At 40.0% G+C, this 106862-nt stretch overlaps 1 protein-coding gene across 1 annotated transcript; it reads right to left on the bottom strand.

Annotated features, from left to right (window-relative positions):
* Positions 1–12734: 12734 nt before the first annotated feature.
* Positions 12735–81331, bottom strand: SLC5A1 (solute carrier family 5 member 1). Its single transcript, XM_032883228.1, has 15 exons — positions 81190–81331; positions 75647–75718; positions 55595–55699; positions 54926–54985; positions 53647–53751; positions 42617–42722; positions 41396–41476; positions 39944–40164; positions 39568–39703; positions 38016–38123; positions 33453–33603; positions 30830–30998; positions 26675–26890; positions 24612–24717; positions 12735–13281 (listed from the first exon to the last, which is right to left on the bottom strand). Exons 1-15 carry the CDS (start codon positions 81322–81324, stop codon positions 13064–13066), a joined length of 1989 nt encoding a protein of 662 aa, XP_032739119.1. The 5' UTR covers positions 81325–81331; the 3' UTR covers positions 12735–13063.
* Between the last annotated feature and the right edge of the window lie 25531 nt (positions 81332–106862).

Raw genomic sequence — 106862 nt, 5'->3', positions numbered from 1 at the left:
GAGAAGGGAGTTGAGGGAAATTGGAAGAGGAGATGAACCATGAGGGACTATGGACTCTGAAAAACAATCTGAGGGTTTTGAAGGTATGGGGGATGGGAGGTTGGGGGAGCCTGGTGGTGGGTATTATGGAAAGCAGGTATGGCATGGAGAACTTGGTGTGGTGCATAAACAATGAATTCTGTTACGCTGAAAAGCAATTAATAAAAAATATATATAATATTTTTTAAAAAGATGAATACCCACCATTTACATCGACATGGATGGAACTGGAGGAGATTATGCTAAGTGAAATAAGTCAAGCAGAGAAGGACAATTATCATATGGTTTCACTCATATGTGGAACATAAGTTATAGCAAGGAGGACATTAGGAGAAGGAAAGGACAGTTTTAGAGGGGGTACTCAAGGGGGAGATGAATCAGGAGATATTATGGACTCTGGGAAATAATCTGAGGGTTTTGGGGTGGTGGGGGGATGGGTAGCTTGGTGATGGATATTAAGGAGGGTACATGTTGTAATGAGCACTGGGTGTTACATGCAAATAATGAATCATGGAACACTACATCAAAAACTAATGATGATTAATATAATAAAAAAATAAACATTTTTGAAAGTATAAAAAAAAGAAAAGAAACACCTGTCATATTGTTACAAAATTCAAACAGTGCTTTGGTCTATATAATTAAATAAAATACTCTCCATTGACAATCTATCTCTCCCATCTAATCCCATTAATTTTACAAAGAATGACTGTTAACAGTTTAAAGCCAATGTTATGTGTTTTTTATTAATTTGTACACATATTTTTATACTATGTATCATATGTAAAAAATCCTTGGAACTTTTCCCTGTTAGTACATATAGGCACCCCTCCTTCTTTTCAATGATTGCACATTATTCTATCAAATCATTTGACCACATTTGAACATTTTTCTACTGAAAACCATTCATCTTAATTTCAATTGTTTGCTATTATCAGTGATACTTGACTACATGTACCTGTGTGTCCATCTTTTGTCACATTAACCACTTCTGCTTTCTTTAATTATTGATTCTTAGGAATGGAATACTGGGGCTAAGTGTATAAACATTTAATATTTCAATAAAAATTTAAAAGTTATGTTCCAAAAAGGATTCACCAATTTTTATTCTCACCATCAGTGTATGAAAGTTCCTTTTTATTCACATCCTTAATTAGAGAATATATTATCGATCTTAATTCATCTTTATCAATTTGATGATTGAAAAATAATTTAATTTTTTAAATGTGTGTTTCTCACTTTGTGAGATTGCTTGTATTTACATATATTTATTAACTATTTATATGTTTTTCTTCTGTGAATTTCTTGATATATTTTACCAATTTTTCATTCATTTATATTCTTTAGTCTATACATTATTTGCATATGTATTGCAAATATTTTTCTTGAAATCTGTAACTTGCCTTTTCATTTTATGTTGCCCTTTATTATACAAAAGTTTTCATTTTTATTTAGTCAGATTTATTCTTTTCCTTATAGTTTCTGGATCTTTTGGCTTACTTTCAGTGGCTTACTTTGTCCTTTGGGGATTTTGTTGTCACTGCTTTGTTTTGTTTTGTTTTGTTTTGTTTTAAAGAATGCTCTTGGAACACCTGGGTGGCTCAGTCAGTTAAGCCTCTGACTCAGTCTTGGCTCAGGTCATGATCTCATGGTCATGAGATCCAGTCTTGCATCAGGCTCTGCACTCAGTGGAGATTCTGTCTGAGTTTCTCTCCCTCTTCCTCTGCCCCTCTCCCTGCTCGAAACCTCTGTCTCTTTTTCTAAAATAAATAAATCTTTTAAAAAAGAATGTTCTTTTTTTTTAACATCTTTTTACATTATTTTGCAATTTACTTTTCTCTCTTTATAATATGTGGTGGACATCATCAAGCCCAACTAATGTAAATCACATGAATTTATTTTAACTTCTGCCTAATAATTGATAACATGAAATACATTTGATTTCCTTAACAATGTCCCCTTTGGATGGATATATTAAATATTCTAAATATCTTTTCTTATCAGAATAATGTTGAAATAATTATGATGGTTTTATAAGATAGAGTCCTCAAAACAGTATAACTGAGCAATGAATACATTTATTTATACTTTTAGTATATACTAGCAATAACTTCCAAAAAGTTGAAGCAGTTCCCATTCCTACCAGCAACAGGGAATGATTAGGCTTAGTAGCACAAAAAGTTGCTGCTATTTCAGAAATTGCCCACCAGTCTGGTTGACCAAAAAAAAAAAAAAAAAAAAAAAAAAAAAAAAAAAATTATAGGTGCTCTAATTATCTATTTTCATTTCAGTGAGTTGACTATTTATAATCTTTTTCTAGTCTTCCATCTGGTGGCTTATGATGAGAAACATTCTAAAAGCAAGAAAACCTAGAAACCACAAGAGATGAAAATATATACTTATCTAAACAAATCATTATTTTTTTGACACCTGGGTGGTTCAGTCATTAAGCAACTGACTTTGGCTCAGGTCATGATCTGACTTTGGCTCAGGTCCTTGGATCAAGCCCCACATTGGGCACCCTCCTGAATGTGAAGCCTGCTTCTCCCTCTCCCACTCCCTGGCTTGTGTTCCATCTCTTGTAGTCTCACTCTCTGTCAAATAAATAAATAAATAAATAAATAAATAAATAAATATTTTTAAAATAGTACAAACAGAAGTCAAAATATGGAGCTAAAAACTATTGCAGCAAAAGAAAAAGAAAGCGATTCCATAAATAAATGAGAAAACAGAAAATAAGCCAATCATGGCACACTGTAACTGGAAGGAAAGACACAGACTTGGGCTTCTCTGCAGGTGATGTAATTCTTATAATCTAGAAAATAGTTTAGAATCAATAAGCACATATCCAAGGAAGTTATTTTCACAAGTTATTCCAAAAGATTCCTTCCTTTGTTGCATGATGTTTAACCTTGATTTAAATGGAGCACTTCTAAGTGAAACCAACAAAAATTATTTAGGTTTATTAAAATTTTATCTTTAAAAAATTTATCTTATTATGTTAAGGAAGTTTCTTTTAATTCCCAATATACTAAGAGGTTGTTTTAAAATTATAAACAAGTTTTGAGCTTTGTCAAAAATTTTATTGAATTAATAATGTGTTTTCTTTCTTTAAAAGAGTCATTGAATTACTGTCTGGAAATAAGAACCTTGACCACTGCTTCATATAACATACAAAAAGAGATTTCATCCAAATCACACTCCTAACTATAAAAGCTAAAACCATAAGAAATCTAGAAAAATTATGAAAGATTATCTTTATGTCCTTGGAGTAGACAATGTCTTTGTAGAAAGAACATTAAAAATACTAATAATAAGAGAAAAAATGATACCTCCGACAACATCAAAATTGGAAACTATTTTTCCAGCTTTATTAAGATAAAAATGACATGTAATATTGTGTAAGTTTAAGGTGTAAAGTGTTTTCATTTTATACACACACACTTTCAGAAATGTTTACCACAATAACATTAATTAACGCTTTCTTCACCTCAGATAATTACCATTTTGGATCTGTTGTTATGGCAAGAACATTAAAGCTCTAGTCTCATAACAAATTCAAGTATATAATATAATATTGTTAATTACAATCACCATTCTGTAGATTAGATTTTCTGGAACTTATTTGTCTTATAACTGGAAGTTTGTACCCTTGGACAACTATCTCCCCACTTTCCCTATGTGTTTCCCTGGGCAATCACCAATCAACTCGTTGTTTCTATGAGTTTGATGTTTTTGGATTCCACATATAAGTAAGGTCATCTTTTTCTGTCTGACATTTTTCACTCAGCATAATGCCCTCAAGATCTATCTATGTTGTCACAAAAGATAAGGTTTACTTCTTTATAGGATTGAATAATATTCCTCTGTTTGTGTGTGTGTAACATTTTCTTTATCCATTCATCAATGGACACTTAGTTTGTTTCCACATCAACCATAAAAAATGTGCAATGAAAATAGGAATGCAGATATTTCTTCAAGATAGTGATTTCATCTCCTTTGAGCATATACCAAAATTTTTCATTCATTTAAGTGGGATTTTTGGGTCATATGGTTATTCTATTTTCAATTTTGGGGGGAACCTCCATATATTTTCTGCTGTGGCCATACTAATTTATATTCCCACCAAGAGTACACAAGGGTTCCGTTTGCCCCACATCCTCACCAGAATTTATATCTTGTCTCTTTTATAATAGCCATTCTAACAGGCTTGAGCAATATCTCATTGTTATTTTTTTGCATTTATTTTATTTTTATTTTATTTTATTTTTCAGTGTTCCAAGATTCAATGCACCATATGCAGTGCTCCATGCAATACATACCCTCCTTAATACCCACCACCAGGCTGTTGAGATTTTGACTTTTGACTTCATGATTACTGTGTTAAGCACCTTTTCGTGTACTTGTTGGTCATGTGTCTATCTCCTTTCAAAAGTGTCCTCAAGTAGTCTGCCATTTTTTAAATTGGATTGATTGGTTTTTTGCTGGTGAGTGGTATAAGTTCTTATATTTTGGGTATTAACCCCTAATCAGATATATGATTTACAAAAATTTTCTCTCATTCCATAGGCTATCTTCTCATTTTGTTTACTGTTTATTTTATTTGTTTATTGTTTCTTATGCTGTGCAAAACTAAAAAAGTTTTAGTTTAACGTGGTCCCACTTGGTTCTTGCTTTTGTCACTTATGTCATATAAAAAAAAATTGTTGCCAAGACCAGTGTCTAGAAGGTTTGTCCTGTATTCATCTGGATTTTCTGTTTCAGGCCTTATATTTAAGTCCATAATCCGTTTTGAGTTAATTTTTGTGAATGGTGTAAGATACAGATCAAATTTCACTTTTTGGCATGTGGATATCCAATATTCCCCACATCTTTTATTGAAAAGACTGTTTTTCCCCAATTGAATATTCTTGGCTCCTTCTTGACTCTCTGGACTCTCAAGCCAGGTTCTATTGATTTCCATGTCTGTGTTTATACTAGTGCCATACTGTTCTCCCTATTGTAGCTTTATAATAGCTTGAAATCAAGAAGTGTGATGCCACTAACTTTGTTCTTCATGCTCATAATTTTTTTGCCTGTTCAGGATCTTTCTGTTTCCATATAAATTTTAACATTATTTATTTTATTTATGTGAAAAATGTCGTTGGAACTTTGATAGAAATGCAGTGAAACTGTCAATTACTTTGGGGAGTATAATATTTTGGGTAAAATTTTTAGTAAAATATTAATTCTACTGATCCATGAGCATAAGCTATCTTTCCATTTATTTGTGTCTTCTTCAGTTTCTTTCATCAGTGTCTTACAGTTTTTGGTGTATAGATATTTCATTTCCTTGGTTAAATTTATTCCTAAGTATTTTATTGTTTTGATGTTATTATAAATGATATTATTTTCTTTTTCTTTTTCAGATAGTTTCTTGTTAGTATATACAAATACAACTGATTTTTGTATCTTAATTGTTCTATCTTTAAAATTTTACTAGATTTTTTAATTAGGTCTAAGAGTGTTTCAGAGTCTTTCAAATTTTCTATATACAAAAATCATGTTACCAGTAACAAAGATATATTTATCTCTTCCTTTCCTATCTGGATGACTTTTATTTCTTTTTCTCACCTAAATGGTCTGCCTATGACTTCCAGTACTTTGTGAGTGGTGAGAATAGGAGCACTTATTTCCTCCCTGATATTAGAGAAAAAGCTTCAGACTTTTACCACTGAGTAGTATGATGTTACCTGTGAGTTTGTCGTATATGGTCCCTTATATCTAATTTACTGAGAGATTTTATCATGAAGAAATGTTGAATGTTATTAAATGCATTTTATCTATAGAGAGAGATTATCATATGATTTTTCTCTACATCCCATTAATGTAATATATCACATTTATTTGTCATGTATGTTGAACTATCCTAGCACCCAGGGATAAATCCAAATAGACCATGGACACCATCCTTTTAATGTACTATTCAATTCAGTTTACTAGTATGTTGCTGACAATATTTGAACCTATATTCATCAGGGATGTTGGCCAGTAGTCTTCATTTCTCATAGTATCTTCATTTAGCTTTGGCAACAGAGTGGTGCTGGCTTTATAAGTAGGAGTGTTCCCTCCTTTTCAATTTCTTGTAAGAGTTTGAGAATTGCCATTAATTCTTCTTTAAATGTTTGGTAGAATTCACCCAAGAAGCCATTTGATTCTGAGTGTTTCTTTGTTGGGAGGTTGTTTTTTTTTTTAATAATTTTTTTATTAACATATAATGTATTACTAGCCCCAGGGGTACAGGTCCATGAATCGCCAGGTTTACACATTTCACAGCACTCACCAGAGCACAAACCTTCCCCAATGTCCAAGAGGTTGCTGCCTGAGTACTCCTCAAGGATTTTTATGGATTCCTTTCTCACATTGAGGTCCTTCATCCGTTTTGAGTCTATTTTCATGTGTGGTGTAAGGAAATGATCCAGTTTCATTTTTCTGCATGTGGCTGTCCAATATTCCCAACACTATTTGTTGAAGAGACTGCCTTTTTTCCACTGGACATTCTTTCCTGCTTTGTCGAAGATTAGCTAACCATAGAGTTGAGAGTCTATTTCTGGGCTCTCTATTCTGTTCCATTGATCTATGTGTCTGTATTTGTGCCAGTACCATACTGTCTTGATGATGACAGCTTTGTAATAGAGCTTGAAGTCCGGAATTGTGATGCCACCAACTTTGGCTTTCTTTTTCAACATTCCTCTGGCTATTCGAGGTCTTTTCTCATTCCATACAAATTTTAGGATTATTTGTTCCATTTCTTTGAAAAAATGGATGAGATTTTGATAGAGACTACATTAAACATGTAGATTGCTTTGGAAGCATAGATATTTTCACAATATTTGTTCTTCCAATCCAGGAGCACAGAATATTTTTCCATTTCTTTGTGTCTTCCTCAATTTCTTTCATGAGTACTTTATAGTTTTCTGAGTATAGATTCTTTGCCTCTTTGGTTAGGTTTATTCCTAGGTATCTTATGGTTTTGGGTGCAATTGTAAATGGGATTGACTCCTTAATTTTGCTTTCTTCTGTCTTGTTGGTGTAAAGAAATGCAACTGATTTCTATGCATTGATTTTATATCCTGACACTTTACTGAATTCCTGTACAAGTTCTAGCAGCTTTGGAGTGGAGTCTTTTGGGTTTTCCACATATAATATCATATCATCTGCGAAGAGTGATATTTTGACTTTTTTGCCAATTTCGATGCCCTTAATTTATTTTTGTTGTCTGATTGCTGAGGTTAGGACTTCTAGTACTCCTATTGAATAGCAGGAGTGATAATGGACATCCCTGCCGTGTTCCTGACCTTAACGGAAAAACTCTCAGTTTTTCTCCATTGAAAAGATATTCGCTGTGGGTTTTTCATAGATGGCGTTCATGATATTGATGTATGTACCCTCAATCCCCACACTTTATTTAAACAGTTTTGATCAAGAAAGGATGCTGTACTTTGTCAAATGCTTTTTCAGCATCTATTGAGAGTATCATGTGGTTCTTGCTCTTTCTTTTATTAATGTATTGTATCACATTGATTGATTTATGGATGTTGAACCAATCTTGCAGCCCAGGAATAAATCCCACTTGGTCGTGGTGAATAATACTTTTAATGTACTGTTGGATCTTATTGGCTAGTAGTTTGGTGAGAATTTTTACATCTGTGTTCATCAAACATATTGGTCTATAATTCTCTTTTTTGAGGGGGGTCTTTGCTGGCTTTGGGATCAAGGTAATGCTGGCCTCATAAAATGAGTTTGGAAGTTTTCCTTCCATTTCTATTTTTCAGAACAGTTTCAGGACAATAGGAATTAATTCTTCTTTAAATGATTGGTAGAATTACCCTGGGAAGCCATCTGGCCCTGGGGTCTTATTTTGGGGATATTTTTGATGACTGCTTCAACCTCCTTGCTGGTTAAGGGTCTGTTTGGGTTTTCTATTTCTTCCTGGTTCAGTTGTGGTAGTTTATATGTCTCTAGGAGTGCATCCATTTCTTCCAGATTCTCAAATTTGCTGGCATATGGTTGCTCACAATATGTTCTTATAATTGTTTATATTTCTTTGGTGTTGGTTGTGATCTCTCCCCTTTCATTCATGCTTTTATTTATTAGGGTCCTTTCTCTTTTCTTTTTGATTAGTCTGGCCAGGGGTTTATCAATCTTATTAATTCTTTCAAAGAATCAGCTCCTGGTTTCATTGATTTGTTCTCCTGTTTCTTTGGTTTCTATTTCATTGATTTCTGCTCTGATCTTTATTATTTCTCTTCTCCTGCTGGGTTTAGGTTTTATTTGCTGTTCTTTCTCCAGCTCCTTTAGGTATAGGGTGAGGTTGTGTATTTGAGACCTTTCTTGTTTCTTGAGAAAGGCTTGTATCACTATATATTTTCCTCTCAGGACTGCCTTTGCTGTGTCCCACAGATTTTGAACCATTGTGTTTTCATTATCATTTGTTTCCATGAATTTTTTCAATTCTTCTTTAATTTCCTGGTTGACCCATTCATTCTTTAGAAGGATGCCATTTAGTCTCCATGTACTTGGGTTCTCTCCAAATTTCCTCTTGTGATTGAGTTCTAGCTTTAGAGCATTGTGGTTTGAAAATATTCAGGGAATGATCCCAATCTTTTAATACCAGTTGAGACCTGATTTATGACCCATGATGTGATCTATTCTGGAGAATGTTCCATGTGCACTAGAGAAGAATGTGCATTCTGTTGCTTTGAGATGGAATGTTCTGAATGTATCTGTGATGTCCATCTGGTCCAGTGTGTCATTTAAGGCCTTTATTTCCTTGTTGATCTTTTGCTTGGATGATCTGTCCATTTCAGTGAGGGGAGTGTTAAACTCTTCTACTATTATTGTATTATTGTGGATGTGTTTCTTTGATTTTGTTATTAAATGGTTTATATAGTTGGCTGCTCCCATGTTAGGGGCATAGATATTTAAAATTGTTAGATCTTCTTGTTGGACAGACCCTTTGAGTATGATATAGTGTCCCTTCTCATTTCTTATTATAATCTTTAGCTTAAAATCTAATTTATCTGATAGAAGGATTGCCACCCCAGCTTTCTTTTGATGGCCATTAGCATGATAAATTATTTTCCACCCCCTCACTACAAACCATAAGTGACTTTTAATCTCACAAAACAAACTGAGGGTTGCTGGGGGGAGAGGGGGTCAAGAGAGGGGGGTGGGGTTATGGACATTGGGGAAGGTATGTGCTAAGGTGAGTGCTGTGAAGTGTGTAAACCTGGCGATTCACAGACCTGTACCCCTGGGGATAAAAATACATTATATGTTTATTAAAAAATTTTAAAAAAAGAAATAAATTCTAAAAAAAGAGTTGATAAGATAAGTTGGTTGGGAAAAGAAAGAAAAAGAAAGTGGAGAGAATTTGCTCAGGCTGAACACTAGAACAAAGCCCTATGCTAGATTTAGGGTATATTTTGATCAATTAGAAGAAGTTGTATCCCAAAATCTTTTAGAAGAAAAACCCTATACATATACAAACAGAAAGATACAATAAAGGATAAAATATGACTATAATAATGAAGTTTCAAAAAGATTTTTAAGAAAGTTATTCTTAAGATAAGCTAGTTTTAAAAAGTTAAAAGAGGATAGAGTAGAAGTTAAAAAATTTTTAATTAAAAAATTTTAAAAAAATTTTTTTAAATAAAAATTAAAAGAATAAAAAAAGTTTAAAAATTAAATTTACTTTGCAAGACTAAAGAATCATGGGGAGAAAGCCATGCATTCCATGCTTTGCTCTCCCCTCCTCTGGAATTCCACTCTTGTCCTTGAAAAGTGAGCTTGGTCTTGGCTGGATGTTCTTGCTGATCTTCTGGGGGAGGGGCCTGTTGCAGTGATTATCAAGTATCTTCGCCCAAGGCAGAATTGTACTGCCCTTGCCAGGGACTGGGCTAAGTAATCTGCTCAGGTTCACTCTCAGGAGCTTTTGTTCCCTGAATGCTTTCTGTAGAGCTCTGGAGGACAGGAATGAAAATGACGGCCTCCTGATTTCTGGCCGAGAGGAGCCAAGAGCTAGATCCTCACTCCTCAGCGCACTCTCAGAGAAAATCACTCAATCACTCTTGTCTCCCTGGTCTCTGGCCATATTCCAGCACACTCTTAGAGAAAAGCACTCAATCACACCCCTCTCCCTGGTCTCTGGCCACACTCCAAACTCACCCAGCCTGTGACCGAGCATTTCTGTCTCTGGCACACAGCTCTGTTTGGAGTCTCCAAACCCTGCAGATTTCTGCTTCTCTGCTCCTCCAGGGAGGTCTCCCCAGATCTGCCACAAAGAGCAGTGGCCTGACTTTGCCACAGATCACAGTTTAAGGTAACTCCAAGCTGAGAGCTCACTCCTCAGCTCCATCTCTGTAGTCAGCTTCCCCTCTCTAATACCTGTGAGTTCTGCTACACTCAGACATGCCCAATCCTTCTGTGACCCCACAGGACCTGAGACCACACTGTCCCCGCAAGAGCTCCACCCCTGCTTAGCCTCTGGAGCAATGTCCCTCAGTGGAGCAGACTTTTAAAACTTCTGATTTTGTGCTCCATTGTTCCACTGCTTGCTGGCAGCCAGCCCCTCTCCCCATGGTCTATCTTCCCGTCGCTTTGGATTCACTTCTCCACACATTCTACCTTTCAGAAAGTGGTTGATTTTCAGTTTCTAGAATTGCTGCTCTTCTTCTCTTTGATCTCCTATTGGATTTGTCGATTTTTCAGTTCTATACCCATCTTCCATTTCAGGAGGAAAAAAGTAGCTCTTCTTCGTACTCCTTTATACTTCTTCTGTACTCCTTACTGGCCCCTGGTCACCCAAATGACTTAGTATGTTCTAAAAAGACATTATGCACTGAAAGTAGAATTACCTCATATTTACTAGAGATCTTGAGGTTGACATCATCTCCTTTGCTACCTTTTATTCAATTTGCCAGACTCCATTCTCACCTTTTTTTGGCTCCTATTTCCTAATCCACATCTTGTGCCAACTAAAGCTTACCATATGCCTGGTCAGTACTTAGAATATCTAGAAAACAGGAAACCCAGATGTTACATTTTTTAATGTTTTTTTATTAGTATTAAAGTAATGCATTTTAATTTATGGGACTAAATGAAGCTTGATATAACATCTGTTTCGCATCTTTCAGGTATGTATCTTTCATACCCTTTATAAAGTGATCTAGTCACATCCAGAGGAGGTAGGTAGATGCTATAAGCACCAAGGTCCCCATTTTTCAAAGAGAAAAATACACAGTTGAGGCAAAATAATTTACCACAATATACACATGAATCATTGGCAATGCCAGAAACTTAATCCAGGACAATCTACTTTGTGCTCATTTCATCCACCTGCTTTCAATCCTTTCCCTTTATCTTCTCAAAGCTCAAAAATACCACAAACTTCACATGAAACTGAGTCTGCTGAGTAATGCCAGCCACATGAAATTCTCCACGTTTGCCTCTTCTGTGCCTCACTTAAGGGTAATATGGAGGGTGTATCAAATAGTGTCCTACCTTCTAAAAGAACAAGCCATCCCTTTGTCTGTTGAACCATTTATATGCCTAGAAAGCACTCTCAGCAACACAGAATCTCATATTCCAGCTCTTTCCTAAACTAGCTTGAAGTCGGTCAATACTAATGTTGTAAATTTTTCTTAATTTCAAAGTTTATATTACAACATAATTGAGATTTCACAGGTGGGACTAAAAGAATTTAATTAATTACAATTATATTTTAAAATGTCTCCCTAGGTTGAACAAATATACTTCTGTCAACAAAAAGTGTTCAATGTTACCACTGAGAACAGAGACCACCTACCCTAACCTTGGTCAATAGATGATCACCACTTAAGACACCCCAAAAAGGAAAGTCTGTGGTCACATGAACTCATGGAGAGGAGAATCTTGGGATAATTGTTACCATGTTACAGGAGAGTGTGGCTGCTTTGAGAACACAGATGCCCTAAGAGGTACGTTTGTTTTATTATGAAAGATCAGTAAGCTCATTTGTCAACATCTACACTGTGGGGAAGAGTGGTCTCTAGAAAATGCCTTCCAATTGATGAAAGTCATCAGAATGTGTACTGGGTACTTCATGCAGACACACGCACACACGCACACACACACACACACACACACACACACACATAGATTAACCAAGGGCCAGGCTCACATAAAAATAAAGCAAGTATTTATAAGTAAGTGCCCAAATCATCCCTTTGGTCCATAAGCATTGCTGAGTGCCCAAGACATTCTAGACAAAGTAAATGACAAGTGAAATCACAAACATAAAGAACTCACAACAGACATTTTAAAGAAAGCCAGAAAATCCCCTTGACTCAAGATTATCCACTTTCCATACTGGCCTAAGGCTGGTGCCTGGGTTCCTCCATTTGGGGTAAGTCCTGCCATCCTCAAGGTTTCCCTTCAAAGAGCAAAGCACCCAGGACAGGGACACTATCAAGTTCCCATCTTCAGCTTCAATGCATTTCATCTCTTTATCAGATTGATTTTTCTTGTGCCAGGAAAAACTTGGCAAGGATATGATGAGAGGGTAAATATTTTTCTTAAGAAAAGATTGGCAGAAGGTCATGAAGGGAAAAGAGCATGAGCCAGGGAGATCACAATCTTAAAATAATATTCAATAATCACAAACAACACTGACATTCTGAATCTACCTGAGAAAAACTTGCATCACACATGGCAGGGCTTCTTTCTTGGTGCTCATTTTCCTGGACATGACTGAGTTGGGCTTTCCTTCTGCAGCTGTAATATGGACAGCTGATGATATCACACTGGCCTCAAACACATAAGTTAACAGCAAATTAATTATTTTCTTTAGTTAGCCTAGTAATTACAGCTGTACACACTTATCAACAAGGCAAAATTTACAACTGACTCATTTACCACCAGCTTAACACCACAGAATAGAACTAAAGGAGGCAGAGTAAAAAGTCTGGCCTTCCTGAATACAACCTGCCACAGAAGGCAAGGCTCAGGCAAAAAATGCATGGCAGAAAACAGCCACAGACAGCAGGATGATGCCATTGATGTTCACTACTGTTCGCCACAAAGGCTTCTCAGAGGTGTCTGTCATCTTTAGCTTCATAGCTTCCTCCTCTTCCTTTGTCATCTTGGGGCCCTTCTGCTGGTCCAAGCCACAAAATAGGTCATAAGCTTGCCTGAAGCATCCTTTTTTCTCCTCAGGAACTTCTGTGTCAGGGAAAAGGTAAAAAAGGATGGTTAGATACAGAAGAAGGAGGTACAAGGAAAGGTTTCAGGAAAGACACCACAAAAGGGAAACATCCGCAGTCTGCAGACATTTCCCAATTTTCTTATTTGCAAGGATGGAAATGGTACAAAATATTTGAATGAACTTAATTATAAGACGAGGGTAATAGATGGATTCTCCATCTTTATGATCAACTAAATTAAGCCTATCTCTACAAGACCAATGCAAATACATTTTGATTTAGAAAAGTCAGAATCAACCAGGAAATAATAGTCTATGAGAAGAAATGTTAACAATGGGCTGGGAAACTATGACATAGAACAACATGGAAAATCTACCTCTGAATCACATAATATATCTGAATCACAAAAATATATCTGTTTACCACATCACTGGAAAGCAGTGAGACTTGCATGACTCAGGAGCATATTAGCTACACCTAAAAGTTCCAAATCTTTACAACAGATCCAACCATGTGGTAATGATTGGTCTGAATACTCCCTGATACAGGCTAGCAACAATGAACACTTCCAGAGCTTAAGATCTGATGTTGCATAACAATATTGTTGAATCAAACCACCTAACTGGTCTTGCCATTCAAAGTGGGTGCCCACCAAGGGAACTTATTCTCTACTCTGAGCCAAGGTGTGGCATTAATGGAATCCCAGGTCTACAGCTCACTAGATATGAAATCAAGCCTACTGTGTTTTCAACAATGTAGTCAGAGATGACTGATCTGTACGCTTCCATTTTTAAGAGTCACAAACTTTTAGAATTGCAAATAACCTTAATAATTAAGCACATACATATACCAGAACCAAAACTCAAGTTTCTGGTTTTGCTGATTCACCTGTCTTATTTTCAAGTTCAGGTAAAAAGTGGATAAATAATACCTTCTTCATTATAAGATTTTATGAGAGAATGCCCAGTGTGTAATAGATGTCAAGAAGTAATAATGTCCTTCTATTCTCTTTTCTCTCATGCACATAAAAAAGAGAGGTAAGTCTCCATGTACCCCTCCACTTTGGCCATCCCACCAAAATAGAATCATGGAGAAGGAATAACAATTGTTGGACTCACTGACCAGCCCAAGGGAGAAATGAGTGGTTATCTGAGTGGCCTTGAGAAAGTCTTTAGATCTCATTTTTCCCATCTGTAAAGTTGGAAGAATTATATTTGTGTTATCTACCTTACAAGTAAGATATGGTGCTTAAATTAATCACTAGAGTAAAGTATTCATAATTAAAATATGTCATGATCATATCATAATCAATCATAATGACAATGACAGTGATGATAACAATATGGGGTTGAAGATAGAGCTTCATGCTCCTGTTTCTCAGATAATGGAGATGGTGACATCCATTATCTATAAAAGCCCTCAAGAGATCTTAATTTATTTTACTTTAATGAGCCAGGGCCTTCCATCTGTTTTCACCATGAGTTAACAAAGAAACAACAGAATTCAAGTGTTGTCATGAACCTCAGAAGTCACTAAGCCAATTTTCTAGCCAACAGGAATCTCCTTTACAGAATCTCTGATAGATGTACACACGCTGCTCACCCTTTTCAAATCAACTCAGAAAATTCTTCCTTAGTAGCAATCATAATGGTAATAATTATAGTCAATTCTTATAAAGAAGCATTATCTCTTTCAATATTCCCAACAGTACTATAAGGCATGGGCTATCATTTAGAATGCTTTTATATTAAGAACCTAAGCTTTAAAAAAAATGGAATCACTTGCACAAGGAGTAGAGAAGTGAGGATTCAATCCCAGCTCTTCTTGAATCCAAATCCCACACTATGTGTTTGCACTATCCTGCCTCCTCACATTGAGTTAAGATTGGATGAGTTCCATTCTGGTGAACAGAGGACATTGAACTGCAAAGCACAACAGGACCTCTTCTTCATAATGTCACTACTTTCAAGAGCAGGAGACATAGCTGATTTCCCAATACATAAAAACAGACACAGAGAATTAGACAAAATGATGAGACAGAGGAATATGTCCCAAATGAAAGAACAGGACAACACCACAGCAAGAGACCTAAGCAAAATGAAGATAAGTAATATGCCTGATAGAGAATTTAAAGTAATGGTCATAAAAATACTCACTGGACTTGAGAAAGAGTGGAGGTCCTCAGTGAGACCCTTAACAAAGACACAGAAAACAAAAAAGAACCAATCATAGATGAAGAACTCAATAGCTGAAATTAAAGATACACTAGAGGTAATGAATAGTAGACTAGAAGAAGCAGAACAGATCAGTGACCAGGAGGAGAGTAATGGAAAGCAATCAAACTGGACAGGAGCAAGAAAAATAATAATAATAATAGTAATTAATAATAATAACAATAAATAAAAATAGGCTTAGGGAAATCAGAGACACCATCAAGTGTAATAACATTTGCATTATAGAGATCCCAGAATGAAAAGAAAGAAAAAAAGAGCCAGAAATTTTATTTGAAGAAAAAAATAGCTGAAAAATTCCTGAATCTGAGGAAGGAAGCAGAAATCCAGACCCAGGAAACACTGTGAACCTCCAACAAAATCAACCCAAGGAGGTCCACACCAAGACACATAGTAATTAAAATGGCAAAATGTAGAGGAGTCGAGATGGTGGATGAGTAAAGGGACCCTGTTTGTCTTGTCCCTCAGATACAACCAGATAGTTATCAAATCATTCTGAACACCTGAGAAATCAGAGATCTGAGAAAACAAATGCTGCTAGTCTACCAGTGAACCACAGTTTGGAAGACAAGAGGTGTGGAGACTTGAATCTGGTGTGATATAGCTGAGGATATAGCAGAGAGGAGGGACCCTGCTTAAGGAGGCTACCAAAAAGCATTATAAACAACAAAACTTTTAGAAGTCTTCTATGATGGGGGATGTGCCTGGCTTAAAGGTGCTCAGGTGGTGAAGCAGGGCAGAATCCTAGGTGTGACAGTGAGGTCAGAGGATCCCTGGGGTCTTAAGAAAAACAGGGGGTGCCTGTGTGGCTTACTTCCCTGGCATAAGAGTGGGGAAGCCGGCTGAGAACAACTCTAGGTGCCGGCTTTCTGCTATGTTGTTATAAACTATGAACCACTGAATGGTCATGTGACCACATTCTTGGGAGGGGTCCAGCAAAAGGCAGAAGTCTCATGAGATGCCCCTCATTCCCCTGGAAGGAACAGTGGTCCCCACTGCCAGAGTCCATAATATTTGGAGTTTTGAAACTCACTCACATGCCTGAGATAAAACAAACAAACAAACAAACAAATGCTTGGTCACAGACCAGGTGAACACAGAGTTCTGACAGAAACCAGGAAGACAAGGTGAGTTGGTTGCTTTTCTGTGAGGGCTCACTGAAGAGGGCGGGTGCAAATTTTCAGCTCCAGGTTTAGAGAACAGGACATAGGCATATTCACCCCACCCATCAGTGCTGAAAGCCTTCAGGGGACAAAAAACAGCACCAGCTAGTAGAGTCTGGGACCACTTACTCTGAGCTCTGCCTCTGCTCACTGCAACCTCTTTTCCACTAGAGAAGTCCACCTGAAAATTCAGGCAACAGACCCCTCCCACAAAAGACCAGCACAAACAACTCACTCTCACCGAGTTTACTAATCATTGAGGGCTGCAAAGCTTCAGCTCTTGGGGAAAATAGTATATAGCATTCTTTATATTCCTATTCTTTGGTCTTTTTAGTATTATTTTTCAGTTATTTTCTCTTTTCAGTTCTTTTTTATTCTTTTTTAATTTTTATTTTTATATATACTTTATATTTAAATTTTTTTTCTTTTTTTTCTTTTTTTTTAAGATTTTATTTATTTATTGGACAGACAGAGATCACAAGCAGGCAGAGAGGCAGGTAGAGAGAGAGGTGGAGGCAGGGTCCCTGCTGAGCAGAGAGCCCAATGCGGGGTTCGATCCCAGGACCCTGGGATCATGACCTGAGCTGAAGGCAGAGGCTTAACCCACTGAGCCACCCAGGCGCCCCTAAAAAATTTTTTTCTTACATTGTATTGTGTGTGTGTGTGTGTGTGTGTGTGTCTTTCTTTCTTATTTGGGACCTAATTTCTTTTAACAAGGAGACCAAAACACACCCAGGATCTAGTGGAGTGTTGTTGTTGTAGTTCTACTGCTGCTTACTGTTGTTTTGGTTGTTTTCTCTTTCTTTCTTCCTTTCTTTTCTGAACAAAATGATAAGATGGAGAAGAATCACCCCAAAAGAGAGAAGAGGAAGGAGTCCTCACTGCCAGAGATTTAATCAATACATATATAAGTAACGTATATAAGTAAATTCTGAACTAGAATTTAAAACAGTGATTATAAAAATATTAACTGGGCTTGAAAAAGGCATAAAAGACACTAGAGAATCCCTTATTGTAGAGATAAAGAGAACTAAAATCTAGTCAGGCCAAAATTTAAAATGCTATTACCAAGATGCAGTCCCAAGTGGAAGCCATAAAAATGAAGATGAAAGAAGCAGAAGAGAGAATCAGTGATACAGAAGATAAAATGATGGAAAATAAGGAAGTTGAAAAGAAGAGGGTAAGAAACCTACTAGAGCACAAAGGAAGACTGAGGGAACGCAACGATTCCATAAAGTGAAATATTATTCATATTATAGGAGTCCCAGAAGATAAGGGGCAGAGGAAAGGCACAGAAGGTTTATTTGAACAAACTACAGCTGAGAACTTTCTTAATCTGGGGAAGGAAAGAGGCATTCAAGTCCAGGAGGCACAGAGATCACCCCCAAAATCAACAAAAATATATCAACACCTCAACATATTATAGTTAAGTTTGCAAATTACAAAGATAAAGAGAATATCCTGAAAGCAGCTCAGGACAAAAGGTCCTTAACCTACAAGGGAAGGCACATAAGGTTAGCAGCATTTGTGTCCATAGAGATCTGGCAGGCCAAGAAGGACTGGAATGACATATCCAGTGTGCTAAATGGGAAAAATACACAGCCAAGAATACTTTATCCAGCAAGGCTGTCATTCAGAATAGACAGAGAGATAAAGAGTTTCCAGGACAAACAAAAACTAAAGGAAGCCTGCAAGCCAGGCTTGGCTAAAGCCAATCCTGCAAGAAATATTAAAGGGGGTCTTTTGAGCAAAGAGAACTATTAGGAATTCATCTGGATGAAAATCTTTTGCACAGCAAAGGAAACAGTGAAAAAAACTAAAAGGTAACCCAGAGAATGGGAGAAGATATTTGCAAGTGATTTATCAGATTAAGAATTGGTATCTAGGGGCACCTGGGTGGCTCAGTGGATTAAAGCCTCTGCCTTCAGCTCAGGTCATGGTCCTGGAGTCTTAGGATCGAGCCCCACATCAGGCTCTCTGCTCTGCAGGGAGCCTGCTTCCTCCTCCTCTCTGCCTGCCTCTCTGCCTACTTGTGATCTCCATCAAATAAATAAATAAAATATTTTAAAAAAAAAGAATTGGTATCTAAAATCTATAAATTACTTAACAAACTCAACACCTCTCCCCCCGCCCAAAAAAAAATCCAGTCAAGAAATGAGCAGAAGACATGAACAGACATTTCTCCAAAGACATACAAACCGTAAAAGACTCTTAATCATAGGAAACAAACTGAGGGTTGCTGGAGAGGAGGTGGGGAGGGGGATGGGGAAACTGGGTAATGATGTAATGAGCACTGAGTGTTATATGCAAATGATACTAAATTATACCCCTGAAACTAATAATACATAGGAATAAATGTATGTTAACTAAATTGAATTTAAACAAAAAATTTAAAAATAAATAATTGACTTTCTCTGCTTGACTTATTTCACTCAGCATAATCTTCTCCAATCCTGTCCGTGTTCATATAAAGGTTGGATATTCATCCTTTCTGATGGAGGCTAATATTCCCTTGTATATATGAACCATATCCTCTTTATCCATTCGTCTGTTGGGGGGCGTCTTGGCTCTTTCCACAGTTTGGTGAGAGACTGTGTACTCTGAGAAACAAATTGAGGGTTTTAGAAAGGTGGGCGTGGAGTGATGGGTGAGCCTGGTGGTGGGTATTAAGAAGCACACGTATTGCATGGAGGACTGGGTGTGGTGCATAATCAAAGAATCTTGGAACACTGAAAAAATAAAATTAAATCGAAAAAATAAATAAATACAATTGAAAATAAAAAATAAATAAATAAAATGGCAAAAAGTAGAGGTAAAGAGAGAATTTTTATTTTTTTAATTTAATTTTATTTTTTCAGTGTTCCAAGATTCATTGTTTATACACCACACCCAGTGCTCCATGCAATACATGCCCTCCTTAGTACCTACCATCAGGCTCATCTAACCCCCCAAACCCCTCCCCTCCAAACCCTCAGTTTGTTTCTCAGAGTCCATGGTCAAGAGATAATTTTTAAAGCAGCAAAATAATAATAATAGTAATAATGAATAAAACAAAACAGCTATGTACAAGGGAAACCCCATAAGGCTATCAGCTAATTTTTCAGCAGAAACTTTCAGGCTCAAAGGGAGTGACATGATATACCCAAAGTGCTGAGAGGGAAAAAAAACTTACAGATAAGACTATTCTATTCAGCAAGACCATCATTCAGAATTGATAAAGGGTTTCCCAGATAATCAAAAGTTAAAGGAATTCATGACCACAAAACCAGAAATGTTAAAGGGCACTCTTTGAGTGGAAAAGAAAGTAAGAGTAAGAAAAATAAGAAACACAAAAAACAATAAAAATAAGTATATTTATAAAAATCAGTCAAGAGATTCACAAAATAAAAGGGTAGGACACCATATACTTGAAACATGTGGAGAGGAATAAAGACTGGGTTCAAGTTTAAGCAACCATTATTTAATGTAGACTATATAGGCATAAAATGTAATATACAAACGTAACGGTAACCACGAATCAAAAACCAGTAATAGGTATGCAAAAAAATAAAGAAAAAGGATTCCAACTATATTGCTAAAGAAAGCCAACAAACCATGAGAGAAGAGAACAAGAGAAGAAAGAAACAGAGAAGAACTACAAAAACAACCACAAAACAAGTAACAAAATGGAAATAAGTGCATACCTATCAATACTTACTTCGACTGTAAATGGACTAAGTACTCCAGTCAAAAGACATGGGGTGGCAGAATGGATAAAAAAGCAAGACCCATCTGTAAGCTGCCACAAGAGACTCATTTCAGACTGAAAGACACAGGCAGATTGAAAGTGAAGGGATGGAAAAGATTTAATCATGCAAATGGAAGTGAAAAGAAAGCCAGAGTAGTAGTACTTACATTGGAAAAAACTGACTTTAAAACAAAGGATATTACAAGAGACAAAAAAGGGCACTATATAATCATAAAGGGAACAATCCAACAAGAGATATAACAATTGTAAATAATTATGAACCCAACCTGGGAGCACCCAAATACACAAAGCAGCTAATAACAAACATAAAAGAAGTAATTGGTGGGGGTGCCTGGGTGGCTCAGTGGGTTAAGCCGCTGCCTTCGGCTCAGGTCATGATCTCAGGGTCCTGGGATCAAGTCCCGCATCGGGCTCTCTGCTCAGCAGGGAGCCTGCTTCCCCCCGCCCCGCCCTTCCTCTCTCTCTGCCTGCCTCTCTGCCTACTTGTGATCTCTCTCTGTCAAATAAATAAATAAAAATCTTTAAAAAAAAAAAAAAAGAAGTAATTGGTGGCAATACAATAATAGTAGAGGACTTTAACACCCCACTTACATTAATGGACAGATCACCCAAGCAGAAAATCAACAAGGAACTGGTGGCTTTAAATGACACATGGACCAAGTGAATCTAATAGACATATTCAAAACATTTATCCTAAAATAGCAGGATACACACTCTTCTCAAGTGCAAATGGAACATTCTCGAGAATATTAAACCACAAAATAAGCCCCAACAGCAACAAAAAAAGTTCATATCATACATCCATTTTAACACAATGCTATGAAACTAGAAATCAACCACAAGAAAAAAATCTGGAAAAAAACACAAACACATGGAGGTTAAATAACATGCTATAAACAATGAATAGGTCAACCTTAGCCAGACTCATCAAAGAAGAGATAAAGACAGACAGAGGACTCAAGACTACAAAATCAAAAATGAAAGAGGGAAAATAACAACCCACATCACAGAAATACAAAGGATTATAAGAGAATATTATGAAAAAATATATGCCAAAAAATTGAACAACCTAGAAGAAATGGATAAACCTCCATAGAAACATAGAACTCCCAAAACTGAATCAGGGAGAAAAAGAAAATTTGTATAGACCAATTATAAGCAATAAAATTGAATCAGTAATCAAAAAACTCCCAAAAAACAAAAGTCAAGGACCAAGAGCTTCACAGGTAAATTTTACCAAACATTTTAAAAAGAGTCAATACCCAGTCTTCTCAAACTGTTCCAAAAAACAAAAGAGGAAATAAAGCTTTCAAACTCATTCTGTGAGACCAGTATCATCCTGACACCAAAACCAGATAACAATACCACAAAAAAGGAGAACTACAGGTCAATAATGCTTACGAACATAGATGAAAAAATCTTCAACAAAATATTAGCAAACCAAATCCAGTAATACATTTTTAAAAAATCATTACCATGATTAAGTGCAATTTATTCCTGGGATGCAAGGGTGGTTCATTTATCACAAATCAATCAACATAGTATAACACATCAAAAAGAGAAAGAACAAAAACCATATGATCATTTCAAAGAAACAGAGGAAACATTTGGCAAAGTGCAACATCCATTCATGATTAAACCCTCAACAAGGCAAGTTTAGAGGGAACATATCAACCTAATAAAGGTCATATATGAAAAACCTACAAGTATTACAGTCTAGAGAAAAATTGAGAGCCTTTCTCTTAAGGTCAGGAAAAAGAAAAAGATGCCCACTCTCACCACTTTTATTCAACATAGTATTGAAAGTCCTAGCCACAGCAATTAAACAATTAAAAGATATAAAAAGCATCCAATTGGTAAGGAAGAACTTAAACTTTCACTATGTGCAGATGACATGGTACTATATGTAGAAAATCCTAAGGACTCCACCAAAAAACTACTAGAACTGATAAATGAGTTCAGTAAAGTTGTAGGATACAAAATCAATATACAGAAATCTATTGCATTTCTATATACTAAAAATGAAGTAGCAAAAAGAGAAATCAAGAAAACATTACAGTTTCACCAAAAATGATAAAATACCTAGGAATAAATTTAATCAAGGAAATGAAAGTCCTGTACTCTCAAAACTATAAAGCACTGGTGAAAGAAATTGAAGACAATACAAAGAAAAGGAAAAATATTCCATGCTCATGGATTGGGAGAATAAATATTGTTAAAATGTCCATATTACTCAAAGCAACCGCTATCAAAATACCAACAGCATTTTTCACAGAACTAGAACAAATAATCTTAAAATTTGTATAGAACCACAAAAAACCTCACATAATCAAAGCAAACTTGAAAAAGAAGAAAAAAACTGAAAGGATCACAAACAAACTTGAAGGTATCACAATTCTGTATTTTAAGATACAGTACAAAGCTGTACTAATCAAAACATATGGTATTGACACAGAGACAGACATATAGATCAACTGAATGGAAAAGAAAGCCCAGAAATAAACTCACAATTATATGGACAATTAACCTTCAACAAAGGAGGCAAAAATATGCAATGAGAAAAAGAATCTCTTCAACAAGCAGTGTTGAGAAAACTGGACAGCTACATGCAAAAGAATGAAACTAGACCACTTTCTTACACCATACACAAAAATAAACTCAAAATGAATTAAGGACCTAACTGTGAGACCTTAACTCTAAAAATGCTTGAGGAGAGCACAGGCAATTATTTCTCTGATATCAGCCATAGAAATATTTTTCTAGATATGTCTCCTGAGGCAAGGGCAACAGAAGCAAAAATAAACTATTGGGAGTACATCAAAATAAAAAGCTTCTGCACAGCAAACAATCAACAAAACTAAAATACAGCCTCCTGAATGTGAGAAGATATTTGTAAATGACATATCTGATAAAAGGTTAGTATCCAAAACATATGAAGAACTTATTCATATGTTTATTGAAGCATTATTTACAATAGCCAATTTATGGAAGCAGCCCAAGTTCATTGATAGATGAATAGATAAAGAAGATGTAATATATATACTCTCTCTCTCTCTCTCTCTCTCTCTATATATATATATATATATATATAAAAAATAGATAGATGATAGATGCCATGGAATATTACTCAGCCATAAAAAAGAATAAAATTTTGTCATTTGCAATAACATGGATGGTGTATAATGCTAAATGAAATTTAAAATCTGTTATATTCTCCCTCAGTGTGGAGACACTTTTGGAAGTGGGAGAAGCAGGCAGCATATTGATGCCTCCCTGCTCCATGGAAGCAGAAAAGGTCTATCTTTTTCAACAACCTGGTCAACTGCCTATGGCTCCAGGTTCCTTCCAGTACATGCAGAGTCACAGGTTTCAGAACTAAAATGTCTTGGTCAAGAGCAGATTATATCAGAGCTGGGATAATAGGCTCTGACCTCAATTTATGTATCTGTAAAATGGGACTATAAGAATAAATGATCTTTAGGGCCCTTTCCAAAGCTAGGATTCTCTGATATTTCTGATGGCCATATTCAGAATTTATTCTGCTGTACCTGTACTTTCCTTCAGATGGAGTGATGAGACCTCTAGTCCCGCAGATAAAGCACCTATGACCTTGTGCTCCCACACCTTGGCACATCACACATCTCCACAACCATCCTCCATGTGTGCACCAGTCCCAAGTAAAGAGAAAAAGTTCCAATACATAAGTTGAGGAAAACTTTTCTCCATGATCAGGATAAATCTCTGAACACTGACTAAGCATTATCTTACTGGACTTAAGAAAAATTTAATTTTCTAAATCTTATGTGGATATAAGACACCAACGAGCCTCTCACCCATCCTCCTGGTGTCACTAGACTGACCATAGCTTAGATTCCATCTGCTTTCAGTTCACAGGCTCTGACTCTTTCCTTCTCCCATGTCATGCCCCAGTCAAGTCAGGGTAGAAAATACACCACTCATACTTACAGAGCACTGTGAACTATGAGGTATAAGGAGGTTGAGGAGATTCTGCACCTCTCTATTCCTCTTGACCAGGCCTCAGAGTGAACTTCCCAAAATCCATTTATCTATCTCATCCCCCACCTCACTCACATAAAGAGAAATCTGAGCTTTGATGTAGGCATTTTGTAAAGACTTCAGTAAGGTAGTCTTTCTGTTGGAGGAGTAACATTTTAGGGCTTGGGATAGGCTCTAAATCACAAATCACCTATTTCAATGGTCTCTTCTGGGGTTTCTTGAAAGTCCTCCTCTCCTGCATCCAAGTCAATACGCTCCTCTTTGCTGTTGCGCAGGCTCCAACACAGGCGGTGGAGCTGTGGAAAAAACAAAACAGGTTGGCAGAAAGATCCAAACAGTGTCTTGTGCCAAGAAGCTGAGAGAAAAAAAGAGATGTGCTCAAGAAAAGAAAAGGTGCATCATTTCCTAAAAGGGTCAGTGGATGATTAGTTATTGCTCTAGAATGCAGAGGATATTAGAGATGCCCCTTTTAAAACATTGATTTGGTCAGTGTTTGCTGAATGAAACTTATTAAAAAATGCAAACAACAACAATAAAAAGGTACCGTGGTCTCTCAGTACTGACCAAAACATAGATAACAGTTTATATCCACATTATCTCTAAGTATGTTGAGCACTTCAATGTAAATTATATACATGAATATACAAACCCTTATTATAATATTCAAAGACTAAGAGATCGCCTTGAATAAAGAAATGTCTGTCTTGAATGAATGAACTCTTCTTATATATGATGACTAAATTTGTTCCTTTTAGCATTGGTGCTAAGAAAGAAGACCAAAAACCCATTTCTCCAGACCAGAAGTGTAAGAGCAGAGTTTGCACCATGTGTTTGTCACATTATAAGAAGATAATCTGTAGAATCATGAACCATATTAGAATTGAGTAGCACTGGAGACAATTTCTATGAACATGAAACCAGAAACTTGAAGAAGTCTGAAAGTCAATGAAATGTATTCATTCCAGCTATGCCCTCTTCGGTGACTACGTTGCTTTCTCTACTTCAAGGGGAATCACAGATGGGGCGCCTGGCTGTCTGCCTTCAGCTCGGGTCATGATCCCAGGGTCCTAGTTTGGAGCCTTGCATCAGGCTCCCTGCTCAGCAGGAATCCTGCTTCTCCCTCTTCCACTACCCCTGCTTGTGTTCCCTCTCCTTCTGTGTCTCTCTCTGTTAAATAAATAAATAACATCTTTAAGGAAAAAAAAAAAAAAGAGGAATCCTGGGGCTAAATGTGTTTAGGGCTGCAATACTTGCAAACACTGAGACATCAGGAAGCAGTTAATACAACACAAAGAAAGCCTATTGACAGATTCAGCCAATAAACATAATGGTGATTCTTCTTCTATAAAAGCAGTCTTTGTTTGACATTAAGATTAGGTACAGTTTTGAAAATTTGGCAAGGATGTCAAAGGTCTCTTAGGGATTCCATAAGTCCCTGTATTTGTATATGCATGAGTAAAAAGTTAAAAAAACAAAACAAAACAAAAAAAAACCCTTCTCTTTCTCTATGGACTAACATGATCTTGGGTTAACTCTAGCTCTGTTCTTGGAAACCTGAAAAAGGTAAAGTATTAGCTGTGTTGGATGCCCAGATTATATTGTTTATGGTAAAAGTGACCTATAATTGGAAATTTTCATCTGCATTGGGAGAGCTATGAATAAATCCTAAACCAAGGATGACATCTAGAATTAAAGAAGAATATTTGCTATTTTGGAGTCTTGAATCAATTGGACTTTGATATTGTTTGAAATTCCTCAAATTATATGGATAATTGTTTGGAGGGTTAATTGGGGAAAAAATTAAGGGTATATCATACTTCATATTTCCCTGAGTGTGGTTTTTTTGTAACTATGTCCCTTGCTGAGACCCCTGAAAGTATGCCATGGGTCTACTAGAAGATATCTAAGTTTCTATTTGAGACATGAGCATCTGATCCAGGCTAGCCCCTGTACTCACCCATGTGATCTCATTCCCTTGTACCTGTGCTGTTACTTGGTGAGCAGGATCCAGAGATTAGCCCCTAGACTGAAATAACTGCGGTGAGGACTCCTACAGAAGACACACACTTGACACCACCTTGCTAGCACACCATGTTTTCTGGCTTGTGTCTTTCTATGTAAAACCAATGGTAAGCAAGGACTGTTTTAGTCATGTGAGTGTGAGATGTTTAATTGGGGAAAGGGCAACAAGGTGGGTGTTGTAGCATGAGCATGAAACAAGGGCAGGACACATTTCCCAAAATGGATACTCACATGCACATCTGGAATTGGTTTGGTGAAGAGAGAGACAACCACGATGACGATGACAGATATGGCAAAGAGGATGATGGCAAAGTACAGGTAGTGTACACCACAGATAATCGTGGGACAGTTGCTGGGCTGCATGCAGCTCCCAGTTCCATAGGCAAATTCAGTCACCATACGGGACACCCCAACCAGAAATCCTATGACCAGTCCCCAAAAGGCTCCCTGTGAAAGAAAACCTTGGGTTAATTAACACCAAACACACAAAACATCAGGGCATTCCTGGGAAACAGAGGAAAAGGAACAAAAATGAGACAAATAATAGCTTCAGGCCTTCTGAAGCCGGAATGCTGGCATCCAGAATATGGCTAAGAGTGTGATGTCAGGCCAAGCCTGAAGGTGTGTTTATCATGTTTCAGTGACATGATTTTACCTGGGTCATAAAACAAGATTCATAATATAATGGGGTAACAGTGTCTAATAACTTTGTCTAGTGTCAACCCAAAGCCTTAATTCCAAAAATTAATTTTTAATTTTAAAAATAATTTGACTCTGGTTCCTGTAGCTGCTATCACCATCAGCCTCCAGATTTAAGCACATTCAAAGGTAATGTAATTACTTGTGAAATAATTTGTTTTCCTTGAAGTCTTTGAAAACAAATTGGGTCTTTGAGGGATGGAAGAGAAAAGAATGTTTCCATCAAAATATAAATACTACTTTCTTCATTAGCCCCTTTTATAGATCCAAAGTCACTGTTTTTAATTTGAAAACACAAGATTATATTATGTGTCTTTACATTAAGTTTTGGGTTTGCATATTAGAAATATGGAAATCCTTTAAGAGACTAAAAATACTGGGATACAATTTTTCAGGGTTTTTTTTAACCCCTTCCCTCCTTTCCTTCCTTCCTTATTTCCTTCTTGCTTCCTTTTCGGTCAGTCTTCACCTAGAGAACCAGGTCTGAATCTAGAGGCCACATTTTAAAAGGATCAGTGACAAAGTACAGTGAGCTCATAGAAGGGTGGTAAAAAAGAGCTTTCATGTCAAATGTTGATCCTTGAACTTTCCTAGCCATGGGTACCCCTGCACTTTATATCCTAGGTGTGTTCCATTATCAGTGTATTCATGTCCTAGGTCTTTGTACAGGTCACTCTTTATCTGGGAGAACACAAGCCCCTCCCTTCCTGGTAACCTTGTTCTAGTTTAAATGTCCCCTCTTCTCCTAGGACAGAATTGGGTGGGCCCATCCTCCGTGTGGTGACTGCACTATAGACACACCTCCAATTCCAGCACCAATTCCACTTCTGTGGAATCACTCAATCACTTCTCTGTCTCCCCATCTGAACTGGAAATTTGCCCAGGGAAGGAACCAAGATTTATTCCCTTTGTGTTGTCAGCTCTCTGTCTAACATCTGGAAGTATCTGCTAGGTAGATAGATGATAGTAGATGCTAAAGGATAGATGATAGATAGATAGATAGATAGATAGATGACAGATAGATAAGTGATAGATAGATGAGGAAAAAGATGTCCCCCATTCATTCCTCACACACATATTCATTCAAAAAAAAATTTTTTTACTTTAGTTTGTGTGAATAGTATTGATAAAATCTGCTATAAAGTTTTTCTTCTCTTTTGATTTTTTGCTTTTTTCTTTTTATTTAAATTCAATTAGCAGGATGCCTGGGTCAGTGTCTACTGGTTAGTGTCTACTTTTGGCTCAGGTCATGATCTCAGGGTCCTGGCATTGAGTCCCACATTGGGTCCCTTGCTCACCAGAAGCCTGCTTTTCCCTTTGCCTTCTCTACCTGGCTCTCCCCCTGCTTGTGTGTGCTCTCTCTCTCTCTCTGACAAATAAATAAATAAAACTTTTTAAATTTAATTTCAATTTTCATTTAATTTCAATTAATTATTTAATTGAATTAGCCAACATACAGTCCTTCTCTTTTGGCAATTACTATCTTCCTGTTCTTTAATTCTATTCTCAAGAGGCTCTTGAAAAATCTGGGAAATTTTGACATTTTCCTCAAGACTTTAATGAGTCACCCCTCATTAAACACAATCCCTGACCAGTCCTGAGAATCATTTTGTAGTCTCTATGTGCTACTCTCCAGAGACTCTAGCAATGGCTTCTCACCCTCAGACCTGTGACATTTGGGCTGGATAATTCTTTTGGGACTGGGGGGGTGAGCATGAGGGGAGCTGTCTTGTGTATTGGCCTCCACACAATAGATACTAGTAGCATTTTCTGAATCAAAGCCAATCAAAAATGTTGCCAGACTTCGCCAAAAGTTCCCTTGGGGAAGGGCAAAATCTCCCCCAGTTGAGAACCACTACACTCTATCCCAATTTTTAGCCTTATTTTTTGGCTGCCACAGTCCTTTTTTGAACTCAATCTGTTTTTAATCCACAGCAATACCCAGTTGGGCTTCTAGCCACACTATACTAACTTGTATTTTAGAAATCTCTCAGCTTCTGCCAATCCCTATTGAAATAAATCTTAAGAGTGTGACTATTTCTCAAACCAGTCATGATCACTTGCAGGTTTAATTCTGATCTCTCAAGGGTATTTATCTGTGCATACAGTTTTGTGTTGCCAGCAGATCTGGACTATGTTCCTAATGTCAAATGTTGAGTGAAGAGAAGCACACATAATTTTACACTTCAAAGCTGGGTCATTCCAGTGAGGTATTTCCCAAGTGTATATTTGTTTCTGTCCTATTGGGAGAAAGGGGTTGTCTCTAACCAAAAATATGTCATCATTGATACTGCTTCAGAAAATAGGCTACACAGTTATTATCCCCACTCGATCCCAGCCTTCCCTGAGTGTGCAGATGGTTTATTAATACAGAGACAGGTGAGCAACACCCCAGTCAGAAGCCATATCCAAAGGCATCCTTTTCATGGTGCTTCAAAACCTGTAACAGCACCCCAATGAAAATCCAAACTCTCTGGCCTGGCTTTTTCAAAGGAGCCATTCCTAATTTAACTTCAACATTCTTGTCTAGCATTTCTTCCATTAACCCATACACACAAACTCCTTCTCAAGTCATGTGAAATGCCTTTCAAACTCCTCATCCTCACACTTATCCTTTCACTTCTGCCTCCAAGTTCTGGTGCTGTTCTCTCTGCTTTGCACAACCTCTCTTCCCTCTAGTTCAGCCCATGCTAATATAGTCTTTCGTGAATCCTTCTCATATTCTATGCTATGTTTTATCCCTCAATTATTATCTACCTTATGTTGTTTTGCATATAAATTGCTTGAGCACCAGGACATCATTTTTTCACTGGGCCTTGAGAGGTGCTGGCTGGAAAGCCAAGCTCACTGCAGAACCACTAGAGGTACATATATACAATGGAATATTACTCAGCCATCAGAAAGGATGAATACTCACCATTTGCATCAACATGGGTGGAACTAGAGGGGATTATGTCAAGTGAAATAAGTCAAGCAGAAAAAGACAATTCTCATATAGCTTTGTTCATATGTGGAATGTAAACAAAAGCACAAAAGATCATAAGGGAAGGGAGGGAAATCAGAAGGGAGAGAAATCAGAGAGGGAGATGAACCATGAGGGACTACAGACCCTGGGAAACAAACTGACGGTTACAAAGGAGAAGGGGGTGAAAGGATGGAGTAACAAGGTGATGAGTATTAAGGAGGGCACGTGTTGTGATGAGCACTGGGTGTTACATGCAACTAATGAATTACGGAACACTACATCAAAAACTAATGATGTGCCATACAGTGGCTGAATAGAACTTTTAAAAAAATAAAAATAAAAATAAATAATAAAAAGGAAATTTTTTTTAAAGGAACCACTAGAGGGAGCCTGTACTAGGACTTCCTCTGGAGCTGCTCGCCTGGGATACAAAGTTCCAGGCTAGTGCCATGTTAATAGGCCAAAGTCAGTCAGGTTGGATGGAACATGTATATCATTAGTTGGGAATGAGTTTGGAACCTGCAGCAAGGAGGAGAGGTGAATCCAAAAGAATGTATACCCAGGAGAGTCCCTGAAGACTTTGCCATAAAAACCTTCAGCAGCACATCTATTTCTGCTTGAGATTTCTGGGAAATAGAATCCCTCCCATACAGAATATGGCACTCCAGGTGGGAATTTCTGTGTCAGAGTGGCTTTTCAGGACATGCAAAAATGAAACCTACCGGTTCATTGACTCTCTTCCAGAAAATAGCAAGCAAGAAGACAGCTGCAATGGGTGGTCCCAAGTAACTGGTGATGGACTGGATGTAATCGAAGAGCTGCCCACTTTGTGCTGACTGCACAATGGGTACCCAAGCAATGCTGATACCTATCAGCACCAGGATGAACAACCTGAAATCAAAACCCCCCAATACAATGTCAATAAATGGCTCTATATGAATAAATATATATTACTATGTGTTAGATGTATGACATATATATGTATCATATGTATATGATTACTATATGTCAGATGTGTGTGTATATATATATTATATATATATAGCAAATATATATACACATAAATGTAGATATTTATATGTGTGTGTATCATTTTATTTATTGTATATTATATATACATATTATGTGTGTATGTGTATAATATTACCATAGGCAAGAAAAAATAATTAGCAAATTCATTCTTGAGACTTTTTTTCCATCTGTATTCTGCCTCTATGAGAAAGTCATCTGTGCCTGTGAATAAATGAAATGCACTTGACAAACCTAAACCAGTAACTGCCATAAGAGAATCACACTTTGACAAGTAGTAGAATGTAGGAACAAGGGTCCTGGACTCAAATTTTTCTTTTCTATGTGTGACATAGGATACCTTGCTTAACCTCTCTGAATCTCAATTTCTCTGTCTGTGAATTGGGAATAATATGACTGACCTTGCAATTCTAGAATAAGGATCAGCTATAGTAAAACACCTAGTAAACAGTAGGTACTCAATAAATAGTAAAGACCATAATTTTTATTTTCTTCTCCTCCTCCTTCCCCTCCTCCTCCTCTTCCTCATAATAAAGTGAAGACCACAACGAAAAAGAGTTTATAAAGGAACAGTCTAGAAAGAAAGGGACACTACCAAGTATTTCCAGATCTCCTCTTGAATTTTACTTCAAGTCATGAAGAGATTGGAGGGTTCCCTTACAAGCTCCCCTTACTTGTGCTTTTGATTTAATTAGAAAGATGGCTATGATTCCTTTACCTTACATGAATTTAAGGTGAAACAATCTTAAACTAACCTTTACAAAGCAGTGTTTTCACTCATATATTTCTCCTTCTGGAATCCCCTTCCACTGCCCCCATATACCCAAATCCTACCCATCATTTTGGCCTCGGGTCAGGCCTCCCTATTCCAGGAGCTTTCCCCAACTACTGCATGCCATGTTCACCTCTTCCTTCTTTGAGCCCTTGATTGCTCTTACAGTCACCATAGCAAAGTCTGGAATTGTTTTCTATAAGTTCATCTAGGGCAGGGATAAAATCCAGGGCAGCAGTCATGGGATATAAAAAAGTGTGGGCCCCAACAATCTCAGAGCCAAGGGGGCCATCCCTGAGCAAAGCAACAAAATGGTTCTCTTCTCATGTTGCCTCTTATAGATAAAAGGGAGGAGGGGAGAAACAGGAAACAGTAAAGTCCTTTCTAAGGTAAAACCAGTCAGGGTGATGGTTCTGATTTCTGTGAAGCAAAGGTGTAGACTCGGGCCTGGTTAGATCTTCCCTGAGTGCCAGGTGTTTCAACACCTGACAGTGGCCTGTCCCCTTTCCTTCCTTTGCCCTAATCTTATTGATGAGACCTATGAGGTGGCAGCCCATACCCCTCCCACACTCACTATGGAACTTTTCCTTGACTGACCTCACAGGGACTTGATTCCTCTGCTCTGAGGAAGTTGACCTGCCAGAGCCCCAGAAAGAGACACAGCAGAGCTTTAGTTAGTCCTCTCTCCAAGCATCTGCTCGATGGATAGTCAAGATTATGAGTACCTCTGACCCATGTATCAACCCTTCCGTCTTTCAGTATTCTGTTTTGTCCACTATCTCATTTAGAAATAATAAATGTACATATAGCGTGGTGTTTTAGACTTTACAGAGCATGTTCCCAAGCACAATATCACTTGACCCTCACAGTCAAATGCAAAAATGTTGCAGCAAATGGTCAAATGGTCAAGGCATCAGAGGCGTCTGGGCCTTGAAGATGGCTCATGTGAAGACATACAGCGTAGAGGGCTGAGGAGGGCCACATGGGGCAGCATAAAGGGCCTTGAACAAGGACTCAGTTGGCCTGAATTCCAGTCCTGTTTCTGCCACTGTCCAGACTACATGGATTTAGGCAAGACAAGCCTCCTTTTGTTTGTTGATAAACTGAGGGTTAAATTGGATGATTTCTGATGTCCTATCTTACTCCAGACAGGCATTGTTTGACGATTTTCAATTTATATTTTTCTTTTTTTTTAATTTATTTATTCATTTGAGAGAGATACAAGCAGAGACAGAGAGCACAAGCAGGGGGAGAAGCAGAGGGAGAGGGAGAAGCAGAGTCTCCACCAAGCTGGGAGCCCAACATGGGGCTCGATCCCAAGACCTGGAGATAATGACATGAGCCAAGGGCAGAGGCTTAACCATCTGCCACCCAGGCACCACAATGATCCTCAATTTAAAGTTAAATGTCACTAAAGTATAAATATAACTAATGACAGAGGTTACTCCCATTCTACCCAAGCATGTACCAGTCTTCTCTACCTTGAGGGATAGTACAGATCATTCAAACTTTCATGGTTGGTGGCAAGAAGATGCTGCACTTACCTTCCTGCAATCATGAGCTCTTTCTCAGATGCTCCCTTCCGGATCTTAGTGTAGATGTCCATGGTGAAGAGGGTGCTGGCACTATTGAAGATGGAGGTTAAGGAGCTCATCAGAGAGGCCAACATGACTGACAGCATCAGGCCCCTCAGTCCTGAAAGAGAAGGAGGACCTGAGTGGCACACACAGCAACTCAGCTTTTTGTACTTGGAAATTGTGAGAACTCAAGGTTTGTTTGCCTTCCAAAACCATGCCATGTTCTCCAACTTGTCTCTCTAGAAAGACTAGGTATTTCAAGGAATGAATTATGGCTTTAAATTATACTGGAAGCCCAAAGCAGTCAACAAAGAGATAAGGACAAAATATGTATGAATAAATACTTTGCAACTGAATGATGATGATGGTGGTGGTAGTGGTGGTAGTGATGGGGTGATAGTGGTTAATGGTGATGGTGCTGATGATATATGTGTGATTCCATCTAAGAGGAGTTTTATAAGGTCTTTTATTTTAAAAATTCATGGTATAGCAGAAAGATTCAAACTATGATTCAAAAGATGATGTTTTCAATAAAGTGAAATCTCCAGAGAATGGAAAGAAATACTAGCAATTCATATGTCTAATAAGGGTCTAGTGTACAGAATATAAAAGGACACATATAACTGAATAATAAAAAAAGACAAATAATCCAATTAAAAATAGACAAAGAACTTGAATAGAAGCTTCTCCAAAGAAGATAAACAAGTGGCTAATAATCACATGAAAAGATCCTCAACATCAAGGAAATTCAAACCAAAAACCACAATAAAATACTACTCTGTACCCACTAGGGTGGCTATAATTAAAAAAAAAAAAAAAGAAAGACAAATAACAACAAGTGTGGGTGAAGATGTGGAGAAATAGGAACCCTCATACATTGATGGCAGTAATGTAAAAGGACACAGCCACTGTTGCAAATACTCTAGCAGTTTCTCAAATCAAACATGCAATTATCATATGACCCATTAATTTTTCTCCTAGGTATCTGTTCAAAAGAAATAAAAATACATGTTCACATAAAAACTTGGACATGAACATGACTCAGTCAGTTGATCTTGATTTTGGCTCAGGTCATTAACTCAGAGTCATGAGATTGAGCCCCTCATTGGGCTCCGTGCTCAGCGGGGATTCTGCTTAGGATTCTCTCTCTCCTTCTTCCTCTGTGCCCCCCACTCTCTCTCCCTCTAAAATAAATAAAAAAATCTTTTTAAAAACTCAAATATGAATGTTCATAATAGTATTATTTATTATAGCTAAAAAGTAGAAACAAGACAATGTTCATCAACTGATGATAAACGAAGTGTGATATATCCATGCAATGGAATATTATTTATCAATAAAAAGGGTGAAGTACTAATGCATGCTATAATGTAGATAAACCTTGCATTCTTCTAAGTGAAATAAGTCAGACACAAAGAACAACTATGTATAACCCTGTTTATGCAAATCCACAGAGAGAGGGAGTAGATCAGTGGTTGCCTAGGGGATGGGATAAAATATGGGGTGATTGTTAATAGGTACAGGATTTTTTGGAGACGATAAAAGTTTTCTAAAATTATGGTGATGGTTGCACACCTCTGAATATACTAACAAAAATTCCCTAGCAGGGACACCTTTATGTTCTCCTTGGTATGGAAGTAGTAATAGAGATTATAGCAAACCATGTTGGCCATGATTGGGAGAAATTTTAAAAGAACAATCCCTTATTCTGATTTGGGAAGGGTAGTATTATCCCCATTCAACACACCAAGAAGTGAGGCCCAGAGGTTGGCGTAACTTGCTTAGGGTCAGAGCTGGGAATACAGCCTTGTCTTTTTTTTTTTTTTCCTCCATTGAAAACTTTATTGAGCTATTCATCACTTAAGGCACACAATTCAACTCCTGCTGAGCAGAAAGCCCGATGTGGCTCCATCCCAGGACCCTGAGATCATGACCTGAGCGGAAGGCAGAGGATTTAACCCACTGAGCCACCCAGGCACCCCTACTTTAAAAAAAATTTTTAGGGGAACTTGGGTGGCTCTGTCATTTGATTCCTTGGTTTTGCCTCATGTCATGATCTCAGGGTCCTAGGACTGACCACCATGTGGGGCTCTGCGCTGAGCAGAGTTTTCTTCAAGGGTCTCTCTCTCTCTCTCCCACTGCCCCTCCCCCATTCACTCATGTTCTTTCTCTAAAATAACTTAGTAGAGACGCTTGAGTGGCTCAGTCCATTAAGCACCTGCCTTTGACTCAGGTCATGATCCTGGGGTCTTGGTACTGAGTCCCACATCACGGTCCCTCAGTAGGGAACCTGTTTCTCCCTCTGCCTGCCATTCCCCCTGCTTGTGCTTTCTCTCTCTGAAAAATAAATAAATAAAATCCTTTTTAAATAAATAAATATAAGTAAATCATTCCAAAAAATTTTAAATCTTAAAAAAAAGGAGAGAAAGAAAAATAACATAAATAAATTACAGTGTAATCCAAACCAGAACTCTAAAAGAACCAGCCATGTGACTCTTCTTATTGCAACCTTAATTAATAAGCAGCCTGGTTCAGTGGAATTGTTAACGATTACCCCCATTTTTATAGAATTTGAATGCAAATGGTTTGCACAAGGTCACACATCCAGTTTGCAGTTAAAAAAAAAAATTCTTCAATTCCAGCCTTGAGCACAGTTAAGCAAGCCAGATACTGAGTTGCTGTGTGGCCTTGGAAAAAATCATTTTCCTTTTGTAGGTCTCAGTTTCCCCTAACTATAAAATGGAGAGGTTTGACTAGTCTCTAGGTTTCTTCTCAATGATAAAATTTTGTAAGTTTATTGCAAATTTTCCTGTTCAGTACCTTTGAATTTTTATTCTCCTGAGGCCCCTCAACCTAATGAGGTTTACATCCCTTGATCCAGAATTAGATTTTTTTCTTCGACATGAAATATGAACAGTAACCCTAAAGGCCTACCCCAAAACTCTAACTATTCTGGACTCCAAGGATAACACATTCTCTGTAGCCCCCTTGTGGCCCATCCATCTACTGCCTCAAACTTCCTCATCCTTTGTTGTTGTTGTTGTTGTTGTTTATTTTATTTCTTTATTAATTTTTTTATTATGTTATGTAAGTCACCATACAGTGCATCATTATGTTTTTCTGTAATGTTCCATGATTCACTGTTTGTGTATAACACCCAGTGCTCATTGCAATATGTGTCCTCCTTAATATCCATCGCCGGGATAACCCATTTCCCACCCCCTTCCCCTCTAAAACCCTCAGTTTGTTTCCCGGAGTCCATAGTCTCTCATGGTTCATCTACCCCTCTGGTTACCCTCCCCTTTATTTTTCCCTTCCTTCTCCTAATGTCCTCCATGCTATTCCTTATTTTCCACAAATAAATGAAACCATATAATAATTGTCTTCTTCTGCTTATTTCACTTAGTGTAGTCTCCTCCAGTTCCATCCATGTTGATGCAAATGTTAGGTATTCATCCTTTCTGATGGCTGAGTAATATTCCAGCGTTTATATGGACCACATCTTCTTTATCCATTCACCTGTTGAAGGGCATCTAGTCTCCTTTCACAGTTTGGCTATTCTGGACATTGCTGCTATGAACATTGGGTGCATGTCTTTTCACTTCTTTTCACTACATCTGCATCTTTGGGGTAAATGCCAAGTAGTGCAATCGCTGGGTCAAAGGGTAGCTCTATTTTTAACTTTTTGAGGAACCTCCACACTGTTTCCCAAAGTGGCTGCACCAACTTGCATTCCACCAACAGTGTAAGAGGGTTCCCCTTTCTCTACAACCTCTCCAACATTTGCTATTTCTTGCCTTGTTCATTTTTGCCATTCTAAATGTTATAAGGTGGTATCTCAATGTGGTTTTGATTTGAATTTTCCTGATGGCTAATGATGCCAAACATCTTTTTCATGTGTCTGTTAGCCATTTGTATGTCTTATTTGGAGAAGTGTCTGTTCATGTCTTCTGCCCATTTTTTGATTTGATTCTTTGTTTTTTGTGTCTTGAGTCGGAGAAGTTCTTTATAGATCTTGAATACCAGCCCCTTATATGTAGTGTCATTTGCAAATAAAATCTTCACCCATTCCGTAAGTTGCCTCTTTGGGAAGTTTTTAAAACTTCCTCATTCTATAGTTAAAACTGTTTTGCCTTTCCCTCCAGGTTTTTCCTTGGAATATTAATGCATTTCCAAGGGAAAATTCCACTTGTTCAAACTTTCATGTTAATGTCTGTTGGAGAGTTCTGAAAGATATTCTAGATGAGCATGGAAAAGTTGTGTTTTTCACTAGCGCATTTTCAGATCACCTCTTTTCCACACCTGACTGATGAACACATGCTAGATCTCATAGAGCTCAACCTAAACATATGTCTCTTTTCCAATGAGGGAAGATGTGTTCAAAAGCTGAGGACACCCAGAGGAAAGCCTTCCCTACTGGGCTCCCAAGCTCAGAAATGGCTTTTCCCCCAGAGGGCCACAGAAATCTACATAAAGAGGAAGCAAAATCAGCCTCCAAAGAAAGACTTTGCCAGAAAAAATGACTCTCACCATTGGGCATGAGCTCCACCACCAACGTCGGGTAAGCAACATTTGTACAGCCAACCTCAGTACCACAATATTTCTTACATTCTGAGGGGACGGTGCAGGCAACTTTTTCTGGGAAAAGATGAAGAGCCATGTCAGCAAGCAGAAATCAAGGAAGTATTTCCAAGATTCACTTTCTTAAAATAAGACTTCAAACAGGACATTCCTGCCCAAGGCCCTGAATTGGTTCCACAGAGAGTGCAACTTCAAGTTGAGCCCTACAATGCCATGCCCCTGCCCTACTGGTATGACCATCTCCCAGATATGACTGGGGGAAAAGAGTTCTTAGGTAGAAGAGGGAGAAAATAAAGCAATGCTCAGGGTGGATAGAGAGGGGGCACAGTCTTTAGATTTTAGCTAGGCCTCCCTACAACATAGCAGTGACTATTGTCTTGTTTCTCCTGATGATCACAGTGACCCATGGCTCCTAATTTGAGGTTTATTTGCAGCAGCATTTTTACAAGTAGGATTGAACACCCAGATGACTGAGGGAATTCCTCAGTGGGAGGGTTGTTGGGTAGTACTTCCAAAATGTGAAAAATCTGTGTTAGAGAAAGATAAAAAGTAGCCTAAGATGGGAAGGGGAAATTATCTAGAGACTTGGAGAAAATTCCAGTAACTTCTTTAGAATTAAATCAACAGACATTTATTAGGTACCTACTACAGTTATATCATTTAGTGCTGCTCCATAGACCGCCTATTCATTATAGCATTATCTCAAATATTTTTGTGTGTCTTGTACAATATAAATTATATAATATATAATTTACAATTTAATTATATATTGCTATTACAATATAAATTATTCAGATACAAATATAAATTATTCAGTTACGAATATTTTTCTCATGACAGGTGAGCCAGTATAGGATTATACCTAAAATGAGCCAATGGCAGCAAGTGCCCCCAGACTGTCCTGTCTTCATTTTGGGAGCTCACCAAAGTTTTACTCCTTGGCACTCTCTTTTTTGCCATTATTTCATATTCCAAGAAACAGTTTGGACCTATGATGGCTGACCAAAAAAATGCAACTGGCAAAGCTGGAGAAGCCACAAAATGGTCAAAAAGACCCTATTACCTTAGATAGTAAAGTACAAGTCTCAGGGCTCTTCAAAGAAATGGCCCAGGAAACGGGGTTCTGAGCATAAGCAATTAGAGACTGGCCAGGGTCCTTTGACATTAAAGACATCTTACACACACCAGAGCCTGAGGAAGACTGAACAAAAAGTTAGCAAATATTAGTTGGAAGAAGCTGCAGCTGGAATTGTATCATGACTTCAGAGAATTTACAAAAGGGTCTAAAGTAATTGTCAATGTTAAGAACCAGGGAAGACAACCCCACAGGTTCTGTGACCTCAAGTTTTTGCTATGTAAAAGGGAAACAATGTTTGGTAATTGTGGCAAGAAAAGAAGAAGAGGGCAGAAGAGAAAGAACAGGGAGCTTCAGGGCTTTAGAAGTGACACAGAGAGAGGAAAGTGGGACAAAGTGGCTGCTGAGTCCAGCAAGAGGCATCACCTGTGTATAGGATGCGGCTGATCATTCCTGGCATCACCATGAGGAACATGGGCAGCAGCTTCATGTACCCACATAAGATACAGCCGGCCTTCACATGAGACATGTTTTTGGCTGAGAGGCAGCGTTGCACAATGACCTGCCAGGGAAAGCCCATAAGAGAGGGGTGCAGGCCAGAGACCTCTCATTGCTCTCTGGCTACCTTCAGCTCCCCACCCACATGTCCTTGGTTCTTGGTCTGGAATTCCCTTGTCCCAAGGTTCAGTGACCCCAGACCATATGAGCCCTGTGCTACTGTATCCAACACCACAAACCTTAGATAGGAATCCCTGTAGAGACCTGGAACACCCCGTCCACCCCACACATCCAGCATGGGTACCTGATCTGTACACCAGTACCACAGGGCAAGGATGGACAACCCAAAGATGAGCCCAGGCCATGGCAGGTCTCCTTTGATGGGATCTCTGAAGATGTGGAAGGAGTCAGCTCTTGGTATATAACATTCTTCTTTGATGGTGAGGTTTCCCGCAGTAACCACAGTTGGAATGGCTTTCATATACTTTTTCATGAAGGCATCATACCCTCCCACTTCGTGAAAAGCTGGAAAACATCAGCAACAAGCAACCTAAAACTCTCAGCTCTTCATTCAGGTTTCTTCCTATGAATGCCTGAGAAACCACCCTCCCTGTGTGATCTTGGGCAAGTCGCTTTCCTATTCTGGGCCTCACCTCTCTCATCCATAGAATGGGATTATTAATCCTGCCCAGCTTCCTGGGGTGGGGGGTTGGCTGTGAGGGTCTAAAGCAGTAATGTGTGAAAGTATTCCAGCCACAAACTTTTTCAAAATGTGAAAGTATTTGAATTTATTAAAAGAGAGACTTTGGTTTTGAAGACTCAAAGATGTTTTTCCCCTCACACTTCACTGTCAGCAGCAGCCTTTAAAATCCTGCACAGCAACCTGGAGATCCACAGATTCAGCCATACCATCCCTGGTCACAGAAGTGTGGTAGGATAGACAGAGAAAGGGGGAGGAGTCTAGAGCCCTACCACCTCTTTGCTGTGTGCCCTTGAATAAGTCATTCTAGCCTGCAGACCCCACTACCACCACCATCGTCACTGGGGAAAACCAAATGGAAGCTCTTGGAAACAAGGAATAAAGAGTAGATAAGAGGCTTCACAGGATCCACAGAGAGTATGAGCCCTATTAAAAAAACAAAATGCATTTTAGATTCTCCCATAATTAGTATCTCTAGATCTAGGGTCTCCAGTCTTGTCTTTAGGATTTTTATAGACAAATAAAATTTCAAAGTTGGGGTCAGGGGTCAATATAGACTGGCTAATTGTTTAAATTTTGTCAAGTAAGGACATAAACAAGAAAATGATCACTTACTATCATCAATTCATAAAATAAAGGACATTTAACATCAAATGTAGATAAGATGTAATCTAAGGTTTAAGATACAACATTGAATATATTTAGCCTGATGCATATTTAGACATATCCCTTTTTTGTCCAGTTTCTCCATGGAGAGCAGACCATGACATCAGAGGTCCACATTGAGGACTAGTGGCTCAGTTCATCTAGAGAGGGCAGCAGGGACCAGGTATTGCCTGAGCCTGGCCCAGACTGAGCTCTCCAGGGCTGAGGAAATTGCCCCCAGACATTCACTATGGTAGGCAATCCAGGCTTGACCACTTCCCTAGGGAGGGCAGAGGATACCCAGCTCACTGCCTGGGCCAGCAGCAAGCAAGGATGCTACACTTGCTTTTTTTCTCCCTCGGCCTCTGCTTCTGCCTCCCTGCCTCCTCAGCCTGCCCCAGCCTCACTTACCAAACCCAGTCAGGATAAAAGACCCCACCAGCATGATCGCCGTCTGCAAAGTGTCCGTGTAAATCACAGCTGCCAAGCCCCCTAAACAGGCAAAGGAAATAATACATGTGACCTCATGTAGGAGGAACACCTGTGTCTGTCTTTTGCCCACTCCCTGGCCCTCTCCCTCTGCACATCCTCTGAGCACACCCCTCAGTCACCTGTCTGCCTTTCTTTCCTTTCCTCCCTTGTCTTGTTATAGCAATCTACTACCCAACATGTTTCTATACCTTTACTTTTCACAGAAATGCTGAGAAGACCTTGGAAAAAGGAGAATGTTTCTCCCTATTTGAGGAAGAGTTTGATGTGACTGAAGGCAGAAGAAGGCGCAAAGGAGATGGCTCTGGTAAGAACTTTCTCCCACAAAGGCAAGGAAGAGCAAAGAGAGTCCATCTCTACAGGGTGTTTGGGTGTTAATGAATCAGCACTTTTTGAAGAGCTACTTCCATGCATGTCTGCTCTCTCTTTACTCAGACCATTTAAGTACCTTCTTGTCCCCAAAGCTGTGGGGCTGCAGTTGGGCAGTAAATTCCCTTGCTGACCCTGGGCCCACTATCAGGAGCAGAGTAACACCCCAACTGCTATTCCTGTCACCAGCTTCTCTAGTCACCTCTCAAGTCTTCCTCTAAAATCTCTTTTTTTGTGCATCACTCCCTCCCTTCCCGCCTACAGTGCCTGCCAGTGCCTATCTCATGAAACCCAAGGCCTTCTTCTGGCTTCCAAACTCCCTGCATGTGACCTCTTTTGAACTACCTGAACTTATCACTCCACACACACCTCAGCTACCTCCCATTGGCCACCCTTCTCCAACTAAATGCACCTGCTTGCTCACCCTGCCCCAGCGCCATGCCATGCCCATTCCTGACTCCATTCCTTTGCTCTCCCCATCCCTGCACCTGGCACTCCCTCTCTGATTCTCCCAACTCAACCAACTTCTAGCCACAACCTGGAAGGCCAGTCCCAGCCACACTTCCTAGAAGAAGTTACACTGACTATTCCAGCCAACACTAGAGTTTTCTGGGGTCCCCATATAACTTGTTAGGGTCTAAGCATTGAGACTAAGCAAACACTCCATCCTAAAACTGTTTCCTGGATGTATCTCTCTTCCTCAAGAGGAAAAGCTATGTCTCCTACTTCCTTCTCCTTTCCTGGGCTTTGGCTGAGTCATTTGTATGGACTCACCTGTGATTGTGTAAAGGCCAGTGATTGCCAATAAGAGAAAGATGGCCAGGTACAGATCCAGACCCAAGGCCATGTTGATAAATATGGCCCCAGAAAAGATGTCTGCCTAGAAGAAGAGAAGAGGCAGAGTTAGGGGTGAAGGAGGCCAGCTGGCTGCAGGCTGCACCTAGAGCCTGGTTGAGGCACTTCAGCTGCAAAGACAAAGAGGCAAACTTGAAGGAAGTAGCAGAAGATGTCTCCTGAGTATTGTCAATGCCTGTGATTTCTGGGCCCAATGTTGGTTCACACCCCTCTTGCCCTTTGGTTAAATCCCCCAACTAAAGGTCCATATTTTTATCTCTGGATAAGAATATGAGAGACAAGTACATATATAAGGTATCTAAAACACTTAAATTTGTATAATCAAAGACTAGAATGGTGAATACCAGAGGCTGAGGGGAGAAGGAAATGGGGAATTATTAATCAACAGGCATGAAGTTTCAGTTAAGTAAAATGAATAAGCTCTAGAGATCTGCCACACAACACTGTGCCTATAGTCAACAACAATGTATTTTACACTTAAAATTTGTCAAAAGGATAGATGGCATGTTAAGTGTTCTTACCAGAAAAAAAAATTTTTAATAAAAAAAAACACAGAAGCACCTCAGAGTTATGTTCTATTCCTAAGTTTCTCAACAGGCTTTATTCAAGATGATAATAGATATCCCAAGGGGGGGAAGAAAAGGATTCCCTAGTCAGATATCTGTAAAAAGCTGGATTAAGCAAAGTTAAGACAGTTTCCTCACTACACAACTCCCCTGAGCCTTTAATATACAGTATGTACTATGAATTCCCAGGAGGGTAACATGGTAAATGACCCTTCACAAACTTATTTAACTATAGAACTTTGTTTGCCAAGGAATAACTATTAACACCTTGAGGTTCCTCCTAACCCACTTGTAGACTGCTGATCTAAGCTATTCTCCATCATTTACACCTCAGTGTGCAAAGGTTTATTAGATCTATTCCCAAAAACAGGTACTAAAGAGTCCATGAGAAGGAAAACCCACCCATACTCTGGAATGGAGAGAAACTTCAGCAACATCAGTTTTATCTTCTCAACCCAAATGGAGTCCACCTTGACTCAAACACAACAAGAACATCACCATATGGCAGGCTTGATTCTAGGTGCTTTTATCTAGATTATCTCATGAAACTTTAGAAAGAAACGTTTCCTCTTCACCCCAAATTCACCAGTTATGTTCTTGATGCAGTTCTCTTTCTCCTCCCTGCCTCATATAATCCCATTAAAAAAAAAAAAAAACCTTCTACCTGACAGGATGGTGAGTTGCTAATTTAAACCAAACAAAGTACCAGAATCACCCAAAATGAATTTTCATAGCAGCTCCAAAATACTACCAGGACAGGTAGTATTAAGGGATGATCATGGTAAATCTTTTATTTCCAAATTGCTAAGTATGAAAGAAAATAGACCTCCCCTAGATGCAATGAACAAGCTGTTTTGTTGCATAAAACCTAATATGTTTCAGCGTGTGTAAAGGGCCACCAGGTCATAACCCTGGGAATGATGCCCTTGCATCTCCTCTCCAATCTCAGCTTCCCCACCTCCACCTCCTTAAGCTCCTTGGGGCCCTCCAGTGGCTCAGCTCCCCACCAATCACATCTCCTATTCCCTGACTCTATGAGTTGGCAGAGAGACTGCCTCACACCAACTCCAAGCTTATATGCTAATGCACAACTCCCTCTCCCAAGACAGGTCTCCTGATGACTGGTATCTTAGCTCTCCTGCAGATTCTCTAGCCCCAGGAGACCTAATATCATTGTCTTTCTTGGTGGAGGAGGAGATGCAGAGTCAAAAGGTGACTTAGAAAGAAACCACACACATACACACAAAGCTAGTGGTCAGAGGACCTGGGTTGTAACACCAGTGCTGCTATTATAGGCCTGACCTTAGATAAAACATTTCACCTCTCCATGTCTCTGTGTTCTCATCTTTAAAGTAAGAAGCTCTGACTCTGAGTGCTTATGATACTCAGTGGCTGGAAGTGGGAAAGCCCTGTAGCCAAAGAAAGCATTCCCCTCCCAGGTCCTGGATCTGTTCCATCCTATCCTCTACAGCCAGAGAGGAAGAAAGGACCTCCAGCTGCACATCAGCTTTGCTAAAGGTGAAATGGCCACTCTATCCTGTGTCTGCACACTGAGCCATAGGAATTGGAATGAGTATTCATAATGCTGGACCCAACCTCCCCTCCACGCCTCTTTAAAATAAAAAAAAAAGTTATTTCATTTAAAGGGGTCCCATTTATTGATTACACATCTAACCTCAGGAGTAAATTCTTCCCTTAGAACTCTAAAAACCAGGAGGAGTGCCTCGGGATACTGTGCCATACCTAAACTCACATAAGCCCAGGTGCTCTGATACTAGTCTTTGAATCTTAGGTGCCCAAGCTTTATCTGCTTCACTAGGATTTTTTCCCCCATAACCAGGGAATTTTATAGTTTACCAAATGTTTTCAGGTACATTCTTTGTTTTGATCCCCAAGACAAGGTAATAGGACAAATATATTGGCTCCACTCTACAGATGAGAGAGACAAAATTAATGACAAACTCAGTAGCTAAAATCTGGCTCTTTATGTCCAAATCCAGTGACTTTCCCACAACACTAAAAGGTAAAATTTCTCTTTTCTGGAATTTTTTCTGCAGAGAACAAGATCTTTTATCATTAAAAAAAACATTTTTTACTTACTTTTAAAATAAAATAACTTATGAATATAGTCAGGGGGGTGGAAAACAGCCCAGAAAGTTATACACTAAAAAGTAAAAGTGTCCTTACTTCCATCACTTGGACCAACGGTGACCACTGTTGAGAGCTTTTGGTCCACCAGAAGATTTCTAAATGTCTTGCTGAAAATTATATATCAATCATTAAGTTCCACATCCCCCCAAAATAATAATTTTGAAGATGGAAACATGGAAAAATGTATAAGTTTGATGCTAAGATGGGGAAGAAAGATGACAAATGGTATATACATTCTGACTGCAATTCTGTAAAAGAAATCACACATATGGGCAAAGACACAATATGAAATATCTGTACTAGAGTCATGGGATTATGGAGGCTTTTCCACTCTAGACTTTCTTAAATACCACTGTCCCATTTTTCTTATAGTTTCAAAAGTGGGGAGAGCAAAAATTTTAACACACATTATATTCCTTATGGTTATATAAATATACATATATAGGTAGTAAAAATATAAAAGCAGACCAGAGGAAAATACAGTAAGTTTAAGACATGTATAACTTTTAAGAAAGAAGGAAATGGGATCAAGATGGGTAGATATAAGGGAGCCTGGGTGGTTCAGTCAATTAAGTGTATGCCTTTGGCTCAAATCAAGATCCCAGGGTCCTGGGATTGAGCCCCACATCGGGCTCCCTGCTCAGCAGGGAGTCTGCTTCCCCTTCTCCCTCTGCCCCTCCCCCTCTTGTGCTCACTCTCTCTCTCTCAAATAAATAAAATCTGAGAAACAAACTGAGGGTTTTGGAGAGGAGGGGGATGAGAGGTTCGGTAAGCCTGGTGGTGGGTATTATGGAGGGCACATATTGCATGGAGCACTGGATGTGGTGCATAAACAATGAATTCTGGAACACTGAAAAGAAATTTTAAAAATAAAATCTTTTTTAAAAAAGAAGGGTAGAAATAAGCCTTCCATCATATCTGTAATATTTTATTTGTTTCCTTTTAAAAATGAAGAGTTTTTTAAGATCTATAGAATCAGGGTGATGGTATTTGCTACATTAGTCTTTGTACTTTTCTGTATGTTTGAAGCATTTTGTTATTTTTTTATTTATACAAGTAAGGGAATGATTAAGGACATATACCACCAGCATGATAGTAAAGAACTCTCCTATAATCCTATGAGACCATTTGTTTCACAGCTCTTCCCAGATTGCTCATTCTCTAAATTTCTCTTAGCCCTTAATAAAGAAAAAAGAAAGGAGGAAGGAAGGAATGAAGGAAGGAAGGAAGGAAGGAAGGAAATAAGCAAATTTCCCCAATGCTGCTAAGCAAAACCAACTTGAAATGAAATAGAAATTATCATATTCTAGACCAAAGTTCAGCAAGCATTTTCTATAAAGTTTCAGGTAATAAACGTTTTAGGTTTTATATACCATATAGTCTCTGTCCAACCTGCTCAGTTCTGAAGTTGATGCATGAAAGCAGCCATAGATAATACATCAAATGGGTGTGGCCATGTTCCAATAAAACTATATCTACAGGGGCACCTGGCTGGCTTGGTCAGTTGAGTATCTGCCTTTGGCTCAAGGCATGATACCAGGGTCCTGGGATCAAGCCCCACGTAGGGCTTCCTGTTCAGTGGAGAGTCTGCTTCTCTTTCTCTCTCTGACTCTCCCTGCTGCTTCTGCACTCACTCACACTCTCTCTCTCAAATAAATAAACTGTTTAAAAAAAAAAAACTATATCTACAAAAACAGGCAGTTGGATTCAGCTCAAAGGCTTTATTCCCTTTATTTATTTTGGTGAAAAGTTGGCTGAACAATGTCCATGAGACTCATGGGGAATAATAAAATTACAGATTCAGTTGGGAAACCTCTTAAGAGTAATTGAGTCTCTTTTTTTTAAATCATTTTTTTATTTATTTTCAGCATAACAGTATTCATTGTTTTTGTACCACACCCAGTGCTCCACGCAGTCTGTGCCCTCTCTAATACCTACCACCTGGTTCCCCCAACCTCCCATCCCCCCACCTCTTCAAACCCTTCAGATTGTTTTTCAGAAAAAAAAAAAAGAGTAATTGAGTCTCTGACCATGAGACTTGCATAAATTATTTGTCTGACGCTTTGAGATCCTATGATTTTATATGTGTGCTTTGCAGCCCATTCTGGTCCGAGTTATATCTGAGCACCCAATAAATCCTGCCTGGCAACGACATTTGAGATGGAGAGCCCTATTGCTCAAATTTCTCTTTTCATTTGTGAAAGCGAATGGCTCAGGTAATGAGTATTCAAACCTTAAGTAAAAGCCAAAGCTCTTATTTCCACTCAAGGATCCAAAATGGACAGTGGAGTTGCTGTAAAAGTTTATTGCAGTCATGTTAACAGCCCCAGGAAATATAAACAGGGACATTCGGTCATCACATGTAATTCATAAAATCTGAAGCTTATCTCAAGTGATTACGCACACTTAAATAAGATACATGATACTAGGAAATCCTATAGAGCAAAATGCATCTCAGAACTTGATAAGGCAGGGTTCCAGGAAGGTGACAGCAGAAAGCCAATAAAATTCAGAGGAGTACATGGAGAAATAATCAAATCTGAGTCTCAGAGCCCAAAACCTAGCCACAAGATGGTGGCCATAGTCAAGATTCCACTCCACTGCTGCTCAGTGGCTGGGTTATATCTAGGCCCTGCACCTGAAATGATTTTTCTCTCCTATCAATTACACATACATTGAATCCCTACATCCTCCCCGAAGCCTTCCTGGTAGACTTGGATCTCACAAGGCACCCTTCTTTCTTGCCTATCACAAATTGTCCATGCCTCTACATACACCCAACAAGATTGATTAATCTTTGTGTGCAATATAAATACGTATCTTACTTTGTTGGCTAACAATTATTTTCTTTTGCCCATGAACTTTGATTTCATGTGTATCTTAATGTGAGTTCCTAGGAGGTACAGTCAACATCAGTGTAATTATTTTAATGATTTCATGCTCTATGACTCATGATGAACCTGAAGTAAGCCAAACTTATAGTCTCACGTGTCAACCCTTCCCTCCTTCTCCCCCTGCCTAAATGTCCCTCCTTCAGATCCTTCATATACCAGTGTGCAGTCAATGTTCTCTCCTCACAGTCCTCTCAAATCCATACTCTTGGAAACTTGTTCATATTGTAAGGTCATTTAACTGCTATCTTAATTTTTCCCAAGGTCTTGAATTTTAACAGACCCTGTAATAAAGGAATGAAAAATTTAGAAGTCAGGGGCCACATAATGCCAAAGGTTTTGTGTCAATAACAGTTACCTTGCTGTTCATAGTTCTGCTACTGTTTAACCCCACAGAGTCCCTTCCCTTCTTGGGACCTCAGTTTCTCCAGCTATAAAATGAGAACATAGGACATAGCACTAGATGATCAATCCCAATCGATCATGCTGTGCTTTCATTGCATCCAAACATAGAGCAGAACTGTGAGAAGAACACAGACTCTGGGACTAGAGAGACATGGGTTCCAATCCTGGTTTTGCGACACACTTGCTATGTGATTTGAGACAAAATACCTAACTTCTCTGAGGCTCAGTTATCTCATCCATGAAGTGGAAAATAAATAGAAATCCTTACCAGGCAGTGCTCATGTAAACTGGAGATGAAATAAGTAAAACCTCTATCAGAATCTAAGCAAAGAGACCAACATTAAATAAAAGGCAGCTATCATCCTTCTTACACATTATTCAAAAGATTGCTGTCTCTGGGTAGCAGGAGGAGCATGTAAGAGTCTGGGCAAAGCTTCCAGCAAGGAGGTCCAGAAATCATGCAGAGAAGGAGCAACCTGTACCAAGTACTTTTCAAGCAAAATTCAGAAAAGGCTGACTGGTGGGGAATGAGCTCCATCAGGACGTGAGCTAAGCAAGACTGCCCCTCAGCTATCTGGGGGTTCCCAAGTCACAGAAGGTTTAATCAGTAACCTGAAAAATAGATGAGGTAATTGGAAGGCAAGGAGAGAGATTGGGTATTTAGTTTATTTATATGACTACCCCACACCAGCTCCAAGGATAAAGAGTACCCTTACATGGCAACTACAGTCAACAGATTTTACCCACTTGAACTGTGGACTTGGAGAAGACTTGATTCAAAGAAGGGGAATCCCAGTAGCCTCCTCTACACCCTCATTAGACAGGTGCCACCTCACAAGCTGAACCAGGAGCAGTTCCCTTGCCAATCCCCACCTAGCTCCAGAGTAACTTCCTCTTCCTCCCCGCTTACATTCCTTTTTCTCCTCTTACATCTGCTCTTCTCTACCTCGGGAAGCCTGATTTCTCCACCCTTCCCAGCATTTCTGAGTCTAGGCTCTGCACATTGATATCTAATGACATAGCACTAAAAAGCCCAGTGTCTTCATCTTATAACTAAAAACTAACCCTGAAGGAGGGGAGAAGAAACTGAAGGTGGTAAAATCATCACATTGCTGGTAAAATGCATAGGCACCAGTCAAGAGCAGTAGCAGTTTGAATCAAAAAGCTGGGCAAGGAGGAAGTAGTACTCTGGGAATCAGTCCCAACTCCAAGACAAATTTCTATCAGCCTTATAGGCAAGAGCATGTTTACATTGAGTTGTATAGAAATGTATGTGCAAGACCATTCAATGAGGAAATAGTCTCTTCAACAAATAGTGTTGAAAGAACTGGATATGTGTGAAGTTGAACCCCTGCCTCATATCATATACAAAAATTAACTTAAAATGGATCAAAGATCTAAATATAAGAGCTAAAAGTATAAAACTCTTCAGAGAAAACAGAGGAGTCAATCTTCATGATCTTGGATTTGGCAATGGATTCCTAGAAATGACACTAAAAGCATAAACAACAAAAATAAAAGTAGATATGAACTTCATCAAGATTTAAAACTTTTGTGTCTCAAAGGACATTATAGAATTGCATGGAGGACTGGGTGTGGTACATAAACAATGAATCTTAGAACACTGAAAAAATTAAATTAAATTAAAAATAATTAATTAATTAATTAGATAAATTTTAAAAAGAAAATGTAAAGAAAACCCACAGCATGCGGGCCGTGGGAGGGGAGTGGAATATTTGCAAATCCTGATAAGGGTCTAGTACCCAGAACATATAGAGAATACTTTTAATGCAATCCCTATCAAAATCCCATCCATTTTTTCCAAAGAAATGGAACAAATAATCCTAAAATTTATATGGAGCCAGAAAAGACCGCGAATAGCTAGACAGAGGAGTATTGATAAAGAAAGCCAGGTTGGTGGCATCACAATCCCAGACTTCAAACTCTATTACAAAGCTGTCATCATCAAGACAGTATGGTGCTGACATAAAAACAGACACATAGATCAATGGAACAGAATAGAGAGCCCAGAAATAGACCCTCAACACTATGGTCACCTAATCTTCGACAAAGCAGGAAAGAATGTCCAGTGGGAAAAAGACAGTCTCTTCAACAAATGGTGTTGGGAAAATTGGACAGCCACATACAGAAAAATGAAACTGGACCATTTCCTTACACCACACGTGAAAATAGACTCAAAACGGATGAAGGACCTCAATGTGAGAAAGGAATCCATCAAAATCCTTGAGGAGAACACAGGCAGCAACCTCTTCAACCTCAGCCACAGCAACTTCTTCCTAGGAACATCGCCAAAGGCAAGGGAAGCAAGGGCAAAAATGAACTATTGGGATTTTCTCAAGATCAAAAGCTTTTGCACAGCAAAGGAAACAGTTAACAAAACCAAAAGACAACTGACAGAATGGGAGAAGATATTTGCAAACAACATATCAGATAAAGGGCTAATATCCAAAATCTATAAAGAACTTATCAAACTCAACACCCAAAGAACAAATAATCCAATCAAGAAATGGGCAGAGGACATGAACAGACATTTCTGCAAAGAAGACATCCAGATGGCCAACAGACACATGAAAAATTGCTCCACATCCCTCAGCATCAGGGAAACACAAATCAAAACCACAATGAGATACCACCTCACACCAGTCAGAATGGCTAATATTAACAAGTCAGGGAATGACAGATGCTGGCAAGGATGAGGAGAAAGGGGAACCCTCCTACAATGTTGGTGGGAATGCAAGCTGGGGCAATCACTCTGGAAAACAGCATGGAAGTTCCTCAAGAAGTTGGAGATAGAGCTACCCTACAACCCAGCAATCGCCCTACTGGGTATTTACCCTAAAGATCCAAATGTAGTGATCCGAAGGGGCACATGCACCTGGATGTTTATAGCAGGAATGTCTGCAATAGCCAACTATGGAAAGAACCTAGATGTCCATCAACAGAAGAATGGATAAAGAAGATGTGGTATATGTATACAACGGAATACTATGCAGCCATCAAAAGAAATGAAATCTTGCCATTTGCAACAACATGGATGGAACTAGAAGGTATTATGCTTAGCAAAATAAGTCAATCAGAGAAAGACAATTATCATATGATCTCCCTGATATGAGAAAGTTGAGAGGCAATGTGGGGGGTTTGGGGGGTAGGAAAAGAATAAATGAAACAAGATGGGATTGGGAGGGAGACAAACCATAAGAGACCCTTAGTCTCACAAAACAAACTGAGGGTTGCTTCGAGGAGGTGGGTAGGGAGAGGGTGGTAGAGTTATGGACATTGGGGAAGGTATGTGCTATGGTGAGTGCTGTGAAGTGTGTAAACTGGCAATTCACAGACCTGTAACCCTGGGGCTAATAGCACATTATATGTTAATTAAAAAATTAAAAATTATATTTAAAAGAAAGAATTATTTCAACTCAACAACAAAAAAAGAAATACAACCCAATTAAAAAAAAAAAAAGTATGTGCCTGTAGGTCCAGACTAGGGCTGGGAGGTAATGGCATAGAAGAAAAAAATAATTATGTTAAGCTGAAGATATAGGTATTTTTTCCTTTAAAGAAAGTATAGTCAAATACAATGTATATACTTCATTTAGATTCTGGTTCAAACAAATCAACTGTAAGAAGACATTTTTTATATAATCAGGAAAATCTGGATATGGATCAGGTATTAAACCACCTAAATTAAGAAATTCCCCTGGATTTTGCTATGTGATAATAGCATAATGGTTATGTTTTTTTTTAAAGGCAAAGCTGTATTCTGAAAAATTCATAGCAAAATGACATAATGTCTGGGATTTGACTTAGAGTACTGCTGGGAGGAAAAATGTAGAAGAAATAGATGAACAAGAATAACAAAATGATAATCATTGTTAAAGCTGAGTGATAAGTATTGGTCCATTAGTGTTCATTATACTATTCTATCTCTGGGTGTATATGTTTGAAATTTTCCAAAATAAATAAAATTGCAAATGTTATTTAATATTGCTCTTGTCTTGGCTTTAAGTGACCAGGAAAATAAAAGCACTAGCAGTTGTTTTTTAGCACCCTACATAGCTAAAGCAGAAGGCTCATTTCAGATCCAACCTGACTCAAATTTCATCCAGGAAAGATCTTTCCAAGATGCTGAGATTGATCCAGTCTTACCTTTGGAAGGACAAGGAATAGGGAAGGACAAGAAAACAGAGGAAAACTGATCATACTCAATGAGAAAACTCTGATAGAGCAGTGAGTGCTTTGTAACACCCTATGTGGTCTCAGAAAATGCCACTTTTCTCTCAACCCTTGTATTTGGCAATGGATTCTTAGAAATGACACAAAAAGCATGAGCAACATCAGGGGGAAAAAAGATTAAAAAAAAAAAAAAAACAAGAAAAGCCTCGTGCAATGAAAAGGACAGTGAGGTGGAGCCAGAAGTTTGGGTTCTACTCTTGATTCAGGATCCTGTGCAAGTATTTTCAATTCCCAGTTTTCATTTCCCTGTCCCTAAAAGAAGAGGGAGAATTTCTGAAGTCCCTTCAAGAGTTGTGACTGACTGGCCTTGTTTAAGTGTATTAGAAACATCACCTAGAGCCAGATTCTGATCCCTTCAAGCACAAAGGCTCACAGCTAACTATAAGGTTGGAACCAGCCCTTAGATATTGCTAATTCCCTTTCAATGTTCTATTAAGAACAGTTTTCACTGAAACTCGAGCCTGTTTATGTTTTTAACCTTCCACATGATGGAGTGTAAGGAGTTCCCCATGTTGACTTCTTGATGCATGAAATAGGACTTTACCTTAAGAAGCAAGAAGACCTAAGGGACCAAGTTAATAAAACAAATACTACTGTGCCTTGGTGGGCCAGTATGTGCTGAGGAACAGGAGTGGGCAGGTTCTGAGACAGCTAATGCCCATCCCCAGGGCAGTAGACTCACTGAGATTTTGGTGAAAATGTAGAGTAACAGGGACAGAATAGAGAGGTAGATCTGGATCCGCTTGCCTCCAAATCGTTTCTTCAGGTACTCTGGCATTGTCACCACCTGCATGGGATGTAAGAAAGGTCATCATCAGCTAAATTGACCAGAAGACTCAGAGAAGAAGGGTCAGAGAAATCTGTAAGGTAGCCAGATGGCCCCATTCTTCAATCCAAACTCGATCCCATATGCCCTACCACTGCAAGGGTAGGGTATTATCCCAGGACACTGAAGATGCCCAATAGACACTTTTTTAAATGAACACATGAACACATGTGTTCGTGTGATCTGCAAGAAAGCAGATCTTCACCCTGAAGGAAGAGGAAATAGATATACATTCCTACACAGAGTGCCTACTGTGAACAAGTAGCCAGGCTGTGTGTATGGTTCTTCTGCTCTGCACACAGGCTTTGCCAAAGATTGTCACTGCAGTCCTGCTCAACTGTTCTCCCAGTTCCTTTCTGCAAATTCTGACTATACTTCTGTCTCACTCACTCAACCCTGAGCCTGCTGTCTTCTGGGATCACACACGTGTCACCAATAGTCCATGAGCCTCCAGAAGATGTAGAGTCTGTCCTATGTTCTTTCTGTATTGCTTTCAGCTCCTAACGTAGGTATTCATTATATCTCACTAAACAGATACCACCAAAGCTGTCTTGTGTAAAATGTCAGAGATATTTAGTCAAGAGACTTAGCATGCATTCAATAGTTGAATAGCAGCTGCAAGAGCTACTGAAAGGGAAATACAGTTCTTTTTCCCATGCTGCTTCCCTTCCAGGAGCAGAGGCACACATGGCAGTGCCTTGCAAGTGTACACCCAATGCGAAGGGACATGATGCTTAAGAGGGCTCTGCATAGAATGAGGTTGTTTAGAGGGCTTCTTAGACAGTCAAGTCATGGCTGAGTGGATCTGTTGAATGTCCCTAAAAGTGGTCAAAAATTTTATAACCTGGAAAAGAGAACCAAGCCACAGGTGTTCTCTGCCATTTATGCTATAAAGTCTCCTTTGTCTTTCAGGAGGATGGAGCTCATACTGTGTGTGTGTGTGTGTGTGTGTGTGATACATATTATATATAATATTTGTATTATATATAATACATAATAATATGTTATATATTATATATTATAATAATATAATATATTTGTATTAGATATATGTGGGTGTAGGTGTGTGTGTGTGTGTATATATATATATATATATATATACTGCATGAAATGGAATAACAGAGCAGATACTTACCCCAGCCTTAATGTAAATGGGAACAAACACCCAGCCCAAGACAACCACCCAAATCAGTGCCTGAAACAAACAAAACAATAGGTAGAATCAAACCAGGAGGAACCTTAGCCCATTCTGCTATCTGCCCTCAATTACTACAGGAAAATCACCAAGCATATTCTCTTGGGGCTCTGGGGACTCCCCAAGTGGCCATCAGAAAATGAAAGAGGCCTTTGCTGCCTGATTGGCCCACAGGAATGGTAGTTAGGCAATAGCAGAGGGACCCCAGGGGGCGCCATTGACAACATAGCCCCTTTGGCCTCTTCTCAGGTTTACAAGGAGTAAAATACTACTTAGAGAACTTTTAAATAATAATAATAATGATAATGGAAATCTGGTGGTAAGAATTTCAAAACCTCCAATATGGCCAAAAGGGTACAAGAGGACTTGATTTTTAAGAGAAGAAAAAAATACTATTGCCATTATATCATTATATAGTTTTCTCACGCTACTCTGGTGGAAGTGGAATGGGACCGTGGAGCTCCTGAAGCTGTGCCCCTTTTCCATCTACATCAGAGGGAAGCCCTGGTTGATTCCCTAACACTTAGAGCATCTCTAAGCACAGATTGAACTGGCTAACTGCTAAATTTCCTTCTAGCTCCAAGACCCAGTGTCTCTGATGTTACTCACATTCCATTCAAAGCCTCCCATGGCAATGCCTGCAGCAGCTCCTGTCCCAGCCAGCCCCACAAAGTGGCCACTTCCAATGTTACTGGCAAAGAGAGATGCTCCAATCTGGAAACACAAAGAGAAAGTCTGGTAAGGATTCTATGCTCCACCAGGACACTCAAAGGTAGACCAAACAGAGAAGAGGCATGTCACCCACAAGAAGGACAAGAAAGAGCAGAGGCAGGCTGGAAACTTGACTGTATGTCTGTAGGGACCACTGATGCACAAGGTGGATGTAGGGTCTTGGGTAATAGTGAAGATGGAAAAGAGAGGATTGAGGAAGAAGCAGTGTGTATCCACAAAGTAGATCATCTGTGGATCCTTTGTCAACCCAATGGCCAATAACAAAGAAGACATGGGAAACCCCACAGCCCACTGAGCTTTCCTTATAAGACTTCCAAGAGGCTGTCTGCTCAGAAGCAGGCCCTGTGCCATTCATCTCTGTGTCCTCAACACTTCTGACATATGACCCTGACCAAACTGACTTTCAGTAAATGTGGACAGTTTTGATAAAAGGACTCATTTAAAGGAAGTCTCTGGGCCTTAGTCCTCTTACTTATTAGAGAAGGCAAGGGGTAGAACGAATGATTCCTAATTATTAAATTCTATAATCCCCACTGGATATTATATAAGACTGATGAATCACTGGCCTCTACCTCTGAAACCAATACTACATTATACGTTAATGGAATTTAAATAAATTTTTTTTTAAATTCTATGATCCCATGTGCCCCCAAGTAACATGAGATGCTACTAATAATAACTCTCTAAAACAATATAGTATTTTTATTTTTTATTTTTTACAAAGGTCTCCTAGACCCCATGGACACATGCACAAAACGCTGCATTTTTCAAGGATATACATATATCTAAATACATAGGTTAGAAGACAGGAAGGATATATATTAAAGACCCAAGATTAGAAGCCTAGAAGGAAAAAGGAGGATGAGACTGTGAATGGGAGATGAAGGAGAAAACATCCAGTAAAGCAAGAGAGGGATCTTGCACTAACCAGTCATGATACTGTGTGATCAACTCAACTGCATCTAAAGTCCAAGAGAACTCTAAAAAGTTCAAGAGTCCTTCCATACCCAGGAGGAGAGGCATAGCACCATTTGATAAGTACCAAACTAGTATAATTATCCCCATCCTTGCTGAGAAGTGGGAGAAAGTTGATAATTATTTGTCTAATATCCCTAACATGTAACAATCTGGAACAAAACACAGAATGCTATTTCCCAAAAGACAGATTACTCCAAGAAACTGTCCTAAATATATTAGCCCCTATCCCCAATATGAGGCAATGGGTGTTTAGTACCAAATAGTTTAGTTAGAGAAAAAGGAGTTCACTGAAGGCCAGGCCAGAAGGTCTCTGGAATGATAACATAATTGTATAAAAGTGCATTCATTAATTCACTCAATGAATATTAATTTGGTATCGATTCAAGTATCAAGCACTATTCTAGACCCTGGAGATTCTGCTGTGAATAGCACAGACAAAATCTCTACTCTCCAGAAGCTTGAATTCTAACAGAGGAAATATATATAGTTTTTTTAAAAAGAGAGATCAGAAAAAGGCGAGTAGAGAGGATGTAATAGAGTGACTATTTACAACTGGAGAGTCAGGAAAGATCCCTCTGTGTGGATGACCTCTAAGTTAAGACTGAAGTGATAAAAGAAGTCCATAATCCCAAAATCAGAAGGAAGGTTGTCATTGTTGAGAAGCAAAAAGAAGGCCAGATGGAGTATTGTAGGCAAGGAGGAAGGTGTTGTGAGATGTGGCTGGGAAGTCAGGCAGGCATACATCATGTAGCTCCTAGCAGGCAAGGATAGGAGGTTTGGATTTTATTCTAAGTGTGAGAAGCTACTGGAGTTTTTTAAGGAGGTAGGGGAGGCTGAGGGAGAGGGTGAGAGAGAATCTTAAGCAGGCTCCCTCCACACCCAGTACAACCCTGAGATCATGACCTGAGCCAAAATCAAGACAGATGCCTAACCAACTGAACCACCCAGGTACCCCACCACTAGAGGGTTTTAATCAGTGGAGACAGGACTTAATTTGCTTTTAAAGATTGTTCTCAGGCATGTGGATAATGTAGCGCTGGGGCAAGGGAGAAAGCAGAGAAACTGTATGTAGGCTAATGCTCTATATGCATGAGAGGACAGTGTCTTGGTCTCTGGTAATAGCAGTCAAGACAAAGGCAAGTGTAGAGATTGGAGTGTGTTTTAGAAATAAAGTTGACAGGAGTCCTGACTCTTGGAATTACCCTTAATGGATCAGATGTGGGAAATGAGGGAGAGAGTAATCAAAGGTAACTCCTAGATTCAGGACTTGGTAGGTGGATGCCATTTATTAAGGGGAAAAATGGATCCATAGAAGAGTGGATAAAGAAGATATGATTATACATATAAGGGAATACATATATATATGTGTGTATATATATATATGTGTGTGTATATATATATGTATTCTATTATATGTATAACCATGTGTATGTATATGATATATATATAATGGAATATTACTGAGCCATAAAAAGAATGAAATCTTTCCATTTGTGACAACTTGAATGGACCTAGAGAGTATGATACCAAGTAAAATAAGTCAGTCAGAGAAAGACAAATACCATATGATTTCATTCATACGTGGAACTTAAGAAACAAAACAAAGAAAAAAGAAGGGGAAAGAAAACAGACTCTTAAATACAGAGAACTAATTGGGAATTGCCAGAAGGAAGGTTGGAGGGGATGAGTAAAATAGATAAAAGGGATTAAAAGTACACTTATCTTTATGAGCACTGAGAATTGTACAGAATTGTTGAATCATTATATTGTTCACCTAAAATTAATATAACACTGTATGTTAATTACACTCGAATTTTTAAAAAGAAGAAGGAGGGGAAATGGGAGGAAAACAGACTGTTCAGAGACATTCACCTCTTTCTTGTCAAAGCTTGGTGGGGATAACAGTCCACTTTTATTTTTTATTTTTGGAGGTTAATATTTGTTAGTATGTATTAATATTTTAATTGCAATTTAAGGAACAAAGAAGAGATCCTGCCATCAACTGAAATTTTTTTAATCATCATGTTTCTTTTTTTAAAATTATGTTAACTGTTAGTTAACAGTCCACTTTCAGTCAGAATTCCCCTCTGCCTATATGAACAGACACTTCTCCAATGAAGATGTACAAATGGTATCAGACACATGAAAAAATGTTCATCATCACTAGCCATCAGGGAAATTCAAATTAAAACCACATTAAGATACCACCTTACACCAGTTAGAATGGCCAAAATTAGCAAGACAGGAAACAACATGTGTTGGAGGGGATGTGGAGAAAGGGGAACACTCTTACACTGTTGGTGGGAATGCAAGTTGGTGCAGCCACTTTGGAGTGTGGAGATTCCTCAAGAAATTAAAAATAGAGCTTCCCTATGACCCTGCCATTGCACTACTGGATATTTACCCCAAAGATACAGATGTAGTGAAAAAAGGGCCATCTGTACCCCAATGTTTATAACAGCAATGGACATGGTCGCCAAACTGTGGAAAGAACCAAGATGCCCTTCCACGGACGAATGGATAAGGAAGATGTGGTCCATATACACTATGGAGTATTATGCCTCCATCAGAAAGGATGAATACCCAACTTTTGTAGCAACATGGACGGGACTGGAAGAGATTATGCTGAGTGAAATAAGTCAAGCAGAGAGAGTCAATTATCATATGGTTTCACTTATTTGTGGAGCATAACAAATAGCATGGAGGACAAGGGGAGATGGAGAGGAGAAGGGAGTTGAGGGAAATTGGAAGGGGAGGTGAACCATGAGAGACTATGGACTCTGAAAAACAATCTGAGGGGTCTGAAGGGGCGAGGGGGTGGGAGGTTGGGGGAACCAGGTGGTGGGTACTGGAGAGGGCACGTATTGCATGGAGCACTGGGTGTGGTGCAAAAACAATGGATACTGTTATGCTGAAAATAAATTTAAAAAAGAAGAATTCCCTTCTGCCTGTCCTGGCCCATTATCCTTTTATTTATCATCTTTCACTTGATAAATTATTAAGCATAATGTTGTACTATTAAGGGCATAATTACCAGTAATGATTAACTGCATTAGATTAACCTTAAGTTCAAGAAGTCCTCTCCAACATTCCCCCAAAGAGGAACATTGGACTTTAAGCAGTTGCAGGCTTTTCTGAGGTACCCCCTTACCATCTGATAGAACGGGGATCAGGAGAGCTTTGGGGGTACCACATGTCCTGCCCAGAGTCAGTTAATTTTTGTCATGGTCACTACTATTTTCCCAGTCACTTACCCTGTCTTCATTCTGGACTTCCTCCCTTCACCCCTTGGCCTTCACTCAATCATTTACCCAAACCCTGACTCTGTCTTCACAATGTTAAAGGCATCTAGCACTTCTTATACTGCCCCTGTAAAGGCTGTGGTTATCTCTCAGTAGGCTTCTAGATGATCTCCACTCTCCCCTACCCACATGGCCGATTCCACAAAGTACAACTCTGATCAAACCACATTTCCATATTTAGAGACCCTCCCCAACCCCCAGATGGGCCTGCCAAGGCAGTCTTCCTTGAAGTTCCAGGTAGTCCTCAGGGTGCCTGGGTGGCTCAGTCGGTTAACATCTGCCTTTGGCTCAGGTCATAACCCCCAGGTCCTGGGATCCAGTGTCGCATGCATGTCTGGCTCCCTGCTCACTGGGGAGGCTGCTTCTCCCTCTCCCGCCCTCCCTCCCCGACTCATGTTCTCTCTCTCTTTCTCTCTCTCTCTTAAATACATATATAAATAGCATCTTTTAAAAATCTATTTTTTTAAATTTTTTATTTTTTCAGCGTAACAGTATTCATTATTTTTGCACCGCACCCAGAATCTATTTTTAAAAAAGATGTAGTCTTAGGAATTCAACAAGATTTCAAGTTAAAGTCCCCTCCAGTGAGAAGTTTGAAATTAAAAATTACAGTTTGAATACTTTCTTGACCTTTTACTATCTGGGTGATCATAATATCTGTGAGCTTCAATCTTCTTTCATGACAGGGTTATTCAGGAGTCAAATGAGATTATCAATCAATAATGACTGACATTTAGCCAGCACTCAATCAGAGTCCTTTCTCTCCTCCAAGAGGACAAAGACAATTCATAAGACCTGCAATGGACACTGTTATAGACGGATTGTGTTCCCCCAAAATTTAACCTTCTAATGTGACTTTATTAGGAGATAGGTTATTTACGGAGGTAATTAAGGTTAAATTAAGTCATAAGAGTGGGGCCATAATCTGACAGGACTGATCCTTATAAGAAAGAGACACCATCTCTCTCTCTCTCTCTTTCTTTCTCTCTCTCACTCTCCCTCTCTCCCTCCCTCTCTCTTTTCCTCTCCCTGTGTCCCTCCCTCCCACCATTCCTCTCTTCCTCTCTTTCATTCTCTACTCAGAAAAAAGGCCATGTGAATGCATGGACAGAAGGCAATCATCTACAAGCCAGAAAAAGAGGTCTCACCAGAAACCAACCCTCCAGAAATGTGGATAAATAAATTCCTCTTGTTTAAAGCTCCCAGTGTATGGTATTTTGTCAGGGCAGTACAAGCAGGCTAGTAGTAACAGACACCACTGCTTCATCACTTCCACTCCCCTGCCAGGTTTTTACTCTGCCCTTCCTCTCACTAAAGTTCATTAACAATGCTTTCATCACTCTGGTTTCCCAAACACTCTCTGTCCACTCCTCACTGACATTCATGCCCATTTGGGAAACATGTCCCATCCAGAGGGTGACCCAGTGATATGAATAATTATGTTCTTCTCTATAATTTCTTCCCACAGTCCCTCTGAGTTCAGGACTTTAGACTTCATCTAAAATTTCCCCAGCTTGACCTTGCTTCTGACTAACTTCTTTCCAAGACTTCCTCATCCCCTGATGGGGTTCAAGAAGCTATTACAAGTATTCAGATGGCTTTGCTGTCACTGTGCAAGTTGAGCTGGGTCTGACCACACTCAACAGGTTTGATAGCAAGGTAATTGGGGAAATAAAATGTAACAACGAAAATGGCAAAAAGACTATGTTTTCTTTTGAATTTTGGGAAAGTCATAATCACATTTGACTTCCTAAACTTCCTACCCTAGAAAGTTGGCAGGAGAGGAAATATATGGAGAAATTAGAGAATTGTAAGTCTTCCAGAGTTGTATTGGACCCACAAATGTCATGGCTTGAATTCCCTCTGCAACACTCTGCAAGTGATGGTCAGTTTCTGAATGCATACTTCTAGTGACAGAGAGCTCCCCACTTTACAAGGCAGCTGAAACCATATGGGAAAAATTCTAATGATTAAAAAGTTCTCCTTTACCTTGAGCTGAAATCTACCCTGCTGCCTTCTGGAGCAATACAGAACAGTCAAATCTCTCTCCCATAAGCTAGCTCTTCCAATATCTAAGGAAAGGGGTTGTGCCTACCCTCAAATCTTCTCTAAACTAAGCTTCCTCTTCTCATATGTCTGCTCTTCACTGGCCATGGACTTGAATCTATCTCACCAGAAATTACAGGCCTTCAAGGCTGTCTGCAATCCAACCCCCTCATCCTTCTCCATCCCCAGAAGCCTCTCCATACTATTTCATATCCCCTACACTCCAGTTAAATTACACTGACTCAGTTTCCTAGATATGCTCTGAGATTTCCTACCTTCTGTTTTTATTTATTTATGCCATTGCCCTCTGCATGAACCTCCTCTCCATCAAACTCTGATGTCCCCAAAACACTGACCCAGTCTTCAATCCCAATCCCATCTCTCCACTGACACCATTCAGAGCTGATCTCTTCCTCCTCCAATCTCTAACTCCCACTCCTCATCTGTTGCACTCTCCTGGGCATCATACTGCTTCCACACTAAATGTTGCCCCCCTCCCATATCTTTTAGCCCTCAAAGAGCACAGAACCTTTCTTGCACATGACAAGCATGCCATAAAAGTCTGCTGAGTGAGTGAGTGAGTGAGTGAGTGAGTGAGTTGGTGTATCAATTCCTAGGGTGGTGGCGACAAATTGCCTTAGAGTTGTATTTATTCCCACTGTCTGCATAGAGTTGGGACTCTTCATAGGGACATATCAAGGATGGCTCTCTACTGAGGAAGAGGCAATAAACTTGGCCTGCCAGGCCCAGATGGTACCCAGGAGAACAATGGGGCATGCTAGGACTATACACTACTCTGAGATGTTAATATGGTGACCTGTAAGATCAGTGTTAGTAAGACCTCAAGTGGAATCTGACCTTCTGGGTTAGTCCCTCAAAGAACCAAGTAAATAGGTTCTCCCATATATTTCTGACATAAATGTAATTCTGGAAAGTAGTTTGTTGGTACATATCAAAATTTCATCTCCCTCCACCATATGACACTACTTTTAGTACTCTACCTTATGCAAATTATCAAAAATATAGACAAACATTTATATGAAAGTATTTCTTAGTATGTTCATTGCCATGTTACTTATAATACAGGAAAGTTTGGAAACAACATAAAGGCCCCATAATAGGAAGACAACCAGATAGATGAAGGTATAAACCTGTAATGGACTATTGCACAGCCATTAAAATCATTGCTTTGAAGAATTTGTTATGATGGGAAGATGAAAGTGATAAAATGTCAAATAAAAAATAATATACAAAGTTTTAAAGAGAGAGATAGTGATAGAGATAGGGATACATTTCCACATTTAACAGTGGTTATCTTTGAAAGAGAAAACAATGAATGTGTTTTTGTACTTTTTTTGTACTTTTCTAATCTTTCCACAATCAGTTTGTGTAATTTTATAAGCAGAACACAATTCGTAAAACCTTTAACAATAAAGGGAAATCATTCCAGAGCTGTCTCAGATTCATTTGCAGAACCTGAGAACAAAACATGCAGGAAAGTTGTGTTTGTTGGGGGCAATATAAGAAAAGACATGAAAATGTCATAGAATGCTACCTAAAAATTGTGTTTTGTGTGACAAGAAAAAGAAAATGGGAACTATATGGAACAGCCTATTTACTTGCCAACTCCAGTCATCTGATGGTAGAGCTGGAATTACCTTGGAAATAATTAAGTTCAACCTTGTTATTTTCAAATGAAAACAAAATTATAGCCCTGAGGAAGAATGTGATTCAAGTTTACCCATTAATGCTACATTTACTTTCACACCTTTAGGAAAGTAGGATGATAGTATGACACTCCAAACCACCCACCCAAGAGTCAAGAATTGCTTATGGCAATGGACAACGGCAATGGACAATGGCTGTCTTCCTTATTTCACCATCAGAGGCAGCCAATGGATTTGCAAAAAGTATCCTGTATCAATAATCATGCCTGAAAATATAAATAAGTGGTATGGACCCCACTTGCTTTCCTTCCATCCAAGAACACTGGGAGACTTCCAACCTGGTTCTAATCTTGGTTCTGTCAAAAATTTTATGACCATGAACCAGTCACTTCCTTGCCTTGAACCTCAGTTTCTTCTACAATAAACTGAGAATAAGAATCCGTAGCTTACCCCACAAGGAGGTTGTCAGGCTTAAATGACATGACAAATATGAGACATCTTTTTTTTAAGATTTTATTTGTTTATTTGGCAGACAGAGATTACAAGCAGGCAGAGAGGCAGGGAGCCTGATGCGGGGCTCAATCCCAGGATCTGGGATCATGACCTGAGCCTAAGGCAGAGGCTTTAACCCACTGAGCCACCCAGGCACCCAATAAGATACATCTTTAAGAAAGTTTTCCCACTGTATGAGGGAAGTGGCAGGCAAGATAAAAAAAAGAAAAGAAGAAGAAAAGAAAGAAGGGGAAAGAAAGGAAGGAAGGAAAAAAGAAGGAGAAAGAAAGAAGAAAGATAGATGATAGAGGAAGAAAGAAGGAAGGGAGGGAGGGAGAGAGGAACGGAGGAAGGGAGAGAGGGAGGAAGAAAGAAAGAGAGAGAGCGGGGAGAGAGAGAGGGAGGGAGAAAGGAAGGGGGAAGGAGAAAGAAAGAAAGAAAGAGAGAGAGAGAGAGAAAGGAAGGAAGGAAGGAAGGAAGCAAGGAAGGAAGGAAGGAAAGTTAAGGGGGGCATGTGATGTGATGAGCACTGAGTGTAATATACAACTAATGAATCATTAAACACTACTTCCAAAATTAATGATGTATTATTCTTGGCTAATTGAAATTTAATTTAAAAAAAGAAAAGTTTTGTTCCACAAAGCTATGCTATTCTGGAGAAATACTGATGATGCTTTTATACAGCCCATGTTTTTATGGAGTGCCCCCAAATTTCCTGAAAGAGACAGAGTGGTCACTTTCTCTTAGAGGGAGCAAGATCTTCACAGCTCAAATGGAAAATAAACTCACTTAATTTCAAGAAACTGTTTTTCTTTGTTAATGGACCATATAATACCCAGAATGCCCAGACCTCTGGAGATGGCTTTTTGCTCCAGTTTCTATCTCCCCTTTAAGGAATGAAACAAAATATCCCAGAGTTTCCTCTCCACCCTTTCTCTGGGCTGTGCTAGATGATTGCCTTCAACTGTTCTCAAACTGGAGCATGCATCAGAATCTAAAGTAAAAATATGGAACACCCAGTTATATCTGAATTTCAGATAAACAAAATCACTTTTAATGAAATTATGTTCAAATATTGCATGAGACACGTTACACTAAAAAAATATTCATTGTTTCTCTGAAATTCAGATTTAATGAGCCACTATATTTTTATTTGTTAAATCTGGCAACTCCAATCACAGTCATTTGGAAATTTTGTTAAATCAAAGATGGTTGAATCCCATCCTTTCAACTTTCTGATACAGCGGGTCTGGGTTGAAGCTGGAAATTTTGCCTTTCTAACTAGAGCCCAGGTCTTGCTGATGCTGCTGTTGTGGGCACCACCCTTTGAGAGGCCTGTCCTGGGAGAATAAGAAAGGGAGAGAAATGACTAAATTTCGCAGTGCCTCCTCTAGGCCAAGTATGGGGCCAGGCACCTCATTCACTTTATTTTTTTTTTATTTAATCATTTTTTTTTAATTTATTTTCAGCATAACAGTATTCATTGTTTTTGTACCACGCCCAGTGCTCCATGCAGTCCGTGCCCTCTCTAATACCCACCACCTGGTTCCCCCAACCTCCCACCCCCCCACCTCTTCAAACCCCTCATTCACTTTAAACTACATCATGCTCACTATAGTCTGTGAGATAAGAATTATTCTCATTTTCATTTTATGGGTGAGAAGACTGAAAATCAGAACAGTGATTTTCCCAAGGTTCCATAGCCAAACTGACCAACATCCAAGAGACAGAAAGGGAGACCATACCACAGCTCTGACTTTCCCCTTCTTCCCCAGACATTCGCTTCTGAACATCCCTGAAGGGGCACAGTCGGGTCAGACTCCCCTACCCATCTCACTGTAAATTTAGAAACCGCATGTATACATCTGCATCATGCTTGTATTTCAGATTCTTCCCTCATCCCCTGGGGAAATGGTCTTAAAATCTGAATTAGTATTTTGATTCCATTATATCTTTTCATAGGAGAGGTTTGGAAAGATTTAAACTTTGACTCTTGCCATCTCTTAAGGATCACAATTCCTGGACTGGGACAGAAAAGAAGGTGGGGCTCATGTATTCAGACCATTTTATTTGAGATTCTGGTAAATATTTAGACACACACATTGCTCCAGAGCCATCATAATCTCTGTTTACTTTATATCAGCTTATGTCCTTCATGAACAATGGTGGCCATTCACACATTATCTTCACAAGTCTATCTTCTTGCCCTAAGAACCAAAAGGGCAGGAAATCAGGAAACCGCTGCCAAGGCTGGCACTTTCCCACAGGTTATTGGCACAAAAGGCAAGTGAGGTCTTCTGGTGGCATTCATAGGTCAAGGAGGCTAGAGATCAACCCTCTCACCATTCAGATGGGCTTGGGCTCTTCCTTGGGATCATCAACACTAGGAGTCCCTCACTCAAAGGGTCTGATTGATATGCATTGTCTCCCCTACTCTGGCCCCCTTTCAGTTCTTCAACTATCCCAAGATCCTTCCCATCTCAGGCCTTTGACCATTCTGTTCCTTCTTCTTGGATTATTCTTTCCCCAATCTTTATATGACTGCCTCCTGATCCTCCTGTCTCAACCTAAATACTCTGTCCTCGGAAAGGCCTTTCCTGATCCTCTTATGTAGGTTGAGAAAGACCACTTTCCTTCCCTCTCACCCTTGACTCAAATACACTTCCTTCTTAACACTTATCACTATTTGTAATTGTGGATAGATTTTGTAAGAATGTGTGTCACACACACACAAATATATGTCAGCACCTAACAGAGAACATAACACATAGTAGGTAATCAACATGTAAACATAGAATGAAATAATAACAATGCATAAATGGATAAATTATTGAATTCACAGTTTAAGAAGGAAGGTCTGGAGATGAGATAAAGTAATAATGATGATGATGGGGGCACCTGTCTGGCTATAGAATATATGACTCTTGATCTTAGGGTCATGAGTTTCAGCCCCACATTTAAGTAGAGATTACTTAAAAACATGGTGATGATGGTAATGATGATGATAATGATGTTATTTAAAATAGTCAACTCGTCTTACTACTAATTATACTCTGTTGTAAAAGATTAATGTATTTTAACTAACTGAATCCTCAAAACAACTCTGTAAGATAGGTGTTATATCCTCTATTTTTCAGTTGAGGAAACTGAAGCACAGAGAGTTTAACTCACCCAAGGCTACAAAGCTAGAAATGGGGAACTAGGGTTCAAAATAAAGCAGCCTGGCTCCAGGGCCCCCAGTCTTAGTCCAAACTCTAAATCACCTCACTAATATAAAATTTACCCAAACAAAGAGAAACATAGGTGACCTAAAATGTGCCATGCCAATGGTAGAAAGGGAAAGCCCAGATATATATCTAACATGAATAACCCAAAGTCTTCATCTTAGCTGATAGTTTCAGCACTCTTCTGACTTGAAACAACTAGAAATGTTGATTATAATTTACTTTTTCCTTTCTCTGTCTGGGAAAATGCTGACGTGTTAAAAAAAAATGCTAGGAAGGTATCCAGAGAGAAAGGAGAAACCAGGAGTTTATGCACCAACTAGATGACAGGAAATTGGCTACACACCCATCAACTGCCTAAGAACACAAAGAATACATGGGGTGGTGAGTGGCTGTGCATTAATCAGAGAAACTCCTCAGAGGGGATTAAGCCATGAAGAGCGACAGGGAAATAAATGGCCCTATCAAAAAGAGAGGAAGAAAGGCAGGGAGAGAAAGTGAGGGAAGGAAGAGAGGGGAAGAATGACTTGGTGGTAGAAGAAGATGAAAAGAAGAAGAGAGGGAACAGGCTATTCAAGAGCAAGGCAGCAACTGTCACATTAAGCAAAAAACCCTCACCAGAAAAGGGATACGTATCTACGTAAACAGTCAAGTTTTACAAAATCTTGACTCAACCTGAGAAAAAACAAATGTTTGAGACATCAAGGAAGCATAGTCATACCAGACTTTTCCAAGGGGTCCAATAGGGCTGAAATCAGGCACTATGATTGGGGCCAGTTTGCTTTTCCAATTTTACTACCATGAGCCTTAAAAAGACAAAGTCCGAAGAAAAAAAAGTTTTCTCTGTACACAGAAAGAGAAATGTGGAGCACTGCTGGACGAAGGCTTGACTTGGACCCAGCACCCTCTTAACCTCCTAAATTCTTACAGCCTACACTCTGTGGCCAGTGGCCAGAGAGCAGAATGCAGGTTAAGATCGTAGGTGACATTAACAAGGGGATCCAGCAAGAGTGTCTAAGGACATGTCCTTCTCCTCCCTCCTATTTCTTTAATTCAGCACATATTTCTCAAATGCCCATAGATGCAGGGTCTTAGACTAGGTATTAGAAGAAGAAAAAAAAGATTAAGAAAAACATAGCCTCGGCCCTGGGATAAACAAAAGCACACAGAGCTACATGCAAGTAGAAAACAATCAGAGCGGGAAGAAAGGGTCAACTGGACTTAGTGGTCACTTCTATTCAGGCTTATGAAGGTCAAGTACTTGTCTGTCCTGGGTTTTGCATCTTTCTGAACTTTGTTCCCTTGGTGAGCTCTCTGCCTCTTCTGTGTCCATTCACATACTTCATGCTCTTTCTCTCTCATTCATGAATTACCACCTAGGTCTTAGGCCTGCTAGACACTTTCAAGACCCACTCCAGTAGCATCTTAATAGATAGTTGATCATTAGGATTTAAAGACTTAAATATCAAATCAGATATATTTTACTCAATAAAGTTTAGTGAGTATAAAAAGCTGTCTTCTCAGTAAACAACATGTGTTGGAGAGGATGTGGAGAAAGGGGAACCCTCTCACACTGTTGGTGGGAATGCAAGTTTGGTGCAGCCACTTTGGAAAACAGTGTGGAGATTCCTTAAGAAATTAAAAATAGAGCTTCCCTATGATCTTGCAAGTGTGCTACTGGGTATTTACCCCAAAGATACTGCTATAGTGAAAAGAAGGGCCATCTGTACCCCAATGTTCATAGCAGCAATAGCCACAGTTGCCAAGCTTGTGGAAAGAACCAAGATGCCCTTCAACGGATGAATGGATAAGGAAGAGGTGGTCCATATATACTAAGGAGTATTATGCCTCCCTCAGAAAGGATAAATACCCAACTTTTGTTTCAACATGGATGGGACTGGAAGAGATTATGCTGAGTGAAACAAGTCAAGCAGAGAGAGTCAATTATCTTATGGTTTCACTTACTTGTGGAGCATAAGGTATAACCTAGAGGACATTGGGAGATGGAGCGGACAAGTGAGTTGGGGAAAATTGGAGGGAGAGACAAAACATGAGAGACTGGACTCTGAGAAACAAACTGAGGGTTTTGGAGGGGAGGGGGATGGGGTTGGGTGAGCCTGGTGGTGGGTATTATGGAGGGCACGTATTGCATGGAGCACTGGGTATGGTGCATAAACAATGAATCCTGGAACACTGAAAAATAAAATAAAATGGGGGGGGGTCTGTCTTCTTTCCTGAGGGAAAATTTTCATCATGGTCTCTATTCAATCCTAAAGAAAAGAATTTCTTGGTTTTCAGATAAACCTTTAGACTATACCTATTGATCTCACAAATTTCCAACCCAAAGAATAGGAAGAAAGGAGCTGAATAACCAGAAAAAGAGAAAGAGTCCTAGCTCTGTAATTATCTTGTATGAACTTGGGCAACCCGTGGGGTTAATCATTCTTGCTGGATCACTCAGATATGGGATACGATGACAGCCTTAAAAAGTTTTCAGCAACAATCTTAAGTAAGTACCATTATTGTCACTGTAGAGATAGCAAATGTAAGACACAGAGATGCTTAGTAACTCAAGCAAGGTCACACAACAATTAAGGGGCAGAAGCTAGGCTTGAACTCTAGCAGCCTGATTCCAGATCCTAGGCCTGAACAAGGGGTCAACAAATTAGGACTTATAGACCAAATCTGGCCCTCTGCCTCTTTTTGCAAATAAAGTTTTTTTGGAACATAGTCATGGCCATCCATTTATGTATTGTCCATGGCTAATTTCATGCTACAATAGCAGAGTTGAATAGTTGTGACAGAGACCATATAGCCTACAAAGCCAAAATATTTATTATCTGGCGCATTACAGAGAATGTTTTTCAACCCTCGCCCTACATCACTGTGGTATACTCCTCTCTGATGATTCTCTAATAATAAAAGAAGGAAAGGAACTGTGGCTATTGAGAGATCCACAGCCATTCAATTTTCCAGATCTTCTTTGGCAATAGACTGGCTAACATGCCCACACTCATTCTTGGTTCTTTGAGATCCTCAATCTGACTGTCCCCCATTACAGTGGAAACTCTGAGACTCAGAGAAGTTAATGATTTGCCCGATGTCACAAAGCTGGGACAAGCCAAGTCCTTTGGTTTCTTTGTGAGGTTCCCACTCCTTCTGGAGGGCTTATTTCTGCTTGAAGGAAGTTGTCAAAGGGTTTATTCAACCCCATTATAACCCACTTCTCCCTTGGAGCTGACTCAGGTGAGTATAATCAAATCCTCCTCCAAAATAAGGATTCTCCACTGGGCGGTGTATCTGAGGCCCAGCCTCTCTGATTAATTTCTGCTACCACTAGACAAGGAGTAGGGAATTTCCCCTTCAATGCTCACATTCCTGCTTCCCCATTTCCCACATCCCCAAATAATCATTACAACATAGCATACAGGCAACTGTTTGTTAAAAGCTGCCAACCACAGAAGGGAATCCTGAGCCATCAACCAGCCTAAAGTTACAAAAGGTATAGCTTCATGGTTTCATATTACTCAGTTGGCTTGGCTTGCTCAAGTGTGACTCAGGCTTCTGGAGGCCTCCCTGCCTGGCCCACTGTGTAAGCTGTCTCCTCTTGTAACCCAGCCTTGGAGTGCTTGCTCTTCCTCTTCAATTGCCCCTCACTTCTATTCTTTTTTTTTTTCTTTTCAGCGTTAACAGAATTCATTGTTTTTGCACCACACCCAGTGCTCCATGCAATAAGTGCCCTCCTTCATACCCACCACCTGGCTCCCCCAACCTCCCACCCCCCCGCCCCTTCAAAACACTCAGGTTGTTTTTCAGAGTCCATAGTCTCTCATGGTTCACCTCCCCTTCCAATTTCCCTCAACTCCTTTCTCCTCTCCATCTCCCCATGTCCTCCATGTTATTTGTTATGCTCCACAAATAAGTGAAACCATATGATAATTGACTCTCTCTGCTTGACTTATTTCACTCAGCATAATCTCTTTCAGGCCCGTCCATGTTGATACAAAAGTTGGGTATTCATCCTTTCTGACGGAGGCATAATATTCCATAGTGTATATGGACCATATCATCCTTATCCATTCGTCTGTTGAAGGGCATCGTGGTTCTTTCCACAGTTTGGCGACCGTGGCCATTGCTGCTATAAACATTGGGGTACGGATAGCCCTTCTTTTCTTAAGGCAAGGCACAAATGATTTCTCTCTCTCAGGCTTATTAACTTTTTAGGAATAGGGTCTTTTTCCAGAGCTCCTAAATATTCACTGGTTACAGGTCATAACTTCTCCTTCAGCCTCCTAAGCCCCTAAGAATGTCCCCAGTAGACCTCTTTCTTCAACCTCTTTTCAGACTTTGCAAGGTACGATTTCCTCCTACTTTTTTTGTGGGTGAGTACCCAAGTCCTCCTGACCTCTGGTGCATTAATCCCAGGTCCTCCCTTTCTCAAATCACCTAAGAACTCTTTTCCCAAAACTTCTCTGGTTGTTCACTCCTGCTACAACACAAAGCAACATGGCTAAAGGCAGATGGAGGGGACAAAGTGTCCCAGTAGGTTTCTGACAGAGATGTGAGCTCCTGGAAGCCTGTTATCTCTGTAATGTTCTCCTTGGGCTTGCACTTTTGAGAATTTATATTACAGGTATTAACTTCCAAGCCTGACAGGATTGAATTGACTTTGTATTTTAACATGAAGAGAAATATAGATGTATAGGTTTAATATAGTTTCAATTCTTTTTCAATTTTAGAGGGAAAGTCCTTAGATTCACATCTTCTCTTTTAACTCCTCCTTTCAAGCATGTATTGCAATATAATTTAAACCATTTAAAATTTTAGAATAAAAATTATCATGTTTATTTTTCTTATAAATTAACAGTTTTTAAATTTTATAAATTAGCAGAACTTTGTTCTCAAACAAAATCTTTGCAGATTCTCCTTATATAAAATAAATAAAAGTCAGTTTGCTGGGAAAGAGGAAGAGGGCAGCCTTTGAGATATTTCTGCAGTGAACATATTTGCAAACACACTATTTTAGAATATAACCATACTTAATTGAATCTAAGACACCAACTACTGTAAGACATACCACGTAGCACCAAGAAAGAAAAAGCATTGCCAAGCAATGGCATGCCACTGATGGATTATAACACAACAAGCCAATCTCAAAGATGTCAAAAATGTGGTCAGTGTGTAGCTGGGATTGATGATTATAGTAGTATAAATAAATATAAATATAAATCATGCTCATTTACTGACATGGTCAATCTGAAAGTTAAATTTAATTGAAGCAGCAGCACTAGCTTCACATAAATGATAGTTTTCATTTATTGGGCATTACTAAGTGCTATGCCCCCAAACAAATGCCAAGGGGAAGGTTGCCCTAACACTCCTAACCTTCCTTCCATTTCTTAATAGTCTCATTTACTGAGTACTTGCCAAATGCAGAATGGATTACATGGATTATCTCATTTAATCCTGACGAAAACACTCCAAATTTGGTAGGCACTATTCTCCTACATTTTAGAGGTAGAAATTGAAGCTCAGGGAAGGTCAGTGACTTAGCCAAAGCATACAATTAGTAAATGTGGCAGATCAGATATGATGACTTCAAAGGCCATACATGTTCTAATTTTGAATGATTTAATTTTTTAGAATTAAATCATTCTCAAAATTGAGAAGGACTTAGAAGTCATTGATCCTCCATTCAAGAATTCCTCTCTCCAGCATCCCTAGCAGATGATGTTTTCAGTATATCTGACCAGATAGATAAGAGTCTACCCAAACCAGTAATTATCAAACCTGCCTGATAATAAAAAGCATCTGGAAGCTTTTTTTAAATTCAAATTCTTAGGCCTCTCTTCCAAGGTTTTTTTGCTTGCTTGGTTGGTTTTTTGGTTTGGGTTTTGTTTTTTTTTAATAGGTCTGGAGTAAGGCCTAGAAATCTGTACCTTTGGTAAGCAAACCCAGATAATTCTGATACATGGGCAAGTTTGCAAACCACTTATGTAATCTCTCAAAGCCTTAGATGGAAACCATTATTGGAAGAAGAAGTTGAATTTCAGCCCCATCAAGGAAGTAGTGACTTCTGTACAAAAGAATAATGATGCCATGTTTCTCTGTTAGTTAGAATAATCTAACAATGAAACATGAGTAAGGAAAGCAACACCTACGGGAAAGCCCACATGAATCATTGACCCTACATGCTTTGGGAAGGGCTAATTCCTCTCACCAACCAAATCTGAGCCCAGACCCACTCCCAGGTGCTATCAGGAAGAAAAACATCATTGCTAGTTAAGATGTGACGTGTTGCCAGACTAAGCCCAAAATGCAAATTTCCTAAGGATGGTTCTGTCCCATTGTTAGCCCCACACACACACTCTCATTGGCTTCTCCATGACCCAGAGATTAGAAGTTGATGTCTTACCCCCAATAAATCAGCCCTAGAAATTTTATATAAAGAGATATGAGAGTTTCTTGTCACAGTGTGGGGAGGGGAGATTAAGGAATTCTGGATGCAAACTGAGGGCAGCTGAGTACTTGGCAGGTTTACTGATGCATTAGAAGGGGTGGGGGTGCACTGCTTTCAAAATAACTAAAAGTGAACTTCCTATCCGGCTAATTCAGCAAATCTCAAGTCCACTAAGATTTCATCCAGCCTTGGCCCTGAAATCTGTACAACACCCTGTCCAATAGAAATTTCTATGATGATAGAAACATTCTAGATCTGTACTGTCTAATATGGCAGACACTACCCACATGTAGCTATTTTTTTCTCTATTAAACTTAAGATTTTTTAATTTTTTATTTTTTTATTAACATATAATGTATTATTAGCCCCAGGGGTATAGGTCTGTGAATCGCCAGGTTTACACATGTAGCTATTAAGCACTTGGAATATGGCGAGTATGACTGAGTAAAGAAATTTTTAGTTTTATTTAATTTTAATTTCAACTTAAGTAGCCCATGAGATTAGTGGCTACCATACTGGACAGCGCAGTTCTAGAGGGACTACCCTAGACTTGTCTTGAACTTTGTGATCAGAGCTGCCTATTCAACACCAACTTTTAGGAAAGCACCAAAGTACAAAGCTTGAGGAGATAAAATATGTCAGGAGAGAGTGCCATGAGGGACCCAGGATATAAATCAGCATCTGCCCAGTATTCTTGGCCACCTTAGGGAGAAGACAGAAATGACTTCAGGGATAATCCAAGCAACTGTGAAGATTTCAGTTATTAAAGTCCATCCCAAAACAGCCGATCAAAGGCCAAATGCAGGGTGTGGTGTGATTTCCGTGCAACTCTTCTCATGCTCTGCATATGACTGTGACAATTTTTAATTTCTTCTCTTCCTCCAGCCAACTCACACTCACTTTCTTCTAATTGTTTCTATGCTTCATTACCCACCTCTTTCACCAGCTAGTTTTGCTTGTATCTTATGTCCAAGAAACTGCATAACTTGGCCAATCGGGTCAACCAGTCATTTTGGTGAGAACTCTGAGTTGAGATAGTCATTGGACTGAACTGATAAGCCAGCCAGAGCTCTGTGCTGATAGGATGAAAGGGGCTTCCCAGTTTCTCTTCCATGCATGTACATGTCCTTTGACTGAGATAGTTCTGCCCATGTACAAGTATCAAGAAAAATACCTCTCAAATATACAAAACACAAAATCCTCAAAGAGATGAAGAAAACTGTAAGAACAGTAGGGGGCTCCTCCTCCATCTGTTCTATGAGTGCTTCTTGAGGTTCCCTTGTGTATCAGGCATTGCATTAGGCTCCCAAATTGGGACAAATAAAGTGTCTCTATCATGAGACATAAAGTAACAAAAAGGTTACTGTAGTGAAAGAGCTATTTACTGAGTTTCCACCCCACAAAAAGTATCCATTTCTCATAACACTCCTAGAAGGCAACTATTACCATCCTGTTTTTATACATACAAAGGTGGCTCAGATGTACCCAAGATCATCTCAGTCTGTGTGCTCTTTTTGCTTCTCCACACTGCCCACCTTGTGCAGTCTCTTCCTCTATGTAAACCGTGAAAGATTCCAAGCATTTTGTATTTACCTTTACCATAAGAGATTAAGAGTACCCAGGAGACCTGGTGATCAGAAGACCCATTTTCAGAGACTTAAGGCAGGAAGGAAGAATCAGTGCCTCCCAAAACCAAGAAGAAAAGGGCTTCCTATGAAGAATATTGTAGTTAAGCAGGTGGTTTTTCAGAGAAAACTTACCGGCCACCATACCATACTTCGTCCTGCCAGGAAGAAGCCTCCAACAGTCCCACGATTAGTGGAAAACATAGCCTGAGGAGGAAAGGTCAAAAATTTAATAGTAAACTAGAACAGAGCGACTTTGCCAGCCAAAATGACACACCTCTCCATCCACATATACTTGCACTTTCTTTTATCCACTTCATGTACTGAAATACTTCCACATTCCTTACTCCCTTGGAGCTCTTCTATACTTAGATGAAGGAAGCAGTGATCTAGATTTGACAGACAAGAAGACTGGAGCTCAAAAGGTTTAACAGCTTGCCCTTGTGCTAGCTCTGAAATGAGTTCACAGTACAGCTCCAAGCAAATCACCCAACCCAGACCTATTTGTTAAAAAAGGGGAAATGTAACTTTTTGTGCATTTTTTACAAGCATACTCAAGGTGCCTAATGAAATATCATTCTTTTTAAAAGCACTATACAGTATGTGAACTATATATCTATAATGTTATCAAAACAAAAAGAAAAAGAAAAATGCTATAGGAATGCTTGGTGCTTGTACTAAATACACTAAAGATGGAACATTCAAACTCAATTCAAAACTTTCCTCTCCATGATGTCAGTAGGAGCTTGCTGGAAACATTACTTTACAACATATTGTGAGTACTGTAGAATGACGATTATTATAAATGCAGAAGAAGGAGGGGATTCCTTCTGACTGGGGTGTCAGGAAACCTTCACAGAAGGAACAGCACTTCAACAAGTCTTGAAGATAGAATGGGATTTATTAGAGAAAAGAAGGAAAGAACATTTTAGATGGTGGGAACAGGATGAGCAATAACCCAGAGATACAACAGCAGCAGTGTGGGGAGGAAGGGAAGAGTAAACAGTGTTACCTGGTGAACCTGGCTGAGGCATATGAATGAGGAGAGGGGTGAGAAGTGAGAGCAGATCACAGACCCTCAAATGCCAGGCTAAAAAATATAGCCTTTATTCCATAGGCAGTGTGGAAGCCACTGAAGGTTTATGAGGAGAAGAATGTCATGCATCTTCAATAAATGACCACCAGCACCCTTGGAATGGTCCTTCTCAACCGTCAGCTTATTCCTGGTGCAGCTCAGGCCCAGGCCCAGTCTTCCAGCTCAAAACTGGGACGGTGTCTCTGTCCGTGGGCTCCTTCCTCCTCCCTCTTTCTTTGTTTTAATTTATTTACTTGAATTCCATTAGCCAGTACAGCCCTCCCACTATCTATGTCTGTGGCATTCCCTTAGCTGGTCACTTGCTAATCTTCCTGAAAATGTTAATGGTTGATAATAACTTAGCCTTTTTAAAGGTGTTTGCATTTTCACACATGACCCCTGAGGCCGAAGAGCATCACTGGTCCAAAGGAATTAACCTCAGATGGTGACATTTCAAACACTGAAAACTCGCCATCTATTCAGCAAACATGTCTACTACAGATTGCATGTTGCTGAATGCTCAGACTCCAAAGATGGACTGGACTCAGTCCTTTAGAAGCAGGGTCATTCATACATCCAACAACCAAAATAGATTGGTAAGCACCCCTATGTGCCAGGCAGTGTCAGCGAGATCATGCTCAGATATTTCTGGATTCCTGGAAGGATCCTCCCTCCCAGAGGACATACTCTTAGGGTTTCCATAGTGGTTTCTCTAATAACAAAGGGGCTAACAGACCCAAGGAGCAAAGAAGGTAGCTAGGGGCTCAACAAACATGTCCCAAGGACTCAGGCTATGGAAGTTTGCCAGGGAAAGGCCATTCTGAAAGTCACTCTGAAGTCAAAGCACATGGATAAGCCCCACGTGGTATCGGAGGGACACAAAAAGTGGATTTGGGGCCCATACACAACATTTCCAAGCTGGTCTCGGAAATTAAGAGCTTAGAAGAAGAATGTGAGAGTAGAGACTAGAGTGGGGAACTGGATAATTCAGGAAAGATGTTGGTGATGGATAAAAGACAAGGAGAGGTGTTTCTAAACCAGGACTTCTCTTCTCTAGAATGTTCATCCCCTCCTCTCCACAAGCCCAGACCCTGCAGAGCCATCCCTCAAGGTCCCTCAAATGTGACCTTCCCCCATAAAACTTTACCTGAAACTCCTCCACAGAAACTTCCTCCTCTCCTATGGCCTCCTCCCCTTCCCAAACAAAAATAATCTCTCTTCTGTAAACATCTAGAGAACTTCCTCCATACCTCATTCATAGCCCCTACATTTTTTTTTACTCTGTGTTACCATATTACAATTTTTCCAGCTTTATTAATGTATATTGATAAAAATTATTTGTTTTTAAGGGATACAATGTGATATTTTGAAATACATATTCATCGTCAGGGGCTGGGGGTGGAGGAAACGGAGAGATGTTGATCAATAGGTAAAAGGTAAGGGTAACTGAGTGACTCTATCAGTTAAGCCACCAACTCTTGGTTTTGGCTCAGGTCATAATCTCAGGGTGGTGAGATGGAGCCCCAAGTCAGGCTCCACACTCAGTGGGGAGTCTGCTCAAGATTCTCTCTCTCCCTCTCCTTCTGCCCCTCCCCACTCCGTTCACTCATGCTTGTGCTCTCTCTCTCTCTCTAAAAATAAATAAATAAATTTTTTTTAAAAAGTGAAAGGTAAAATTATAATGTGAATAAATTCTGGAGATCTAACTTACATCATGGTGACCATAGTTTATAATACTGTATTGTATAGTTGGATGAGGCAGCCCTGGAAGAGGGTAAAACAGAACAAAATAATGTTGGAAGAGATGAGGATGGTGACAGGGACTTTAGCTGTGAGTGTCTTTTCTAAGATGATGAAACACAACAGGCCAGGATTGCTCTATCTGGGCAGCCCAGAGATCATGCAGGAGTCAAGGTGCCTATCCCTAAACCAAGGCACTTTGATAATCCAGTAGAAAAAAAGAGGAATGTAAACTGGAAGAAATCCAGCACGTTAAATGATCGGGGCCCAGAAACACTGACTAATGGGGAAGATTAAATGTAGACAAATATCAGCAGACTCATTAAGTAGCATTTAACAGGACAAGTGATACTGATTCACAGATATTTGAAAAGTGTAAACACCATAATCAGCAGGATTGGCAGAGGCTAAAATAAGATTGGTTAGGGAAAGAGAGATTATCAGTGATTGTCTGGGAAACAGGCAGTATGGCACAGCTAGCAAATGATGGATTCACATCTTCACTACAGCACTTATAAGGTGGGGAGGGGTGAGGAGGAAGGCGGGCAAGGTGGCAAAGCCCCTGGTACTGTGGAAAACCAAGAGTCAAAAGCCCTGAGTTCCAGGAACAATTCCATGTACTGCAACCTTGGACAAACCACAACCACATGGGTCTTCAGTTTCCTTCTTCTATGGGGATTAGCATTCCTGCCCTCCTTTTCTTGAGGTTTCCTGTAAAGATGCACTACCCAGTTGATGGTTTTTGCCCATTTTACTTAAAAGGACAAAAACAATTCAGGGCTTGCTTCATATCATGGAAGGCAAATGATTAATAGTATTCTTTTAAGATTTTATTTGAGAGAGAGAGAGCACAAGCAGAGGTGGGGCAGAGGAAGAGGGAGAAGCAGACTCCCCACTGAGCAAGGATTCCCCATGTGGGACTCTATCCCAGGACCCTGGGACCATGACCCAATCTGAAGGCAGCTGCTCAACCACTGAGCTACTCAGGTGCCCTGATTAATAGTATTTAAAAGACTTCTCCATAGAGAATTTTCAGGTTCATCTCTGCAGATCTTTAAAACAACCTTGGGGAATCATAAGAATAGGTAAAATTGTACCTATTTACACCTGAGTAAACTGAGGTTGAGGTGGGTTTCCCAGGGTCATAGAGATAGAACCATGTCAAAGCCAGTAGTAAACTTGAGATAGGTGACCGTGGTGGTGGGTATTAAAGAGGGTATGTATTGTATGGAGCACTGCGTGTGGTGCATAAACAATGAATCTTGAAACACTGAAAAAATAAAATTAAAAAAAAATAACTTGAGAATCCTGGCTCCTAGTTGGACACTTCTGGGAAGGTGAGACTATTGGGGAACAGTCAGTCACACTGACCCCTTGGAACACTAGGAGAGGTTTTTACTCACATCTGGTTTCTATAATTACTTAAAAAACAAACAAACCAAAAAAAAAAAAAAAAAACTTCCTTTTATCCCTAAAAAAAAACGAAACAAAACTCTGTGGCCATGGAAGGGCTAATGTCCACACTCCTCCCCTCTAAATCAAGAGTTCAACCACCTGCTGCCCTCTCAGCATCCTGGCCCAACACCCCAACCAAAGCCATTGAGAGTGTCTGGAATATGTGCTCATTTATATTTTTTTTATGATTTACTTATTCAAGGATGCCTGGGTGGCTCCGTCGGTAAAGAGTCTGTCCTTCGCTCAGGTCATGATCCTGGGATCCTGGGATCAAGTCCCACACCTGGCTGCCTCCTCAGTGGGGAGCCTGCTTCTCCCTCTGACTGCCCCTCCCCCCCCCCATTAGTTTTCTCTCTCTCTTTCTCTCTCTCTCTCTCTCTGACAAATAAATAAAATCTTTTAAAAAAATTTATTTATGAGAGAGAGCTCAAGTGCATGCAGGAGTGGGAGAAGGGGCAGATGGAGTGAATTCTCAGGCAGACTCCTGGATTGTAGAGCCCGGAGCCTGGAGTCCAAAGAGGGGCTCAATCCCATGACCCATGAAACATGACCTTAGCCAAAACCAAGAAATGGTGGCTCAACTGCCTGAGCCACCCAAGTGCCCCTGGAATATGTGCACATTTAAAACATCTCATCATCTAGTTGCTGGGTGTGCCAGAGTCTGTCATGGTGAAATTTCTAAGTTCCAATTTCCAAGGCTGCTAAGAACAAGTTTCTCTGGTTTGGTGTGTCCCCAGTCCCCAAGGGGAGCCACAGACACTTCCCTCTCCCCAGCACCAGGCCACCCTCCGGTCTTCCTCCTATTCCTCTTCCACCCAACTTTTCCAATTCTCACTCATTCCAGCCCCTGCACTGGCAGGTCAGCCTTTCCCAGGAGGACCCCTACAGCAGCCCCCATTACAGGCTGCCCCGCAGCCCCTGCAGTTGGCAGAGGTTTGTGTCCTTCCTGCTCTGAATTGTTTCTTTTCCAGTCAAAACTGTATGACTAAGAAGAGGCAGAATAGTCCTAGACTCCTTAGGGTTTATCTCCCAAGCCAAAATATCTTCCCTGCAGCCCCAAGCTGTCCCTCACACTGGCCCCCAGCCTCTCCAATTCTCTCCACCTCCTTCTCTGCTCACAGGCCAGGGGTATCCTCCTTGGATCTTCCTCGCCAGCTCCCATGGGCAACCCTCTTCTTTCTGCTCATCCTTGCTTGACACCTCACCTCACACTGTGCCCCCTTGAACCCCTCTCAAACGCTTCCAAGTTATTTTCAACCCGCTCCACAGACCCTTAAGCCCATCGTCCCCTCCTCACAGCTCACCGGTGCCATCGCTCCTCTGTGAGCCCCCCTTGTCCCTCCTGATGGCCCTTGTCCCTCCTGGTGGCCCTTGTCCCCTTAGCCCATGTCTCAGGGCCCTCACATACCCACAGCCCGACAGCCATCACCACCACAAAGTAGATGACGATGACAGAGATGTCGGCCGCATTGCGGATGCGCTCGTGGGGCGCGAGGGGTGCGGCAGTGGCGTTGGTCATGGAGCTCCAGGTGGTACTGTCCATGGCGGCGGCGGCGGCGGTGGCGATGCGTTGCTCCAGCCCAGGCCCCTTGCTCTTTATACTGCCTCCGGGTTAATGATCAGCCCCTGCTAGGCGGGGAGAAGGCACCCTCGAAGTCACGTCCCTGCCCCGGATCTCCTGCACCGCGCCGTCGGGAAGCAGCCTTGGACGCAAACCACGCTGAAGGAGGAGCAGACGGAGCTGTTGGCAGAAAGGTGGCAGGCGGGCAGGTAAGGGCTGTTCGGTAAGTGGGGAGGGGCCGGCCAGGGGGCGGTGCCCGCCTAGCACAAAGGCCCGCTGTGCTCCGGCAGCGGCAGCGGGCACCTGGCCCGGCAGCTGCAGAGAGGGTGCGGCTTCATTGAAGAACCAGGCTGCCTGAGGCCAGGGGCTTAAAGGCTTCAGGTCACCTGCCACTGGATCAGTACCAAGCCCTCTGTGGACAGGCTTCTCCATGTGTAAAATGGGTGCAGGACTGTTCCTAGGAATCAGCCAAGTTATTGGTCTCTATGGAGAAAATTCTGGGGAAGATCAGTTGTCAAATATTGCTGGAAAGAAATTCAGAACAATTGCAGTCTCTTGACCACAGGGACAGCCACGTCCCTACCCACCTTTCTGACTCCCCTGCAGCCCCCAGAGACAATGTTATCCACCCCGCCCCCACCCCTGGTAAGGATGAAGAAAGGGGATCCCGCTGGGAGCTATTTCCTTGCCCTGTGCCTCAACCAGCAATGTGATTTGGGGCCCTTATGATCCAGGTTGGAGGGAAGACACTAGAGAATCCTTTCCATGGAGCTCATCAAACGCTGACCCTTTTGGGGAACTCAACCTGCCCATCTGGAGACACATGTCTAAGCTGAAAGTCAGGGCTCAACACAGAGATGGCTGAGAGAGGAGGCATGACTCACCCAAGATCACACAGTAAGCCAGTGACAGCGCTGGTCTTTCAGTCTAGGCCATGGCAGGCCTAGTTCAGAAAAGGGTTGGAGATGCTCTCAGGAGCTGGTGCTGGAGGTCATAGAGCAGTCACTTTGGAGAGGGGAACCATGCTGGTGTGATATGTGACCACATAAGCCCTGCCAGGACTCTGTTCTGCCTCAAGCCCTCCCTTCCCACCACTAGACAACCATCCAATGCCCAAACACCAGCAATTCATTCCTTTGTACCTCACTGAATCTGAGGTCCACTCCCCTTCTCCCCCATCAGCACTTGTTCTTCCTATTGAGGTTGCAGTCAGAGAATCATTATTTATGCAGCATCCATGTAGGTCTTCCCCATTTCCCCCCACCCATTGCCCAGGGCCCATGATAATGCTTGGCCATAGGATAAGGAATTCCTCTTCTGGAGAACCTGGACACAGAGACTCTTCAACATGGATGCCTTCCAAAACTCTGAGCTTAGCCATCAGCCACAGCTTAGAGCAACTTGCCTTTCATCCACGTGCATCTCTTCCCAAATTTGGCAGAGCATTTTCACCTGGCTTTGACCAAGCAAAGCCCTTACCCTCAGGGAACATCTAGTCTGGTCTGGAAGTGAGCTCATCCACAGCAAAAGTCCAGCCCTGAACGCCCAGCTGCAGGCAGCCAGCCTGTGCTAATTTCCAAAAATGAAGTTTGGCAATGAGCAAATCTGAAAAGTGAGCAGGAGGAAGGACCTGAAGTACTAAAAGACTTCAAAGGATAGAGAGAGCTATCACCTAATCTTTTTCAGACAAGAGAACATGGCCAAAGAAGGAAAGAAAGGTCACCTTGGAAGAGACCAGAAAACATAATTCACTTCATTCCTTTATTCATTCATCCTTGCAACAGAAAAATACCCTCTATGTTACCAGGCCATATGTGCCAATGCTGGGGATACAACTGTGCACAAAATTCATAGGGTCTTCACCCTCACAAGTCCTCTAGTCTAGTGGGGGAGATAGATCATCATAAAAAATGAGACAAATACCTATAAACTTAGTATTGTGATATGTGCTTTGAAAGAGACATACTAATGTTCCAAATGTGTAGCAAGGATTTTGACCTGGGAATGAGGTGGAGTTGGGAGAAGGCCTGGAAGTTTCTGGTCATGAAAGAGGAGTGAGCCAGGTAAGGTGGGAAGGAGGGATATACCGGGAGAGGACAAGCTGGGGGTAAAAATAAAAACTAAATAGGGGCACCTGAGTGGCTCAGTTGGTTAAGCACCCATATCTTGATTTTGGCTCAGGTTATGATCTCTGGGCTATGTGATTGAGCCCCATGTCAGGCTCCACACTGGCCGTGGAGCTTGTATAAGATTCCCTGTCTCCCACTCCCTCTGTCCCTCCCTCTCCCTCCAAATAAATAGATAAATAAATAAGCATGTAACCAGCAAGTAACCTCCCCCTTTGGTGGGTGGGGAGGACAGGGGCAAGAGATCTCCAGAATGCCTGAGGTCCCTCTGCAGTTTCTGTTCCTCACTGATCTCCTCCAAAAGGACAATTTAACTCAAGAAAAGAGCAGAAAAAAGAAAGGAAACAACACAGAGATTCTGCAAAAAAATTAAAAATAGAATTACCATGTGATCCAGGAATCCCACTTCTGGGTATATATCCAAAGGAAATGAAATCAGTATCTCAAAGAGATATCAGCACTCCCATGTTCATTGAAGTATTATTCACAATAGCCAAATTGGAAACAACTTCAAGTGTCCATCAACAGATGAATGGATAAAGGAAATGTGGTATGTGTATGTATCACATACGTGTATGTGTGTGTGTGGTGGAATATTATTCAGTTATAAAAAATAAGGAAATCGGGGTGCCTGGGTGGCTCAGTGGGTTAAACCTCTGCCTTCGGCTCAGGTCATGATTCCAGGGTCCTGGGATCAAGCCCCGCATCGGGCTCTCTGCTCAGCGGGGAGCCTGCTTCCTTCTTTCTCTCTCTGCCTGCTTCTCTGCCTACTTGTGATCTCCATCTGTCAAATAAATAAATGAAATATTTTTAAAAAAAGAAAATCACGTCCTTTACATCACTACGGATAAACCTGGAGGACATTATGCTAAATAAAATGATCTAGACAAGTATGTGCAATCTAAAAAAAGTCAAACTCATAGAACCAGTAGAATGATGGTTACCAGGGGCTACAGGGTGGGAGAAATGGGAAGAAGTTGGGCAAAGGTTACAAACTTACAGTTATAAGATGAATAAGTTCTGGGATCTAATGTACAGTATGATGACTATAGTAAACGATACTGTATTGTATACTTGAAAGTTGCTAAAGGAGATTTTAAGTGTTCTCACCATGAACACACATGCACATACACAAGCACACAAAATGGTACCTATGTGAGCTACTGGATGCATGTATTGTGCATATATTAAAACATCACATTGTACACCTTTTTAAAAACCATGCTGTACAGCCTCATTTTTAAAGAAAAGAATTATTTCTCTTTTGCAGATGCTTCCGGGGGAACACAATATGATGTACTACATGCCCCCTATAGCTGGCCAGAGCTGCTGGGCCACTGCTAATTAGTAAAGATCATTTTGGCCTCTCTTCTCCCCTCACTGGTACCAACCCAAATCAGGATCTGGTCACAAAAAGGGACATTACTACCAGAATCCCAAGAGAAAGAAAAAAGCTGGCCAAACAGCCAGGCTGTGGGGAAGATGAGGGTGATGAGGAAAGATAGACTTAAGAGCAAGACCTCATCTGAGTCCACACAGGTTCACAAACTTAAGTCAGATTGGAATCCTAAGCTTGAAAAACCAGGTGCCCACAGATTAAAAATTAAACCTGACTGTTGAAAGAAGATTATTCAAATGACTCTGAGGTCACTAAGGTAACATCTACAGATGGCAAGGGAGGAACCCAGATTTGGAGCATAGTGACTCATCACTGAATGGAAATTCTCTTTCCTCTTCTTGGCCTCCCTTCCACACTACTCATCTGTCCAGGTCCCACAGGAGTCCCTACCTACTTTTATCAGCCCAGGAGCTCTTCCCCAACAGGCCTCAAATGTTCAATGTCCACCTTTCACTGACCAAATTGTACTCCATGGCAAGAAATCCCATGGTGTGATGGCCAGCCTCTGAACTCTTGCCACACTCTGAAATGAACAGCCTATGTACAGAGTCTATGAGTTTGGGAAGTTATCTGAAGAGGGGAAACCACATGGCTGGTTTGAATCTTAGCTCAGCCATCAACCAGCAACAGACCATGGATAGCTCATTTGACACCTATGATCCTCCATTTGAACATCTGTAAAATGTCACAGACAAAGACTATTTTCTGTACCTATGAGGTCCAAATGAGATGAAGGTGCAAAGATGCCTCATTGACAACAAAAAGGCAAAGATGAAGGACTGAGAGGGCTGCTATGATTTTCTCTTTTTCCTTTTCCTTGTTGCAAGCTCAGGCGTGGGAAGCAGACTGTTTGATCAGTGTATTCTCTTCCTGTTGCTGCTGTTAAAAATTTACCACAAATGTGGCAGCTCAAAACAATAGAAATGTATCCTCTCGGGGTTCTGGAAGTCAGAAGTCCAAAACTGATTACACTGAGTGAAACCGAGGTGTCAACAGGGCTGTATTGTTCAGGTTTTAGGGGAAGATCCTTCCTTGCTTCTTCCAGCTTCTGGTAGCTGCCAGCGTTCCTTGGCTTGTGGTCACATCTTTTCAATCTATGTCTCCATCTGTGTGTGTGTCTGTCTGTCTGTGTGTGTGTGTGTGTAAAATACACATAGCATAAGATTGCCCATCTTAACCCTTTGCAAGTGCACAATTCAGTGGCATTAATATATTCACAATGTTGTGCTACCATCACTACTACCCATACCCCACGACTTTTTCATCATCCCAAACAGAAACATTATCAATTAAACACTGACTTCTCACCTTCCCCTGGAAACCACCATTCATCTTTCTGTCTCTATGAATCTGACTATTCTAGGTATTTATACAAGAAGAATCATACAATCTACTCTATCTTCACATTGTCTTCTCTTCCTCATCTGTCAAATCTCCCTCGGTCACTAAGGACATTTGTGATGGTGTTCAGGGCCCACCAATAATTCAGGATCATCTATCTTCATCTCAAGATCCTTAACTTAATCATATGTGCAAAGACCCTTCTTCTAAATAAGGTAGCATTTACAGGTTCCAACATTTAGGAGCTGGTATATTTGGATGGCCATTATTCAGTTACTGCAATCAGTGATGGTGAAAGAGTATGAATAGAAGGATTTGATGGAGAAAGTAGGATTGGAGATGCTTTTGGAAGGGTGGAGTGAGGAGGAGGGCACTGCTGGAGGGGATAAGTCAAGGTCCAGAAGTATAAAAGCCAAAAAGCTGACAGGCAAAGAGGAAGTGAGGATAAGTGAGAAAGGCCAGGAGAGGGAATCAGTGAGGTGGCCCCAGGCTGCCTGCCCTTCCTCCCCAGCCCCCTAAGCTGGTATCTGGGCATGAAGGGAGGGAGTAAAGGGAAGGACAAAATGCTCCTGGCCCTCCCTCTAGAGCTGAAATCAATAAGGAGTAGACCCGTGGTGGTCTCCATCCAATCATCTGAGCCCTATCGAGGCCTCTGCCATGCTGGGTCATGTTGGGAAAGCCCCCAATGTTTGTTGGGAATCACCTCTACAGTGGGGATCCAGTTTGAACTAATAGAGGCTTGCTGAGTTCCCACCATGAAGGTCAGCTTTGGGCTGGGACCAAAACCCAGGTTGGCTGGTGGTGGGCTGTAGATTTTTCCTCTATATTCCAAATCCCAGAAAAGCTTCAGGAAGAAGTTGCAGGATTAGATGCTGCAAGAGGTCTTAGCCTACCTTCCCCAGAGCTTTTCACAGGGTACTGAATCAGCCCTGGTCCTTAGCCCAGGGAAGCAGGAATAGCACATGGCCCAGAATCAGGAGACCTGGGTTCAGACACTGGTTACTCTGCCAAGTGGCCTTAGACAGTCACTTCACCCTCTAAAACTGTTTTCTTACCTATCAGATTGGCAGAATTTGACCAACTGGTCTCTTAAGAAAGATCCTGGTACCAATTCTATGACTCCTGTCGGGACCCTGAATTTCCCTGTACCTCCATCTTTCATTTATAAACTGGGGATAGTAAGCCCTGGTTAGTTGCATGTCAGAAGCATGTCAATCCCACCTCATCCTAAAGCTCTAAAGCAGTGTGGGAAGCATACCTGGCTGAAATTGTGCCTTGTATGGAAAACATTTCAGCACACTACCAAGCACATATTTGGTGCTCAATCAAATGTTAACTTTAATCTTCGACTTCATCACTTATCTGGACTCAAAGTCATGGGAATTTGAGCTGGGGCCCTGCCCTCAAAGAGAGAAGACAGATCTAAATAAAAATGAAAACCTATACTCTATGTTGGGACAAGTGGTACAACTTGAAGCTTTACAATGACCCTATTGTTATCCCATTTTATGGATAAAGCACTGAAACTCAAAAGTGGTTAAGTAACTTGGCCAAGCTGGGGCTCAACCCCCTGTAGGTGTAATATCAAAGCTTATATTTTAACTACTGGACAAGAAGGTAGGGAAAGAAGGGGAGAAGAAGGGAAAGTGAAACCTTAGCCCTGATTCCAAGTCTACCCCCCAGGTAGCATCCCTCTATTCTTCCCCGGCCTCATCCCAGGGTTGGCATTTGGCCCCAACTCCCTGTAGGTGTGAGACATTTCACTGAGTCACTAGTTATAACAGATGCAGGCAAAAGCCAGCAGTATCTTCTGCCAAACACCCCGGTGTTTTTGAAAATCCACAGCCCAGAATGAAAGCAGGTGACGTAGCAAAGTTAACTGTCACTCAAGTCCCAGAGAAGGCTTTCTGAGAGCTTTCTGACAGCCACACCTCATTGTGACCATCACCCACTGTGTTCTAATTCCCTCTATGAGATGAGACAGCGAAGCAGCAAATCCCAGGTAGCCAGAGGCCTGCAGGTACTGGCTGAGAAACTCGTCAGTGTTCTCACCTGTGAACCTTATCCGCACACAGCTAACTGCCACCCATCCATCAATCCACACTGAGGCTAGGATTCCAGGAACATGAAAACCAGGCTCAAAAATCCTTGGGCATTGGAAAATCCACAAAGGTAACAGTGGGAAAGGCAAATCATTCATTCATTCAACAAATACTAGCTGCACATCTATCTAGACATCAGAGGTACAAAGGGAGCAAAATTAATGTAGCCCCTGTCTTTCAGGAGCTTAAAATCTATGCATGTGCTTAATGGGCATGGGGTTTCCTTTTGGGATGATGACAGCAGACAGAAGTAACAGTTGCATGCACTTGATGCCACTGAATTATTCACTTTCAAATGAGTAATTTTATATTATGTGAATTTCACCTCAATTAAAAAATAAAAAATAAAAACCCATAATCATGCACAAGGCATCATACCTGGGGACAATAAAAATTCAATTCCCTCCCAGATAATTTCTTCCCAACTTATCTTCCAAAATTTCATGAGTTTCATTCATTTATTCAACTAGTCATTTGAGGAGAATGAAAAGGTGAATTTATCTCACCATCAAAAGAATATCCTCTCCCATCTAATGGCTTGCCCTCATAATTCTACATTAAGAAACTTCATTCATGCATTCCTTCAGTATCCATTCTACAACTGATACTGGGGTTACAACCTTGAATAAGACAGTCTCTGCAACAAATATAAAGGTGCAGCTATCTCTTCAAGATACTGATTTCACTTTCTTGGTATATATACCCAGAAGTGGGACTGCTGGATCATATAGCAGTTCTATTTTTATTATTTTTATCTTTTTAAAAATATTTTTATTTGGGTGGGGGTGCCTGGGTAGTGTAGACAGTTAAGGATCCAACTCTCAGCTTTGACTCAGGTTGTGTCCTGGGACTAAACCCCAAGTCAGGCTCCATGCTCGGCATGAAATCTGCTTGGGATTCTGTCTTCTCTCTCCCTCTAACATAGTGATTCAACTTCTCTATATGTTAGCTACAATTGTAGCTACCATTTGTCACTGTACAATACTTTGACAGTATCACTGACTCTACACCCTATGCTGTGACTTTCAGTCCTGTGACTTATTCATTCCAAAACTTGAAGCCTGTACTTCCCACTCCCCTTCACCCATTTTGCCCATTCCTCGACCCTCCTTTCCCCTGGCAACCATCAGTCTGTTCTCTGTATCTATAGGTCTGATTCTTGCTTGTTTTGTATTTTAGATATGGAAGTGACCCAGGTATCCATCAATAGACAAACAGATAAGGATGTGATGTGCGTGGCGCGCGCGCGCACACACACACACACACACAGGAATACTATGCAGCCATCAAAAATGAAATCTTGCCATTTACAACAATGTGGATGGAACTAGAAGGTATTATGCTGAGCAAAATAAGTCGATCAGAGAAAGACAAATATCATATGATCTCACTGATATTAGGAATTTGAGAAACAAGACAGAGGACCATAGGGAAGGGAGGGGAAAATGAAATAAGATTAAACCAGAGAGGGAGACAAACCATAAGAGACTATTAATCTCAGGAAACAAACTGAGGGTTGCTGGAGGGCAAGAGGGTCAGAGGGATGGGTTGGCTGGGTGATGGAGATTGGGGAGAGTGCATGCTATGGTGAGTGCTGTGAATTGTGCAAGACGGATGAATCACAGACCTGTACCCCTGAAACAAATAATGTATTATATGTTAATTTTAAAAAGAGAGTGCAAATGCAAGCCCCCTGAGAGGTGAACAGGAAGAGAATGAGAATAAAGATTTGAGAGACAGACTCCAGACTATGTTATTAATGGCCTTGGATGCCCCTTAATCCAGTAGCAGGAATTCTTCCAGGACTTTAACACAAGGCAAGAAATTTGAAATAAGAATGAAGATTCCTGGGGCGCCTGGGTGGCTCAGTGGGTTAAGCCTCTGCCTTCGGCTCAGGTCATGATCCCAGGGTCCTGGGATCGAGCCCCACATTGGGCTCTCTGCTCAGCGGGGAGCCTGCTTCCTCCTCTCTCTCTCTCTCTGCCTGCCTCTCTGCCTGCTTGTGATCTCTGTCTGTCAGGTAAATAAATAAAATCTTTAAAAAAAAAAAAAAAGAATGAAGATTCCTGGATTCAAGTCCTGAGTCCGCTTCTAACTTGGTTTTTAACCTTGGGATAGTGACTTCAACTCTCTGAGATTCAGTTTCCACATGAGTCAAATGCAAGCAACTCTCCATCTTCAGGGGAATCTCAAAGGAAGGTGGAGTGTGTGGAAGTGTTTAGAACAGGCACAGTTCTCTTCAAAGAGGGAAAGGATAGGACTGTGACACCCATAGAAGGGTTGGGAGAACAAGGTGTCCTCAACATTTGGAAGAAAGCTCTCTTTTAAAAAGGGTGGTAAATGAGGAAGTCAATTGCCCTAAAAGTTGGAAGGAAGAGGTAGCATGGATATCGCCAAAATCACTCTGCAGCCCCCACTCAAGGCCAGAGTGCAGGACTCAGAAAGTAGAAGAGACCATCTATGGAAACCACCTCAAAAATGTTTATATGACCTGAGAAGGCCTGGAGCCCTCCAAATTTCGGCATCGTGTGTGTGTGTGTGTGTTAGGGGATGGTGACAACCAGGACAAGTCCTAATCTGTAGAAGAAAGGAGATAAAGTATACAGGGCAGGAGAGCAGAGCCAGAGAGTGGATGAAGTTCAAGGCCTTTACCAAACCCCCACTCCTTTAGGTCCAGGGATGATTCTCTGGAGACCATTGTTAGAATAACAACAAAAGAACTATCATTAAGCAATGGCTTGCTATAATTTATTGACCACTGTAATAAGTGGCTTTATAAACATTACCCCCCCTTTAATTCTTACAACACCCCTATGTGATAGGCAATATTATCCCCAATTTGTAGATAAAAACACTGAGATTTAGAAAGATTAAGAAACTCGTAAAAGACAGAACTAGAATTTGAACCCATTACTCTTAAACACACATTAAAAATATGTGCCCACAATATCAAATCATTGCAATGCGCACTTTAAATATATACAATTTTATTTGTCAACTATATCTAATTAAAGGGGGTAGGGAGTAGGAAATTTAAAATGTGCCCAGAGAAGGTATCCAGGGGAAGGGGGAAAAAACAACCCTGGGCAAGAACTCAGAATGTTGGCTTCCAGTGCCTGCTCCACTCCTCACTCACCATGTCACTCCAACAAATCTCTTCCCCTCTCTGACCTACTGGTCCTCTGTGAAACCATCAAGTTCTCAGCAACACAGCTCCACCAGCATCTCCCTACCTCCTTGATTCATTGGCCTTCTTCATCCTTTCAGAGATCCCAACATCATGCTACCACACCTTTTCCCACATTTCCAGCTGCACCAGACTCAGATTCTGATGCGGGTCCAAAGTCTTGATGGGTGGAGGGTTGGAGAGGAGATTCCAGGGAGCTCTGCTCAGCTCAGAACCCTTGGCTCCTTCCCTGTGACCTTTAGCAAGGCTCATAACTTGAGCCTTATCACATAATGAGTCTGGTTCTTTTAGAAATCAATAAACCACACACTCCCCTCTCAGAAGGTACACAATTTATGTGATAATCTAAGTCATGACAACATACCCCGCTGCAAAAATGTTTAATTGGAGCAGAGTCTTGAATACTATTATCACAGCTCCCTGGTTATACATGTGTATTATACATCTTCAGTTACCTCACTGAGGAGCCCAGAGTTAAAGTCTTGGGAAAGCCAGCTCACTGCACCCAGAAAGCCAACTGGTCTGCATTTATAAATCTGCTTTCCTTGGTTGCAACTCGCTAAGCTCCTTGAAGACCTGGAAATTACATAGCTTGAATGTGATCCCTGGAAAGTTCACTAGAGAGGACATAACTTTCTCCACCGGGAAACTGAGGCCCAATGAGGTCTCCTGGTTCACCTGGAACCAGAATTCAAGGCTTCTGCTCCCACGCTATCACCTTGATATTGGCCCCCAATTCACCCCTCAGCAGGTTTGATAAGTCAGTGCTATGACAAAGACACCCACACAGTACTTTAGAGCTTTCTGATAGGGCACTGAATGAAGGCTGTGTCCTGGGAGGCAGGGGGTTAGAAAAATCTCCCCAGTAGAGTGATATAAGCAGTGTCACAAAAGATCAGTGATAATGACCCAGGGGACGGGAGCTAACTGGCCTAGAGGGAAAGAAGGTACTGCTGTGACTAGGAGCATAGAGACAAGTTGGAGCACACAGCTGGTGCTCAATAAGTATTTACCATATAAGAGACAGCCTGGGTCAAGGGCAGAGCTGGGATTCTCTCTTAATCATGGCATATAAACTTGGAAAGTCTCACTTCTGCCCTGAGCTCATTGTGCTCAGATGATCCATGAGGGTACCCCCAGTTCCATGATGCTTTATTTGGAAAGGAACATCAGGCTTTGGGATAGCACTCCTCCGTTCCTCCAGCTGAGTCAGACAGGGGCATGTTTTTACCTGCTCAGTTCAGGAAGAATTTGGCCTTAGAGGCTGGCACCACCCTCTACAGGTCATACCTGTCTCTGAAGAAAAAACACTGATCACCTTATGAGCACTGTCACACCCTTTGAAAAGGAAATTTTCCTTTTCACAGCTAGGGTGAGGAGCCCAGATATTTCAGGGAGCTACGTGGTCTCAGAGTCTATTCACAGAGCACTGGAGTGGAACAGGGGCAATCAGTGAATTCAAGGTAAAAATAAGCAACATCAGGGGCGCCTGGGTGCTCAGTGAGTTAAAGCCTCTGCCTTCGGCTCCGGTCGTGATCCCAGGCTCAGCGGGGGGCCTGCTTCCTCCTCTTTCTCTGCCTGCCTCTCTGCCTACTTGTGATCTCTCTCTGAGTCACATAAATGAGTAAAATCTTAAAAAAAAATAATAAGCAACATCAGTGAGTATAAATTTGATTAATCTGACGAGAAACAAATAAATTACATTTTAAAACAATCATTTTGAAGGGGAAAGTCCTGATTAATATAATACTAGTCAAGTTTGTTGATTCAGTATTTTTTCCATTTTTATTGAGATATGACTGACATACAACATTGTATAAGTTTAAGGTGTATAATATGATGGTTTAATACATGTATATATTGTAAAATGATAACCATAATAAAATTAGTTAACACCTCCATCACCTCACATAATTACCATTTTGTACTGTGCTAAGAACAAAAGTAGATTTAAGATCTATTCTCTAAGCAACTCTCAAGTATATAATAGAGTATTCTTAACTATAGTTTAATTCAGTATTAAATTAGCTACTTAGGAAAAAAAAGTCATTGAATCCATCTGAATTATTTGCATCATATAACCCAAAAGATCTGGTTCATTCTTTTCCATTTATTAACCGGTTCAGTATTGCACGTGGCTCTAAAGAAGGAGTGATAGACCAGATCTCAACCACAGTCAATGTTATGATTGACAAATGCAAAAGTAGCATCTTAAATATCCAGCTGCTCCAAGAAGGAAGAGGCATGAAGATGGCAGTGGGCACATGTATTAGTTTCCTATAACTGCTCTAACAAATTACCACAAACCTGGTAACCTAAAACAACAAAGAGATTAGATTCAAGAGATAAGACCCAGTTTAAATCTATATAAGCAAAACAAAACAGGCAAAAAACAAAGTGTAAGCAACATATTTGTATATTGAACAAAATCGTGGGAGGGGCAATAAGGGAGCTAGATTTATGCATGACTGGATCCAGAAAGCCAAATGATATCAAGACTCCCTTGTTCTTTAAAAAGAAATCCCTCATTCTGTGGATCTCATCTCTGCTGCATCTATGTCAACTGTCAAACTGTGGCTGAGTATTTCCATATAGTATGGAATATGATTATTGAAAAGTATTTTTAAATCATCTGACATCCAGAGTTAAATTCTATTATTTTCCTTACAGGTTTTATTTATGTTATTGTATGCACATATAACTTCCCCCCAACTTGCATGCATACACACACACACACACACACAGAGGCATACATAATTATAATTTGGGGAGAAAATTATGTACATATAATTTTGTACCCTGATTTTGTTACTCAGCACTTTTTAATAAAAATTTTCCTTTTATTAGTTATATTTGAAAATGAAAACATACACATCTATTCTCTTACAGTTTTGACTCTGAGGTCAGAAGTCTAAAATCAGTTTCACTGGGGTGAAATCAAGCTATCAGCAGGACTTCAATTTCTCCAGAGGAATTTGTTTGCCTTTTCTGGCTTCTAGAACTTCACTACTTGCAGCTCATTGTGCCTTTACCCATCTTCAAAGCCAAAAGCTTTGACCATCTTGCTGCAGTGACCACATTGCCTTCTTCTGTGTCAAGTCTCCCTCTGTCTCTCTCTTACAAGAGTACCTGTGATGACACTGGGCTCATTGGGATAACCCAGGATAATCCCCCCGACTCAATCCTTAATTACATCTGCAAAATCACATATAAAGTAACATTTACAGGTTTTGCGGATTCGAATGTGAATATCCTTGGGAGCCACTATTCACCCTTCTGGGGCAGGGGAGCCACGAGCAGCTAACAGACCTGTCTCAAACCAGATCCAGTCAGGAGGAGGCAGCCAAGCCAGATGCTGGAGAGTCACGTCCCATAGTCTTGTGAAAAGTCATGAGTTGAAAAAGAAACTCTTGGCCACCATATAATCTTGTGGGTTTGTATTTAAATAAATTTTCTCATAGCCTCCCAGTACGTATTTAAAAGAGAAACACATCAAAAGAAGTCTCAGAGTCTGGTACACTTTGCTGTGCCCTCACTCCTAAAAAAGGGTCCCATGCTCCTCCTAGGACTCCTCACAACACCAGCTGATTACTACTCATGAAGCCCACTTCCAATGATTTTAGACACTGCTCCTCTGGTATAGCACTCTTCCCTTAACTACCCCATTGTTGACTCTCACCAGCCTGTCCTGAACAGCACTCTGCATATAGCTCAGCTGGGGGAAGCCAAGGATGAGTCAGATATATACGGCCCTCATCTTATTGGAGAAATGTTCCTTACATAACTCACTGTTCCTTCCTCAACAGCTTTACTCCTGCTCAGATGCTCTTCCATCCAATAATAATGTGAAAGAAAATACTAACCCTACCATGCTAATATTATGGCAGCTACTAATTACGTGTTAGGCACTAGGCTAGTCATTTTTTTTTCACTTTTTGATCACTCTTAATTTTTTTTTCATTTTATTTTGTTTTTTCAGTGTTCCAAGATTCATTGTTTATGCACCACACCCAGTGCTTCATGCAATATGTGCCCTCCTTAATACCCACCATCAGGCTCACCCATCTCCCCACCCGTCTCCACTCAAAAACCCTCAGTTTGTTTCTCAGAGTCCTGTCTCTCATGGTTCATCTTCCCCCAACCTCATTTTTCAATATATCGGTTAGTTTAGTTTTTGCAATAATCCTATAAGGTAAGATTTATTACCAGGTTTCACAGATGAAGAAATGTGAGGTAAATGGCCCCAAATCACAGGTAGTAAGAGGCATAGCTGCCATCTGAAATTATATCTTAGTCTGTGCCTTTGGCCCAACTAACCACCATCCAAGGCCCAGTCAAAGTCCTACCTTACCTAATTGACCCCACCCAGCAGGATTCTGCCCTTATTCTAAAGTCCAAAAGCCCAGGCTTTCTCAACCTGACTCCATATTATAACTAACTGGAAATTTCAGTTGTATCTGTTGTAGTTTTAACATACCAGTGTGCAAGTATCACCTCTACCCAATTTAGTAGAAAATTGCGAAGGGAAGGCCAGGAGTAGTTTTTAAAACTCTTTCAGGCCAAAACAATTGGTCTTTACTCTTCAGAAATAGCAATGTCATGCAATACAAAGACTAAGCAACTAGTCAAGATGAAAAGAAAAAGAGATGTGACAACTGAATGTAACACATGATCTGGGTTTTTCTTGTCACTTGGGATGCTTGCCAAAATATGAGTAATGTCTGTAAATTAGATAGTAGTATTACATCAATGTTAATCCCTGATTTGAGGTAGTTTTGTAAAAATAATGTCCTTACTTTTAGAAAATCACACTGAAGGGGAAGCTGGGTGGCTCAGTTGGGTAAGCATCCAGCTCTTGATTTCAGCTCAGGTCATGATCTCAGGGTTGTGAGATCAAACCCCATGTCCAGCTCCACACTGGGCATGGAGCCTGCTTAAGATTCTTTCTCTCCCTCTGCACCACTCCCCACTTCTCCCTCTCTAAAAGAAAAAAGAAGAAAATCATACTGAAGTATTTAGGGGTAAAGAGGTATCATGCCTACAATTAATTCTCAAATGGGTCAGAAAAAAAATTATTTGTGTGTTTGTGTGTGTGTGTATACACACTCATATACATATATACAGAGAGAGAGGAAAGAGAAAGTGAGAAAATTAAAAGCCAGTGTGATAAAATGTTATATTTGGAAGATCTGGGTAAAGGGTGTGTGAGAATTATTTGTACTATTCTTGCAACGTTTTTAAGTTTAAAATTATGTCAAAATTATTTTTTAAAGATTTTATTTATTTATTTGACAGAGAGAGAGAGAGCACAAGCAGGGGTAGCAGCAGGCAGAGGGAGAGGGAGAAGCAGGTCCCTAATACTGAGTAAGGTGTCCGATGCGGGGCTCAATCCCAAGACCCTGGGATCATGACCTGAGCCAAAAGCAGACACTTAATGTACTGAGCCACCCAGGCACCCCAAAATTATGTCAAAATTAAAAGTTCAAAAAAAGTGAACCTAGAAAACATTATACGAACCAAAATAAGCCAGATGTATAAGTACAAATATTGTATGATTTCACTTATATGAGGCATCTAAAAGAGGGAAGTTCAGAGACAGAAAGTTGAATAGAGATTATCAAAGGCTAAAAGGAGGACAGAATGGAGTTATTACTTAATAGGTACAGATTTTATGTTTTGGATGTTGAAAAAGTTCTTGAAATGGATAGTGGTGATAACAGCCTAACATTTTAAGCATAATTAATGTCACTGAATTGCACACTAAAAATGGTTAAAATGATCAGTTTTGTTTTATATGTATTTTACCACAATAAAAAATGTTTTTTAAAAAATTGTCCAACTTGGGGCACCTGGGTAGCTCAGTTGGTTAAGCTCAGTTGATTCGGCTCAGGTCATGATCCCTGGATCCTGGGATTAGTCGGACTCCTAGCTCAATGGAGAGGCTTCGTCTCCCTTTCCTTCTGCCTGCCACTCCCCCTGCTTGTGCTCTCTCCCTCGCTATTTCTCTCTGTGTGTCAAATAAATAAATAAAATATTTTTTAATCTTCAATTATGGGTTTTAGTAAGCATCTGATCCCATTTGTAATAACAACTGATGTCAAGCACAAACAAGACAAGACAAAACAAAGATCAAGGCCTGACAACTTCAGTCAATAAAGATACAATGAGCCACTTTTAGATTCAGATAGTTTATTACTTACATGAAGAGCAAAAAGAAGTGTTGGCATAGGTGCCAGCTCCCTGTGGTACTTGTCCCACATACCAAAAGATGACATCAAAATTAAAAGAACCAGATGACTGCAAGGTAAGTTGTGAGATATCCCATTGCTGAGGGGCTGATTCTTGACTGCAGCTAAGTGATTCTACATTCTGCAGCTCTATTCTGAGGGGATGCAGAACAGCAAACCCCATATCTCATCAGACTCCAGTAAGCAATGAAAAACTCTTTCATGACAGCCTCCCAAGGGAGATAAGGTGAGTAGGAGGTGGTCTCATAGTAGCACTTCATAAGTCTCCCATCCTCTAGTGTTCCAGAAGGATCACTAGGTATTCTGCAAAGATTCAGCTGTGCTTCAAGATTCCTGCGTCTATTAATATTCATGAAAATTCAAAGAAAAATTCCCAAGTCTTCTGGTTTTGAAGAAGATAAAGTAAACCCAATGAAACCTATCTCTTCCACTAATTAATAAAAACTCAAGACAAAATATAAAAAACAACTACATAAATAGAAAGACATCTATGGAAGAGACAAGATGGCAGAGAAGTAGGAGGAGGCACTGTTTCAACCTGTCCCCTAAAGTGAGCTGATTACCTACCAAAGAACTCAGATCACCCATGAAATCAGCCTGAGATTAGAATTATACACTTCTGGATCTCTACGGGGGCAAAAGATGCCAGTGGGCAGGTAAAGTGGAGTGGGAACATCGGACTGATATCGGAAGATTAAACAAAAGGGAGAGGAAGCCATCAGAAGTGACCCATTGGAAAGTAATATCCCAATACAAGAGTGCCCTGTGATTGGGGACCAGCATTAACATGGAGTCTGGTTGAAAGCACTCAAAAAGAGCAAACGATAGTAGGGGGAAATTGTGGGAATCGGGCGGTTAGGGGCTTAAGTCTGCTGACCCAGGACAGCCACCACTGGTGCTGAGCCAGGTCTTGGTCCCTGAGAGCTTCTGGGTGGCGGCGCCCACGAGGGTGAGGCCACTGGAGCCTCGCCAGCCAGCAGAACCACAGCCTTTTGCACTCTCCATGCTTGCGCTGTGCGACTAGAGTCTGAGTCGTGCCCCACACCCTCCCTTGAGAGAGGAATGTGCGCAGGCACTAGCCCATTCTCTCTCAGACTGGAGAGTCTGAGCACTTCCAGCCCCAGCCAGCGTGAAAATCTCAATGCACTATTGCTGCTTGGGACCTCTCTGGTGGTCTGGACCTGCCCAGACAGCCAAGGCTAGTATTTCTTGTGGTTTTGGGTACAAGCACGAGTTCCTGTGACCCCAGAGACCACGACTAGGAATGTGCTCTGCCAGAGGCAGAGGGGGAATTTATGTGCTCTGGAGCATCCAGAGGGGAACAGACTGAGGCTTCTCTCTGAGAGGGAGGTCTGGGTATAGTTTGCTTTCTCTAAACCTCCAAAAACCATCAAAAGTCACCAAGGGGAGAGAAAACAAAGGAACAAATAAAAAAACCTCCAGAGAACAAAAGCCTGAAAAACCGGTTTCCTCAGAGCCCACCCTTTTGATGGGGGCAGGAGGATTTAACTCTAGGCACATCATTTCCTGAAAACCCACATGGCAGGCCTCCCCCCCAAAAACCAAACCAAAAAAAAAAAAAAAAAAAAAAAAGACAAGAGGAAAACCACCACTACTTCATAGATACAACTTTTATTTTTAATTCATTCCCACTATTCTGGTTCTTTTTATTCTTTTTTATATGTATAAATTTTTAACCTATTTACCATCACAATGAGATGTCTGGTACATCAAATTCCATAATAACCTTTTAACCTGAACTTTTTGATATATATACCTTTGTTTTTCTTTTGCTTTTCTATTTTTTAATTTTTTTATTTTATTTTATTTTATTATTATTTCTTAATATTCATATAGAGATAAGCTTCAAGATAATCCCCTTTCCCCAATCAATGCTACTCCTATGGGTAAACCAGTTTTTGATCCCCCTTTATCTTAGGAAAGTTGAGTCCTTTAACAAAGATATCAAGATACATCCAGGAAGAATCAAAATAAACTTCCTTGCCCACACTGAGAATTTATAACCACTCTCCAATCTTTTTCTTCTGTCAGTGGTTCTGTGTATTTGTTTTTGTCCTGGTAGTATATAAATCTTTTACTTTGGGTTCTTTTTGATGAGGTTCTTTTTTCTTGTTGGTTTTTTTTTTTCTCTTGTCATCTACATTTGTCGGTCTTTTTGTTTGTCTGTTTTTGTTTGCATACTTCATAAATCTTACCTTGGGGCCCATTTCAGCTGGGCCTTCTCTTTTATTTTATCTTTTTTTTTTCCTGTCTCTCTCTTTTTTTTCTTTTTTCTTTCTTTTGGGTGGGGACTCTTGATTGCTCAGAAGCATTCCAAGGTGCACCTTGCCTGCACCATGGTCGATACATTCAGCTACACATCCATTCAGCCATCTCTCACCAAAATGACTAGGAGGAAGAATGCCCAACAGAAGAAAAATTCAGAGACTGGGCCTTCTGCATCAGAGCTATTGGATATGGACATAGACAGTATTGTTGGAAAGGGAATTCAAGCTAACAATTATCCAGGCAATAGCTAGGTTGGAAAAAGATAATGGATGACAAAATGGAATTGATTAGGGCAAAAATGAAAGCTACCAGGGATGATGTTCACAATGTTCTCAATGAGTTCCAATCTAATCTAAATTCTCTAAAAGCTAGGGTAACTGAGGCAGAAGATAGAATTAGTGATCTGGAGGACAAACAGATAGAGAAAAAGGATCAGGAGGAAACCTGGAACAAACAGCTTAGAAGCCACGAAAACAGAATTAGGGAAATAAATGATGCCATGAAACATTCCAATGTCAGAATTATTGGAATCCCTGAGGGGGAGGAGAAAGAAAGAAGACTAGAAGATATAGTTGAACAAATTCTCCATGAAAATTTTCCCAATCTCGTGAATGGAACCAGCGTTCATGTCCTAGAGGCAGAAAGGTCTCCCCCCCCAAGATCATAGAATCTAGAAAGACCTCAAGACACCTGATAGTGAGAATGATGAATCATAATTGTAGACAGGAGTTCTTGAAAGCAGCTAGGACAAAGAAATCCCTTACGTACAGAGGAAAGCCCATCAGATTAACGTCAGAACTGTCCACAGAAACCTGGCAAGCCAGAAAGGGCTGGACGTATTCAGGGCATTAAATGAGAAGAACATGCAGACAAGAATACTTTATCCAGCAAGACTGACATTCAAAATGAATGGAGAGATAAAGAGCTTCCAAAACCAGCAAGGTTTAAAAGAGCATGCGACCACCAAGCAGACACTGCAGGAAATATTAAGGGGGGGGTGCTATAAAAGAGGAAAAATCCTAAGAATATCATTGAACAGAAATCTATGGAGACAATCTATAGAAACAAAGACTTCACAGGCAACACAATGTCAATAAAAACAGATCTCTCAATAATCATTCTCAATGTGAATGGCCTAAAGGCCCCCATAAAACAACACAGGGTACCAGATTGGATAAAACAACAGTACCTATCCATATGTTGTCTACAAGAGACCCAATTCAAACCTAAGGATACATCCAGACTGAAAGTGAAGGGATGGAGAAGCATCTTTCATGCCAATGGGCCTCAAAAGAAGGCTGGGGTAGCGATTCTCATATCAGATAAGTTAGATTTTAAACTAAAGACTCTAGTCAGAGATACAGAAGGACACTACTAAAGGGACTAACCACCAAGAATATCTAACAATTGTAAATATTTATGCCCCCAATAAGGGAGCAGCCAAATACATAAGAAAACTGTTAATCAAGATAAAGAGTCATATTTATATGAATACATTAATAGTAGGAGAGCTTAACACCCGTCTCTCAGTAATAGACAGATCATCCGAGCAAAAAATCGATAAAGAAACAAGAACATTGAATGACACATTGGACCAGATGGACTTCATAGATATATACAGAACATTCCACCATGAAACAACAGAATACACATTCTTCTCAAGTGCACATGGAACCTTCTCCAGAATAGACCACATACTGGGTCACAAATCAGGGCTCAACCAATACCAAAAGACTGAGATTATTCCTTGCTTATTCTCAGATTACAATGCTTTGAAACTGGAGCTCAACCACAAGGAAAAGTTTGGAAGGTACTCAAACACCTGGAAGCTAAAGACCACCTTGCTTAAGAATGCTTGGATCAACCAGGAGATCAAAGAAGAACTTAAACAATTCATGGAAACCAATGAGAATGAAGACACTTCGGTCCAAAACCTATGGGATACAGCGAAGGCAGTCCTAAGGGGGAAATACATAGCCATCAAGCCTCCCTCAAAAAAAACTGAAACATCCAGAATACACCAGCTGTCTCTACACCTTAAAGAACTGGAGAATGAACAACAAATTAAGCCAACTCCACACACATTAAGGTAAATAATCAAGAGTAGAGCAGAGATCAATGAGATGGAAACTAGAGATACAGTAGAAAACATCAATGAAACTAGAAGCTGGTTTTTTGAAAGAATCAATAAGATCAATAAACCATTGGCCAAAGTAATCCAAAAGAAAAGAGAGAAGTCCCAAATTAATAAAATTATGAATAAAAAGGGAGAGATCACAACTAACACCAAGGAAATAGAAACAATCATCAGAAATTATTATCAACAGTTATATGCCAATAAGTTAAGCAACCTAGAAGAAATGGTTGCATTCCTGGAAAACTATAAACTTCCAAAATTGAACAGGAAGAAATTGACAACCTGAATAGACCAATATCTAGTAATGAGATTGAAGCAGTGATCAAAAACCTCCCAAAAAACAAGAGCCCAGGACCTAATGGATTCCCTGGGGAATTCTACCAAACTCTCAAAGAAGACATAACACCTACTCTCTTAAAGCTGTTTCAAAAAATTGAAACAGAAGGAAAACTTCCAGACTCTTTTTATGAAGCCAGCTTTACCCTGATCCCCAAACCAGGCAAAGACCCCACCAAAAAGGAGAATTTCAGATGAATATCCCTGATGAATATGGATGCTAAGATTCTCAACAAGATCCTAGCAAACGGGATCCAACAGCACATTAAAAAGATCATCCACCGTGACCAGGTGGGATTCATCCCTGGGTTGCAAGGATGGTTCAACTTTGCAAATCAATCAATGTGATGGAACAAATCAATAAGAGAAGAGAGAAGAACCACATGGTCCTCTCAGTTGATGCAAAAAAAGCATTTGACAAAATCCAACATCCGTTCCTGATTAAAACCCTTCAAACTATAAGGATAGAGGGAACATTCCTGAACTTCATAAAATCTATCTATGAAAGACCCATAGCAAATATCATCCTCAATGGGAAAAAGCTCACAGCCTTCCCGTTGAGATCAGGAACACGACAAGGATGCCCACTCTCACCACTCTTGTTCAACATAGTATTAGAAGTCCTAGCAACAGCAGTCAGACAACAAAGAGAAATATAAGGTATCCAAATTGGGAATGAAGAAGTCAAACTCTCTCTCTTAGCAGATGACATGATTCTTTATATGGAAAACCCAAAACACTCCACCCCAAACTACTAGAACTCATACAGAAATTCAGTAATGTGGCAGGATACAAAGTCAATGTACAGAAATCAGTGGCTTTCTTATACACTAACAATGAAAATACAGAAAGGGAAATTAGAGAATCGATTCCGTTTACTATAGCACCAAGAACGATAAGATACCTGGGAATACACCTAACCAAAGACGTAAAGGAACTGTACTCGAGGAACTACAGAACACTCATGAAAGAAATTGAAGAAGACACAAAAAGATGGAAGACCATTTCATGCTCTTGGATCGGAAGAATAAACATTGTTAAAATGTCTATACTGCCTAGAGAAATCTATACCTTTAATGCCATTCCAATCAAAATTCCAGCGGTATTTTTCAAAGAGCTGGAGCAAATAATCCTAAAATTTGTATGGAATCAGAAGAGACCCCGAATTGCTAAGGAAATGTTGAAAAAGAACAACAAAACTGGGGGCATCACGTTACCTGATTTCAAGCTTTACTACAAAGCTGTGATCACCAAGACAGCATGGTACTGGCATAAAAACAGACACATAGACCAGTGGAACAGAGTAGAGAGCCCAGATATGGACCCTCAACTCTACGGTCAAATAATCTTCGACAAAGCAGGAAAAAATATACAGTGGAAAAAAGACAGTCTCTTCAATAAATGGTGCTGGAAAAATTGGACAGCTTTGTGTGGAAGAATGAAACTCGACCATTTTCTTACATCATACACAAAGATAAACTCAAAATGGATAAAAGACCTCAACGTGAGGCAGGAATCCATCAGAATCCTAGAGGAGAACATAGGTAATAACCTCTTTTAAATCAGCCACAGCACCTTCTTTCAAGATATGTCTCCAAAGGCAAAGGAAACAAAAGCGAAAATGAACTTTTGGGACTTCATCAAGATCAAAAGCTTCTGCACAGCAAAGGAAACAGTCCACAAAACAAAGAGGCAACCCACAGAATGGGAGAAGATATTTGCAAATGACAGTACAGACAAAAGGTTGATATCCAGGATCTATAAAGAACTTCTCAAACTCAACACACACAAAACAGATAATCATGTCAAAAAATGGGCAGAAGACATGAACAGACACTTCTCCAATGAAGACATACAAATGGCTATCAAACACATGAAAAAATGTTCATCATCACTAGCCATCAGGGAGATTCAAATTAAAACCACATTGAGATACCACCTGACACCAGTTATAATAGCCAAAATTAGCAAGACAGGAAACAACGTGTGTTGGAGAGGATGTGGAGAACGGGGAACCTTCTTACGATGTTGGTGAGAATGCAAGTTGGTGCAGCCACTTTGGAGAACAGTGTGGAGATTCCTTAAGAAATTAAAACTAGAGCTTCCCTATGACCCAGCATTTGCACTACTGGGTATTTACCCCAAAGATACAGATATAGTGAAAAGAAGGGCCATTTGTACCCCATTGTTCATAGCAGCAATGGCCACAGTCACCAAACTGTGGAAAGAACACAGATGCCCTTCAACGGACGAATGGATAAGGAAGATGTGGCCCATATACACTATGGAGTATTATGCCTCCATCAGAAAGGATGAATACCCAACTTTTGTATCAACATGGATAGGACTGGAAGAGATTATGCTGAGTGAAATAAATGAAGCAGAGAGAGTCAATTATCATATAGTTTCACTTATTTGTGGAGCATAAGAAATAACACAGAGAACATGGGGAGATAGAGAGGAGAAGGGAGTTGGGGGAAATTGGAGGGGAAGTTGAACCATGAGACACTGTGAACTCTGAAAAAATAATCTGAGGGTTTTTCAGGGGCAGCGGGGGCTGGGAGGTTGGGGGAGCCTGGTGGTGGGTATTATGGAGGGCACGTATTGCATGGAGCACTGGGTGTGGTGCATAAACAATGAATTCTGGAACACTGAAAAGAAAGTACATAAATAAATAAATAAAAGATAAAAATCCTAAATTAATATTATTTGGTCTGAATAAGCAATTTTATCAAATAAGAATTAAAAGTATTTTCACTATGATCATATCAGAAAGCCTGTGTGATGTATATACTATTTCTGAATGATTAGACAACTGTCCTTTAGAAATCTTGACTATAGATGTTTAATAATAAAGCATTATTCTCATATATTAGAATATGCATTGAAAGAAAACTGGGAGATTTTATAAGAAAAAAAATCTTGTCATTTGCAATGACGTGATGGAACTAGAAGGCATTATGCTAAGCAAAATAAATTAATCAGAGAAAGATAATTATCATATGATCTCACTGATAATGTGGAATTTAAGAAACAAGGAAGGAGATCATAGGAGAAGAGAGGAAAAAATGAAACAAGACAAAACCAGAGAGGGAGACAAACCATCAGAGATTCCTAATCATAGGAAACAACCTGAGAGTTATTGGAGGGGAGGGGGGTTGAAGGGATGTGGTAACTGGGTGATGGCCATTGGGGAGGGTATATGTTGAAATGAAAACTAAGTACTATATAAGACTGATGAATCACGGACCTATACCCCTGAAACAAATAATATATGTTAATAATTAAATTTAAATTTTAAAAATAAATAAATAAAAATCTATAGTTGTAAAACATTTTTTAAAAGAACTATTATAGGGGCGCCTAGGTGGCTCAGTGGGTTAAGCTTCCGCCTTCAGCTCAGGTCATGATCCCAGGGTCCTGGGATCGAGCCCTGCATTGGCCTCTCTGCTCAGCAGGGAGCCTGCTTCCCCCTCTCTCTCTCTGCCTGCCTCTCTGCCTACTTGTGATCTCTCTCTGTCAAATAAATAAATAAAATCTTTTAAAAAGAAACTATTATAACCATACCGTATAAGATAAAGACAAACACCTTTGAATGAATAGAAAGACAGAAATTCTCAATAGAAAATATTGAGAAAATAAGCTAAATGGAAATTTTAGAACAGAGAAATACAATATTTGTAATAAAAAGAATCACTGCATGGCCTCAATAACTGAATGAAGATGTAGAGAAAATAAGAAATTTGAAGATTTTTCAATAAAAAGTATCCAATCTGAAAAAAAAAATGAAAAAATTAACAAAGCCTCAGAGACTTGTGGGACAATACCAAAAGGCCTGGCATTCAAGTAATTAGAGTCCCTGAAGAAAAGGAGAAAAGACTGGCCCATGAAAAAAATAATAATAATGGAGAAATAATGGCTATAATTTTCCCAAGTTGGAGGAATGACATAAATTTTACCAATTCAAGAACCCCAGCAACCTCCAAACAGAATAAACTTGAAAAAAATGTCAAAATACATAATAATTAAACAGAAAACAAAAAAAAAAATTTTACGATTTATTTATGTATTTGAGAAAGAGAGAGAGCATGAGTGGGGGGAGGTGCAGAGGGATAGAATCTCAAGCAGGCTCTCCACTGAGCACAGAGCCCAGTGTGGGACTCAGTCCCATAACCCATAAGATTTTAGCTGAAACAACACATTACATATAGGGGAAACACAGTTTGAGTGACAACAGGTTTCTCACCAGAAATCACAGAGACTAGAAAACAGTAAAACAACATTTTAAATTGTTGAAAGAAAAGAACCATCAACACAGAATTCTATATCCAGTGAAACTATCCTTTAGAAAGAAG

Source organism: Lontra canadensis, unplaced genomic scaffold, assembly GCF_010015895.1.
Source record: "Lontra canadensis isolate GAN:19392208 unplaced genomic scaffold, GSC_riverotter_1.0 scaffold87, whole genome shotgun sequence".
Classification (NCBI taxonomy): Eukaryota; Metazoa; Chordata; class Mammalia; order Carnivora; family Mustelidae; genus Lontra; species Lontra canadensis.
This window is presented reverse-complemented; position numbering and strand designations above follow the sequence as displayed.

Excerpts from the sequence above, each read along its gene's own strand:
- SLC5A1 (XM_032883228.1), bottom strand. The coding sequence starts at position 81,324 with ATGGACAGTACCACCTGGAGCTCCATGACCAACGCCACTGCCGCACCC. Across the intron at positions 33,604-38,015 it reads GGTGGAGCTCATGCCCAATG|GACTGAGGGGCCTGATGCTG; the intron begins GTGAGAGTCATT and ends CTTCTCTTTCAG. Across the intron at positions 13,282-24,611 it reads AGAAGAGACCATTGAAATAG|AAGTTCCTGAGGAGAAAAAA; the intron begins GTGATTTGTGAT and ends TCCCTGACACAG.